A 144,179-nucleotide genomic window follows, 5' to 3' on the forward strand; every position below is an offset into this window, starting at 1 on the left:
GAACTCCTGACCTTGTGATCCACCCACCTCGGCCTCTCAAAGTGCTGGGATTACAGGCGTGAGCCACCACACCTAGCTGCTATGCAGAATAATTGAAGAGCTAGAGATGAGTGGAACAAGGCAGCAAGATTTCCTGGAAATATTGGGATGGAGTATGGACTTGCACAGACCACGGAACTGAAGTTTTTATCCAAGGCTGACTAAGTCTCTAGGGAGCGCGAAGCTTCCCAGATCACGTCCTGGTCACAAATGGATAGTTTGTCTCATTTATTTTCAGTTCTAGCTAGTTACCATTGAAATGGAAGTAGAAAGGTATCATTTTTACTTGCCCTATTTTCAAATAATATCCTATAGAATTTCTTCTAAATGTTAGATAACAGTTAATATTTATTGTGACTCACAATGTACCAAGTTCTGTTCTTTTTTGTTATTTTACTTAATCTTCACACAAAACTTAAGAGGACAGCACTGTCATCATTCTCATTTTTCAGATGAGTCATATGGGGCCAGTTAATTTAAGAACTTTCAAGATCACAATGACATTAGCAGAGCCAGGATTTGAACACAGACTGCTCCCTGAATGACTATGAAAATGCTTAATATTTTATAAGTTCCATAATTACCTTCTACATTACCGTTTATAATTGTATACCTCTTACATTTCCTTTGTCATTTGGTTTGTATCTTGGGTCTGGGTTAGGAGAGACTTTCCTTAGGGTTGGGGGTTTAGGTGTAATCTTTTCTGGAAGCAATTAGCAAGGTTAGATATCCTCTCTGTGTCCCTTCTATAGTCAATCTTCAAATTATTCCCAGTACTTACTATGTTCTAGGTACTGTGCTAGGTACTTGAATACATTCACAGTCCTAGCATTCAATATTCATTTTCTATCTGATAGATATATTTTACTATCATTTTCTTACTTAATGTAAAAACGTTATTCTTTGAACTTGAAATGGAACAAAAAGATTTTGAAAATAACACAAACCTTTTATACTCTAACTAAATAATTCAAATATTAAGTGAATCAGATTTTGAAACAGTATTACCTTAATATTTGTTAGAAGACTCTTCAGTGTTGAGGCCAAACAATATTTATTTTCCAAATGGCATATTCAGTTAACGATTTGAATTTTCCCACAATTCTGATTCACATATGGTTTTTTCCCCCTTCAGGCAGAAAAAAAATATTTGCCCCACATATATTTTTTATTTTTGTATCACGGGTCTTGTTGGAGGATGTATAGATCAAAGGTAGCTGCAAATTCTTTATGTTTGAGAGGTAAAGTCAAATTCCCCTCCCCTTCAATCTGGGCTGGCTTTACTGACTTGCCTGATCAGGAGAATACAGCAGAAGCAACATTCTGTGCCTTCTAAGCCTAAGACATAAAAACCTTGCAGCTTCTGCCTAGGCCTCTTATAAGTCTCTGAAAACTTAGTTCAACTACTCTGAGACTGCAATGTTGGAGAAGCCACATGGGACCATTCAGATCAAAAGTCTCAGCTGAGCCCAGCATTCCAGCCATCCCTACCAAGGCATCAGGCATGTAATAAAGGCATTTTGGACTTTCTGGACTGGCCTATCTGCCATCTGAATACCATCAAGTAACCCCAGTCAATGCTACATGAAACAGAAGAATCTCCTAGCTGAGCCCTGTATACATTTTGGACCCATAAAATTATAAGATATAATAAATGGTTGTTATATGCCACCAAGGGGGATAGTTTAACATAATAACAGGTAACTGGAACAAAGATTTTTGAAATACTTTATGAACATTTAATTTCTCTAATGTAGAAAAAATTATATTTAGAAATTAAAATACAATGATTAAATAAGAGGATTTTTAAATGTAATTTAAACAGGAGAAAATTCATTTAGGGCAAACATTTTTGTAACTCCTACTGTTTCAGGTTCTTCACGTGCATTATAATGTCTAATTCAAAAGAGCTGTAGCTTGGCTTTTTTCCTTCTCATTTGCTTATTTCCAAATATTTTACTCTTCTTTTTTTTTCTTTTTCTTTTTCTTTTTCTTTTTTTTTTTTTTTTTTTTTGAGATGGAGTCTCACTCTGTCACCCAGGCTGGAGTGCAGAGGTATAATCTCAGCTTACTGCAACCTCCACCTCCCGGGTTCAAGTGATTCTCATGCCTCAGCCTCCTGAGTAGCTGGGATTACAAGCACACGCCACCATGCCCAGCTAATTTTTATATTTTTAGTGGAGATGGGATTTCACTGTGTTGGCCAGGCTGGTTTTGAACTCCTGGCCTCAAATGATCTGCCTGCCTCAGCTTCTCAAAAGTGTTGGGATTACGGGCATGAGCCACTGGTGCCTGGCCATACTACTCTTTATCAAAGTAATACAATGCACATGGCAAAACATGTAGGAATACAGAGCAATTTATAATGTAAGCAATATCTCCCATCCTTCTTTGCTTCTCCACTAGTCCTCTTTTCTCAGGGGCAACCACTTTTAACTTTTAATGACTTTAGTTCTACTCAGGATTACCTCCCTGAACAGTAGATCTCTGGTGCCCCTAGTGCTATTTATCTCTTGATTTATCAATATAAGGCATTATTTATTAGGCTGGGTGCAGTGGCTCACACCTGTAATCCCAGCACTTTGGAGGCCAAGGCAGGTAGATCATCTGAGGTCAAGAGTTTGAGACCAACCTGGCCAACATGGTGAAACCCCGTCTCTACTAAAAACACAAAAATTAGCCAGGCGTGGTGGGGGCACCTGTAACCCCAGCTACTCGGGAGGCTGAGACAGGAGAATCACTTGAACCCAGGAGGCGGAGGTTGCAGTGAGCCAAGATGGCACCACTGCACTACAGCCTGGGTGACAAAGCGAGACTCTCTCTCTCTCTCAAAAAAAAAAAAAAAGACATTATTTATTGACTCCCCAGTGCCAGAGTTCATTGCCACTATCCTCACCTTCACTCCTAATTTTCATAGTTGTTATTTTAACTTACTAATTGTTTACTTTTGTGCCTTTAAATAATATTTATTTTTATGTGATGTCTTAGAGTTTTGTTTAGAAAAAAATGGGTTTACTAAAACTGTGAAGATTACTGACAAATATCAGACTATAAAACTGAGTGGGTTTTTTTTGTTTGTTTGTTTGTTTTGCTTTTTTGGCCAAAGATCTGGAACAGAATTGATAAAGTTTATGTCTGAAAAGTAAATTGGTTTTAGGAGAGAGTTTAGTACTCGATTACATTAGATTACCACAAGGAATATTGAAAGAAAATTTACTTTCATGCTGAAATCTATTTTCCTTGAGTAGAAAACACTTCCACATAATCACTTATATTAAATGGCACTAAAAAGATGTAGGAAAATTCATGAGTTATTTCATGTCAACTCAGGGTAACATTCTGGTTAGTATTCATTACAGGCCAGGCGTGGTGGCTCATGTCTGTAATCCCAGCCCTTTGGGGGGCTAAGGTGAGTGGATTGCTTGAGTTCAGGAGTTTAAGACCAGCCTGGGTAACATGGCGAAATCCTGTCTCTACAAAAAAATACAAAATTTAGCTGGGTGTGGTGGCACGTGTCTGTAGTCCCAGCTACCGGGGAGGCTGAGGTGGGAGGATCACTTGAGCCTCGGGAGGCCGAGGTTGCAGTGAGCCATGATCACACCACCACATTCCAACCTGCGTGACAGAGCAAGATCCTGTCTGAAAAAAAGAGAAAGAAAGAAAGAAAAGTATTCATTACAATACTGTCCATTAGATAACTCCAGAATCTTCCTTCCTAGCTATTTTGAAAAATACGTGATATATAGATAGAAACGTGCATAAAGCATTTTTAAATGGTTTAAAGAATAATTATAAAGAATATACCCATGTGACCACCACCCAAATCAAGAACAGAAATATTGACAGTACGTCGAAGCCCATATGTACCCCTCTCTGATCACAGCTCCCACTTACTTACCTGCAGAGGTACTATTAACCCAACACCTGCAATCTTGATTTTATTTTCTTTATAGTTTTAAACCCTATGGAGATATATAGAGAGATATATATGATATAGTATACAATTTTTCAATGTATACCTATTGTTTAGATATACGTTGTGCATATATAGCATATATAATATTATATATACACAGTGCATATCTAAACAATATAGTTTAGTTTCACTATGGCTCACACCTGTAATTCCAGCACTTTGGGAGGCTGAGGCAGGTGGATCACCTGAGGTCAGGAGTTCGAGACCAGCCTGGCCAACATGGTGAACCCCTGTCTGTACTAAAAATACAAAAAATTAGCCAGGTGTTGTGGCACACACCTGTAAGCCCAGCTACTTGGGAGGCTGAGGCAGGAGAATCACTTAAACCCAGGAGATGGAGGCTGCAGTGAGCCTAGACCACGCCATTGCACTCCAGTCTGGGGAACAAGAGTGAAACTCCATCTCAAAAATAAATAAATAAATAAACAAATAAGTAAATAAATAACTAGAATCTTTCCACATGTGTTCTATCATAACTTGTTCCTTTTGCCCAATATTTTGTTTGTGAGAATCACCCAGATTTTTCCATGGTAGCTAGCTATAGTTTGTTCATTCTTTTTGTTGTATACTGTTTTATTGTATGAATACGAGAGGATTTATTTCTCTATTCTGCCATTGATAGATGTTTGAGGCTGTTCCTGTATGGGGGCTATTATGAACAACATCGCTATGGACATGTTGTACGTGTCTCCTGGCTTCTCTGGGTATAAACCTGGAGTGGAATTACTGAGTGGCAGACTCTAAACACCTTTGACTCTACTAGAAATGTCTGTTTTCCAAGTGGTTGGAAGTGGTTTCCAAGTGGTTATACTCCTGGTAACATTTCTATTGTACCAAACACTTGCCAACATCATATATAGTTAGACTTCAATTTTTGCAAACCTAGTAGGTGTGTAGTATCTCATTGTGGTTTTCATTTGCATTTCTCTGATTACTAGTAAAGTTAAAGATGTATACAAATATTTACTTACAATTAATTCTAGGTCATATTATATGAATATATTTACAAATTTTTGATACACATAGATAAATTGGCCTCTAAAATATTATACCAAATTCCCTTATCACCAATCCCCCATATCTATTAAATACCTTTGACAATTGGAAAGGTGGAAATGTCGTTCGTTTATTTTTATTTCAAATTCCTTTGGTTACTAATACATTTATATGTTTAAAATTACTATTCTGAGGCATTTGTCAGGGATATTTGTATCTCTTGCATTTTCCTATTGTAGATGGATTACTGCGTGGTATTCTAGACATCCAATTTCTAGTCTAAAGTTGCTAACCTTAAATTTCGCTGATATTAGAAATATTAAGACATTGACTTTATATCAAGTGGGGTTTGGGGGAATTAGACATCTAAATTGTAATTTGTAGGTGAATTTTAGTGCATTAATGTCTGTGAAGCTACTCTGAATGCTCAGAAAGAATAAAACAAAGAGGAGTGACTTTTGCTTTCAGAAAGATGAAATAGGTATTTTTTTGAATTCTTCTTGCTAAGTACAACTAAACACCCTGGACATTATATATAAAACAAAGATAATGAGACTTCAAAATGTGAAGAAAAAAAGGCAGCTGAGGCAGGAGCTCTGAAATCTGAAGAACAACAGAGTGGTGAGGTCCCTGGACTTCTTTTCCCCCCTTATATCACAGATTGGTTGCTAAAGAAGCTAGCAACCCAGAGATGCCAATGGGCCCAGACAAAAAAAAAGCCCCAACAAAAAGCCTCGTCCCTCTAGCTAAAAGACCAAGAAAGGGTCAAGACAAATACATTTAGAAAACAATCACTCTACTGTAGCCAAAACCAAAGAATAAACCATGAGGAAGGCTGAGTGAGCAGCCTAGACTTCTACCCTCCCCAGGTGCCTCCACACGCCACCAGGGTCATGTCAAAGAAGGCAAAGGAAGAAGCCAGAACTTTCATTCTGGTTGGGTGGTAATGAGACCCCTCTTCTCCACGGTGGCAGTGGAGACCATGTGGGGATCTTAGACTTCCACCCCTGCCCAGAAAGAATGAGGTCCCCCTCTCCCTCCCTTCTGGGGGGTAGTATCAGAGGGAGCCTAGTGAGAGTCAGGACTTTCACCACTGTCCAAGGAAAAGGAGGCCATCTCCCTACCCCCATAACCATGTGGTGCTAGTGGAAACCACAAGTGGAATAGTGATGAGGCACTCCTTTACCTCGCAGCAGGGAGGCAGCAGTAGAGGCCCGGCAGGTAGGTGGAATGTCCACCTCTGCTCAGCAATAATGAGGAGCCATTTCCTTGGTTTCAACAGAAGCTAGATGCTGGCCATAAATCCCAGGAAGACCCCAGAGCCAAATTTAGGGTACCATAGGGCCACGGATCTATGTATTTACCTTCTGTCAATCTGATGTTCTATATCTAATTCAGTGTTCCCTGGCCTCTGTGATGTTCTTTGAATGTGTCAACTTGGCTTCGCTACATTCCTCAGTTTTTCAATCAAACATGAATCTTGGTGTTGCTGTGATGGTATTTTGTAGATATGACTAAAGTTCATAATCAGTTGACTTTTTTTTTTTTTTTTTTCCTCGAAGCAGAGTCTTGCTCTGTCACCCAGGCTGGAGTGCAGTGGCGCGATCTTGGCTTACTGCAGCCTCTGCCTCCCAGGTTCAAGTGATTCTCATGCCTCAGCCTTCTGGGTAGCGGGAATTACAGGTAAACACCACTACACGTGCCTTTTTTTTTTTTGTATTTTTAGTATTGATGGGGTTTCACCATGTTGGCCAGGCTGGTCTCGAACTCCTGGCCTCAAGTGATTCTCCCACCTTAGCCTCCCAAAGTGCTTGGTTTACAGCCATGAGCCACCACGCCCAGCCTCCGTTGTCTTCAAAACCGTGAGATTATCATAGTTAATCTGGTAGGCCTGATTCAATCAGTGGAAAGGCCTTAAGAGCAGGGATATGGGTCCCCTGATGAAGAAAAACTTCCACCTGTGTTCAACAGCTTTCTGCCATGCCCAAGAGTTCCAGTCTTCCCTTCCTGATGGCCTGTGCTATGGGCTTCAGAGTTACTTAGCCAGCCCTCACAATTACATAAGACAATTCCTTGCAATAAATTGTATCATGCATATCTCCTACTAGTTCTGTTTCTCTGGATGAATCCCAAATTATTTACATATTTTTCTGCTTTATGGTTTGTATTATAGTCGCTAACTCTAAGCCATCATAGAATGATGTAGAGCATAAACAATAAATCAATACTCCTTGTATGTCTTATTGGTCTGCCTCAGGATCAAGCCCAACCATTGCATGTTTACACATCATGTGTAAAGAGAGACATCATGAGGTCTCTCTCTTTATCTCTAACATTTTCTGTCTTCAACCCTTCTCTTCTGTCCTCCTCAGTCCCATCCTCTCCAATAACCTGTACATCTTTACTTCATCACTATCTCTCTCCAAGTACTCCCTTGAGTTACAAACAAAACAAGACATTGAAAAATCTTCATTTGACACTTCGATCCCTGTGAATTTTCATGCTATTTCTCTCTTTCCCTTCACTGCCAGACTTTTTGCAAATGTATTCTATTTTCATGGCTTCCATTTGCTCACTTCTTAGCCCTCTAGTACCTTGTTTCCATGTCCACTACTCTACTGAAGCTGACCTCTTGAACTTTCAAGGTTCAAATACCTCCAGGCCACCAAATCCAAACATGCAGAGCCCACTAGTTGCCCCTCAGTATCCATTCTCCCCTTCTTCCTTTGTAATAGAATTCTAGGCAAACTGTCCAGCTGAGAAGTCCATTTCGCAGCATCCTTTGCCCCTAGGAGTGACCTGTCATTCAATTTTGGCCAATTAGATGTAGCAAAATTGTGGAATAGCATGGAAGGGCCTGTTTGAGCGCTCTTTTTTTAAAAAGTTGGAGCAGGCCTTTCTCTTCCCATCCTTTCTTTTTCTTCCTCAAGAACAGATGTAATGTCTGGAGCATTAGCAGCCACCTTGGATCAATAGATGACCTTGAGAACGCAAGCTGAGTGGGATGGTGCAGAAAGATATGAGGACTTCAGCTTTGTCGCTAGTGGAATCAGGGAGTTGCCAAGCCAGTGGTAGACTGACTTCCTCCAGACTTCTGACTTCTTTTATATAAGAGAATGATTGTTTTAATGTTTAAGACACTGTAGCAGGATCTGTCACTAGTAGCTAAATACAATCCCTAATGGGTATATCAATGATCTCTGATTGTTCATGTATTCATTTATTACATAAATATTTGTTTAGCATCCATTTTGTGCCAGGCATCATTTTAAATATGGTGGAAATTAGACAAATTCCATCAGGTTTGACAGGCTATTTAGACATAGAAATGGAGAGGTCAGGGGCAGTTGGGTTTTTAAAAATAATCGGTCGCTAAAAAAGAGAAGCAGAGGAGGTAAAATTTTGAGAAATATTGCCCCATAGTTGCCCTTTAAAGCTTCGGTATGATCATCTCGGGAAAGAAGACAGACAGAAAAGTCTAGAACAGCCCAGGAATACTCCAGCATTTGGAGGACTGACAGAAGCAGAGCCAGGGCAGGGAGGCCACTGATAAAAGGAAAACCAAAGAGTGTGCTATCAATGAAGGCCAGAAAAGAAAATAATTCTGGGGAGGAAGGAATAGTCAGATGCTTACTGAGAGGTAGAGTCAGACACAAACAGAACTGGAAGTCCTTAATCTTCAAAGGAAAACAACCATGAAGCTCATGAAGCTTAGGCCTCACAGTTCCTCTCTAGCCCAGGCGTCTTCCAATATCTTGTGCCTAATTCTGTATCTGCAGTTTTATATCAGTTTGCTTACATATAATTCTCCAAGTTTTATACACTTGAGCTTCACAAAATCTAGACATGCCTCTCTTCATTGTCCTTTACCTCTCTGTAACATCCTGACCACATATACTTCATCGACTTTTCTTCTTCAGCTTCTGGTGATGCCTCATTCTCTTACACTGTTCTCTCCCCTTCTCCAGCCATTCCCTAAATGAAAATATGGGCTGACATTAGACCTCAACCTTGTTCTGTCTACACTATCCCCTTATCAAGTTAGCCATTTATATCATCCTTACACGAGCAACTCCTAAATTTGTACTTCCAGCACTGATCTCTACCTCCCAAACATGGACAAATAATTATTCCCCTCCAAAATAAAAAATTTTAAATAAAACTGGTCAGCAAAAGTGAAATGCATAAAAAAAGAAAGAAGTAGTATATGATTGACCCAGTCAGGGTTACTCATTGGCATGTTCTTTCAGCAAAGAAATAGAAGACAGCCTATCTTAGTTACCTATTGCTGATAACTAACAAATTACCCTGCATTTATCAACTTAAAACAACATTTATTATCTCGCAGTTTGTGTAGGACAGCAGTCTGGATGAGGTTTAGTTAGGTCCTCTGCTTCAGGGTCATCCACAGGCTGCAATCCAAGTCTTGACAGGAGTTATAGTTATCTCAAGGCTTATGTCGGGGAAGGACTCACTTCCTAGCTCCCTCACATGGTATTGCCTAGATTCAGTTCCTCTAAGGTTGTTGGACTGAGGGTCTCAGTTTATTGCCAGCTGTTGGCTAGAGGCCCCTCTCAGTTTCTTCTCATGTGGACCTTTCCACAGGGCAGCCTACACCATGGTAGGTGGCTTCATCAGAGAGAACAAGTGAGAGGACAAGAGGGAGTGCCAGCAAGATGAAAGTTAGTCTTTCATAACCTAATCTTGAAAGTGACACCCATCACTTTTGCCTTATTGTATTGATAGAAGCCAATCCTTAGGTTAAGCTCACACATAAGGGGAGCAGCTTATACAGGAAGTGAGTGAGGAGGCAGGGATATCTGGGAAGCCATTTTAGAAGCACTCTACCACACAGCCCCTCTTCTCCAGGAACTCACAGTACAAATGAGAAATTACCTGGAAAAGGCTGGAAATTGTATAAGTACCTGGAAAAGACTAAGGTGTGCTGGCCCCATGACCGTCAAGGTAGGTATATGTTACTCTATAGTTTAGTCACTGTGTCCCTATCAAATTGCGTGTAACACATTTGAGATTGTCACTGGTTTTCAGTGTGTCTTTGAGATATATTCTATGTGGGTTGCTCTCCTCCCCTCCCACTCCAGGATAATTGCTTTAATAATAAAACATAAGCTTAACAAGCTTAACTGCGCTGTTATGTGGTTGTCCTATTAACAGCCCCGATTCGTTTTTTTGCGTTACAGCTCATTGTAAAATATGGTGATTCAATTTCATTTTCCACTTTGTTGTGTTGAAAGCTCCGCAAAACACTCCTCTTCATTAAAATAGGAGACACCTTTATCATGGTTTGAGTTATCTGCATGAATACAGGAACTCAAATTTCCCGACTCATCTACAGAGTTTTCATTATGCTATGGAATGAAAAAAAAAAAAAGACGCACTAGCATATTCTAATCTCTCTAAAAATTACTCAGTGATTTAATAAGTAGCACACAGACTTATTGTAATTAGTCATAGTAACGTAGTAAATCGTAATAAATACATAATTACGATTAATGTATTTATTGGCTTACTTTGCACATACGGTAAATACACCACCCTTTGTTTTAGCACAGGTAGCGGCTCCTGGCTGATCGTGGCCCTTTTGTGCAGTTCCACCCCGCACCGTAGGGGGCAGGAGCAGCCCTTCCTCGCTCGCGGTTTTCGACGTTGCTTTGGTCTCTGTCAGACCCAACCAAGTCAGTATAAAAGGGGGAATAGCCATGGAGACGGTAGGCCTGTGGCCGGGCTTGCTTTTTAAAGGGAAAGCTCTCCCGGTGATTAGGAACCTTAAATCACATTATAAGTAGGTGAACGCCAATGCGTGGTATACTGCGGGAAAACTCCCAGGGCCTGGCTCAAGGGAGGCCTGGCATTTTCTTCTCCCCGCGCTCAGGCGGAGAAAGGTGCGGTCCAACCCGCGGAGGCTCGACCCGGAAGCCTTCGTGGCCGCCGCACGAGCTCCGCTCGTCTCTTGTCTGGGGAGCTACGTGTCGCACCGGGTTTTTGGGCCGGCCGTGTTCTCCTCCCTCGGTCGCCACTGGCCCATGAGTCCCCATGGCGACGGCAGGGGCCAGGCCCGGGGGCGGGCAGTCGGAGTGGGGCTGCGGCACTCCGGGGGCATCCGCGGCGGCATGGCCGTGTTCGCTGCCGTGGCCGCAGTGTTCACCCTCACCCTGCCCCCCTCGGTACCGGGGGGAGACTCCGGTAAAGTACTCGCAGGGTTGCCCCTTCTGTCCCTCTCCCCTGGTCCCAGAACGGGCAGGGTCTGCTTCTGGCTCCTGCTCTTGGCATTCGGTCTGGCCAGCTCTGGGCCTCCATCCGCCTGCCTGTGCACAGCGCTCTATTGTGTGTTCCAGAGCCCACTTCTGTTTCCATTCCTGTCGTTGTGGTTTCTTTAGTTCTCAGGCTTTCGAGATGGGGCTTATTGTTGGTTTCGCCTGGTGGGGCTTATCGACCTCTCCACTTCCCCAGATCTTTTTTCCTGGTCCTGAGTATTTACTTTCAGTGTTTTTTCAGTCCACAGATGTTAGTCACCGAGTCCTTATTATGTTTCAAACAAAAGAACAGTATTGGCGAACAGATAATTGCGAGTGTTCCAGTGCAGTTAGACAATACACAAGTTAATGAATAAACAGCATATTAACTGGTGATAAGTTGTGGAGACAGTAAGTAGGAGGGAAATATGATTGAGAGTGGGGGTAAGTAGTGGGTCCTTCCGAATGGCTATTCAGGAAAGACCTCTGAAGAGGTGGTGGTTTAGTTGAAACCTGAATATTGAGAAGGAGATAGCCATGCAGAATATTTGCAGGAGAACTTTTAAAAAGGTGGAAGCCAGGTGCGGCTGTTTCTGTGAAAAAGAAAAGCATGACTCATTGGCCCTTTAAATCACACTAATTGTTTTGTATTTGATGCAAGAAACAAGATCCATGTTTTGTTTTTGGATTCAATAATGCCATATCATGGCCAGTAATTGTGTCAGAATAGTGCTGTAATTTCAGGTGGTGAACCTATGGACTGAAGAAGCAGTTTTTGCTGCATCACCGGTGATCCCCAAATTGAGCAGCTTAAACAGCAAACGTTTATCTAATCTCCCGTTTCTGTAAATCAGGAATCTGGATGCCGTTTAAGCTAGATGCTCGTACTCAGAACAAGGTTGCTGTCATGGTGTGCGATGGGGCTGCGGTCTTCTTAAGGCTCAATTTGGGGAGAAACGCAATCTAGTTCTTTGCTATGTGGGTCTCCATAAGTTAACTGACTTCTGTCAAGAAAAAGATGAAGGACACCTGTCTATCCGACACCTCTGTCATTTTGTAACCTAATACTGTAAGTGATATACCACTTCTCCATTTTATTCCTGGAACTTCGTTAGTAAACCCAACCCATATTCAAGGGGGAAGGATTACACAGGTGAGAATACCAGGAGTTGGGGATTAGTGGCGATCATATTTAGGGCTGCCTACCACATTGAAGATCCTTGATGTTCCATCTTCCAATTGTTACCTTTTTTCTTTCAGGTCCTGTTGCACAAGTAGGGATAGTGTTTCATTCGTGTAGTAGGGAGTTTCTGTACCGTGTTACCAAGATTGGTATTTCATAATGGAAGTAACTTTATAGTTGTGAGAGTTTTGGTGCTGGAGAGCATTATTCAGAGGTTAGGTAGTTCTGTTACTTGTAAAAAAATAAGATTGACAGCTACTTATGGTTGGTTGAGTGTGAAGGATGGGAGTGAGATTTATAATAACTGACGTTTGTTGGGCACTTACTATGTGCCAGGCACTGTTCCAAGTGCTTTATATGGGTTGTTGTTTTAACCCTACCAGCTACCCTTAGAAGTAGGTGCAATTATTATTTTCCTTTTATAAATGAGAAAACTAAGGCCCAAAGTCACACAGAGTAGAGAAATCAGGAAAAGAACCCAAGTATGTTGACTTCACAATATGCCCCCTTAACCTCTACTTTTCGTCAAAACATTTCATGAAATTCTTTTCTAAATCCACCATCACATATGTAGTGATATTTAAAATTTATTTAAAATCATGATTATTGCCTTGCCTTTATTAATACTGTATTTTATTTTTTCCCAAAAGAATAAAGTTGTGTATTCAGCTTGAGTTACCAGACTTTAGGTGCTTTAATTTTGTTTGGTTTGATGTTAAATAGTGGTTACTTCTAATATTTTTATGTTCATTTTTGGGAATGATAAACTGTTTTCCAAGTATATGCCAATATAGAAAATTTGCTTTATCGTATATTTGATAATTGTGTTTACATGTTGAATGTACTATTCTTGAATGTTTATGAATTATATTTTCATCAATAAACAGAACACATCTCAAAACCAGTATAAAGCATGTATTCTTCTTCCTGATAAGTCTTACATTTTACTCCATAGATTCATCACATTGTGTGGTCTTGCCAAAATTATTCTTTGTACCACTTGACACACATAGTTCATTTATGGGCGGAGTGCTCGTGGGGCTTTTCGGGGAGGGGGTAGGAGTCTGGCCTTCACTAAATTAGTTTGTACGTGAGTTTATTTCAAAGATACTGTCTTTAACAGATGTGATGTGTGACAGTGTAGTCTAATTAATATTGAGAAGTATGATATAAAGGGAGCTGGTTTTTGTAAAGGTTAAGCATCTGCTGACAACTCTGGGCTTGCCATTAGTTTGTATTGCAGACAGCAAAGCTGTGGTTCTCAGACTGGAACGTACTTCAGAATTACCTGGGACACTTGAGCCCCCAGTGCCAGTGGGGCTTAGTAGATTATGGAATTTGGAGGTATGGGCAAGGAATCATCATTTTTAAAAAGCAGATTAATTCTGATGCAGGTAGACACAACTCTGAGGAACCTTTCGTGTAAAGGGTTGGGAGAAACTCGGGAGCTCGAGGTTTTTTTACTATTCACTTCCTCTTCTCTATCACAATCAATTTAAGAGTAGTATTTCCCTTTAGATCTGTATCAAGGTTACATTTAGAGACTTTAAATGGGGACATCTTTTCTATTTCGATTTTAGTTTAACATTTGATAAGAATTGATGAAAGTTTGTCACATTCCAGATTTATCTTTATAGCAGCAGAACTCTGGCAAATAATAACAGCACACTGACTTTTCCAGGGTAAAAAGAAGTTAGAGAAAAATAGCCTATTTTTCTTAATGTTAAATGTAATTCTGAATACATTTTAAATGGAGGAGAATGAATAGTGACCTTTGAAATTTTGAACTTATGGTGGCTTTGTCACAAAAAGATTACAAGAACAAAAAAATCAAAAATAGTTTGGAGCTAAAGACTTAAGAGCTAATCCATTATGGAGTAAACTAAAATCATATCCTTTACAGTAGTTAACAAAGGGAACAGTTCTTTGAGACATTGTGAGACCATAAACTATTTAAAAAGAAGCGTTTAGGGTATAAAATGTGCTGGTTTCTAAGGTGCTCTTGAATATCTCTTAACAAATGTCCTTAAGTAATTGACTTAATCTGTCTCCAGGTGCCCTTATAAGGCTTCCATGATGCAGTCACCTAAGACTGGGGTGTCTTAGTAGCAAGGATGACAATGTGATGTGTCTTTTTGTTAACCTCTGTGTGTATGGCTTGAATTGATGCTTTGTGTGTGGCCAGAGGGGAGAGGTGGTGGTATCCTGGCACGATCGTGAAATGGATAGGATAATGTTTTTAAACTTAGTGGGAGAGAGAAATGAAAACCAACCAGAATATAAGGCCATCTAAAGTGCTAAATAGACTCAAGCAGGTTCTATGGAGGAGGAAGAAGTGATTAATTCTGATGGGGAGGCTAGGGAAGCAGGTGTCTAAGGAAAGGTTACCGAGAAGGTGGCAATTGAACTTGGCCTTGAAGGATTTAGGGGGAGAATGCTAGGGAAAATATTCCAGGGTGAGAAAATGAGTGAGAAGAGGTGCAAAAGAGGACCACTCCAGAGAAACAGTGGGTAATCAGATTTGGCTGGAGGGAACATAGGCTTCATGGATATAAGCCTAGAAAAGGGACCTTGAAACCATAGAAAGCTTGAACGTCATGCTGAGGAATCTGAACTTCATTCAGTAAGCAGAGAGCAGCCACTGAGAAATTTTAGACTAGGGATGCAATCCAGCCTTTTGTGTGTGTGTGTGTGTGTGTGTGTGTGTGTGTGTGTGTTTAGGGGCATGGGGGAAGGCAGGTGTTGATTATAAGTGATTTCAGTATGAAGATGAACTGAAGCAGGATTGGTCAAGTCTGTTGCCGTAGTCCAGGCCAGAGAGAGTAAAGGTCTAAATTGTAGCTGGGACAGAAATTAAAAGCAGAGTATTGCTATCTATGAAAAGATAGGAAGTGGACAGTAGTACATTTCCTAATAGGTACTAGTAACTTTCATAAGTCATTCATCAATATCGATTCCTTACATTGTATGGTACTACAGTGTACAGGGATGAGTCAGAAATAGTCCCTGTGCTCTGAATATGTAAAAGGTTAACAAATAGGCATCAAATTACTGCATCATAATTTTAGAAATAGTCACTAATGGTGAGGAACTATAAAGGACTATGTAAAGAATATTATTTAATGGTTTGAAAAAATGTCTTACAGAGGACCTTACCGAAATAACCTGGAGTTAATAAACACTTGGAAATCATTTAAAGATATCCAGTGCAATTAATGTGGAGAAGATACCCAAATGCCAGTTTTAGGGTAGTATGGGACATTTTATGGAGTGTCCAAACCTCAGATGTCTGCACATTTTACCTTACCATAAGGTTGCATCTTTATAGACTTTCGTGCTAATTTCTTGAGGGATAATAAAGCCTATTACACTAATGCTCCAACAGTATTTGTATATTTGCAAGTGGATACAACTTTCAAGAGCCAAAATAAGAATTTTTTAAAGACCAGAATTTACCTATATTTCCACTGACCACTTGTTAAAGACTATCAAAGATAGTTTGTTCAATAAGACCTAAGGGAGAAAATATTCTTAGACTATTTCATGCTGTTAAATCTCTACAGATTTACAGTTTTATCCAGTCAAATTAATGCAAAACCCCAATGCAAGCATTTGGATTTTGAAAACTTTGGAGGAGTGTCATTCTCTAATAGTAATTATTGGTTTTACATTATTTTTTCACAGGGGAACTGATCACAGCCGCACATGAGCTTGGAGTAAGTATTAGTTTTATTGTTTAATCAATGCTCTCATTAACAGTTTTAGGAATTAAGAAAGTTTAATTAAGCATGGAGTAAAGTAGATTAATTTATTTTCAAACCCCAGTTTTTAGTAACTTATAAGTACAGTACGTGACAATTTACTTTAAGTTTTAAATCCAATTAAACTAAATTATAAAGCAAAGCCTTTACTATATATACAGTAGCTGCCTTATTATCACCCCAAATTTTGTATAAGCTGTGGAGAATAAAATAAATCGGGTTAACAGTTTTAATAAGTTTATTATTTAATAAACTTTATTATGGTGCATGATCCCTTTAGGCAAGACCTTACGACTGTCAGCGTGGTGGTAATCCGATAGCAGTGTGGTCTTTCAACTTTCTAACCAATAAGATATTTCAGAACCTGCTTTTTTTCAATAGCCTTTTAAATGACCCTAATGTACTGTGAACCCAGAGAACAAACTGCTTAAGAACTGACAATGAAATATGTCACCCTTTCTCTGGGTGACGCACCATGTGATAGACGCTGCCAAATCCACTAAAGAAAATATTTATTTGTATTGCCTCAAGAGGATTACAATAGAAAACCACTATTCAAACATTTAGTCATTGGTGCCTAATCTTTATAGTTGCTTGAGAAAAGGGCTACTTTTCAATTAAGGCCTGTGTGACTCTTCCCTTTCCTAGATGAAAACCTTCTAACTGTTGCTAATTTTTCCGTAGGTTGCCCATCCTCCTGGCTATCCTTTGTTCACGCTGGTGGCTAAACTGGCAATTACACTGTTTCCTTTTGGTTCAATTGCCTACCGCGTCAATCTTCTCTGTGGCTTATTTGGAGCAGTAGCTGCATCATTACTTTTTTTCACCGTTTTCAGGTAAAGTAGTTGATTAGTTAAAATTAATTTTGAGCAGTTGGAGATGTAGATTTCTTACGGCTCAAGTACATACATTAAAAAAATCTTTTGTTGCTTGGTTTCCCTAACACATGTGATTTCACTTTCTTAATGTATAATAATTTCATATGCATTTGACCCCTCAAATGATTACACAGTTGGTTTTGTTTCATACAATGGAATGAAGGTGTCACCAGTTCATTATCACAATTCTCTGATTAGGCAGAACTAATGAGGTTTGTCATTTTATGAAGATGCAGATGGGTGAGTTTAATTCAACAATATGAGGTTCGTCTTTTGGTAAATGGTAAATATCATTTAATTACTCACAGTATTGCTGACCGGCAGCTGCCTATCAGGTGCAGGGCTAATATCTAATTATATTGTATTCTAAATATGAACATGTTGTATACTTTTTGAAATGAGGATATTAACTGAGGAAATCAATTTGGGATGTGGTTTTAGTAAGGTTTCACTCTGCTCCGTTATGGCTGTAGGAAAGGTAGGCAAATTAGATCCCAAGTAATTCATTGATAGAAGACTTTCTTAGTTTGGAAGGCTACCCTGCTTTTAAAACATTGGTCATTAGTTTAGAATGCTGGTAACCCATTTGTCTTTGATGTTTCTGTCTCCTTCATTCTTAACTCAGTGCATCCTGTACCTAAGAGGATTATAGTGAAAAATACAAATTACACTTTCTGCAAAAGGAAAAACCAAATTAAAACACTTCTTCTAAAAACTTTTGCATGTCTTATTATAAAACAAATGATTTCTGTAGGTAAATATAATTTGAATAGGTACAGTTTCAAATGTCTTTTTTGGAGACCAATATTTTTATTTGTGTTAAAGTCATAACACAAATGACTTTTAGCTAAATTCTAAATTCTCTTTTAATTATTTATAGAAAGATAAAAGTTAGTATAACTGTAACTCTGAAGTTTACTTTTGATCTGTATGTGAAACAGCTTTCAGATTCAAGTATTATAACTGTTGGTCTTTTCCCAAATTGTTATATTACTAAATTTGTTATTTTAGTCTTTGTGAAATATTTAAAATAATGTTTCTGCTTAGATTCATTAGTACTATTAATATTTTTCTTTTTCTCAATGGTTAGGATAATTTTTATTAGAATTGTTCCTTCTGAGTCTTTTGTAATTAAGAATCTGTCAGTATTTCCACTGAGAGAAAAAGTGTTTTTTGTTTTTAAATATCTAGGTTGAACGGGAACTTCCTTGTTCTGTATTGAATGAGTACATTATTAATTTTCACAAGATACTTTAGAACAAAAACATTTAAAGAAGACTAATATATTCATTTTGATAGTCTGTATTTTAGATCTTTTATGTAACATATACATATATTTAAATGTTATGTGGCTATAAATAGCTCTTTGTGCAAGTAAAGGGATTCATTTTCTAAAACTTTTCTGTGTTTTTCAATATTATTAATTGTTGATACCATTCCATATGAGAACCACTGTAAAAATCATAAATAAAAATCTTAAAAATTTACAGAATCTGGATAGCTCTGGACAGTACTTTTCTTTAAAAATAGCTTTTATTAATTATTACGATTGATTATAATGGTTTAGATTAGCACACTAGCCTATAACGCTTTTCTTTTAATATGCATGGCTAATGATATATTTTATACTTGCTGACATGTGCTTTAAATTCAATCTCTTAATATGACTAAATTAGGTATTTGAGTGGTTTTAATGATATAGTATGTGCTTTGGAAAAGTTGCTTTCTTTCAGAAAAGGGATCTAACAATATTATCTCTTACATAATTTTAATATGAAAATACTTCATTATTTTGAATACAAATAATTGACAAGGTACATGTCATTTGGGAATAACCTAGTTCAAGTGGCAAATCTGTTTTGTCAAACAATAGACACCCTTCAAAAAGGAGAAGCCATCTCTATGGTAATAGGACTAACAGTAGCCTATTGATTGAGTGGAAGAAGACATTATACAATGTCAGCTGGCTTGTTACAATTTCATTTGCTGTATGACCTGAACTTAACCTTTAAAACCTTTCTTCTGTGAATATAAACCCAACAGCAGGACGCAGTTTTTGTACAACCATTACAGTGATGGCTTTTTTCCTGTCCCAGTGTACAGTAAATGTGTTTCTTTGCAGGTTGACTCCCTTATCAGAATTTGTTTAGGAGACATTTCACTACTTTATTCATTTACAAACCAAATCATCATTCTGTTTTGTTGTTGAATATTGAAGGGTTTTGATTCAGGAAACAGTTTTATTCTTTCTTTCCCCCATCACTTGAGAGACCATTACTGTACATGTAGGATTAGTGCTGACTGGTGTGCAGTAAATTAATTCTTTTAACAGGTTTACGTTTTTTTCAGGTAATTGTTCACATAGCATTCACTATATTTAGCTCTTGGGGTGGACATAAAGACCTTCTGTACCTTTTAAACAAAGATTTTATTTCAAAAGCAAATTTATGTTTAAATGTGTTGATGTAAAAAGCTCCATTTTTTTCAGTAAACATGACTTAGATTGAAAGACCAATTTATTCGTTGTTTCCAATTACTATGTAATTTTTGCTTTTCTTGCATCTTTCTCTTGCTTTTAAAAGCTGTAAGATGTCATTAACACTGCATTTTTTGTCAATCTTTCCTAATGGTTGGCAAGAACTCATTTATATTTGCTTTGCTCTAATGTAGAAAGCATATGAGTAAAACAGCACATTGAAAGCCATATGTGTCACTGTAGTTTATTGAATTAAAAATAGTAAGATTGTGGCAGTTGTTTCTGTAAGTATTTATTTATATATTGTCCCCTTAAGGAGTATTTTTAAGCATGCATTATGTTAGGGGAGTTTAATCTAGTACATTTCATTTATATGAAATAGTAGTCATTTTATTAATGTGTACATCTGTGTTTCTAAGGCTGTAATATAGTTAGTGGTTTCTGGGAACTGGGGTTTTCTTTTTTAAGGCTATTAAAGTAAATGATTTTTAGATTTAATAGCATAGTATTTAAAGTGCCCTATTCTATTTGAAATTCACGAATCCTATTAGTATAAAAATTTAAAGTTATAGGTAATATAAATCATTAACATGAACACCATTTAACATTATTTAATGCTTGAATTTCAAAATTATTTTCTAGGAAATGTCAAACTAGGTCTTATTTACTGAATAAAGAAGGAGTACTGAAGTCACTATCATTAAACATCTATATTCTCATCCTTCATATGTTCCGGTATCACTAAAAGAGAAGGGAGCATGTTGATAGCATTGTATAAAAATTCTTTACCTCAGGGAAGATTTACATTGCTTATGATATCAGAGGAGGGTATATGTCGTGTCATTTATTTTGGTAGTTACAGTGCAGGGGATGTATTCTCAACAGGCCTGAGAGTCAGCCTATCCTTTTCAAACTATTACTGGCCAAATGGAACTATAGAATTCATTCCACAATATTTGTTGAAGACTCATGTGAATTGAAAGTAAAGCTCTTATTTTTATAATCAAAATTCAGTGCTTATTTTAAAGAAAGTAATACAAAGTTACTAACCATTAAATAGGCAGTTTTTCAAATATTTTTTCTAAAAGGTGTAGTTTCAGGAAACTCACATAAAAATACTTCCTAACATCATTAATATTGTGCAGTAAGACATCAGATCTCTTAATGTCAAGTAGATTACCTAGAATATAGGAATATTAATAATATTAAAGGTATATTGAAACTTTGCTTACTACAAAGAACGTATGATCAATTTCAGTAATCCTTAAATGTCTTCTGGCAGATTGTTTTGTGCCAGTATTTAACTCATGGATTTTGTAATTTTATAACTTATATATTTTTAAACATTGTGTTGCTGCTAAAAATTAATTTGATTAAATTTTAGAAGGCGAAGACTTGATTCTGAGCACTGTGTCTGCTATTCTTATAGCTTCAGTTAAGATTCCATTCAATAAAGAATAGAAAATTAAAATGCCATACCTTAGAGAATGCAGAATCTCTTGCCTAGGGGACATTTGGATTTTCCAGCTCAAAGAGTATTTTAGATTATTGCCATAGAGAATAATGTGAAGCTCTTCCTAATTTCAGAAGTAACTATGCATAAGTAACAAATGGTTACCAAGTTTTTGTAGTTGAAGAAGAATGGAAAGTACTGGAGCATTAATTTCCATTCAGGAGAATATCTGTCTTGATCCCTGGTTAATTGATCATATATTTCTCTCATACTTGTATTAAAATTGCATTGACTTAGACTGCTTAAGCATATTAAGAGCTTGGTTCATTTGCATTTTCTTATAAGTAGAGGGACATATTAGGCTCAAATAGCAGCGCTTCATTTTGAAGGGAAAAAAAGCAGGGCAAAAACTCTTTTTTAAGACTGTAGAGTCTTTTCTGACAGCTAGTCAGAGTTAGAATTAGTTCAAGGAAATGTTAATAATGCACTGCCTGGCCTAATCCCTTTGATATCACCAGGTATCCTCCTGTTCATGGGTTAATTGCTTTAAAAGCGAAGGCAATATTCTGAGCGGTGGGCCGCTTCACCTTTTCACAGCTGTTACCATTGAGTGACAACTAAATCCCATGTGTAAGATGAGGAAGAGCTCAATCTCCAATTGGGAGAAAATTTATGTAAACCACAATCCCTTCAGAATGTGCGGAAGTCATAGACTTTCTTGATTTACTCTGCTTTTCCCAGAAAGCTCTATTGTTCACTTTCCTAAGTCCCATCAACCCTTTGTAGCAGAATATCACAGCGGCAGCAGATAGCTTGAAATATATAAATGCTATCATAGCTCTGATTAATAGCAGTGCTTATGAGTCAAGTCTGATAACAGTGCAGCTCTCCACTCAATTTCAGATACTGCTAATGGAATCTGTCTTCTCCAATTGTAATATGAGAAGGCCTAATTTGCCATGGAGCTTGGAGCTGTCACCAGTAGGGGATTGTGGGGTCAGATGGGAGCTGCCAGGTTTTTGCCCTGCAGCTTGTATCTCTCACTTTGAATAGAGCAGCCCCCTGCCTGCCAGTTAGCTGATAGGCCGCCGTGGGGTTTATGCCACTATATACAATAGGAAAGGGCTACATAGGCTGACTTTATAATTGTGAAGCTAGCTCATATTTGCACAGCTACTGTGCTGCATAATTTCTAATAAGTGGTTTTAACAAATGTCAGATTATGAAAAGTTTCCTCAATTACAAAAACTTATAAAACACTTAAATTGCTAAATCTGTTTCCTGCCGAGATTTTGCCACTGGAACTAGTCATCAGTTATTACGGTTGTAATAATAAACGCACATATTTCTTTAAATTACAAATAAAATTATAGATCATAACTCATATAGATTTGGTGCTTTTCAAAGCCATAAAAATAGAAAATAGTCTTAATGAATTGAGATATTAAGATACACTTCATAACTTTGCATAAGACTACTTAATATTAAATCTGTATTGTTTATTAAGTTGGTTAGTATTGCTGATGAAAGTAGTTTAATACTCTCATTCTGTTGACTTTAGTTATTTGGATGTTTTACATTGACTTCCTATACTTTTAGTATCTTAACATTGTAAGAATTACGTAGCGTCTTCTAAGTTTTCAGTTAAAAAGGAATTAGCGTGATGATATGCCTTGGCCGGTGCCTTTGAGAATACTCTGATGGAATATCCTTTTGACCAATTTCAGTCTTGCTACTGAATGCAAAATACATTTTGAAGATTGAGTAACAAACTAATCTTGAGGTTTTATATGTTTTTATACATTTTAAGCAAAATTGACTGAAATATGTAATTGGGGAGTTATTTTAAACCAGGCTGTACCATTGTGCAAGTTACCTGGCATACTGTGAAAACTTAGTAAAACGTGAAGTAAATTGCAGTTGTTCCTATAAAGCCTAGTTGAATGTTTTCTTCCACATATTCAGGAATAATTTGATGGAGTATAATAAAATGAATTGTTTTAAACTTTAAATAGCTTTATCGTTTAATAGCTAATGCACAACTCTTAATTCTAATGGAAATTGTGTGATTACCTTTTATTTATGGGAGCTATTCCTAACCTTACTCCCTGCATTTCAGTTGTGCTTTTTAACTTTTTGAAGGCTTTAAATTTTTTACTCTAATTTTATGTAGTGGTTTTGAATCAGGATTAATACTTTATACTTTTCCTTTTAGAGTACTGGTAGTCAATATTTATATAGCTGAAAATTCTGAGTAAAACAGTTCTCCTTTTGATCAAACCTCATGAAGTAGAACTAACCTTAGTAAGTTTTTATCTGGAATGACAGTAAATTTTTCTAAAATGTGGAAGAAAGGACTTATTTGCAAATTCATTAAAGATGGAAATATTTTAAATTTTTTTAGGTTCAGTGGTGATGGCTTCACAGATGTACCTTTTATATCCTGTCGTAAATTATTGATTTATGTTCTTAGGTCTAAACTTGACAATGAAAAGATTTATATTCTACTGCTCTCTCAGTGGCCTCATTATATTATATTCCACTCAATATATTATATTCTACTGCTCTCTCACCTGGCACATGTTAGATACCCAGAACATATTTGTTAAAAGAATGTTGGGTGAGCTGCCACCAAAAGAAGGAGGCTTAGCAGAACTTAGGTTTTCAGTAACTTAGCTCCCTAGTTTGACCATTCTCCAGGTAGACTGGAGAGAGAAATGCATGGTGTTGATTATATGAATGAGCCTGAAGGGAACTTTTAAATCATTTTCATGACTAGGACCCAGAAAGATAAGAACGTGGAAGGATAAGGGTGGTAGATTTGCTGTTCATTTTATCCTCCTTTATCATACTTCTTCCCTGTAGTCAGCTGCACTATTTTAGTTGTCACTATGAATTGACACTAATAGTAATTTATTAAGCAATAACGTTCAGATGCTGCACTGTGGCCTGCCCAGTCAAATTCCACTTCAAGTAGGAATTCTCACTACACTCAGTATAGACGTAGGGCAGTGTACCTTCTGTGTTGGGTTCTTTGCATGCAAGTAGCACTGAAGACAAATATATTCATGAATTTTATGAGGCATGTCAAATGTGTGTTCGGAAAGAATTTCAGGTTTCTGTTATTTGCCTTTTGATTAAGGGTTAGACAAACATGTGACTACACATGAAAATCAAATACTGTGTAGTGGAAAGAAAAATATACCTTATCAATAGCAAACCTGTGTCAATGGTGTAAATTGTAACCTCGTGATTTATCCATTGTGTCAACAGAGGAATAGTATTCCATCAGTGAGAAAACTACTATGCAATCAGTACCTTTCTTAGGAATCTTATCTGGGTCTCATGAATTTTGGGGACCAAAAAAAAGAAGACAGTTATGTTTTAAGCAGAGAATTCTGATGCTCACATTTGATGCTTAATAGCATCACATCATCCTTACTCCAGTGGAGAATTTCTGTCATTTGCATGATCTGGGTGAGATTTTAAACACTTGACTGCGTTTCCCATACTATCTATCATACTCTTGGTGTGTCTTTTTTTGTTGACTAAACACTGTGCTCTCTTGGAATGTGAACTACATGGTTTTATTGTTAACCTAAGTAAAAAGCAATCAGGAAGATTTATCTACTTCAAATATACTGTAAAGTATATTTTTATATGAAGTATAAAATTATTTATATAAAACAAAATGTACTTCAATGACTTTTGGGTTTGATATTTTGAATAATCTATATCAGTGCTTTCCCCCATTATTATGAGATCTTAGAATTAAGTTTACCTCTCTAACAGTGTAAAAACTTGATTTTGATTATTGGTATTGACAGGTATCTTTTATAATACAAGGGTTGTGTTATTAAAATGATCATAGTGGTGTTTGAAGATTGTGATCTTTTCCTCATATGACCTAATATGATTTTTATCTTTCTATAAGTCAGATTAGATGATTAAAATATGTATTTCATTTGAAGGAATACCTCATTTGACCTTGCTCTATTGGGGCTCTGTAAGAATTAGATTGAGAATGGAAAACATTTTTTTTCTCATATCTAATTTATCATAAAGTGTTCTCAAGTTAAAATAGAAAATAGTTTAAACTATTAGCCATATATTTGTGAGTTCTGGTGAAAAGAGTTCTCATTTATTCACAACCTCATTTGAATTTCTCTTTTGCTTTTAGTTTGGTTGAAGTAATAATCAATTTCAGTGGGAAAAAAATGTCTTTTCACTTTAATGGGCTAATTTTAAGATTCTACTTTAGCATGTTATTAACTCTTTAGTTGCTTTTTAAAAATAATAAGCATATTTGTTCAAAAGAATAAAATGGAAATTGAAAATAGGTCTCCTGGATTGCCAAGTGAAAACACAATCATGTTTTTGATTATGTCATTTTTATTTGAAAAAAATCATCAGACTTACTCTACGGGTAGACGACAATTGTTTATCTTATTTTGGGTGTAGTTTTATTTACAGTTCATCTGCACTTTAGACTTTATGGATTATACAAGATAGCTTGTTTTGTGAGCTCAGATTAACAATTTCATTTAAATCTCCTATTTAAATAATGTCAGGTTGGACATTCCTTCCATTTATTTTTAAAAGAAAGATTACTTAAATCAGAAATTTGGACTGCCAATTCATTTAATAGTATTGTATGCAAAAGATTTATGAATAATGTTTTGCTCTACTTATACAATTTAACTCTGCCAAAAAAATTTTAAATATATGTTGTAGTCTTTCCAGGGGAAAAATTTTTTTTATAGAGTATGTCTCCTGATTAGAGTTATTCCCAAAAAGAGATTGCAACTAACTTGTCTGATCACTCACTCACAGGTTCCCTTCATTGGTAACGATGATAATTGGCCAGGATCATAAGATAATAAAGGCCCCAGTGATCAGAAAGGATAGTGGATTAATTGGAAGCTCTAGGAATTCTGTAAACTCATAGGAAAATTGCTTTCTTTTAAACTCATACTAAACAGATGATAAAAGTGCTTCTCAGTAATCTCTCTTAGCAAGTGTAAGACTAGATATGCCTTCAGATATATTTGTTGTTATGATTTTTGTAGCATCACATCCTCATTTGAATTTCTGCACAGGTAAAAAAAAACCTTCTGCACATTTAACTTTTTATTTCTAGCTCCAATATGTAGTGTCTTATTGATATGGAGGGTTCATTGTTGTTTGGCTCAATAAAATATAAAATGGGAAATTTGATGTGTTTTGTTTGAAATTTCACAAAAGTTTGAGAAAATTAAGGAACTTTCTTTACAAATCAATGTGTGAAAGGCAATATGAGTAACTGTGAACCTATATTTTATTTTATTTTCTTTTTTGGAGTCAAGGGTATCACTCTGTCACCCAGGCCAGAGTACAGTGATGCTATCATAGCTCACTGCAGCCTCAACCTCCTGGGCTCAAGCCATCCTCCTGCTTCAGCCTCCCACATAGCTGGGACTACAGGCATGTGCACCATGCCCAGCTAATTTTTATTTATTTTTATTTTTTAGTAGAGATGAAATCTCACTGTGTTGCCCAGGCTGGTTATGAACCCCCAAGCACAAGCAATCCTCTGCCTCAGCCTTGCAAAGTGCTGGGATTACAGGGATGAGCCACCACGCCCAGTCTATATTGTATTATTCTCTTTGAAATACTTATTTTATAGACAAGGAATAAAGTAATATGAAAATAAAAAGTTTTTAAAAATAAATTATTACTTCTATACCCTTGCCAAAAAGAATATTTAAACACTTGAATTAAGGTACAGAATGATAAAATAATATCCCTTGGTTTCTGGAAGATCTATCCATACAAACATCATTTTATTTAAGAAAAAAAATCAATGTAACAAGTTTAAAATGAATTCTTTAATTTTTCCCTTAATAGCATTTGTTACCAAGACACCATTTATATAATTGTAAAAGACAGCAATAATAAAGGACATGGCTCTTAAACAAAATTTACCCCAAGACCAAAACATCTTTTGTCTTAATTTTTTGCAGTTTAAAAAAATATTTCTTTCCAAATAATGGCATAAGTAATCTTATCAAACATTATTTGAAAATGTTTGGACTTACATTGAGGTCATTAGAAACCATTGCTACTTGGAGGGCATTAAAAACTACAAGTAAAGTATGTCTTAAATAATATATATATGGGAAACAACTAGTTTTTCAAAAAATCAAATAGTTTTTCTAGGGACACACACACATATATATGTGAGTGTGTGTGTGTGTATATATACATACACATACACATATATAGAGAGATATATTTTTAATTAAAAAATATATCAGGCCGGGTGCGGTGGCTCACGCCTGTAATCCCAGCACTTTGGGAGGCCAAAGCGGGCGGATCACCTGAGGTCAGGAGTTTGAGACTAGCCTCAACATGGAGAAACCCCATCTCTACTAAAAATACAAAATTAGCCAGGCGTGGTGGTGCATGCCTGTAATCCCAGCTACTCAGGAGGCTGAGGCAGGAGAATTGCTTGAACCTGAGAGGCGGAGGTTGTGGCGAGCCGAGATCGCACCGTTGCACTCCAGCACACCAATATGCTGACAGGTTATCCAATATTATCAATAGTCCAAAAATAATTTTTTGACTTTGTATTACATTATATAGAGGATTTTAAGTTCTTAAAATCTGGTTTCTTTATAGTGTTTTGATTAGGTTACAGTTAAAAATTTATATTCCTCAGGGTATTTTTTTAATAAATATAGAAATATCTATTTCATACCTATTTATTGCATTTAATTGGATGAGAACCTAGAGAAGGGGCAAGTATCCTAGTCTTAGAGAAAATATTTCAGGGAATACTTGCAAAAGACGATGCTTATACTGAGTTGTAAACAGTTACGTGGGATTTAGCAAAGTGAAGGCAAAACAGTGTTCCACATACAGGTTAAACATCCCTAATCAAAAAATCCGAAATCTAGAATGTTCCAAAATCTGCAACTTTTTGAATACTGACATGATGCCCAAAGGAAGTGCTCATTGGAGCATATTGGATTTCAGATTTTCTGATTAGAAATGTTCAACTGATATGTGTTCTTCAGATATTCCAAAATCTGAAAAAATCCAAAATTTGAAACACTTCTGGTCCCAGGCATTTCAGATGAGGGATCCTCAACCTGTATAGAGAACCTCATTTGCAAAGAAACCCCGAAGTGGAGAAACAGCTTTTAAGTATAGGGACTTGCAAGTCATTTAGTGTTGATGAAACATAAAGTTTGATGTGTTATGTTAAAAGACCAGATCATGAAAGGTTTTTTATGTCATGATGAGGGGCTTATATTATGTTTTATCATTCAAGGAGAGGTCATTAAAGGGTTGGAGTCAGAAATGTGAGGTCAGATGTTTTGAATCTCTTACTCTGTTGGCAATGGTGGGCATAGGACTGGGGGCAGATGGCTTACCATGTTGTTGGATTGGTTTGAGTCTGAGGTGATGATAATAGCTAAAATGGGATGGTGGTGGTATGGATGGAGGGAAGATTAGCTTTAAAAATTATTATGAAATGAAATTGGCAGGATGTGTTATTTTCGACAGAGAGAGAGAGAGAGAGAGGGAAAAGAAGCTTTGATGATCACTACCAGGTCTCTTAACTTAATTAACTAGGTAGATAATGAAAGTCACTAAGATAGAGAATACAGGAGTAGGAAACCATTTTTAGAAAAGAGAATGAGAAATTAATTTTTTACATGTTGACATTGAGGTTCTTTGGGACATCCAGAGTTGGACTGGCATTGGGGTGTACCATAGTTGGTTGGAGATATTTAAGTCCCACAGTACAGGAGAGTGCAGTGCTGGGAACAGATCTGTTTTTTTCAGTTTGTGGTTAGCAGTTGAAATCAAGATAGTGGATAAAGTGACTCTAGCCACCCAGAGTGTGTAGAGTGAGAAAAGCAATTGTCTGAGAATGAAATCTGGGGAAATAACCAGCTTTAAAGAAATTAATGGAAAAAGAGGAGACATTCAGAAAAAAAACACAGAAGGAAGATCCAGAGCCAAAAAAGGAAAACCAGGGGGATATGCAGTCCCAGACATCAACTCAGTAAAGTGTGTCAAGGGGAGTGGTCATCAACAGGGATCAACACAGCAGAGAGGTCCAGAAAGCCTGTTGTTACTGGAGACCTCAGCAAGAGCAATTTCACTAGAAGGCTACAATGAGAAGAAAGGTAGAGGCTGCAGATGTGGACATGTGAGGCTGATCCTGAGCCTAGCCCTTACCCTGAAATGTGTCTTCATGAAATCATCCCTGATGCCAACCTGCTTTGTAGTCATTTATCTTTGTCTCACTAAGGTGAAATGAAGCATGCTCAGATAATGCATAGGAAATGTGACTTGAGCAATATAATGAGACTATCTTCTTATAGAATCAATGAATTAACTGAAGACTTTCAAAGTCTTCAGAAGATCATCATCCTTATCACTATTGGCATCATCCTTTGATGTGTCAGCACAAATCACAGACATGACTTGCTGTGTCCTGACGTGGGAGTCACGGCTCCTTAGTAGCATGCATGTGAAGCCATGGCACGGGGCCACAGACCTGTATTCCTACATTGCACTCAGCCTGCAGACTTACTAGTGCACATGTACCAACTACTGGCAGACTTTCAGGACAAATACTTAGTTTTATTGAAAATCTTGGGATTTTGAGAACAGCTTTTTAAAACTGTTCCATCATTGGCTGCTTTCAACAGTAGAGTCTAATCTTGCTTAACTGGTCTGTTCCATCCACTAACAATTTGATGTTCCCTTCCCCAACCCACTTTTCACTCCCTGGTATGACTTTAGCTTTCATTTCACTCATTTCATTGATGGCTCACACTGTCTGCGGTGTAATTGGCACCCACAACCCTTTGCTTATCCTTCTTACCTCCTCCATTAGCTCCCTACTGGCTTTACTTCCTTTTCTATTCAGTCTAGGCCCCATGATTCATTACTTTAACTCCCACTCTTGTCCTTCTGTCCTTTTGCCCTCCTGTCCCTTTGACCTAGTAAAGCCCCAAAAGATGGCTCCATCCAGCTTCTCCAGGATAAAATAATACTTTATTTTATTATTATAATAAAGCCTGGGTCAGGCTACTGCAGACCTATCCACAGCCATGTATACTGACACTGCTGCTCCATCTCCACAGTCTCTGTAGTCTTCAAACTCAGCTGAGCATTAATTGCTACCTACAAAGCCTTGTGTGTATCCTTCTTGAGCTGTGGAATTTTTCCATAACAGATGTTTCAAGTTATTTCAACTTCTTAATCCACTAGTTTGTATATGTTACATGGCAAGTAACTGTTGATTGATTCTGAGTCTTAGCATAAGGTAAACTTTAAAAAAAATTGTATTAGCAGAGGAGTCGTCTTATACATGTAGCTCTGATAAACTGGCTCATGATCTTCAGTATGTTCTCGTTGCTGCATAACTGGATAAGGTGTGAAGGGAAAACAAAAACATAAAAGCTCCTGATTTGGAAGACTTAGCTGAGCCTGTCTTTGGAAACAGAATCAATTAAACATGTATGTGTTACTTGGACTAAATCCAACATAAGCCCATACAAAATGGTAGTTCAAGCGTCTCAAGTTTTTTAGAGAATGTTAGAATCTATTGTTTAAATTGTCTATCATCCTCTTTGCAAAAATCCAAAGTCATTTGGGTCTTAAAAATTATTTGGATAATTTTTCTTCCAAAATGAAAAGAGGTGATGATTAGTCACATACAGTAGACAATTTGGTCAGCATTTAAATAAGCAGTAAATAGCCCATGTATTAACTGTCATAAAGTAAACTTTTAAAGGTGGTGTGTTGAAATATGTAGATTTTAAGGAGCATTCAGAGTTTGACTTATAAAAATCCTATTGAAATCAAAGAAATTCATACAGGCTTATCCCATATAGATTATTATATGAAAACATGAATACTGGGTCCTCCAAAACATTTCGTATTCTGTGTATCCTGTGTATGGATGTACACATGACTTTCTGCTCTTAGAGGCATACCTCCTCTCTTCTGTTTTGCACAAGACTAGGAGAACAGGAGCATTTTATTTTCAGAATTTCTTCACACAGTTTTCCTTGAAAAAGTAATGAGAAGTATATTAAAGAGGGAAGACAGTGTGTTTCAGTCAGGGTTCTTGGTTGCAAGCAGGTGACACTAGGTGTGGTTAGCCGAAAAGAAACATAGTAAAATGAAGTTGGGAAGAACTCTACAATTCAATAATAAAAAAGCAAATAATCCAATTTAAGAAATGAGCAAAGCGTCTGAATAGACATTTCTTTAAGGGAGATATACAAATGGCCAATAAACAGAAAAAGATGCTCAGCAGCATTAGCCATTAGGAAAATGCAAATCCAAACTTCAATGAGATGCCACTTCACACTGACTAGGATGGCTAGAATTAAAAAGCTAGATAGTAAGTGCTCACTAGGATGTGGAAAAATCAGACTCTCATACACTGCTGTTGGGAAACAAACAAATTGAAAGATCCACTACGCTTTTGTGTGCATTACATTAGGACTACAAGGCAAATTCCCGTAGACTTAGTTTGATTTCCCAGCAAGTTCATCTGATGCTAAAAAGGTTGAGATTTTAGATTTGATTTCCATTACTGGTTTCATAATCAGTTACCTTGTCTTCTGCTGTTTTACTCAGCGGTCTCACAAGTTATTTCTCTAATGCCAAGGAAAATCAGGTGAAACAGTACATGGATTGCAAAATCATCTTGACCTTAGTGGGGAGATAGAGAGAGAAAATTCAAATTATAGACCTTGCTGATATGGGATTAGTCTTCAGTAAAATACTCATGTACCTAACTTTGTGTAACAATCTAAGGTAACCAGATAAATGTTATCATTGAAGTCAAAAATTTTACCTTACATTCTTCAATTTTTAAAACCTTATGAAATATTTGAAAAGGCAGTTAACGTAGTTCATAATTCTAATATTTAATGTCAACCTGCTTAGCTTCAGGTAACACATTTCTGCAGGAATGTTGTAGAAATGATGCTGTATTCTTTTCACTAGAATAGATTGGGAAGCATATGATGTTTGTCCTATTACTAACACTGTTAATTTTGGTCCTGTGGTTAAGATTGTGTCTGACAGTTTTCACCACTGTAAAGTTACCATTTTTCCCTTGGTAATTCATCTATTTATAGGAGACCTTGAGACTATACATATTCTGTTACTCCAAAACTTTTACCCACTAGTTTTGGTATTCATTGATTATTATTAAGATGGCTGCCAAATGGTGATTTCTAATTCCATCATTTCTTCTACAATTATTAGTGACTTTCTATGGAAAGGCCAATGATGTCCTTCTCACCTATTTATTTACATCACTAGATTCATGGTTTCTTATGAATTAAGTGATTTACAAGCTATTACTATAATTATTTTTGATGCTTAAATTATCCCAGATTTGCCCAGTGGGAGCCTCTTTAAGCTGGCTCGTGTGTCCTTCTGTCATGCCCCCATCATTCTTTGAGCACTTCTTTACTTTCTGGCACAAGATGTTTCAGACTAATTTTGTGCTGGAGCTACCCCGGCTCTAGAATCAGCCGTTTCTCCAAGGATGCTAATTTCGGTTTTAAATAGAGGAAGGAATCTTGTATCTTATGCTGACTTTCCTAAATAATATTGACATATGAAACATAGAAGTTCCTTTAAAAATGTTAGAAATACTTTAATTTGTTCTTTCGTTCAGTAAGTTTCCTTTGTGTGTTTGGGGCTAGATACTTCCAATATAAATGATATTTAACTCCAATTCACATTTCAAAAACAATGTTAAAGTAATTGTTACAGACAATTAAATACTATAGATGTACAGAATGGGCTAAAAACCTAGGAACTGGAGAAACATTTGAGAAAGAAGTAGGATTTAAATAAATAGAAAGGAGCAGGGAGGACTTTAGATTCGGGGTACAGAATGAGCAAAGGTATAGTGCTAGGCATAGGCATGTCTTATTAGGAAATTTTGATGAGCCTGACTAAATTGGTGGAGAGAATAATGTTGATCGTTAGTGAATGAGTGGGATCCAGTTTATTGGAAGCCTGGATTCTAGGCTGACTGATTTAGAACTTATCCCTCAAGCAGCGAAGAGTCCTTAAGTTTTTGGGCTGGATAGTCATAAAGAATATGTTTTAGGAAACTTGATATGATGTTATATTGCAGAATAGATTGAAAAACAGAAGACAAATTAGGGAACTCTTAAAATAAGTGTAAGGCAGTAAAAATACAAATAGGAATGAGTAGACAGGAAAGTAATTTGGAAGAAAGAAATAACATGTTGAATCAGGATCACTGGAAGAATGGGAAGCTGAAAGAAACGGGAAACTGCTGATTTTTTAAGAGAAAGAAAACAGAAATAAATTGCAAACAGAAACTCAAAGTAAAAACAGGTTTACTGATATTGAGATTTTTATTTAATCATTTAAAAATAATGATTGACTAAAGCCATAGAACTACCCTGTAACTTTTTATACAAAAGGATATAGTTGAAAATTAATGGTTTGGAGCTATAGAATATGATAATTGTTAGACGCAGTAATGCTTGCTGAATTTTCTAACACTATTAGAAATAGGCATTTCATAATAGCTTTCATTTTCATAGTTTTAGATTAATAAGGAAATAGAAAGTTGTTTTGGTTTGATATGCACTAGTAAATTCAACCACACTACCAGTCTCAAATCAAATCTCTGAACTGAGATCCAGATTCCTGATTGTTTTAAATCGTATGGGTTTTGTTGGCATTTGTGGGTGAGAAATTTGTTTCTAAGTGTAGCATCTGATTCTTCTGGTGTTATTTAAATTCACATTCCCGTCTTCTTCTTTAGAAAAAAAATTAGTTTTAACTTTAACATTGTCTAAAGAAAAAAACCCTTGCAAAGTAAGAACTGCACTGTATAAGATATTGAAATCATCAAATATTGTGATCAAGACATTCTTTGCCATATGCTGAGAGATGAAAATAGAAGGTACCTAGGTCCAAACATTCTACCTGAAGTGAGAATGCATTTTCCTGAATAAATATTTTTTCATTTCATTAATTTTTACAATCAAACATTTAGGTCTTAACTAGACCATCCTTCTTCATGGATAGAGCAAGAAAATGACACAGGTTTGTTCTCTCTCTAGCTACTGTGTCTTCAGGTTTTCTGAACTGGCGTGAGTCCTAGCAGTTAATATCTGAGGACTGAACCTCATTCTAGCCATAGGTTAGTTTATTTGTTCATTAATAGGTTAACATATGAACTTCCTAATTAAAATTTGTTGAAGGAAATTATTATATGAGGTAATGTATTAACCATATGATGTGTTGGAGTAGTGCTGGGTGACTGTCATAATTTCTGCTGGTACAGTTTACCAAAAGGGAAATAAAGTTAGTTCTTTTTGTTGGGAAAGAAGATTTCATGTTATCTGTGTTTGCAGGCTTTCTGGCTCATCTGCTGGAGGAATCCTTGCTGCGGGGGTGTTTTCATTTTCTCGTCTAACATGGCAGTGGTCCATTGCAGCAGAGGTTTTTAGCTTAAACAATCTGTTTGTGGGGCTGCTTATGGCTCTTACTGTACATTTTGAGGAAGCAGCAACTGCTAAGGAGAGATCAAAGGTAACCTATTTTGATCAAAGTGAAATCAGTTTTTGTTTTAAGTTTTAGACAGATGTATTTCTTTTTAACATTGGCTTAAATAGCTTTTATCTATTCTGATTACCGTCGGGATAATCTAGCATGTTGAGAGAGAAAATGATCTCAGTCTTTTTTATTATGGATGGAACCAGGATAGCCCTTATAAAACATGGCACTTTTCTTCCCTCAGAGTTCAAAAGTTTTTTGGAGAATTAGAGGATTATAAAATCCCCTGTGTGTCCAGTGGGAAAGATAGGCTTGTTGGTTAATTCACCATCATTTGTTTGTGTATATTATCAGAAGGTGCCAAGCTCTACACTGGCCCCCTTAAATTAGGATGCATTGACTCACTCCTTAATTGCCAAAAAAGGTCAAATTTGTAATTTACTTAACTAAAAGAAGAGTATCAAATGTAAACCATGAAGTAGTTCAGAAGAGATTACAATGAATTTTAAGATAAACACTATCATCAAAATCACTTGACATGTGAAAGAACCCTATCTTCTAAGAACTTACAGTCTACACATTGGGAAATGCCAAATCATCTTAGTATAGGCAGCTTTGTGTTGTTAAAGAGTGTAGAAACAAAAGACCGTCATGGTTTATATGTGGTTTCCTGTGATGCTATTAGAGGGGTTAAAAGGACATTTGGCTTAAAAAATGTCTGATTATGTTAAAAAATTATTCAATACTCTTTTTAAAGAGTGAGAAGGCACACTATTCAGGTTCAGGTATAGGGACAACTGCAATGGGGTTTTGTAGTAGGGGAAAGAAATCAGGCTCAACTCCAAATACAAGGAAAAGTGGGAATTTATAGCCAAGGAGCAGGGTGGGAGTCAGTGTATGGAAAATTACTGAGAGGAAACATCAGCGGTAAAGGGAGATTTGACTGAATTCTTGCTGAAAGCAAGCCAGGGTGATCAGACATCACCTAGGGAATGGTAGTGGATGACGAACTTGATCAGATATTGAGAATTAGTGTTCTGGCTAAACTGACTTGACAGGATTGATGCTAAAACTGGACAATGCAGAGATGAACATGGAAACTCAAAAGTCAGGACCTAATTGGGAAGAGTTCAGAGGAGCCTGACTTCAGTTTGGTCAAGGAGAGAATCTTTGCCAGTTATGAAACTAACACATGTTGGAAAAACTCAAAACCACCACCCAGAGATAACCAGGTTTCTAAATAAAAGAGGCTATATTTCATTTGTTTAATAGGAGAAAAAACAATTGCTGAATTTCAATTATAGATTTTACTTGAATAAGCATTACACAATACCCTATTACTATTACAACTTATCTGTTTATCATACAGGATTTTCTAAAAGTTGGTTTGAAAACAGTTATTTAAGATCAAATTGCAATTATTTGATGAACTTGGAAAATATTAACAAAAATAATAGTAACAAATATTAATGATTATTAAAACAATTGCTTGCATCTTAGAGGTTGATTTTAACCTAACTTATGATACAAATGCTTGGTTTTAATATAAAAATGGCTCTTTATTATTGTTTTTAGAGTTTTAGGTAAATTTTTTACTTAATTTTTTATTAAATTTATTTTCAGATAGCTAAAATTGGTGCTTTCTGCTGTGGCCTTAGTTTATGTAACCAGCACACAATAATACTCTATGTTTTGTGCATAATACCTTGGATTCTCTTTCAACTTTTAAAAAAGAAGGTACGTTTTTGAATTTTGTAAAAATAAAAATGTACAATATTTTACTTACGTCTAATATAAAGTTTTTGTCATGAGAAAATTTCAGGCTTTAATTTTTCTTGGATTTCATGTAAAGCATAAATAACCCTAGGGCCTAACAATATTGACTGAAAAAATAGGATTTACAAAAATTATGCAGTATTGATTGCAGTGGCATCTGGCCTGTTCCATAATTTTGTGACTGATTCTGAATAGCATCTCGGTGAAAGTAGGCTGAAAGGACTTAAAGCAACAATATCAAATTTTCTTAATTATCGTTTTATACATTCTAAAACACAGAGTGGTGTGCCATCATACTTCATTTATTTAACTGTGTGCCAAGTCCTTTCCCTCTGCCATATGCTTGCTCCAGGTGCTGAAGAGTCAGCTCTCAACAAAACAGACGTCACTGCTATTGTGAACTAAATAATAAAATCTCTGGTGACAGTATTGTTTTCTCAAAATGGATTCCTTAGAATTAAAAATGATTTATTGTTATTTCTTCTTTCTCTGCAAGAAAAAAAATGATTGTTAATTAAAATGGCAATATAAAGCAACATAGGAAAATTACTTCATTAGGCAATGCGAGATTTAGGTACCCAGAGGTTAAAATAGTCTATATACAAAGCCAGCACTAGAGTCTTTTTACCTTATTGTTTGTTTGTGTACAAACTCAGCTTTACTTATCCTTTTATTATTTGTTCATTATACCCAGCTATAATCAGAATTATAATAGAAAACATATAAAACAAATAAAATTATTATCTAGAAATAGGGAAATAATTATACCAAAGCTTTAGATAACTATATTTACTATACTTGAACACATTTTGCTTCTTAGCTTCTTAACAGTAAAGCAAAAAGGGTAACACGGAGGTTATAAAATTTTTGTGATGTGATTAAAAAGTAAGTAAAAGGGGCTGGGTGCAGTGGCTCACGCCTGTAATCCTAGCACTTTGGGAGGCCAAGGCAGGCGGATTGCCTGAGCTCAGGAGTTCGAGACCAGCCTGGGCAACACGATGAAAGTCTGTCTCTACTAAAAATACAAAAAAAAGTAGCTGGGCTTGGCAGTGTGCGCCTGTAGTCCCAGCTACTCAGGAGGCTGGGGCAGGAGAATCACTTGAACCCGAGAGGCGGAGGTTGCAGTGAGCCGATATCGCGCCACTGCACTCCAGCCTGGGTGACAGAGCAAGACCCCGTCTCCAAAAAAATAAATAAATAAATAAAAAATAAGTAAAAGGGAAACATAGCAGTTGACAGGAAAGAACTTTTCCTTGGCACTGAATTTTGTGAAGTCAATCATGTAAGTCCTTATGTAAATCTTATTAAACAGCATAACAGGCAGTGTTTTTGACAGTGGTTTTATAGTGTATATAGCAAGTTCTTTATATGGTCTTTTATTATATAAACCCTTGATTAAAAATGGAGATACAAAATATAACTCAGTGAAGCTTTTCTATGGAATACGAGAAAGAGGCCCAGATATTTCTGTTGTGAATCAGTGGGGGTGGATGGATACATCTCCCTCTAGTATCGGACATCTTAGCCAGGCTTCTGACCTGAACAGACATCAGAGGGGTGCATTCTCAGCACATATTTCATGTTAGTTGATTGAAAGGAGAGGCATATACTTTCTGTAAAACATGGAGGATTCAGAGTTGATAATTTTGGAGCCTGGACTAAGGGCCTGTTTTCCCTGTACTGAGGTAAGCTACCAGAGAGTGATGAAATTGTGAGAACTGTGACTCTTAATTTCCCATTAGTTAAAAAGCAGAGGCTAGAAAATAAGGCCTACCAATGAAGTAACAGGGTAGTTGGATCTCACTGGGAGGTGATTGGAGACAGAGCAGAAAGTCCTGAGTCAGTTGGTTTCAACCCTGGCTGCTTACTTATCTGAAAAGCTTTTAAAAATTCCGTGTTTGTTTGTGTGTATATATACACAGATGTACATATGTATATAGTAATGTAGGTACATATGTATATATCTATATATACATACATAGGGGTGTGTGTGTGTATGTATATATATATATATATATTTATTTATTTATGCATGCTACAACTTGATTCTTCTACCCCAAAATAATTCTGATATAAGTGATCTGGGGTGAGGCCCAGACATCAGTATTTTTAAGAAGCTCCCCAGGTGATTTTAATGTGCAGTTAGGATTAGGAGCCACTTATTCCCCAACTCTGCAATAGCTCTCATGCAATTGTCTCCCTGTTTATTTCTCACACAAAAGGAAAATTCTGCAGCAACTCATCTTACCATTCTAAATTCAACGTTATAATATGCAGAAACTGTGCAAAAATAAGCATTTACTTTTTTAAAAACTAATTTTAAGAATAGCAAAGGCATGTTGTTAGATTAGTTATTTCTTACACTCCTTTCATGCCATCATTTTTTATGCATCTCATTACTGCTATAGAAATCTCAAATGAAAGCAGTACTGTAATAAAACACTTCATTTTCAATTAAGAATGTTTATTTGAAAATGCTAATATAAATCAACTGCTTGTTCTACTTCTGATGAATGTGAACCTTGATTCTTATATTGATTCTCACATATGAATTTCTCTTTTTTGTAAAGGAAAAATTGGCAATTTCCAAATACGATATTTGTGAGAGACCACCTTTCCCAGTTACTAAAGTAAGCAGTATTTGAATCTTGGTTCAGATACACAGGAATTGATTGAATATATCAGAATTCATATTATTTTGGATTTAATATTTATAAAACTTTGTCGATATTGTCCTTTAAGAAAAGTATTTTACAAATGAGAAATATATTTTCCCAAATAAGGTATATGAAGCAGCATTGTTGTAACAACTAATTTTCTTTAATATTCTATCCTATATGTAAATTGAGGAGAAAAAAAGCATTTGGATGAGCTTGGAGTTTATATAAAAGCTAGTTTCATTTATGCCAAACATTTCTGTGAAATGTTCAAAACTCTTGTAGAAGTAATTGTCAACATATAATCATAGTAATATATATAGTCGAAGTCTACTAATGATGATGATGATGAAGTGAATTGGTCTTAGAATTGTATTTTGGGCATGTTCAAAATCAGCCAAACAACACATAATCACTTCCAAGCAGGTTATCTTAGCTGTGCAATGCTGCTTGTCATGACATGATTTTAAATGTAAGTGATGCAATAAACATGATACTCATGAGCCTTTGCTAATATTATTTGCTTCACTCAGCTTTCACCTGCCATGCAAAGGAGTTGAGGCTGATGCAATTTTCTAGTAATCCATAGTAATCAGAAGGTTTAACATAGTATTCTGTGGTGACTTAATATAAATTGGGAGATCAGCTCTGAGTAAACATATTTGATGTTTTCCTTGATATGTTCTTGAAGTTCCAGGATGAATCTACTAAAATAAACATTGTTATACCACCCAATGTGCTCTGATGCAGGAACTCTCCCTGGGCTCTTTGTTGAAGTTGAGCCTGTACTTCTCTGCTGGTTTGCTGCCCTATGTCCACCTTCCCATCTCATCTTACCTTAATCACGCCCGGTGGACCTGGGGAGACCAGACAACACTGCAAGGATTTTTGACACATTTTCTCAGGGAAGAATATGGAACCTTCAGCCTGGTAAATTCAGATTTAAAGCCCTTCTAAGGAAACAAGTGGCACAACTTCAGTGCTCTGCCTGGGCCTTGATTAAAAAAAACAATATTTATCAATGACAGTGGATCAAATGTTTATTTTGGTTATTTATGTAACAAACTTGCCCCTTGGAATATGGCCTTTGATATATGTTAGAGAAAAGTCGGAATCACTTAATTTAATTAACATCATGTAGTTGTATATCCTGAATATACTTTTTAGGATAGCAGTCATTAAAAAGTCTTCCACCTACAGTTGAAGCATTTCAGTCTTGTTAGCAGTGAGTCACTATGGGTACTTGATCTGTGAATAAAACTATGTGGAAAAGATCGGAGGAAAAAAAAATCCTCAATTTTAAAAATTTTCCTTGACCAAACCACTTATTATTATTTATTTATTTTTTACATATTTCATGAACAGTGTTTATGTTAGTGTCTAGTTTTTAAAACTCAAGACATATCTGTAAATGCCTCATGAGTTCACTAAATGGAAACAGTGTGCTCCAAAGAAGTTCAAAAGGCCTTGCTTTCCCTAAAACATATTGGGGAACACATTAAATATAGTTGCAGTAAAGATTATCTGAAAAATGAAAGGATGAGCAGAAGATTTTTTGTTTTCATATAGACAGTTATATCAGGTTTTTCTTTCTTGGTTTGTGCTTTTGTGTCTTACTTAAGAAGGCAAGTCTCAGAAGAGTATGTAGTATATAATACCACTTATACAAAACTCTAAACCATGCGAAACTAAACAATTATTGTTCAAGGGTACATACAAAAGTAGTAGAACTATATATTTATAAAAAATAGGGAAATAATTAACACCAAATTCAAGGTAGTAGTTACTACTGTGGGATAAGGAAGAAAAAGTCTTTGAAGGCTTTGGGAGATACTTTATGATATTGATTAGGTTTTGTTTCTTTTTAAAAAAAAAGAAATTTTTTTTTTTTATTTTGTTTGTTTGTTTGAGATGGAGTCTCGCTCTGTCATCCAGGCTGGAGTGCAGTGGCGCGATCGCAGCTCGCTGCAAGCTCCGCCTCCCGGGTTCACGCCATTCTGCTGCCTCAGCCTCCCCAGCAGCTGGGACTACAGGTGCCCACCACCACGCCCGGCTAATTTTTTTGTATTTTTAGTAGAGACGGGGTTTCACTGTGTTAGCAGGATGGTCTCGATCTCCTGACCTCGTGATCTGCCCTCCTCGGCCTCTCAAAGTGCTGGGATTACAGGCGTGAGCCACCACACCCGGCCAGTGAGGTTTTGTTTCTTAAATGAATGTTGGATCTGTAGATTTTTAAAAAGCTCTTTGACCCTTAAAGATGTATTATATATGTTTTTTATATGTAGGAGATGTTTCATAATAAAAAAATACTTTGACTTAGAGAGTTTGATACTTTACATTTATATTCTGCTTTACTTATTTTGGTTATTCCATAAAAATATTGTCTGAAGACCATTCTAGATTTCAAATTTATATAATTCATAGATAATTGTGAAATTATAGATGAACAAGTTGTAATGAATTTTAATCAAAGTGCTCATAAAGAGCTTAAGGAAAGTCTATAATGGAAGTATAAAAAGGTTATTAATTTATTAACATGTAAATCATTTTTGCTGGAATAGTTTAACTGATTTCTAGCCAAATATTCTTTTCTTTCTTTCTTTCTTTCTTTTTTTATTTGAGACAGAGTCTCACTCTATCCCCCAGGCTGGAGTGCAGTGGCGCGATCTCAGCTCACTGCAACCTCCACCCCCTGGGTTCAAGTGATTCTCCTGCCTCAGCCTCCTGAGTAGCTGGGATTACAAACGTGCACCACCATGCCTGGCTAATTTTTTGTGTTTTTAGTAGAGACGGGGTTTCACCATGTTGGCCAGGCTGGTCTTGAACTCCTGACCTCGTGAACCGCCCACCTCGGCCTCCCATAGTGCTGGGATTACAGGCATGAGCCACCGCACCCAGCCTGCCAATTATTACTTCTAAAATTCTTCCTAAAGGATGTCCAAATTAGCTTTCACTGACTTCTCTTTAAAAATTCAATAAGACTCTGAACTAAAGACTTTTGAGTGAAGAGAAATGATACATTGTACATTTAAAACCTGTATCTTTTAGACATACACACAGCCAAAAAGCATATGAAAAAGTGCTCAATATCACTAATCATTAGAGAAATGAAAATTGGAACCACAATGAAATACCATCTCACACAAGTCAGAATGGCTATTATATGAAAAAGTCAAAAAACATGTTGGTGAGGTTTTGGAGAAAAGAGAATGCTTATACACTGCTGGTGGGAGCGTAAATTAGTTCAGCCATTGTGGAAAGCAATGTGGTGATTTCTGAAAGAACTTGAAACAGAATTACCATTCAACCCAGCAATCCCATTATTGGCTATATACCCAAAGGGATATAAATTGTTCTGCTATAAAGATACATACACACATATGTTCATCACAACACTATTCACAATAGAAAAGACATAGAATCAACCTAAATGCCCATCAACAGTAGACTGGATTTTTTAAAATGTGGTACATATACACCATGGAATACTACACAGCCATAAAAAAAGAATGAGTTAATGTCCTAAGCGAACTAATGCAGGAACAGAAAACCAAATACCATATGTTCTCATTTATAAGTGGGAGCTAAACATTGAGTACACATGGACACGTGTACTTAAGGGCAGAGGGTAGGAGGAGGGAATGGATTAAAAAAACTACCTATTGGGTACTATGCTTATTACTTGGGTGATGAAATAATCTGTACACCAAACTCCCTTGACACACAATTTACCTATGTAACAAACCTGTACATGTACCCCGAAACCTAAAATAAAAAAATTGTTTTAAGAAAACCCGAATCTTTTAAGTCAAGATTATTAAAATACAATAGCCTAATAAAGCGTCAGTTTAATGCTTGTGCAGATAAACTTTTGTCTTTTGTGTTTAGGCCAAATCTGAAATTGGATCCAGTATGTCTGAAATATTGCTGTGAGTATGAAATATTTGAAACTATTTTAAAATGAATTCTCTATTAGTTCCTTTAAGTGATTTTAGGGATTTCTGAGTTCATCTCTTTGTAACAGAGTATGTCTGAGAAGTAGTTTTTACCTCTGCAGTTAACAGTTGTTTGTATTTATAGTTGTCCCTCAGTATCCATGGGGTATTGGTTACAGGAACTCCTGAGGATATAAAAATCCATGGGTGCTCAAGTCCTGATATAAAATGGCATAATATTTGTATATAACCTATGTACATCATCTTGTATACTTTAAACATCTCTAGATAACTTATCATACCTAGTATAATATAAATGCTATGTAAATAGTTGTTATGCTGTATTGTCTAGGGAATTATGACAAGAAAAAACATCTGTATGTGTTTGTACAGACAGTTTTTTCCCCAATTTTTTTTTTTTTTATTTAAGGTTAATTGAATCCATGGAGGCAGAACCCATGGATACAGAGGGCTGACTGTACTGTCAAATATTTTTAGTACCTCCTTCAATAAGATAGAGCTTAAAATGAGCAATAAACACAACGGCGAATATTAGAATGCTATATAGAGCATTTATAGAACTAAAATGTTTCAACCTTCAATTGAACAACTATTTTCTTGTTATTTTGGTTTTTAGTATTTCAGAGCTTAATTTATGTAATGTCTCCTATGACTTCTTTAGGCTATCCTTGCCATAAGCTCTATCTTTGGCTTACATATTTTTAACATCCAACCTTATTAGAGCTGGCTTAAGCAAATATATTTTCATCTATATTATTTAATAGTGTTCTTTGAAAACTGGGTTAATATTTGCTTTAAAACCTACAGATTAAGACAAGTGGAAAGATATCCATACCAACGTGATACAAAATTTTGGAAGAAAATAGGTTTCTACAACACTAAAGTGATGTCCTAACTAATTACTAATTTGGAACTCTTGGGGCTGTTTGAAAAAAAACTGTGAGGAGAATATTTCAACTTTATATGTGAGGCAGTTTATGAGTTCTCACAGTTTTGGTGTAATTTACTTACTAGCTTGCTTTCTTCCAGCCATCCTTCCTTCCTTTCTTTTTAAACAACTTCTTTTTTCTACTTCAAAAAAGGTACATAATCTTTAATAGAGAACTTAGGAAATACAGGTAAGCAAAAATAAGAAAATTAAAACTACCTATAAATCCAACATGCAGAGATAACCACTGTTATTAATCTGTTAATGACTATATTTTTCTAATATTTTTAAGATTTTTATTTCTTTTTAAAAGTAGGATCATAGTAAACATACTGTTTTATTAGCCTGCTGTTTTTCACTTTACATTATATCTTGGAAATATCTCCCTGCCATCAGTTACTTTCACATAACCTTTTGATGGTTCTCAACATTGATTTTAAATATTTCTTTTTATGTGTGAGACTTTTGTGGCTTTCTCATTTTCGCTGAGGGAATGTAACAAGAAGCTCAGTTTTCTTTTCAAAAATAAAGATGGCACTGGGTGCAGTGGCTGATGCCTGTAATCCCAGCACTTTGGGAAGCCAAAGTAGGAGGATTGCTTGAGCCCAGGAGTTTGAGACCAGCCTAGGCAACATAGTGAGACCTCATCTCTGGGGAAAAAAAAAAAAAAATTTTTTTTTCAGATGGAGTCTTGCCCTGTCACCCAGGCTGTAGCGCAGTGGTGAGATGTCTGCTCACTGCAACCTCTGCCTCCCGGGTTCAAGTGATCCTCCCACCTCAGCCTGCTGAGTAGCTGGGATTACAGGTGTGTGCTACCACGCCCAGCTGATTTTTGTATTTTTAGTAGAGACAGGGTCTCGCCATGTTGGCCAGGCTGGTCTCAAACTCCTGACCTCAAGTGATCCACCTGCCTTGGCCTCCCAAAGTGCCGGGATTACCGGAGTGAGCTAACACAACCAGCCTACAAAACATTAAGAAAAAAAATTAGACAGGCATGGTGGCATGCACCTGTAGTTGCAGCTAATCAGGAGGCTGAGGTGAGAGGATCGCTTGAGCCCAGGAGGTCGAGGCTGCAGTGAGCCATCATCATGCCACTGTACTCCAGCCTGGGCAACAGAGTGAGACTCTGTCTCAAAAAATAAAAAAAATAAAGATAAAGACAGTCAAATGTCATATCAATGTCTCTGAGCTTTCATTTTATTCTGCTTTGCTCCTTGCAGAAGGACTCACTGCCTGCTCTTTTCTATCTACCTTACAGAGATTGTTATAGCATTAAGGATAACTGGTATATTTTGCCTTAGCAAACCCTACATGAACTCCAAAGAACTCTCGAGAGTAATCCTAGACCATATGTCTAACTTTTATTAGTTGCACATAAAAGTCATCTATTGGGACCCTTAAAGGCCTCCTTTACATTGAAATAATAGCAGGCTGTATACCCAGAAAAAAGACTTGACAAAAGTGATGACCACTCACACCCACACTTCTGTGTGGACCAAGTCATCATGTAGAATGAAGGCATAATCTTAGCACTCCCTGAATGAGAATGTCTAGTCTTTAATTGTTTCAGGTGGGCAGGAATGTTGAAAAAGGCAACTCATAATTAACTTATGAGAAAATCCTTCAAAATGATAGAAGTTAATCATCTACCCTTTTCCAGTCAAGCAAATTAATTTTTTTCCCCATGCATATCTCTAAATTGCAATCCTATACAAGGAAATTATTGAATCTAACCTTAGGCAGTGACCATCTTTTAATGCTTACACTCAAGCAATAGATCTCCAAGAATTAATTTTGAGACTGACTTCATTCCTTTTGAAGAATGGTTTGAAATGGGCCTCATGCTGGAATCAATTTTTCAAGTGTATTTGAAAATGAGTAAGGATATCTTCTCATGGTAGATGAGTCTTCATTAGTGAAATACACATTGTATGGTTCCTATAATTATGGTATCACATTTTCTCCAGTAAAATTGCCAGTAGGGAGAAGAAAGTTCTTTGAGATGATGTATAGAGTCATTTCTTTTTTAACAATTGGAGACAGCTAGAGCAGAAGCTATTTTAGAACTCAAATTTTAACACCTGAAAATGCATATGAGTTAATGGAAGAATTTAGTTTATTTGTAGGAAAAAAAATAATACATTTCTCTGAGATTGCTTAAATGTTTTTTGAACCAAAACAAATAATATAGAAAGCAAGGAAACCATTTAAGGAAAAAGATAACCCACAAAAGAATGGCTGAGAATTCTCTCTCATGGCCTTTATTTTCTTCATATTAGATCTCCAGAAAGCTATTTGAATTAATTTTGTTATCATTTGCTAAATCATTGGAGGCCATGTCTACACCACCAAGAGAAAAAAGTTCAAAAACTCATTTCAAACAGCTTCCTACCAAACCAGTCGGGGATATTCTATACAGTATACCAATATAAAAAATACAGAAGAATTATTTGTTCTTATCCTATTCCAAATTATATAAGTTGATAACCAAATGTTACCACTGGAAAACGTCTTGGAACTATTTAAGTCTTTCTATTGCACTTTTTCTTACAACTTTAAAAGACAGAATTTTAAAATCTGACCCCAGCCCTTATGATTGTTCGGTATATAATCAGTGGTATCCTACAAGGAATATTTTACTTGGAATTAATCAAATTTCTTTCCTGCCAACAATAAGTTAGGTTGTTTTTTGCAGTTCTCAAGTAACAAATATGAGGACCGAACTCTCATTCAACATCCAAGCCCTTGCAGTTTGTGCAAATATATGTTTAGCAAGAAAGTAAGTAATACAATTCCTTTTTCTGTTATTTTTCTATGTTTATGAATTGAATTAATGTTTTCAGTATGTCACTGTAGGACATTGCCCGTATTATTTTATACTCCAAATAAATGACTCTCCTAGCTATCTATTAAGATAAATGTGTATTGCTTTCTTACTTTTATTCTGATTCTAAATCAATGATTTCAAGAAATTGAGCATTATATTACGTCTAAGTAGGCAGTCATTCGATGTCCTAAACTTCAGGTTTGATCCCTTACTCTGCTATAACCGATTATTATTGCTGATTTTAAAAAGAAGCAATTATTTAAATTCCTCTGATGATAAAAGTGATCCCTGATGACAAAAGAAACCCTGAAAAATGTAGCACTGTAAATCTCCATTAATGTATTCATTTATGATCTAGTCTGTTGAATGTATGTATTTGTATGTAAATGTATATTTGTACATTTATAGTTTTGTTTACTTGACACAAACATTTTATTGTGAACATTTTCTCATACTATAAAAATACTTAAAATCATTTAAATGTGTATGTAATAGAACATTCTGTGACCACAGGAGAATTGATTTAACTGTTCTTCTATTGAGAGGTCTTTAGATTGCTTCCACTTTTTCCACTATTATAAGTAATACCAAAGCATTTTTATGGATTAATCTTTATTTACATTTCTGGTTATTGCTTAAAGATTTATGCCTGCATGACAAATAACTGAGTCAATGATTATTAATATTTTTAAGGCTTCTGATACAGACATTATCAAATTAACTTTTCTGAAGGATTATACTAACATATATTGTCATACCACTGCATTCACACCAACATTGAGATTTATCGTTCTTAAATCTTTATTATTTCAAGCATGAAAATATTTCTATTTTGCCTATAGTTGATCACTTCTGAAATTTAACAAAATCAGTAGTTTGCATTTCCTCTGTGAATGTTAGCTTTATATCCTTTACTGTGTAGTCCCAAGTTGTAGTTCAAATTTATTATTATATTTTGGTTATTTGTTTCAACTCAGATTTTAAAAACCGAAATCTCTCTTGGCTCCTAGTTAAAAATGGAAAGTTTTTATAGATCTAATAGTTTAAAGTCCTGTGATATTATATTTGACATTCATGTATCTAAATATTTTAGACATATTTTTATTATTTTTTGTAGGGACAGACAGAATCCATCATTAGTATGGCTTTTTACTGGAATGTTTTGCATTTATTCATTGTTCTTTGCTTGGAGAGCAAATTTAGATATTTCAAAACCACTTTTCATGGGTGTGGTAAGTTTTACTTAGATATATCTTTTGACTAGAAAGTTTGTGAAGAATGTGCAAATTTGCATTTCATAAATCTTGTAGAAGAGCAAATTACTTGAGGAATAGTTAAAATTTTATATACATTTTTGTAAATCAAAGTTAAATTATTGAGTCAATACAGCTAAGGCCTCTTTTTAGGATAAAAAGAATGCAGTGTTTAATTAACACAGTTGTTAAATAGAAAAGTAAATGTAAAGTAGATTTAAGTCAGTCATTGTGTGTGTGCTTGCAAATATAGGTACAACTGCATTTCTCCTGGAATTTTTTTAATAGCAAAAGAAATATGAATTGTAATTGAGGGCACTTAACATATTTCCTTATTTCTTACCTCCCCAGTCCCAGGCCTAGGCAAAAGAGCAACCATATTTCTGTTTTCTTTGGCAGCAGTCTCTGAGATTAGAGTATTTCTTCTACTTATAATAGAATCTCTGTAAATGTCAATAGCACTTTTTTGACAGCTGAAACCAAGTCTGCGTTTGTGTGTGTTCAGGAAGCCTAATAAATAATACCCTACTTGATCACCTGAGTTCTGAATCAATTGAGAAACAAGGTATACAGTACAATGGGTGGGAGAATCACTTTTATTACTGATAATACTGAGATTGGAAAATGCGGCTTATATCTGTAGCCAAGGGGGCTTCCTTTTCCAGCATCCCAGAATAGACAGATTTACCCACTAGTCATAGGCAGTGCTGTGCAGGTCAGGCCTCTTCCCATCTCTCCCCCACCCCACTGGTGCCACAGAGATAGATTCTGGCCCTGGACAGGTGCTTCCTGTGGGTGGCGCGCTTCCAGGAGAAAGTGAGATGAAAAGGGAGGGTGCTGCAGGCCCAGTCCCAGCTCCCAAACTCCCCAGTCGGATCAGTCCCTACATCTTACAAGAGGAAATATGTGAGGGGTCAGAGAGAGGCCAGGACAGTGGAGCTTCTCCATGTGGAAGGAAACATCAGGAGTAAAGCAAAAGCATTTCTCTAACTCCTTCAGGCTGTATATTACTGGAGTTCAAGACTAAGGCCACAGTATTGAAATGAATGTGTGGGTCTAAACAGGGAGATGCACCTGTCAAACTGGGAAGGAAAAATGTTTGAAAATAGAAAAATAAAATGACCTGGGCTTGGATTGGGGAAATCAGTTAACAAAACCTGAATGACAACAGGCACACACAACTAGGTGCATGCAGTGTATTTAAAAAATATATGAGGAGCTGATTGATAGCATAAAATAGTCAACTGGACCCACTGGTTGCATGTCTCTTTCACAGGTGGAACGATTCTGGATGCAGAGCAATGCAGTAGTGGCCGTCCTCGCTGGCATTGGTTTGGCTGCAGTTGTGTCTGAGACTAACCGAGTGCTGAATAGCAATGGGCTTCAGTGTCTGGAATGGCTTTCTGCAACTCTTTTTGTAGTTTACCAAATATATTCTAATTACAGGTAACACATGGTTATTTTTATGAAAAGCAGCTGTCAAGCCAGAGATACCTGAATATTTAGATTCTAACACTTTATTTCATTGTTAACTTCTACTGGTTTTCAAGACTCAAAGTGAGACAGCTTGGTTGAATGCAGTAGTTCTTTAACTTTTAGGGTTGTTAAACCTCCTGAACCAGAATCTTAGCATGGGCGATGTATGGTTTCAGGCCTTTGCAAACAAGGGTTTAGGTGGTGCATGTAGACTATTTGTATCTTTTTCTCTAAAGAACCCAAGAGATACTTTTAGAATCCCTAGTATAGGTACAATTCCATGACCTAAAATACCACTTAGATGGAGAGTAAAATGATTTAGGGTTTTTTGTATACCCTAAAATAATTCACTTTATGCTTCCCTTTATGTCCAGTTTACTCTGTAGTAGTAAATACTAATTTTTTTGAGACAAGGTCTTATTCTGTCCCCTAGGCTGGAGTACAGTGGCATGATCGTAGCTTACTACAGCCGTGAACTCCTGGGCTCAAGCAGTCCTCTGCCTCAGCCTCCTTAGTAGCTGGGACTATGGACACATGCCATCATTAGCATGCCTTTTTTCTTTTTTTTTTTGTAGAGACAAGGTCTCACTATGTTGCCTAGGCTGGTCCTGAACTCCTGGTCTCAAGCAAGCCTCCCTCTTCAGCCTCCCAAAGTGCTGGAATTACAGGTGTGAGCTACTACACCAACCTTAATTATTTTTAAATTAAGTTCTAAAGTTTCTTAACTCATATATTATTAGTATTACATGTATTTTTCAAAATCTGTTTAATAACCATTACAATAAAAATCTCAGTCTAACATAAAAGACCTCTAAGTCTTAAGACTATAGTTCATTTATTTCCAGCAATATCAAGTACACATTATGGAATTGGAAGAGAGAGTCCCTTGGAATTTTGCTATAGTGAGATTGGACTGGTATTATTTTAAAGGATTAAATTTTCTCTTTTAACTTAACTTTAAAAACCAATGTTCTTACCATTCAACCCTGCAATCTTATTACTGGGTATATACCCAAAGGAATATAAATCATTCTACCATAAAGACACATGCATGCAAATGTTTATTACAGCGCTATTCACAATAACAAAGACATGGAATCAACCTAAATGCCCATCAGTGGCAGATTGGAAAAAGAAAATGTGGTCCATATACACCATGGAACACTAGGCAGCCATAAAAAGAATGAGATCATGTCCTTTTTAGGAACATGGATGGAGCTGGAGGCCATTATCCTTAGCAAATTAACACAGGAACAGAAAACCTAATACTGCATCTTCTCTCTTATAAGTGGGAGCTAAATGATGAGAACTCATGGATACAAAGAGGGGGAACAGCCAGACACTGAGGCCTACTTGAGAGTGGAGGCTGGGAGGAGGGAGAGGATCAGAAAAAAGTAACTATTGTGTACCAGACTTAGTACCTGGGTGACGAAATAATCTGTACAACAAACCCTGTGACATGAATTTACCTTTATAACAAATAACAAACCCACACATGTACCCCTGAACCTAAAATAAAAGTTAAAAAAACCCACAACATTGTTCTTTATAATACTGGGGTAGAGCTGGTGTTAGGAAGGCCACCAGGAGGCCTTGAGAGAAGGGGCTGCATTTCCTGGACACAACATCATCGCTAGCTCAAGAAAGTGCACCAAGCCCACAGTGTATTTCCCAACCTTTTCTTATCCCAGTCATCTCCTGGCTCAGGCCATTAGGGCAGTCCAGATTCGACACCAGACATGTTTGCATAGGCTAGGTGTTTTTACCTTGTTTTGATTTTTTTTATTTGTCCCAGGGGAATGGAATACATAGCACTTTTGCTAGGTGGCAAAATGTGCCTTATCACTCTGCAACATAGGGAATCAGGTAGGAAACAGTAATTTTTACATCAATTACAAAGGCAGGGATAATATTCTGTTCCTAGAGGTGTTCATTTGCTTTGTGATACCCCAGGTATTCAACTTTAGGCTGTGTTTCTCAGCTCCATCAAATGTAATGGACTTGGTAATAACAGAAAGGACATTGCTTGTCTCATTTTTTGATACTAATTACTGTTTTGTCATCTTTTTCTTTTTTCATAGAATGCTCTCAGAATTCATGCCAGTCTTTCTTTGAAGTTAGAAAGTTCACTTCATTCTTGAAAAGAATGAAGTTATTGGCAATAGCAAATAATGCCTGGAGAGAAGTAAACAACTCAGGAAACTCATCCTCCCCTTGCTTCTCATTGGTCTCATTCCCTAGCGATTTCTTGATCTCCAAAGGCAGAAAGGAACACAGGAGGCCTGTGATTCAGGGGAGAAGTGGAAAGGATCAGCCTCTGCATGCAAGAAAATCATACAAATGCCATACAAATTCAAGTCAGAAATGGGCAGATTTCCTTTTGCTTTTCTCAAAGTTCCTTTAAGTAAATGGAATGAACATAAAATTGCCTTAAACTCCAAGTGGAATCAGAAATCTTACTTTCTAAAAATAAAATTGGATTGCACTTAGGGGGAAAAAAGGACCTATTCTTGTGTACTGATTCCCTTTTTGTGGAAATGATTATAAACTCCAGAAGTAAGCAGTAGACTGATTTTTTTTCAATTGCACAATTAGCAGCTGCTTATCAGATGATAATATTCTCTCTTCAAATATACGTATTATTTTAGAATATATTGAAACACTAAATGTTGGTTGTATGATGGGAAAATAATGGCATAGAAAATAAGCCTAGTCTTATTAAAACTGTAGCAAAGTGTTGCTATTTTAATTTTTTTGGATCCTTTTATTTAGTGTTTGTGACCAAAGGACCAACTATGTGATCGATAAGTTCGCAAAGAACCTTCTCACCTCTATGCCTCATGATGCAATTATCTTACTCAGAGGAGATTTGCCAGGAAATTCTCTCCGTTACATGCACTACTGTGAGGGGATGAGGCCTGACATTTCATTAGTGGATCAGGAAGTAAGTATATGAAAAATATACTTAGAATATAGTGATGATTTAAAAACATATGTTTTGGAAAAAAACATCTTTTTTAAAATGGTGGATGGGTACAGTTTTCATGATCACTGTTAGGTAGAATATATATGACATTCTACATGTTAGGTAGAATATATATGAGCATACTTGTTTTTTTATTTTAACTAATAGCGTAAGTCACACTAGTTGCTTCTTTCTCATTTAAAACATTTAAACTGAATGTTTTAAGAATTAATGTGTTTCATGTTAGATTCTTAATATTTTAGGTCTCTAGTTCATGTGACAAACCATAAAAGTGTTTGTTGTATGGTAAATCTATTTTTAAATTGTTATTTTACATTCAGGCCGGGCACAGTGGCTCACGCCTGTAATCCCAGCACTTTGGGAGGCCGAGGCTGGCAGATCACGAGGTCAGGAGATCGAGACCATCCTGGCTAACACGGTGAAACCCCATCTGTACTAAAAATACAAAAAATTAGCCGGGTGTGGTGGCACACGCCTAAAGTCCCAGCTACTCAGGAGGCTGAGGCAGGAGAATGGCGTGAACCCAGGAGGCGGAGCTTGCAGTGAGCCAAGATTGCACTACTGCACTCCAGCCTGGGCGGCAGAGCGAGACTCCGTCTCAAAAAAAAAAAAAAAAAAATTGTTATTTTATAATTCAGCTAACTCAGCCATTCAAATTTACCTTGCTCATTGGTCCAGGGATTAAATAAATTATATTGAATATGAAATAAATCATACTGTAGGTAAGTAAACATTTCACTCAAAATAGAAATTATTAACTGTAATTATGCTATAGAATTTTTATATAAACTTTGTTAATGCTATGGCAAAAATACATTAAGAGAGGACTTGTGAAAATTTTGAGGGCTATGAAAACTTTTTTTTCATTGAAGAACTATTTGTACTGTAAGATTTATTATTTAAGCCATAGATACATAAAAGGGAAGAAACCTGTCTGGTGTTTTTAGAGCAGTCATTAGGAAAAGAGAAATTCTTAATCTTAAAAGAATAATACGATGAATTCAGTTGAACAAATTATTAGGCATAGTAGTTAATGCATTTTGTTGAATTAATGAATAATTATAATTTTTGGAGAAAACTTTATAAACATTTGTAAATATACAATTTTACATTTTTATAAGCAGTTGCATTTATATCATGGACGCTGGTTGATTAATTTGAGCTTCAGTCTAGTTTCTGACAAAAGCTATGTTATTTGTTAATAACATGGTTCCACACTATGAGTTTAAACACTGTTTAGGATGTCAGCTCCTGTAGTTGAGAAGCGTGGATTAGAAAGTGAATTAGACCTAAACTCAAGTCCTCATTCTGTCACTTCCTGGATATGTGACATGGGGCTAATGATTTTTCCTCTCAGAACTTCTGTTTCCTTATTTATGAAATGTAAGTCGTCATTATATAAGTTAGGGTGCACTTGAATGCAAGAAACAGAATACCTGACTTAAATTACTGAGTTTTTAGCCTCACATGAGAAGTAGTCTGGAGATGGGTGATGTTAGGATTGATAATATGAGCAGTTCAGGGATGTCAGTTTCTGAGGCAGTTTTTCTGCCATTCTCTTGACTTTTCCCTCCCAGTCATAGGATGGATGCCCAGTTCCAAACATCACAACCTAAAACAAAGCATGGTGCTAATTCTGGGGTATCTCCCTCTCTCTATTTATTGGACATAACATGTGCCCCAGAAGCCCCCCAGCAGACCTCCACTGAGGCCCCACTGACCAATACCGAGTCATATACTCACACCTAAACTGCTCATTAGGAAAGGAGAATGACTAGACTGAGAACATTGCAGCCTGAGCTACCTGATAAAATCAAGATTGCATTAGTGAAAAAGAAGAAGGTATTCACTGTTGAGTGGGCAATCAACAGTGTCTGATACAGTTATTCTCACATAGCAAGGTTATTGTGAGAACCAAATGAGGAACAGTAAAGTCCATAGCACACAGTGGGTGTGTAATTAATATTAATATCCTCCAGAACCGGAACTATTGGGTAATAAAGCCTAATTCAGTAAGTATTTTTTGAGTATTTACAGTTTAGACTTAGATTAAAATTAATTTGTCATTTGCTAGGTAATGTCTTACATAAGACAAGTAAAACATAAGCACAATTTGTCAAATGATGATATCCAAACATAACAAAGCTTTGGTGGTGTAAATGGGAGTCTCTTCTTTAAAAAGAGGGAATGGATACATATCAAAGTATTGAGTTAAGTATGTATTAAGTATAGAATTAAGTAAAATGATTTTTTCTAATATAAGTATATTAAATCAAAAGAATGTGTAAACTTGTAAGGATATGTAATTAGTATAGGGCTACTAATTCAGATAATTTGAAATGCCAAAAGAGTTTTTAACTTTGAGGCCTAGATTATTACATGATTGAGCTTCTCCAGGGCAGTGATTATATCTTATTCATTATAGATGAGCATACTTGTTTTTTTGAATAAATAAAATAATGGCTATTTTGTCTAGGTTGTCTAGTCTGGCCATCAAAGCCATTTCAACTTCAGCAAACATAATTTGAAAACTGTCCAGGCGTGGTGGCTCACGCCTGTAATCCCAGAACTTTGGGAGGCCGAGGCGGGTGGATCACTTGAGGCCAGGAGTTTGACATCAGCCTGGCCAACATGGTGAAACCCCGTGTCTACTAAAAATACAAAAATTAATCAGGTGTAGTGGCACGTGCCTGTAATCTCAGCTACTCGGGAGGCTGAGGTAGGAGAATTGCTTGAACCCAGAAAGCGGAGCTTGCAGCGAGCTAAGATCATGCCACTGCACTCCAGCCTGGGTAACAGAGTGAGACTGTCTCAAAATAATAATAATAATAAATTTGAGAACTATTCTGTGCCAGGCAGTGTGCTAGGTGCAGAGACACAGAGATGAAAAAATACAGTGTCTTTTCTCTAGGAGCTCACAGTCTGGTGAGGAACAGGCTCTAATAGAGGTGAGTACAAAGCACTAGAGGAGCATGCCATTCTGGCTATGGAGACAGAGGAGGGTATCAGAGGAAGTGATATTTACACTGGTTCTGAAAGTTGAATACACATTCTCTAGGTCAGTGGTCCCCAACCGTTTTTACACCAGGGACCAGTTTTCGTGAAGCACAATATTTCCATGGACTGGGGGTTGGGGTCGGGGTGGGGGTGGGGAATGGTGTCGGTATGAAACTGTTCCACCTCAGATCATCAGGCATTAGATTCTCATAAGTAGCATGCAGCTTAGGTCCCTCACATGTGCAGTTCACAATAGGTTCACACTCCTGTGAAAATCTAATGCTGCCACTGATCTGACAGGAGGCAGAGCAGAGCAGTAATGCTAGCCCCTGCTGTGTGGCCCAGTTTGGGGACCCCTGCTCTAGGTATTAGAATGGGGGAAGGTCCTTCTGGGGAGTCAAATGCGGGAGGTAAATTGGAAGAAGGTACTGATGTGACTGATGATAGTCATAATAAAATCCAAGGTTTACGTCACTAAAAATGTAATCAGTACCCCATTCTCAGTTGTGCTTATATTTTTCAATTATATATATATTAGGTTGGTACAAAAGTCATTTAGGTTTTTGCCATTACTTGATAAACTTGATTCTTTTTAAGAAATATATTAAAAGTCTGACATGTGACTTTTCTGGCAGATGATGACTTACGAGTGGTATTTACCCAAGATCGCAAAGCACTTGCCAGGTGTCAACTTTCCTGGGAACCGGTGGAATCCTGTGGAAGGAATATTACCTAGTGGAATGGTCACATTTAATCTTTATCATTTTCTTGAAGTAAATAAACAGTAAGCATTCTTTTTATATAATAGCTTTTCTAAAATCTTAAGCTTTTCTAAAATTGTTTCTGTAGCAGCTGTGCCTCATCCAAAAGACCAATTTTCTATACCTATTTCCCTGTCACTGGCGAGATTATCTTTGTAATTAAATTGAATATCTGTGCATAAATGAGGCCAGGCAGAAATAAATGTTATTGTTTTGGATAAAGGAAAAATACAGACAGATTAGCAAGAACAGCAAATAAGATCTTAGTACAATTCACAGAAATTGGAGATGTGCCTGCCTACTTGGAATCATTGCAGGTGGATGGCAAGCAATTATAGTTCCCCTGATCAGCACTATGGCCCCCTTTTAAGTGTAAAGCAAATGTTTTCAGGAATAATCACTATATAAAAATAGCTTAAGAATTTTTATAAAGGATAAGACATTTTCATAAATAAGAAAAACACCTACAGTTTATGCTAGGTGAGATAAAATATGAGAATTGTGAATTCTATACTTGAGAACATAAAATTATGTGTAGTTAGGTCAAGAATAAATAATTCCCCCGATGGTATAGTGTTGAACATTTCTTCTGCCATGAAGTGCTTGAGATTGTCCAGAGCTTGAAGAAGAAACACTTATTTCACGATTTATTTTTTCTTACAAAGAAGACTTCAGAATGTCTTTGTAAATCCCAAAGTTAAAATTATCCCTTGCTAAGAACATAATAATGTGGTATTTTGGGTGTTTAGAGCCTGAAGTTTATGTGGCTCATGGAGTAAATGAAAATAATGAGTATAAATGCGCTGTGAGAGTAACATTTAATTATTCTATTCTAGATAAAATATTAGGAACTATTAACATCCCCAAGTTGGCATTTTTGTGAATTTTCGAGAATTCAATCCCACAAGCATTTACTGAATGTCTGCTATGTTACAGCTTGTACTAGGCTCTGGCAGTAGAAAGATGAATGGGACTCAGTTCCAAATCCAAATAGAACACAATCTAGTTGTATACATACATAGATGTGAATACAACTAGCCATAATTTGGTGGGATAAGTTCTATACTATCAATGCCTTGTAAAGTGTCAGACATAGTAAATGCTCGATAGGTGTTTACTGAATAGATAGATGATTTAACTGACAACATATGCCAAGTATTCTGGCAGCATGGATAAGGAAGCCATTAATTCTGTTTGGGGACATTCATTCAGCATTTATTTAATAAAAATTGCATGTCCGAAATGTTCCAAGAACAATATGATGGAAGTATCGTATGCTCTTTGAGGAAACTCTAAACAACACAGAAAAGTGTAAAGATGATCAGTATCATCTGTCTCCCAAGGACAGCTGCTGTTAATATTTTGATAAATATTGTTGGATTCCACTCATCTTTAACATAAATGACTTATTTTTAAAACATACACATACTCATACATACTGTATTATATATAGCTGAGAAAAAAATATATATATTTTCTGTCCAATTTTTTTAACCTACCATTATATCATAAGCAGTTCCCCATGTATATTATTGTCATTGTTGGCTAATATTCTCATAAAATGCATAATAATTTAACAAATACTCTATTTTTGGGATATTCTCTCTGTTACTAGACTTTTGCTCTTATAATATACAATGATGATAAACATTCTGCCCCATAAAGTTTTGTTAATGTTTTTGACTAACAAAGATCGCTGCATAAATATGACTTATTTAATATCAGTTTTTAAAAGTTTTTAATTTTAAAAGTTTCATGTGCTTGTTACAGAATGAGAAATTTTTTTAAAAACTGGAGGAAAACATGGTCCTATTCACTCAAACAACACATATATAAAAAATGCATATTTTTTACAAAGATGAAAGCATAAGTGTCCAGTTTTTTATATTTACTATCATAAAACAATTTCCTTATGTTTTTACAAACTGTAAATACATGTACTGTAATTTAAAAATAATAAGCGAATAAAACTATTAGGAGATATTTAACATGATCTAATTTTAACTATAATAAAATTATACCTACAACAACTGCTTTTGTATATGTAGGGTTTTTTGTGGAGGGGCAGAATTTTAAATTATTAGTATAGATTCTCAGAAGTAAAATTACTAACTCAAAGGACATGCATTATTTAAAGGCATGTGATAGAGATATTTTCCCCCCAAAGGGATGGACCATCATCATATGAAAGTTATCTAAATGCGTACCTCTGAAAGGAAGCTAGCTAATGTTTAGTGAGCACCTATTATTTTATTTTTAACATGCAGTAATATTTACTTTTCTTTTTAGGGGGTGTGGTATACAGTTCTATGAATTTTAACCCATGTATACATTTGTGTAACCACCACAGCAGTCAGGACACAGAGCAGTCCATGATTCCATAAATTTTCTTGTACTGCTCCCGTATAATCATACTGTCTCCTCAGGCCTGACCCTGGCAACCACTGATCTGTTCTTCATTATTATAGCTTTACCTTTTCCTGAATGTCATATAAATAGAATCAAAGTATGTAACCTGTTGATATTGGCATATTTCACTTAGTGTAATGCCTTTGAGAACCATCCTAGTTGCTGTATATATCAATAGTTTATTCTTTTTGTTTCTAAGTAATATTTCATTGTATGGATGTACTGTTGTTTGTTTATCCATTTACTCATTGAAGGACAGTTGGGTTGTTTCCAGTTTGGGGCATTTATAAATAAGGCTGCTATAAACATTCATAAACAGGTTTGTGTGTGAGTATGTTTTCTGCATAGGGTTGGGATTGAGTTGTTTGTTTTCTTATTGTTGAGTTTTGAAAGTTCTGTATATATTCTAGGTACGCAACCTCTGTCAAATATGCAATTTGTAAATATTTTCTCGCAGTTGCTTGTCTTTTACAAGTGTCTTTTGCAGAGCAAAACTTTTTTATTTCTTTGAAACTCAAATCCAATTTTTTTCTCCTATGAATTATATTTTTGGTATCATATCTAAGAACTCTTTGCCTAATGCCAGATCACAAAGATTTTCTCATGTTTTCTTCTATGAGTTCTATAGTTTTGTTTTTGTGTTTGGATGTCAAATTGTCCTTACATTCTTTGCTACAAAGATTATCCTTTCTTCATTGCATTGTATTTGCACTTCTCGCTGTCTGTACAAACGAAAAAAAATCTTCTGGGGTTTTTTATTGGTTTTAACTTAATTCGTGTTTTTGTGACTTATCTTTTTTCATTCTTTTGTTTCTAACCAACCTATATCATATTTAAAATGGGTGTTTTATAGATAGCATATATTTGAGCCTTATTTTACTATCTCAGATATCTCTTTTTAATTGCTATGTTTACACCATTTGCATTTAATATAAATATTGATATGTTTAGATGTATGTCTACTATTTTATTATCTTTTTTTTAGATTAATTGACTTTTTGTATTTCTTTTTCTTTTTTCTTTTGAGATGGAGTCTTACTCTGTCACCCAGGCAGGAGTACAGTGGCACAATCTTGGCTCACTGCAACCTCTGCCTCCTAGGTTCTAGCGATTCTCCTGCCTCAGCCTCTTGAGTAGCTGGGATTACAGGCATGTGCCACCACCCCCAGCTAATTTTTGTATTTTTAGTAGAGATAGGGTTTCACCATGTTGGCCAGGCTGGTCTTGAACTCCTGACCTCAAGTGATCCACCTGCCTTGGCCTCCCAAAGTGCTAGGATTATAGGCGTCAGCCACCACGCCTGGCTGACTTTTTGTATTTCTTTTAAAAATGTTTATTGAGACTTTTTTACTATATCACTTGGTAAAGTTTTTGTTTTTGTTGTTTAGTGTTTTTTTTTTTTTTTTTTTGAAGCTGGTTGCTGTTGAGATTACAGCATACATGCTTAACTTTTCATGGTCTACTTAGGAGTAATAATTTACCACTTTAAGCAGAATGTGGAAACCTTACTGCCATATAAGTCTTTTACTTTTTGTGTTATATATTATGTCAGATAGGGTCGTTTTTATTTCAGTTGTCATACATATATTAAAGAACTTAAGAGAAAAAAAAGTCTACAATATTTATCAGATACTTACCAGATCTGTTGTTCTTTCTTCAATCCTGATATTCCACATTTTCATCTTGTATGATTTCCCTTCGTTCTGAGGATATTCCTTAAGCATTTCTTTTAAACCAAAACTATTAGCAGTGAATTCTCTTAGTTTTCCTTTATCTGAAAATGTCTTTATTTCACCTTCCTTTTTGAAGGATATTTGTGGAAATAGATTCTGGGTTGATAATGCTGTTTTCCTCAGCATTTTAAAAATGTTGCTTTAGGCTGGGCACAGTGGCTCATGCCTATAATTCCAGCACTTTGGGAGGCTGAGGCAGGATTGCTTGAGCCCAGGAGTTCAAGACCAACCTTGACTACATAGGGAGACCTTGTCGCTACAAAAAAATAAAAATAAAAAATTAGCTGGACGTGGTGGCACACACCTGTGGTCCCAACTACTTGGGCAGCTGAGATGGGAAGATTGTTTGAATGCAGGAGTTTGAGGCTGCAGTGAGCTATGATTGTGCCTCTGCACTCCAGCCTAGGCAACAGAGCAAAACCCTATCTCAAAAAAAAAAAAAAAAAAAAAGAAAGAAAAAAAAAAGTAAGTTAATTTTTTTGGCCTGTGTAGCTTCTAATTAGAAATCCACAGTAATTCAAATAATTGTTCCCCTAGGTGAAATCTATTGCTTTTCTCTGGCCATTTTCAAGACTTTTTATTTGTCTTTAGTTTTCAGCAGTTTGATGATGATATATTTTAGCATGGATTTCTTTGAGTTAACTTCTTTGGTGTTCGCCAAATTTCTTCAACCTGTAAGGTTGTATCTTTCACAAAATTTGGGAACTTTTCATACATTATGTCTTTAAATAATTTTTCCTGTTTCACAGTCTTTCTTTTCTCCTTCTGAGACTCTGATGAAATGAATTTAGACCTTTTGGTATTGTCCCACAGATGCCTGAACTCTGTGCTTTTTTTAATGTTTTTCTTTTTTTGTTTAAATTGTATCTTTTTTTTCTCTCTCTCTCTCTCTTCAAATACCCTGACATACTGTCTTGCCAAACTTATATTAAGCCATTTGGTTCCTTTTTATATATTTTACTTTTTTGTTGAGCTTCTCCATCTTTCCTTTTGTTTCTAGAGTATTTGCCCTTCCTTCTAGATGCATGCTGATAATAGTTGTTTTAAAGTCTTTGACTGACAATTCTAGCATTTGTGTCATCTTAGAATTGACTTCTATTGATTGTTTTTTCCCTTATGAGTTGAGATTTTTCTGGTTCTTCATATGCCGAGTAATTTTGGATTGTATCCTGGACATTTTGAATATTTGGGTCTTATTTAAATCCCAAGGAGAATGATGACTTTTTGGTTTGTTTGTTTAGCAAGCCCTTGGCCAGGTTAATCTCAGGTTTCAAATTCTGGCCTGCCTTCTGTGAACTGTGGTTGCAGTACCGGTTCTGTTTCCAAAGCATTTGCAGTGCTATTTGGATTAATCCCATGTGTGTGCTACTGTTACCAGCGGCAAGTGTGAGTTACTGGCGGCAAACCCATACAGGGCTGCAGCAACCTCAATTCTTGCCACCTCAGAAGAAAGAATTCACCTGAGGGGAATAAGACAGAAGGAGAGACCAAGGCACGTTTTATAGCAGGAGTAAAAGTTTATCAAAAGCTCTAAAGCAGAAATGAAAGGAAGGAAACTACACTTGGAAGAAGGCCAAGCAGGCGACTTGAAAGACAAGTGCCCCATTTGACCTTTGACTCAGGGTTTTATATTTTGGCATACTTCTAGGGTCTTGCGTTCCCTTCTCCCCTGATTCTTCCCTGGGGGTGGGCTGCCCAGATGTGCAGTAGCCTGCTAGCACTTGGGAGGTGAGAATGTGCAGTGTGGGCCAGGTGCGGTGACTCACCACCTGTAATCCCAGCACTTTGGGAGGCTGAGGCTGGTGGATCACCTGAGGTCAAGGGTTCAAGACCTGTCTGGCCAACATGGCGAAACCCTGTCTCTACTAAAAATACAAAGTTTAGCCAGGCATGGTGGTGCGTGCCTGTAATCCCAGCTACTCTGGAGGCTGAGGCAGGAGGATTGCTTGAGCCTAGGAGGCAGAAGTTGCAGTGAGCTGAGATCGTGCCACTGTACTCCATCCTGGGCTACAAAGCAAGACTCTGTCTCAAAAAAAAAAAAAAAAAAAAAGAAAAGAAAAGAGAGAGAGACTGTGCACTGTGTTTACTGGAGTTGTATGCATGCTCACTTGTGTTCTTTCCTCACTGGTGGAATGGCCCTAGAAGGTCATATACTGGTTAAACTCTGCTGTTTTGCCTCTTAGTGCACATGCTTGAGCCCACTCATTCAACTCCTGAGATCTTTTCGGGAAGCTGCTGATCACCAGTTTCAGGTGTTTCTATCTATTGGGAAACTGCCTTTTCCTGGTGCTGACTGTGACCAGTTACTATTTTAGAGAAGCAGTGTGACAACTGTCTGACCATCACCTGATGGTTGTCTGAAATTCCTGGTGGGGTTGGGGCAGGACAGCAGAGAGCCCTCTCCTGCCCTGCTCATGCCTGACTAGCTACCTGTGGTAACACTACCGGGTACCCAGTCTGGAACCTGGGTGGTGGTCTGCCCTGTGGTTAATTTTACAAACTCTGTTTAGGGTCAGACCTGTGCATGCTCAGCTCAGAGATAAGCTGAGGATACAACTTTATGGCATTGCTCTCTGCATCTCTCTCCTTTCTGTGGTCACCCCATTACTTTCCAACTTGCGGGGCCTTCCTTTTTGGTTCTCTAGCCAGAAAGCTGGAGCTTTAATTTCTTTCTTCTGCTGTGCCCTTCCTGTGACTGTGTCTGCATCTGGAGCCAGGCTGAAGGACAGAGAGAGAGAAAAAGCAATGGAGATTTGCCCCACTCTCTTGGAACCACAATGCCTCTGCTTAGAGAGAAGGGTTCCCCTCCCTCAGAGTTTTGGGTGCCTGCCAACCCACCACTACTATCACTATGCTGCCGCCTCCACTAATGCCACGGTGTTGCCTGGCACCTGGGAAAGGAGAGAAAGAAAAAGACCTGGGGGATTCCCTCCACTCTCTCCAAACCTTGGTCCCCTTTTCTACTTCTTGGGCTACAAAAAATGGGGGGACTTTTCTTGGAGCTTTTTTTGTCCTTATTTGAGACATACTTCTGAGTTTTAAGCTTCCTTTTTTCCCCCATGAGATGGGGGTCTCGCTGTGTTGCCCAGGCTGGTCTCAAACCCCTGGCCTCAAGCGATTCTCCTACCTCAGCCCCAAAGTGTTGGGATTACAAGTGTGAACCACCGTGTCCAGCCTCTATTATGCTTTGAGACTGTTAATTATATTAGATATCTCATTAATCTTCAACAGTTCTGAAAGATAGTTCCCATACCTCTTTCACAAGTGAGAAGACTAAACATAGGTAGTTAAGTAATTTTTCCAAAATCATATAGGTAATAAATGCTGGGAAAAAAATCTAAAAATGATCTTTCATGAATTATATTTACTTAACATTTAAGACTTTAAATTTTAAGTACATCATGTATTTTTCTGTTTCCAACAGAAAAGAAACATTTGTTTGCATAGGAATTCATGAAGGCGACCCAACCTGGAAAAAGAACTATTCACTTTGGCCATGGGGGTCTTGTGACAAATTAGTTCCTTTGGAGATTGTATTCAACCCTGAGGAATGGATTAAACTTACAAAAAATATCTATAACTGGACCGAAGAATATGGAAGGTATGAACAGCAGTTACATTTTGATGCATATAAACATAGCAGTTTTGAATACCCAAAAAAACTACTACATTTTGAGATGCCTTCTAATTTTTTTTATTTTTTATTAATTGTTAATATTGTTACTTGATACCCACAAAATACCATAAAACAACAGAAAGAGAACATGTCCTTCTCGCTCTCCTACTTACAGAACAATGGGGAGAGAGGAGGGAAGAGGGTGCTGGTTGTGTGGATACCATGATGGTTAGATGCCTGGCTCCTTCTACTTCCAAGTCTTTGAATGCCACATCGTCTACCATCCTATAGCTCATTACCCTAAAAGCAGAAGAGGTTCATTAACTGCAGTTGAACTTTAAAAGGCATTCTGTTTATGATAGTTTCCATATGTACAAACTTGTCATTTTTTTTTTCTTTAAGAATGGCAGATAACTTCTCTGTGAGGGAAGACTCAGCTTTGAGTAGCTTTGTTTTCAGTTTCTTTGCATCAATCTGGTTATGTTGTTGGGGCATTACTAGCTTTCCATTAAGCATTTCTACATAGAGCTTAATGTTTCCTATATAGAAAATGAGTCACTATCTAAGCTGCTCTTCCTATGGAGTAGTGATTCTTTTACTTGATTTCACACACACGCAGAGTCACTATCTAAAGAAATGTGCCTCCACTACCTACTTTTAAAATTATAATTTAAAGATTATATAACCTATTGCTTATAATTTAAGAGCAACAGACGAGATTATATTTTAAAATACTGTAAAGGTTTTTTGAAAAGTCAGTATGCACAAATACAGACCACGTTGTGTAACAGCCAGAGATGGATGATCAAAACACTCTGTGGCCGTCATAAGAAAAAGTCAGAACAGCTGACAACTAGTACACGTACATAACTCTGCTCATTATCCCCATTCTATCAAATATACATAGTAAGAAAATTTTTAATTAAGAGAAAGAAAAATCAAATGGCTTGGCCATTGTTCTTTGAGCAGCATCAAAGCTCCAGCAGTGATTTTCCAGGCCAGGAAAATCACTCTCTTCAGCCTCTCTTCAGGCTGATCCCCTTGTTTCACAGCTCTTTGGCTCTTATCTCTGTCCATAGAGTGACCTACACCTCACCTCTGCCCTGTTGCCATCTAACATATAGTTCTTATGAACGGCTGGCTCCCCAGATACTTTCAATGTCTTCCCATTAATCTTCTGTTTGCTCTCTTGAGGCATGGGAGCCCATTATGCAGATTAAGAAGATATTAAAACTCAAACTTCCTTATAATTCAACTTTTTTAGGAGAACAAGTTTATTAATTTGATCACTGTCAGTATTTCAAGATTCATCTTATTGGCCTTGTCAGATGATAAAACAGTTATGATGTATCCATTGCAAAAATGTGGATGATGGCTGGGCATGGTGGTTCACACCTATAATCCCAGTATTTTGAGAGGCTGAAGCAGGTGATCACCTGAGGTCAGGAGTTTGAAACCAGCCTAGCCAACATGGTGAAACTCCATTTCTACTAAAAATACAAAAATTAGCTGGGTGTGGTGGTGGGTGCCTGTAATCCCAGCTACTTGGGAGGTGGGGGCAGGAGAATCACTTGAACCCAGGAGGTAGAGGTTGCAGTGAGCCAAGATCGCACCATTGCATTCCAGCCTGGGCAACAAGAGCAAAATTCTGTCTCAAAAAAAAAAAAAAGTGGATGACAGAAAGATATTACTGTTTTCTTGTAACTACAGGTTTGATCCATCTTCTTGGGAATCTGTAGCCAATGAAGAAATGTGGCAAGCGAGGTGACTATTCTACATTTTTGTGTGTGCAGTCTATTTTTAATATGGCAGGGAAGTAGCCTATGGCACTTTTAATTTTGAGAGTAGGGGTGAGTAGTGATAATAAAAATAGCATTTATGAGCAATTATGTTTTTGAGGCACTGTACTAATCATTATACATGAATATTTAAGTTCATCCACACAATAACCTCTGAGGTTATTATGATCCCCATTTTAGAACAAACTGGATGTGGAAAGGCTACTTGTCCAAGGGCACACTACTGCTAGTGATGGAGTCCAAAGTTCACATCTGTTTGTCTCTGGAACACTCATCTCTCCTATGCTTTCTTGCCATAACTAAAGTGAGTGTAATCGATTGAGTAGATATTAATCATTACAACCTCGCCTCCATTTGTAATGTGCCTGTTAATTAGTTAAGCACTTACTCAGTACTTACTGGAGGCCAGGCACTGGGCTAGGCATTGAAGCTACACATATGAATATGACACAGTTCCTACCCTCATGAAGCTCATAGTCTAATGAGCAGACAGACATGTTAAAGGAGATTGAAACATTAATCTGATGGAGCCTATACTTTCCTGTAGTTCAGAGAGGAGAGATGTCATCCTGTCCTGTATGGAACATTTCATAGTGATGCAACGCTTTTTTTGGTTCCTGTCGTTTTTTTTCTTTTTTTTTTAAATCAAAATAACACTAACAAACTTTGGCATAAGTATTAATGTAAAAGTCCTAAGTAGTGCAGACGGAGTATCTTGTACATAGGGAATGCTTCCTTCAGCAAAAATGTATTGATGTCCAGTCTGAGCCAGGGACTGTGCACTGAGAACGGTTATGATATAAAGAGCTTACGTAAGTTTAAAGAGGTTTTTAAAGAGTGGTCAAGAAATACAGCTGCAGAATAATGATTGCAAATATATATATATATATACTATAGTGTATACAATAGTATTTTTGAATAAGTCGGAAAATAGCATATTTTAAGTTTTCATTGTAGTCATAGGGACAAATTCTTACTTTAAGGAACTGATCAAAGATATACCATATGTTTGCACAATTCACTGTGATTGAATGTGAGAAAGCGGGGAAGAAATCACATAAAAGAAGAAAGAGGTCATTATTTGCACAAGTATTGATTTAATTGGCATTCTGAATACAACCTGGATGAGTTCATGGGGTCTAAGGGTCTGGCCACCTTGGAAGAACTGGGCACACATGGCATGAGCTTCGTGATGGGTACCTTCAGGGATGTGTTGGCAAACTCAGCAGATTTCCCTTTTCCTGGCTTCTCTTGCATAACAATAACATACATTTGGAGGATGAACAATGTATAATAGTAATGATAAGTGTAAACTTTTTTTCTAAAAGATTTGGTCATTAGTGTGAATGCAGCATCTTGGTGGGTGGGTGGAGGGATTGTTGTTGGTTCAGAGCAAATGTCCATGAATATGAGAATTGAAAATAATACAATAAAGGATTTTGTACATCCCTTATCAGTGGAGAAGCCTGGAAGATTTAGCCCTGAATGTGCAATTGACTGTATGATTTTAATGAAGGTTCCTATCCCCACCACCAGGATGAAAACACCGTTCTTCATCTTTAACCTGGCAGAAACTGCTCACATGCCTTCAAAAGTGAAAGCTCAACTCTACGCTCATGCATATGACGTATGTTATACTTTTATATGTAGATATAGATATATTTGGTGGGAAGGTGATGGTGATTGTTCAGGATGGATAGAGGGTATATCACATTAGAATTTTTATTCTTTTATTTCTCTCTTAATTTGGGCGGTATAAAGCAACACATATGAACAAATCCTCAATTGTATCACAGTATCCAAAGTAAATGGCTGTGGTAGGCAGAATAATACCTCCCACCCAAAAAAGATGTCTATGTCCTAATCTCCACAACCTGTGAATATGTTACCTATGTAACAAAGCAGGGGTGGCGGGGATTAAGTTAGGTGTCTTGAGACGGGGTTATCCCAGATTATCCAGGTGGGTCCAACATAATCATAAAGGTCCTCATGAAAGGGAAGCAGGCAGGTCAGAGTCAGAGAAGTAGACATGATGCAGAAGCAGAGGGCAGAGAGAGAGAAACTTGAAGATTCTACATGCTGACTTGCAGATGGAGGAAGGAGCCAGGAGTAAAAGAGTGCAGGCCGCCTCTGGAGGAAGTTGGAAACAGAGTCTCCTCTAGAGCCTCCTGAAGGAACGCAGTCATGCTGGCTTTATGACTTCTCACCTCCAGAAGTGTGAGATAATAAATGTATGTTGTTTATTTGTTACAGTGGCAATAGGAAACTACTATAATAGCTTCATTTAAAACAAGTTCTAGCTGGTTACTCTGTCTGCAAAGGTCATGACCCTGGCTACACTTGAAATGATAGGGCCGTGGCTTGTTGAGATTTCACTAGAAGAGATAAAGAGTCATGGAGAGTGGCTCTGTCTTCTAACTGTGGCCCCAGGAAGCCAAACCAACCTTCGGAAGACACAACCACACTGAAGGTCTTGCACAAATGATGGTCTTGCACAAATTGGTCCTTTCTGATGGGAAGCGGGAGCAGATACAAGAGGCTTGCTGTGGCACTACTGTAACCAAGTCTCTGCTTTGCTGTGACTTACGGCACCGGCCACTTTGGATACTTGCAGAGTCTGCTCTATAGGAAACTAATATCCTGACAAGGGCCAATGAAAACAGAGGGTAGGACCTGTATATATGAGCAGCTGAGATATTTCTGCCATCTTTAGACTGCTGTGGTTCTACTCAGCCAGGACAAGTGTTTGGTGCTAAGACAAAATAGCATGGTGTCCAACCAGTATGACTAGTTTTACTCCTCAATTATGATCTCTGGTTCCTTATTTATTCACTTATTCATTCACTCACAAAGCATTTCTCGAGCACCCACTCCATAGCAAATAGTGTGTTGGAGACAATTAAGTCTTATCCCTGCTATCAAAAAGGTGGCAGGCTAGAGAGGGAGACAGAAGATCAAGTCCTCAGTCACAGTTCAGTCTTGTGAGTGCTGTGAGAGGCACACAAGGGTGCTACAGAAACCCAGAGCCCTGGACCAGAGCAAGCTGGGAAGTAGGCTGGTGAGGGAGGGAGGAAGGGAAGGCTTCCAGAGAAGATGTCATTGGAGTGTCATCTTGAAAGATCAGAAGGAGCTAACCAGCGAGATGGTAGGGCAAGGAAGTGAGAGAGGGAGGGGAAAGCAGTCCATAAGGAGCAAGCCATGGGGGCAAAGGCAGAACCCTCCGAGACACCCCACTTGAGGATACCTGATTATAGAAGGCAGCATGCTGGAGTTCTGTCTGGCAGTAGGGAGGCCCAGCTTCTAGGCACACTCTGCCATTAGTTGTCAACTGTGAGTCAATGAACCTTTCTAGGCCTTAATTTTTTTTTTCTAAAAAAGAAAAAAAAAAGGGCTTTAAACTTGAAAAGATCGCCTTTCATATCCTGTTCATATAATAATCCTGTTTATCTCTAATACCTTGTAATTCTATGAAAAACAAGTAGTATTTAGTTGGGAGAAATCTGAGACTTACTGATACTTTATATTCTCATCAGCTACCTCTTCCATGGTCAGTTGTTAGGCTACTACTAAAGCTCGTTTGTGGATTTATTGTCCCTTTGGGTCAGCAAGCTGTATTTTTTTTTCAGTGAATACAGATGATTGGTATCACCTTTGCATAGTCTCCAGATGTGTGACAATGTTTACAAGACAAATGAGGCCAATTACTTCATGGTAATTACTGAATTACCACCCCCAGTGCTAGTTTTTCAAGAATGTTCTCCTTAGGTGTAAAGAATATATTTTTGCTGTTTATATTATCCTACTCAATAGCTCATACAGAATATTAAGTTCAGGTGACTTAATAATTTAAGTGTGGTCAGGGAGCAGGGCAGGGAGTAGGCAATGCTATAGGAATAAATTGGATAATTTGAAGGTGTCTCCAACTAACAATACATCCACTAAGACTAATACCACAGCAACACATGTATATAGAGGAGGAAATACAATTCCACATAATGAAGAATGATGGGCTTCTTAAGATATGGTATATGTGACTTAATAGGACATCTAAAATAAGTTGATAATGTGTCAGTAACAAAATGTTCCAGAAAAAGGTAGCACAGTTGTCCTGCTGCCTGAAGACTAGTAGGTGGGTCATGAATGAGCCTCCATTCTCTGGAGCAGTTGGGGAAATGCTTCTGGAAGTATTGGCATCTATTTTGGACTTCAACACCTTGGTGCGGGGTGGTGGGTTGGGGATGGTTAATAGGTACAAAAATGTAGTTAGACAGAATGAATACAATCTAGTATTTGATAGCACAACAGGGTAACTACAGCCAACATTATGATACATTTAAAAATAACTAAAAGAGTATAATTGGATTGTAATACAAAGAAGGGATAAATGCTTGAGGTGATGGATACCCCATTTACTCTGATGTGATTATTATGCATGGCAGGCCTGTATCAAAATATCTCATGTACCTTATAAATATATACACCAACTGTGTACCTGCAAAAATTAAAGTAACAAACATCAAGCTAACAGGTATATATTTGTATAGAAATATGTATTATAGGAGGTGGAGCCAAGATGGCTGAATAGGAACAGCTCCAGTCTACAGCTCCCGGCATGAGTGACACAGAAGACGGGTGATTTCTGCATTTCCAACTGAGGTACCAGGTTCATCTCACTGGGGAGTGCCGGACAGTGGGTGCAGCGCACCATGCGTGAGCCAAAGCAGAGCAAGGCATCGCCTCACCCGGGAAGCACAAGGGGGCAGGGAATTCCCTTTCCTAGTCAAAGAAAGGGGTTACAGATGTCACCTGGAAAATCGGGTCACTCCCACCCTAATACTGTGCTTTTCCAACGGGCTTAACAAACGGCACACCAGGAGATTATATCCCGCACCTGGCTTGGAGGGTCCTACGCCCACGGAACCTCACTCATTGCTAGCACAGCAGTCTGAGATCAAACTGCAAGATGGCAGCAAGGCTGGGGGAGGGGCACCCACCATTGCTGAGGATTCAGCAGGTAAACAAAGCAGCTGGGAAGCTCGAACTGGTTGGAGCCCACCACAGCTCAAGGAGGCCTGCCTGCCTCTGTAGGCTCCACCTCTGGGGGCAGGGCACAGACAAACAAAAGGCAGCAATATCCTCTGCATACTTAAATGTCTGTGTCTGACAGCTTTGAAGAGAATAGTGGTTCTCCCAGCATGCAGCCTGAGATCTGAGAATGGGCAGACTGCCTCCTCAAGTGGGTCCCTGACCCCCGAGTAGCCTAAGTGGGAGGCACCCCCTAGTAGGGGCGGACTGACACCTCACACGGCTGGGTACTCCTCTTGAGACAAAGCTTCCAGAGGAATGATCAGGCAGCAGCATTTGCAGTTCACCAATATCTGCTGTTCTGCAGCCACCGCTGCTGATACCCAGGCAAACAGGGTCTGGAGTGGGCCTCCAGCAAACTCCAACAGACCTGCAGCTGAGGATCCTGACTGTTAGAAGGAAAATTAACAAACAGAAAGGACATCCACACCAAAAACCCATCTGTACGTCACCATCATCAAAGACCAAAGGTAGATAAAACCACAAAGATGGGGAAAAAACAGCAGAAAAACCAGAAACTCTAAAAATCAGAGTGCCTCTCCTCCTCCAAAGGAATGCAGCTCGTCACCAGCAACAGAACAAAGCTGGACAGAGAATGACTTTGATGAGTTGAGAGAAGAAGACTTCAGAAGATCAAACTACTCCGAGCTAAAGGAGGAAGTTCAAACCCATGGCAAAGAAGTTAAAAACCTTGAAAAAAATTAGATGAATGTATAACTAGAATAACCAATGCAGAGAAGTCCTTAAAGGACTTGATGGAGCTGAAAACCAAGGCACGAGAACTACCTGACAAATGCACAAGCCTCAGTAGCCAATGCGATCAACTGGAAGAAAGGGTATCATCAATGGAAGACGAAATTAATGAAATGAAGCGAGAAGTTTAGAGAAAAAAGAGTAAAAAGAAACGAACAAAGCCTCCAAGAAATATGGGACTATGTGAAAACACCAAATCTACGTCTGATTGGTGTACCTGAAAGTGATGGGGAGAATGGAACCAAGTTGGAAAACACTCTGCAGGATATTATCCAGGAGAACTTCCCCAACCTAGCAAGGCAGGCCAACATTCAAATTCAGGAAATACAGAAAACGCCACAAAGATACTCTTCAAGAAGAGCAACCCCAAGACACATAATTGTCAGATTCACCAAAGTTGAAATGAAGGAAAAAATGTTAAGGGCAGCCAGAGACAAAGGTTGGTTACCCACAAAGGGAAGCCCATCAGACTAACAGCTGATCTCTTGGCAGAAACTCTACAAGCCAGAAGAGAGTGGGGGCCAATATTCAACATTCTTAAAGAAAAGAATTTTCAACCCAGAATTTCATATCCAGCCAAACTAAGCTTCATAAGTGAAGGAGAAATAAAATCCTTTACAGACAAGCAAATTCTGAGAGATCTTGTCACCACCAGGCCTGCCCTAAAAGAGCTCCTGAAGGAAGCACTAAACATGGAAAGGAACAACCAGTACCAGCCACTGCAAAAACATGCCAAAGTGTAAAGACCATCAAGGCTAGGAAGAAACTGCATCAACTAATGAGCAAAATAACCAGCTAACATCATAATGACAGGATCAAATTCACACATAACAATACTAACCTTAAATGTAAATGGGCTAAGTGTTCCAATTAAAAGACACAGACTGGCAAATTGGATAAAGACTCAAGACCCATCAGTGTGCTGTATTCAGGAAACCCATCTCACGTGCAGAGACACATAGGCTCAAAATAAAGGGATGGAGGAAGATCTACCAAGCAAATGGAAAACAAAAAAAGGCAGGGGTTGCAATCCTAGTCTCTGATAAAACAGACTTTAAACCAACAAAGATCAAAAGAGACAAAGAAGGCCATTACATAATGGTAAAGGGATCAATTCAACAAGAAGAACTAACCTAAATATATACGCACCCAATACAGGAGCACCCAGATTCATAAAGCAAGTCCTTAATGACCTACAAAGAGACTTAGACTCCCACACAATAATAATGGGAGACTTTAACACCCCACTGTCAACATTAGACAGATCAACAACACAAAGTTAACAAGGATATCCAGGACTTGAACTCAGCTCTGCACCAAGCGGACCTAATACACATCTACAGAACTCTCCACCCCAAATCAACAGAATATACATTCTTCTCAGCACCACATCACACTTATTCCAAAATTGACCACATAGTTGGAAGTAAAGCACTCCTCAGCAAATGTAAAAGAACAGAAATTATAACAAACTGTCTCTCAGACCACAGTGCAATCAAACTAGAACTCAGGATTAAGAAACTCACTCAAAACCACTCAACTACATGGAAACTGAACAACCTGCTCTTGAATGACTACTGGGTACATAATGAAATGAAAGCAGAAATAAAGATGTCCTTTGAAACCAATGAGAACAAAGATACAACATACCGGAATCTCTGGGACACATTCAAAGCAGTGTGTAGAGGGAAATGTATAGCACTAAATGCCCACAAGAGAAAGCAGGAAAGATCTAAAATTGACACCCTAACATCACAATTAAAAGAGCTAGAGAAGCAAGAGCAAACACATTCAAAAGCTAGCAGAAGGCAAGAAATAACTAAGATCAGAGCAGAACTGAAGGAAATAGACACAAAAAACCCTTCAAAAAATCAATGAATCCAGGAGCTGGTTTTTTGAAAAGATCAACAAAATTGATAGACCACTAGCAAGACTAATGAAGAAAAGAGAGAAGAATCAAATAGATGCAATACAAAATGACAAAGGGGATATCACCATCAGTCCCACAGAAATACAAACTACCATCAGAGAATACTATAAACATGTCTATGCAAATAAACTAGAAACTAATCTAGAAGAAATGAATAAATTCCTGGACACATACACCCTCCCAAGACTAAACCAGGAAGAAGTTGAATCTCTGAATAGACCAATAACAGGATCTGAAATTGAGGCAATAGTTAATAGCTTACCAACCAAAAAAAGTCCAGGACCAGATGGATTCACAGCCGAATTCTACCAGAGGTACAAGGAGGAGCTGGTACCATTCCTTCTGAAACTATTCCAATCAACAGAAAAAGAGGGAATCCTCCCTAACTCATTTTATGAGGCCAGCATCATCCTGATACCAAAGCCTGGCAGAGACACAACAAAAAAAGAGAATTTTAGACCAATATCCTTGATGAACATTGATGCAAAAATCCTCAATAAAATACTGGCAAACAGAATCCAGCAGCACATCAAAAAGCTTATCCACCACGATCAAGTGGGCTTCATCCCTGGGATGCAAGGCTGGTTCAACATACACAAATCAATAAACGTAATCCAGCATATAAACAGAATCAAAGACAAAAACCACATGATTATCTCAACAGATGCAGAAAAGGCCTTTGACAAAATTCAACAACCCTTCATGCTAAAAACTCTCAATTAGGTATTGATGGGACGTATCTCAATATAATAAAAGCTATCTATGACAAACCCACAGCCAATATCATACTGAATGGGCAAAAACTGGAAGCATTCCCTTTGAAAACTGGCACAAGACAGGGATGCCCTCTCTCACCACTCCTATTCAACATAGTGTTGGAAGTTCTGGCCAGGGCAATCAGGCAGGAGAAGGAAATAAAGGGCATTCAATTAGGAAAAGAGGAAGTCAAATTGTCCCTGTTTGCAGATGACATGATTGTATATCTAGAAAACCCCACTCTCTCAGCCCAAAATCTCCTTAAGCTGATAAGCAACTTCAGCAAAGTCTCAGGATACAAAATCAATGTACAAAAATCGCAAGCATTCTTATACACCAATAACAGACAAACAGAGAGCCAAATCATGAGTGAACTCCCATTCACAATTGCTTCAAAGAGAATAAAATACCTAGGAATCCAACTTACAAGGGATGTGAAGGCCCTCTTCAAGGAGAACTACAAACCTCTGCTCAACGAAATAAAAGAGGATACAAACGAATGGAAGAACATTCCATGCTCATGGGTAGGAAGAATCAATATCATGAAAATGGCCATACTGCCCAAGGTAATTTATAGATTCAATGCCATCCCCATCAAGCTACCAATGACTTTCTTCACAGAATTGGAAAAAACTACTTTAAAGTTCATGTGGAACCAAAAAAGAGCCCACATTGCCAAGTCAATCCTAAGCCAAAAGAACAAAGCTGGAGGCATCACACTACCTGACTTCAAACTATACTACAAGGCTACAGTAACCAAAACAGCATGGTACTGGTACCAAAACAGAGATATAGACCAATGGAACAGAACAGAGGTCTCAGAAATAATGCCACATTATCTACAAATATCTGATCTTTGACAAACCTGACAAAAACAAACAATGGGGAAAGGATTCCCTATTTAATAAATGGTGCTGGGAAAACTGGCTAGCCATATGTAGAAAGCTGAAACTGGATCCCTTCCTTACACCTTATACAAAAATTAATTTAAGATGGATTAAAGACTTACATGTTAGACCTAAAACCATAAAAACCCTAGAAGAAAACCTAGGCAATACCATTCAGGACATAGGCATGGGCAAGGACTTCATGTCCAAAACACCAAAAGCAATGGCAACAAAAGCCAAAATTGACAAATGGGATCTAATTAAACTAAAGAGCTTCTGCACAGCAAAAGAAACTACCATCAGAGTGAACAGACAACCTACAAAATGGGAGAAAATTTTCGCAACTTACTTATCTGACAAAGGGCTAATATCCAGAATCTACAATGAACTCAAACAAATTTACAAGAAAAAAAACAACCCCATCAAAAAGTGGGCGAAGAATATGAACAGACACTTCTCAAAAGAAGACATTTATGCAGCCAAAAAACACATGAAAAAATGCTCATCATCACTGGCCATCAGAGAAATGCAAATCAAAACCACAAGGAGAATACCATCTCACAGTCACACCAGTTAGAATGGCAATCATTAAAAAGTCAGGAAACAACAGGTGCTGCAGAGGATGTGGAGAAATAGGAACACTTTTACACTGTTGGTGGGACTGTAAACTAGTTCAACCATTGTGGAAATCAGTGTGGCGATTCCTCAGGGATCTAGAACTAGAAATACCATTTGACCCAGCCATCCCATTACTGGGTATATACCCAAAGGACTGTAAATCATGCTGCTATAAAGACACATGCACACGTATGTTTATTGCAGCACTATTCACAATAGCAAAGACTTGGAACCAACCCAAATGTCCACCAATGATAGACTGGATTAAGAAAATGTGGCACATATACACCATGGAATACTATGCAGCCATAAAAAAGGATGAGTTCATGTCCTTTGTAGGGACATGGATGAAGCTGGAAACCATCATTCTGAGCAAACTATCGCAAGGACAAAAAACCAAACACCACATGTTCTCACTCATAGGTGGGAATTGAACAATGAGAACACATGGACACAGGAAGGGGAACATCACACTCTGGGGACTGTTGTGGGGTGGTGGGAGTGGGGAGGGATAGCATTAGGAGATATACCTAATGCTAAATGATGAGTTAATGGGTGCAGCACACCAACATGGCACATGTGTACATATGTAACAAACCTGCACATTGTGCACATGTACCCTAAAACTTAAAGTATAGTAATTTTTAAAAATTATACTTAATTTAAAAAATAAAATTGATATCTGTAAAACAACAACAAAAAACTTAGTAGGATTTTGTTCAGGAACTGAACAGTTCCTGAATGCCTACTTTGTGTGAGGCAGCACGCTACAGCCTTTATACCCATGTCTTATCAGAGGAGGGCTCAGGAAGTGAAACCACTGGAGAAAAAAGGATGATGACAAAAAGGGTAAAGCAACTGTGAATATTTTACCAAGAAGATAGGAGTCTGACGGTAACCTTGATGTATATGAAAGTGCATGGTGATTCTTTCCCATTTTTTCTTTCTTATTGATTTATTTTTTATAACTAGAGATGGGGTCTTGCTTTGTGGGCCAGGCTGGTCTCCAACTCCTGATCTCAAGCAATCCTCTGGCCTCGGCCTCCCGAAGTGCTGGGATTGCAGGCATGGGCCACCATGCCCAGCCTCTTCCCTACTGTATAAAATAAAGGGAACTAAGGGGAAATTTGCTTTAAAAGGAAGCTGGACAACTGAGGGTTATTAACTATTGAAACAAGATATCAAACATGAATTGTGGAATATTTCATGAGGGTGCTATTTAAAAATAGGTATGCATTTGTCTGCCCTGGAGGAGGAATTGGAAAAATAGATAATATGATTGGGTTTCTTTTAACTAAATTATGTCATGTCTAATTCAAAAAGTACTTGTCCCTTGGAGAAAGCAGTATTGTTTTTCTGTGCACTCAGAAAGTCTACAGGTAACTCCTGTGAATACAGCTGTAACTTGACAATCTCCAAGAAAGCTGTGAGATTCCCAAATAAGCAACTATAATATTCCATTTTGCAGATTTGTATCTGCGTTTTTGTTAAATTTTTTATGTGTTTCCTCTAGAAAACTCAGTATCAAAAAGTCTAACTCTATCCAATTAATACTCTCTGATGTTGAAAAATGAAATTCTAAATTCCTATGGGCAAAGTTTTAACTATCAAAATTGTAAATTACAGGATACTGTGAAGCTTTTCAGTATCTCACTTTATGGATATCTCTTAAATTCTATCACACCCAGCCTCTATAATGATGAATTTGTCTGGATTGTTTTATCGTTGCTATTGTTATTAGTGTTGTTTTTAATGTAGAGAGAAATTTCTGTCAAAAATGTGGGACAAAAATTTAAATTCCTTCAAGTTCTTTTTCCAGGCAGTCTTCTAAAGAAAGCTTCTTTTTTTTCTCTCCAACAGCTAAATTTAGAGTTTCAACCCTTCTGCCTGTTGAGTAAATAGCTTTCCATGAATTAAAACTAAATCCCTTCCCCAGAACATCCTTCTGGAGAAAGAGCATTTTGTCCTAACACAGTGTGTCTTAGGTTTCCCCTGCAACATCTGAAAACCTCAGAAGCAGTTTTAGATGCAGCATATTTGCCTCTTGCTACTGTAATAATTACAGTAACATTCTTGCATTTTCTGCATGGCCTAGCAATGATTAGATTTTTACTGGAGGCTGCTTGAATTTTTTTTTCTTGTTATTAATTCCTCTGTATTTTTTTTGTTTTTGGAAAAAAAAAATTCAAAGAATAACAATGGAATACCAACATTTCTGCTGTTTTCTAGCTTTATAAGGAGATTGTCTATTTACAAAAGGAGCACCCAGTGAATTGGCACAAGAACTATGCCATCGCCTGTGAGCGGATGCTGCGTCTTCAGGCAAGAGATGTAGACCCTGAAGTGCTGTTATCTGAAACCATCAGACATTTCCGTCTGTACTCTCAGAAAGCACCGAATGACCCACAGCAAGCTGATATTTTAGGTGCTCTAAAGCACCTAAGAAAAGAACTGCAAAGTCTAAGAAATAGGAAAAATGTCTGAGACAGCAAAATATGAAAAACCTGCTCATCATTCAGCTTCCAAAATTCTGAAGTCCGGAAATTTTTCCTTCAAGAAAAGAAACTGCATAAAAAATTTAAAACTAAGTCATTTCCCAGATATAAGTATCATGGTCCAGCAGTACTGTTTAATGGGGTGTTCAGTGACTAAGATGTACTGTTTATGCAAAATTCTGTTTATCCCGTGTTACCAGATTACCATTTCAGTGAGAAGCTTTTGAAAAGTCTTCTGACTTCCAGTCTTTCACCAGATGACTGCGCTGGATTAGATTCTAGAAGAGAATGAACCATTTTCATATAACTAAATATTGGTCATGAACTGTGTAAGGGCCATGCTTATTGGGATCAGTTTTAAAGTTAAATTCTTTTGATATTAATACCAGACCAAAGACATTTTCTGTTTCATGGAAAAAAAAAATGAATCATGTTAGGCTTTAGGTGAGACTACCTTTTTTACAAAGTAGCTATAGTTGTTACATAGTCTTACACTTCAAGCTAAACACCAAATGGGTGATATTTTGAAAAAAGTTTGTGTTTTACTGTCTTAGATCGTTCTCGGAAATCCCTAAAAAAAAAAAAAAAAAAAAAAAGCTAATTTGATGTTTGCTTATTTGCTTATTTCAGTTGCAGAAACTGATTGGCGAGTAAAAAAGATTTTGCATTTACTTAATTAATTTTATATTTATGTTTTATTTCTATCTGGACTCAGAGATCTAGGCCCAATAATTAGTAGGCTCCTGCTGCCAAAATGCAAAGGGGAAAAAAAAGGCAGGGATTGGGGGGGATGGGGAAGTGGCCCAATAAATTCATTTCTGTTACAAGCATCTTTTATACATATTACTAAAGAGAACATAGTAAGAAATGCAAATAATAGTTCTTTATTTTATTATGACAGTTAATTAATAGCAACCTGTTTTAATGAATAAAGTCACTCAGAGTCCTTCAGCACTTCCTAAGTAGAGGCCAGAATCTGTAGGGCTTCTTTTCCCCCCAATTGTATAGCTCGTAGACTCCAAGCACTATATAGGCCCCTGTATAGAAATGCTCACTAATGAAGAGGGAGGGCTAGAAGCTTGTCTGCATTCAAAGATCACTGGTGAGTCATTCAGCAAGAAAAGGCCCCTTACCAGGAATAGTCACAGTTCCGTGGCATTGTACTAGCAAAAGGGTCTGATCAAAGGTCTCCTGTGGAGCTTGCATGGTTCCCTTTCATACTACGACCATAATTAAAACCACTAATTCTCTTTTAAAATGCTGCAGGATGCCATGTAGGCATCTGTCTGGAGTGTCCTTTGTGATGTCATAAGCTGTTAAGGACCAGTGCCGAGGGCTTTTGAGTGAAATGCCAGTCATGAAGGTGCTTCAAGACAAGGGTGCCTCTAAAAGCTTGACAGGGCCTTGACTGCACAATTCGAGCTGAATTTGCCCCTTGTCAGCTGCCAGTAAATAAATCTCAAAGGGGGAAAAGCTGAAGTTTCATTACCTGATCCATGGGGCTTTGTTGGTTTTGGCATCACACAGGGGAAGCTCTTGCCCCTCCATTCTCTGGATTTGAAGATGTCCATTGGAGCCTGCAGTGCCTGGACAGGGTTCAGAGCGGAACCTTTTGAAGAGTGTCAATAGTTGTAACAGTTCAGCTGTTAGGAAGACAAATAAATGGAGGAGCTCATTAATCCGCTTTTGGCTCTCAGTGCCTTTTGCCCTTTTATCACAGCCTTATTAGGCTCCTACTCATCTTGAACCAGAAAAAAATGAATTGAAGTTGTTGAGTACTAATTGGCAAAGACTTTTAATCATGGGCCAAGAACTTTCACTGACTTGAAAGTAACTTCTCCACAGGGAAGGACCAAAAACCTGGTTTACCTTAAAACAAAAACCTGTTGGAGTTCAGCGTGGTGTAAAAATGTAAGGAAGCGTTGATAAATTGTCTAAGTTTATCCATTTGAAAGAAATTGTGTAAGATTATGATATTCTCTTTTCTTTAAAAAAAAAAAAAAAAGTACAATAAAATTCAAACATTCCTTAGGAAAGCATTGTCTATTGGTTTAGAAAAGAGATTGCACACATGCGTGGTGGTCGTGTTTGTTTCTGAACATCTATACACAGGTATGTGAATATTCATCTCTGCATCTACATATGCATGTGGTGTTTGAGGAACCTTATTAAAAGTGGTATTTCCTATTAGTAGCCTTAAGAATGGCAAATGAAGACCTCTTTTTGAGACTCTCTGCTTTTAAAATTTTTTTAAATATGTGTCTGTACTATAGAGATGTGTATGGCTGAATGTGCTTTGTGTATAGATTATTGTCAAATGGTACATAGATTATTTTGTATGTGTGCAACAGTGACTTTGGGCCACTCTGTCTTTGAGAAACCAATGATATGATGGCCCGGAGTAGATAGGATCATAATGATTTAAGTTTCTAAAAACCACTGGGTAAATGAAAAACTAGTAAACTGAGCTGAGATTTAGGGATGTTGGGCTTCATTCCCAGATCAACTACTTTGGAGAATCCTTTCCTTTCTATTAGATGAGGTTAAACAAGTTGCTTTCTTTTTCTTTCTCTTACTTTCCTTGGCTAGTGTACAGACACCATAAAATCTGATAAAAGGGGTTTCCTGTAGTCTGACCCCCAACATTGAGGAGACTGTAATGGAGGTGACTTCTCATGCAAGATTTGGCCAGCGTTCTAGCAGTGTCCCGGGAGTGCCATGGTTTGGCAGGACGACAGGAACCCCACAAGGCCAACTTCTGCCTGGACTTCAGCCTGAGGAGCCAGTGGGAGCCAGTGAAACTGTCTGCCTCTCCACATGCATCAGGGCCCTGCCACCCTGGCACCATGGCTGGCACGCACCAGAGGGCAAGGGAGAAGCGGATGGTGGCTCCCGTGTTATCTGACTAACCACTGGGTGGGCTACACTCCCTGTGCCCCCGCTGTTGCCTCTGATAGGAGTATGCTTGGTTCTTGGTATTGACTTGCCTTTTTTTGTTGCCTTTTAAAAGGACCCATTTTGTTCAATGCTTCTGTTCTATTACTGAAAATGTAGCCAAAATAGAAGGGAATCAATTACTAGTGTATTATTTTGAAAGCTTCAAACAGAAATTGTGAAATGTTATTTCTGCTCATATTCTTAGTGTTTTCTCTTGGTAGAATCATAATATTTAGCCTTTATGATATTTAAAACCCATTTGGAGTGTTAGGTTTATTTTTATGATACTCTGCTGGTAACTTTAAGTCATCAGGCTAGGGTATGAAGAGTAGTTTTTTAAGTTTATGTTTTAAAAGTGAAATATTGTGAATCTTTAATCATAGTTCTCATAAATATCCCTCAGAATTTTTAAATGTTAATGCTTTAATATTTAGGAAAAATTTTATACCAAAGGTTGAAAAAAAAATAGAATCCTGTTACTCCCGACTTCTGGTGTGTTTTGTAAGTGCATCAACACAGGATATTACTTAAAATTCTGTTCTAACTGGCTTCAAGTCTTATGGTTAGTTGAAGAAAACAACTTCAACCCAGTAAGAGATTCACATTTTGTTGTGAATGCAAAACCATTCTAATGCTGATACTCACAAACAAATAAGTAATGTTTCCAGGGATTCTGGGAACATCTAAAGGCCAAGATCTTGGCACAGCATTACAGAGCAAACAAGGAGCTAAAGCTTTAGCAGTGATCATATTCAATGAAGACATCATTGTCAGCACCCTCTAAAGGTCTGTTTGATTTGGATCAGCACAGACAGTATTTTTAAAACAGCCCCAGGAATAGTACAGTGTGCTTACCCAGCTATAGAAAATTAAACAGGAATATATCCTGAAAAGGGGGTTTTTCAGGAAAAAAAAAAATTCTGATTGCTTTTCAACAATGTAACATACATTTGATGGAAATTGTATGTACTGGAAAGATTAGCTCATGCCATATTGGAAAACAAAAAAAAAGGTGGTGATGCCACATGGGAAGGACAAGTAGCATTTCCAACACTGTACATGTGAAGCCAACAATTATTGGCTTGAAAGTGGAGTTCTCTGACTCTTTGCTGCAGATCCAAAGTTAGGTGTGAGGGTTAATTTTCAATACAGACATTGCGATGATATTAAAAAGTTGAGTTGACAAGGTTGAGAAAGTTACAAGATAAAGGTCAAGACACAAAGGCACAATTATGGGGCCATACTCCTATCCCAGTGATCCAACCTCACAGAGCAACTGCAGAGTTGCAAGTCTTCTGGTACATAGTTGCCATTAGATGAGGATAAGTGTAATAAAAGATAAATAGAAATAAGCCAAATCTAAGGTTTAACCATTTCAAAACTTTAGCGTATAAGAAGTATGGGGTGAAGTACAATAGATGGAAATGGCATAAAATTTTTTAAACATTAAGTTCATTGTTTAATAAACATTGCAAACTAATAAATGGAGATTATGTCCTGTTTTTAAAATAACAAACCATAATCATCTTCTATTTAGAAGTGTTATCTGAAGGGGTATTTTTTTGGAATGTAACCTTTTAAAGAAGGTACTTGATATTTCTCTTAGCTAAATGAAATATTCCCTTAGAGGGATGTGAAAGACCTCTTCAAGGAGAACTACAAACCACTGCTCAAGGAAATAAAAGAGGATACAAACAAATGGAAGAACATTCCATGCTCATGGGTAGGAAGAATCAACATCATGAAAATGGCCATCCTTCCCAAGGTAATTTACAGATTCAATGCCATCCCCATCAAGTTACCAATGACTTTCTTCACAGAATTGGAAAAAACTACTTTAAAGTTCATATGGAACCAAAAAAAAGCCCGCATCGCCAAGTCAATCCTCAGCCAAAAGAACAAAGCTGGAGGCATCACACTACCTGACTTCAAACTATACTACAAGGCTACAGTAACCAAAACAGCATGGTACTGGTACCAAAACAGAGATATAGATCAATGGAACAGAACAGAGCCGTCAGAAATAATGCCACATATCTACAAGTATCTGATCTTTGACAAACCTGACAAAAACAAGAAATGGGGAAAGGATTCCCTATTTAATAAATGGTGCTGGGAAAACTGGCTAGCCATATGTAGAAAGCTGAAACTGGATCCCTTCCTTACACCTTATACAAAAATCAATTCAAGATGGATTAAAGACTTAAATGTTAGACCTAAAACCATAAAAACCCTAGAAGAAAACCTAGGCATTACCATTCAGGACATAGGCATGGGCAAGGACTTCATGTCTAAAACACCAAAAGCAATGGCAACAAAAGCCAAAATTGACAAATGGGATCTAATTAAACTCAAGAGCTTCTGCACAGCAAAAGAAACTACCATCAGAGTGAACAGGCAACCTACAAAATGGGAGAAAATTTTCGCAACCTACTCATCTGACAAAGGGCTAATATCCAGAATCTACAATGAACTCCAACAAATTTACAAGAAAAAAACAAACAACCCCATCAAAAAGTGGGTGAAGGACATGAACAGACACTTCTCAAAAGAAGACATTTATGCAGCCAAAAAACACATGAAAAAATGCTCACCATCACTGGCCATCAGAGAAATGCAAATCAAAACCACAATGAGATACCATCTCACACCAGTTAGAATGGCAATCATTAAAAAGTCAGGAAACAACAGGTGCTGGAGAGGATGTGGAGAAATAGGAACACTTTTACACTGTTGGTGGGACTGTAAACTAGTTCAGCCCTTGTGGAAGTCAGTGTGGCGATTCCTCAGGGATCTAGAACTAGAAATTCCATTCGACCCAGCCATCCCATTACTGGGTATATACCCAAAGGACTATAAATCATGCTGCTATAAAGACACATGCACACGTATGTTTATTGCGGCATTATTCACAATAGCAAAGACTTGGAACCAACCCAAATGTCCAACAATGATAGACTGGATTAAGAAAATGTGGCACATATACACCATGGAATACTATGCAGCCATAAAAAATGATGAGTTCACGTCCTTTGTAGGGACATGGATGAAATTGGAAATCATCATTCTCAGTAAACTATCGCAAGAACAAAAAACCAAACACCGCATATTCTCACTCATAGGTGGGAATTGAACAATGAGAACACATGGACACAGGAAGGGGAACATCACACTCTGGGGACTGTTGTGGGGTGGGGGGAGGGGGGAGGGATAGCATTGGAAGATATACCTAATGCTAGATGACGAGTTGGTGGGTGCAGCACACCAGCATGGCACATGTATACATATGTAACTTACCTGCACATTGCGCACATGTACCATAAAACCTAAAGTATAATAATAATAATAATAATAATAATAAAAAAAAAAAAAAAATAAAAAAAAAAAAAAAAGAAATATTCCCTTAGATAGTTGAACTGTTAGATATCTTTAATACCAGTGGTTGTTGTTCACATATGAAAGTGTGTGTGATTAAAACTGAAAGGGGAACACTGCTTGGAAAATCACACCCAGTTTTCTCATCCTTGGATTATGGACCTAAGTGAATCACCCATTACCCTGGATCCTTGAGTATCAGCTAAGACACAAGAATTCAGGGCCGGGAGTGGTGGGTCATGCCTGTAATCCCAGCGCTTTGGGAGGCTGAGGCGGGTGGACCGCTTGAGTCTGAGAGTTTGAGACCATCCGAGGCAACATGGTGAAACCTTGTCTCTACAAAAGAAATACAAAAATTAGCAGGGCAAGGTGGCATTCACCTGTGGTTCCAGCTACTTGAGAGGCTGAGGCAAGAGGGTCCCTTGAGCCTGGGAGGTAGAGGTTGAAGTGAGCTGTGATTGCACCACTGCACTTCAGCCTTGGTGACAGAGTGTCTCAAAAAAAAAAAAAAAAAAGTTATTATAAAAACTCAAGAGCTTTTAAAAATTACTCTTGCAAAAGCTACAGAAACTTTAAAGAAGATTGTTTATAAATGGAAAATGATCCATTTATCAAAAAACTAGGGTTCCTTAGTCTAACAGGTGAAAGTTTTCAAAAAAGTTCATTCTTAAAAGCATAAAAAACGAGTTCAATTATGCAGAGCTTAAAACAAGCAACTTCACTGATAGAGAATACTCAGTGTTTGTTTTTACTTAGAGTGTCATAATTTTCCCCTAAAATTATAGCATATTCATTCAATGTGCGGCTTGTATCTACACAGTTAAGTTTCTCTTTCAGTGATTAGAATTTTAGCCATTAACCTATGCAGTCGCCTGTATCCACCTGGAGGCAGTTCCTCCAGTTGTAGGATTGTGCTTATTTAAACTGATTGTCAAACTGTGGGTCATGAAGTCAGTTGAGTGAGAATTGACCAGCTTTTTCATAATGAAATAGAATTAAAAATACCACAATAGGCCAGGCGCAGTGGCTCACGCCTGTAATCCCAGCACTTTGGGAGGCCGAGGCAGGTGGCTCTCACCTGAGATCAGGAGTTCAAGACCAGCCTGGCCAACATGGCGAAACCCCGTCTCTACTAAAAAATACAAAATTTAGCTAGGCATGGTGGCAGGTGCCTGTAATCCCAGCTACTCAGGAGGCTGAGGCAGGGAAAATTACTTGAACCCAGAGGCAGAGGTTGCAGTGAGCCAAGATCATGCCACTGCACTCCAGCCTGGGCAACAGAGCAAGACTCTATTTCAAAAAAAATAAAAAATAAAAAAATACCACAATGCATTTGAGGTAACAAAGGTAAGTATTGTTTCATGGAACCTTCAGTTTCATTTCATATGTGTATGCACATATGCATGTGTGTATAACATATATGTCATACTTATGTATGTGTGTTTGTAAAGAAATTGATAAATGTGTAGACTGAGTCAATATAAAATATACTCATTGTAGGTCATAGTAAAAAATAAATTTGAAAGTCACTGGCTTAGAAGAACTTAATACCAGGCCAGGCACGGTGGCTCACACCCATAATCCCAGCACTTTGAGAGGCCAAGGCGGTGGATCACTTGAGGTCAGGAGTTCGAGACCAGCCTGGGCAACATGGCAAAACCCCATCTCTACTAAAAATACAAAAATTAGCTGGGCGAGGTTGTGCACACCTTTAATCTGAGCCACTCAGGAGGCTGCGGCTCGAGTTTTGCTTGAACCTAGGAAGCAGAGGTTGCAAGTGAGCCAAGATCACACCACTGCACTCCAGCCTGGGTGACAGAGCAAGACTCTGTCTCCAGAAAAAAAAAAAAAAACAGGACATAAAAAGGGTTAGTAAGGGATCATCCAGTGTTAACTATCACTGCTAATCTAGTTTAATAAATGAAGAAACTGACATCTATACTAAACAAGTGACTTGATTAATGTCACACAGCTAGGTAGTAACAGCACTGAGACTAGGACACAAGCTTCTTGGCTCAACCTGGTACAGTTTCCCTACTCCAGTACCAATTACATGAAACCAGCTATATTCCACTATCAACTCTCTGGCACATTAAAGTCCTCAAATAATGCAGCCATTTTAAAATTAGCATAAACTTGTCTAGGGGTAAATGGTGTGTGAAATCAACTATGATGCAGGAAATTAAAAGCTATACGTTGAACTTTCCCCCTCTCCTTCAATCCTCCAGAATGTAATTTTTTTCCCCTTTCCTTTTAGACGGGGATAGTTATATCCCTGGCTTTTGACTGAAAATTTCCTTGCCCTTTCTGGACTTAGGAATATATACCCAAATTAAAAGGTTTTAGTGTGACAAGAAAAAAGTCACTTTGAAATCCAGGAACTTATTAGCATAAATTACATTCCAGCTGAATCAGCTGCTAGAAGCTGAATTTGAAAAATGTTGCACTAGTTTGTATATTTCTTACCCCTCTTAAGTAGACATCAAAACACAATCATATTTCTATATTTTGGAGAAAGAAATATGTCCCAGCTCCACTGGAATTAGACTTTACCTCCCAGAAACGGACCCCACCTACCACTGGTATTCATGATTCTTCTATTTGGTTCAGCCACTTTTTAAAAAATGTTGAATGTCAGGCGGGCACGGTGGCTCACACCTGTAATCCCAGCACTTTGGTAGGCCGAGGCAGGCGGATCACCTGAGGTCAGGAGTTTGAGACCAGCCTGGCTAAGGTGGTGAAACCCGATCTCTACTAAAAATACAAAGTTAGCCAGGTGTTGTGGCACACATTTGTAATCTCAGCTACTTGGGAGGCTGAGGCAGGAGAATCGCTTGAACCCGGGAGGCAGAGGTTGCAGTGAGCCGAGATTGCGCCATTGCACTCCGACCTGGGCAACAAGAGCGAAACTCCATCTCAAAAAAAAAAAAAAAAAATGTTAAATGTCCACAAGGCAGAAACCTCTTTGAAGACCTAAGTGTCTGACAGCCTAAATATGAACCTTACATATTCAGTGTGTAGGCGACAGTGATTTCTCCCCAATTTGACTCTTGGTTTATACATATGATTTGTGAAAATATAGACTGTAGTAAAAATAGTAATAATAGCTGTGATTATAACAATCTTGGTGACATTTGTTAGCCACTTAATTGCTTCACCTAAATTTCCTTCATTTACTCTCAGAATTAGAAGTAATTTGGCCCTGCCGGGTGTGGTGGCTCACTCCTGTAATCCCAGCACTTTGGGAGGCTGAAGCGGGTGAATCATGAGATCAGGAGTTCGAGACCAGCCTGGCCAAGATGGTGAAACCCCGTCTCTACTGAAAATACAAAAATTAGCCAGGCAAGGTGGCAGATGCCTGTAATCCCAGCTACTCGGAAGGCTGAGGCAGAAGAATTGCTTAAACCTGGGAGGCAGAGGCTGCAGTGAGCTATCGCGCCACTGCACTCTAGCCTGGGCAACCGAGCAAGACTCCATCTCAAAAAAAAAAAAAAAAAAAAAAAGGAAGTAATTTGGCCCTTCATCTTCGGAAGCAAATAAGTTTGGCACCCCTCAAGAAACAAAAATCCCCTTCTTATGTGACCACATAAGCCATGCTGCATGCACTTTGTGCATTTGATAAAGATATATAGATTACCTATTTCACAGGGTTCACTTTTACTAGGGCAAAACTTTTCTCTTTCACTTATCCCTTGCTGAACAAATAAATAGTTGATTTAAAGAGCCTAAACCTGGTAAATATGTGAGCTCATTTGTACCAAGAAAATGTGTGAACTATACAAGACTAGAACTTTATTTTATGGGATCCCATGAAATCCCTTAATAATTGTGCTTATATTGTCATGTGAAACATGTGACCTGCTTATAATTTGGATACAATAGAGATTCTATTTTCCTATTTTATTATCATGCACCTGGATGAAGTCAACACCTTAACACCTTCATCTCATCTCTTAAAGCTCCCATAGCCATGTGCTATCTCCTGTGGGAAGTCACTGTGACTTCCCTCCCAGGAAGAGGGGACAACTCTAGTTCATATTGCTTGCACAAAGAAGCACTTGGAAGGATGTGGGTCTGGAGTGTTCATTTTGCCCCTAAAAGAGCAAAGAGCAGAAACAGAGTTCTTTGCAGAACATAGGCTTTTTCTGGATTGCACCAGAAGCACTGTATAGTATAGTGATTAGACTCCCTGCTCTGCCACTTCCTCGCTGTGTGACTTGGAGTAAGTTTTTAAAGTTCTGTGTGGGCCAAGCACAGTGATTCACACCTGTAATCTCACCACTTTGGGAGGATGAGATGGAAGGATCGCTTGAGACCAGGAGTTTGAGACCAGCCTGGGCAACATAGTTGAGACCTCATCTCTACAAAAAATTTTTAAAAATTGCCAAGCATGGTGTCGTGTGCCTGTGGTCCCAGCTACTCAGAACGCTGAGGCGAGAGGATCGCTTGAGCCTGGGAGGTTGAGGCTGCAGTGAGCTGTGTTTGTGCCACTGCACTTCAGCCTGGGGCAATATAGTGAGACCTTATCTCAAAAAAATAAAAAATAAATAATAAAGCTCTGTGTGCCTTAATTTCCTTTTCTGTAGAATGGAAATATAATAGACTACCTCATGATGCAGCTATAAAAATGAAAAAGGTTAATATTTATAAAGTCTATTGAACAGTGCCTAGTATAGAGCAACTGCAAGTAATGTTGGCTGTTTTCATTAATATGTCAGTAAAAACAGTTCTTCTCTACTTTCTACTCAGTAAAATAAATGTTCAAAGCCTCCTGGTACTTTGCTTGTCTCTCTAGTATGTTTAAAAACGTCTTTACTAGATATGCATCTGGAAAATTTAAATAATTCAAAAAATTACAATGATAATTATAAATATAAATATGTTATTTAAATTATGTGAGTATCTGGGAATTAGGAGACAGTAACCAAAAAGCACTAAGCAGTTGAAGAAATGAAATCAGTCCCATTAATAAGAAAAACACATCTCAATCTGTGCACACGCATGCACACACACAAGTAAAAATCGTGTGCACAATTCATTTTCACGAGACCCCATTACCATGACCGTCCTTCCCTCTTTCTACTGGTTTCCCCAAACCATGGCCCACCGGGAAGCAGGCATCTACATTATCTCCTCTTCTTCCCAAACTTAGATTTTACCATCTATATATTTGATCTTAGTCTATTGTCCCCTGCATTCTACCCCCCAGGGACTTCTCAAAGAACAGTCTCCTACCAGGACAGCTTCTGCAGGCGCTTCGAGGACTGGCATAGGGCAGAAAGCTTGCAGTCCAGAGCACAGGGGCCTTGCTGGACCTTCAAAACCATCCCAGGGGATAGGGTCATAGATTGCTGAGCTGGGATGAGTGGAGTGGCCAAGAGTATGTTTTGTAAATGAGCACCCCATTTATTCACTTCTTTTTTTATTACTTTTTTAAAAATAGAGGTGAGGTCTTCTATGTTGCCCCGGCTGGTCATGAACTCCTGGGCTCAAGCAATCCTGTCACCTCAGCCTCCTCAAAGTGCTGCGATTACAGGCACGAGCCACCATGCCCAGCCCATTCACTTATGTTTAATACATTTAATCAATAAACATTTTTTGAGCTTCTATAATGTGCCAGGTCTGAATATGACGTTTTCAGAGGGGAACCAGACAAGGGCCCTGTCCCCGACGGAGCTTCCATTCCAGAAGGGGAGAAAGCCAAAATGCCAAACTAAAAATCTGCCCAAGGATCTTTGTTCACCACTACTACATTCTACCCAAACAAGGAGTCAAACTTGCTTTCTGATTGTTAAAAGTGTTGCTTACGAAATGTTTACCACCACCCTCTCAACCCAAGTTAACAAGTTTCCCACCTGTTGAGATGTCTGCATCTCATTCTTGGGCTATCTGGAGCTTTGCTGAATCCACAAAGGGCTTCACTGGACCCACAAATGGTCGTTAGACCACACTTTTATTTTGACACATCTCTCCCCACCTTCTTTCCCACACCAACATGATTATTCTCTGCTTTCTTTGGCTACCCTTTATCCTTCTGCTGGTCTCAGCAACATTGGATTAAAAAAAATTCATGCTGTCTATCTGTGGCAAAGAAATATTCCCACCTCTCCCATTGCCACCCATAGTAACAGAGAAAGGAGCGAGAGGTAATAAAAGTGTGTCACCTGCTCTTAAGCTTGGTGCCTAACTCTCCTTAAAGCCACCACTCAAATTTCTAGAGGGATGTTGATCTCATTCAGGCTCTTATCCCATGCCCCTGCTTAGCTTCGTTGCTAGGAAAGCAGGCACTGCTTCCACAAAGCAATGAAGGGAATCATTGCTTCTGTAACATTCTTGCCAAAAATATATAATCTCAATTTAATTTTTTTGTTTGTTTTTGAGACGGAGTCTTACTCTGTTGCCCAGGCTGGAGTACAATGGGGCAATCTCAGCTCACTGCAAACTCCGCCTCCCAGGTTCAAGTGATTGTTGTGCCTCGGCCTCCTGAGTAGCTGGGAATACAGGTGCCCGCCACCATGCCCAGCTAATTTTGTAATTTTTGTAGAGACAGGGTTTCACCATATTAGCCAGGCTGGTCTCGAACTCCTGACCACTCGCCTCAGCCTCCCAAAGTGCTGGGATTACAGGTCTGAGCCACCACACCCGGCCTTAATTTAATCATGAGAAAACATCTCACAAATCCAAATTGAGGGACTGTCTACAAAATACCTGACCAGTACTCTTCAAACATGTTAGGGTTATGAAAGACAAGAGAGTGTCCTGAATTTAAGGAAACTAAAGAGACATGACAGCTATGTGCAGTGTGGGATCCTGGATTCAATCCTAGGACAGAAAAATACTATTACTATTATTAGACAAAGTCTCACTCTGCTGCCCAGGCTGGAGTGCAATGGTATGATCTCAGCTCACTGCAACCTCCGCCTCCGGGGTTCAAGTGATTCTCCTGCCTCAGCCTCCCAAGTAGCTGGAATTACAGGCATGTGCCACCATGCCCAGCTAATTTTGTATTTTTAGTAGAGACAGGGTTTCTCCATGTTGGCCAGGCTGGTCTTGAACTCCCGACCTCAGTTGATCCGCCCACCTCAGCCTCCCAAAGTGCTGGGATTACAGGCATGAGCCACCGCGCCCAACGAAAAATACTATTATTAGAAATAGTGGTGAAATCTGAATTTAAATCCATAGTGTGGTTAATAGTATTGCACTAATGTCCCAGTTTCTTGGTTTTGATCATTATGTAAGATATTAAGGTGACTGAAGTTGGATGAAGGGTAGACAGGAACTTTCTGAACTATTGTTGCAATTTTTCTGTAATTCTAAAACTATTTAGGAATAAAAGAGGGTTTTTGTTTTTTGGTTTTTTATTTTTATTTTTTAGTTTTAAAAGCAAGGCACTCCTTTTCCCCCTTACTCCTTGTCATTCTTTGTTAACTACTGCTTTAGGCCTCAAGACAAACAATAGATAGGACAGTGGTCTTTATGACTTGGGTGCACCAATGATCAAAGAGACACAATCCCTAAGGCCAAAGGCCACAGGCCTGCCACCAGCCCAGTCGTTAGGGTAGGTAGCTCTCAGCCCTGGGCCTGAGCCTCTTCCTAGTAGCTGTCTAGGTGGACCTGGGTGAGAACTGGGTAGCCCCAGGGAGCCTGAAGCTCTGTTTTCAGCACCTTGGGAGGCTCTGGAGAGGCCGATGGGATTAAATTCCCCTCAAAGCCACTGGGCTCACACCCAGCTTGAAGATAGCAGGATCTAGTTGGGGATTATTCCTCCAGTCCGGGTTTCTCTCTTTAGGCAGCCACTACGGAGAACAGGGAATGGAGGCGAAGCACCCTTAATACCCTCATTCTTTCAAAAGATGAGTCAGGTTTTTGTAGCTTCATTAGCATTAGCAGATAAAAATACATTTTAAGTGGCATTATGCTAAGTAATTATTCTTACAAGATGTGAAATTAAACACATTTTACTCAGCATGAAATTATTCCTGCCACGTACTGAGTTTTGTGACAGCTTGAGAGTTTGGACAGTGGGTTGCAAGAAGGGGAGAAGCAATCTATGTACTTAAAAAAAAAAAACCCAAAATATTTTACCAAAGGTAAGTCCTTGTAGCGAAATGATTTGGCTGGATGGAATATTAAACCTGCTACTATAAATTTCACGCCTTGCATTCCTAAAGCAGATGCAGAGTGATGATGCCAAAAATTAATTGGAAATAATGTGACTTGCCTTGTGTACTCTATCCAGTAGAGGGCATAGCAGATAAGCATTGTGTGCGTTGGTGACTTAGCAGCAACTGATAAGGCTTGTTTGTAATTGCTTCTGTAAAGATATGTAGCAGCATGCTTGGATGCTTATTTACATTTAGGAATGTGGTTCAGAATAGAAGGTTTAGATTTATAACTTTGGTTTTGTCTGTCGATACGTGGGAGACTTTTGATTGTTGCAAGCATTATATTTACCAATGCGCAATGTTAAATTGCTGGATTTAATTGTTACAGTACAGTGAATTATTCTATTATTTCTTACTTTTTTATCCCAAGGAAAATTCAAACTTTCCAGGCTTAAGGGCAGGATAAAATGGCTCTGAGCATGTCAGCGTCTCAAGAGCACATTATTTTCTTATTGGATTGTATTAACTTTACAGATGGAAATTTGAAGGAGAATTGGAAGGCTTAGAGATGGGAAATTTGGAGAAGAAAAGAATAATGTCCTAAGATTTCTGGAGGGGCTAACTGGCAAGTCATTTTGAAAGCTGCTGATGCTAATTCTCATAGCAAAAGACATAGCAGACCCTAAAATTATCAGGAATGAGGCATGAGGCACAGAATTGCTAAGAAGGAAGTGAATCTTGTGTCACACTAAGAATTGCCAAAGGATTATTCAGGTTCTCTCTTTCTCTGTCTCTGTCTTTCTCTCTTCTCTACCTGTTACAATTGGCACAGATTTTTCTTATGTAAACTCCTAATAGTGCACCTGTCCACAAGCTGGGTGAAGGGTGTTTGGCAGTTCCACTTAGTTTAAAAACCAAACACAGTCTCCTGCCTCAAATACACACATTTGCTCTGAAGGGACAGCAATATGACATATGTAAACAAACATTCATCCATAGGCACTGTGGTTTGCAGCTGAAGGAAAAGCTGGAGGTGGGAGTGGGGACACAACATAATAAAACCAAACAGACAACCATGCTAAAGAAAAAGGCAGCAGCCTCCCTCCCACTACTGCCCAGTGTCAGGTGGCTGCAGGGGGCAACTGCAGACTGTCCTGTCCACGCTGGAGGATCCAACCCTGGGCCGGGCACCAGCCTAGTGGGTCTGGAATCCTGGTGGTCGCCACCCCTCCTCCTCCTAGACTCTGCCTCTCCTCTGGAATTCTTCCCCACAATTTTGGATGCTTCCATAGGATCTGAGGTGAGAGGAGTGGGAAAATGAAAAAGGGGAGAAACCACAGAGCCTGCTTCTGGGTAGGGAACCAGGAATGCCCTCGGGGGTGGAGCAGGAGACTTGCTTTTCACTCTCTGCCCTTGTTAGCTTTGAATTTTGTACCATGAGCAAGTGTTACCCAATCTTAAAATGGATAGACAGGTAGTTGGTGAAAGAAAGAAAAAGCAACAAAGAAGGAAAGGAAGGAAGGAAGGGAGGGAGGGAGGGAGGGAGGAAGGAAGGGAGGGAGGGAGGGAGGGAGGGAGGAAGGAAGGAAGGAAGGGAGGGAGAGGGGGAAGGAGGGAGGGAGGGAGGGAAAGAGGGAAGGAAGGGAGGGAGGGAAAGAGGGAAGGAAGGGAGGGAGGGAGGGAAAGAGGGAAGGAGGGAAAGAGGGAAGGAAGGGAGGGAGGGAAAGAGGGAAGGAAGGGAGGGAGGGAGAGAAAGAGGGAGGGAAAGAGGGAAGGAAGGGAGGGAGGGAGGGAGGGAAAGAGGGAGGGAAAGAGGGATGGAAGGGAGGGAGGGAGGGAGAAAGGGAGGGAAGGAGGGAATTAAAAAAGGGAAAATTGTAGCGAAACAGGACCTGGCCCAAAGGAGTGATTAGCCAGTTACTAGATTTGTTCTCATGGTCAGCCTCTCCCTGCCATGTGAATGACTTTCCCCTCGTCATGGAGGAATAATTGTCCTTTCTCACAGGCATATGTTCTATTGCAGATTTTGTTATCTTTTCTCCTTTGAAACTTGAGTTTGTTGTTTATATGACACTGTTTCTTTACAAATGGCCTTCTCCCGCCCACACGTGTGTATGTGGGGGTGGAGTGGGAGTCCTTACTCCTATGGGAGGGGGGAAAAAAGAGGCGGAGAATGGAGAGAGGCTATTCATCATTAGAAAGTTTGTGACAGAAGAATTAGACCCTCGGGATTATAAGTTTAGGTCTCAGGGTGAGTTCAAGTTTAGCGTGAAAGTTAGGGCCCCCAGATGTCTGCCTTTCATTCACTCCTCAAAATCTGATTGCTGTTACTGCCACAGAAAGTTGTACATGCACCCCAAGTGGCAAGAGCCATAATTTGGCTTCTACATAGCTGCAGCTATCAAGAGAAAGTCTAAATCTTGTCTGTCTTCTCAGATAGCTACTTTTCTTGTCTAAACATCTTTCCAACCAGAAGCTATATTTAATATTGCAAACAACTACTCCCGTGGTATATAGGTCATGGATTTACTGCCAAGAACAGAATCCATTCCACCTAGTTTAAGCATTAAATGGCTGACAGAATTATGAGGAGGGTGAAGAGACAGGATCTAGGTTTAACCTTCCCAAAGATGACTCTCAAAACTTCTCTGCAGAGCCCGGCCACCAACAGAACTGCGGCCTTCCGCAACCAGAAAGCTCCCTAACAAGATGGGAAGCTGCTGCTTTTGTCCGAAACTCCAGAACCATGACACCCCTGCTATATCTCAGAAGCCACCGTGGTCAGGAAATTACTGCAACTGCTACAACCAGAACCACCCCTGTGCCCACTAGAATCCACACAAATTAAACGGCCTCCCCAACACTGCCTTTCAACACACACAAAGCTACTGATTAGACACAGGGAAACTAAGTATCTCCGACTAGGCTTGCCCGCAAAAACAATAGAAAACATAGACTGTGTCTCACTGCCACCTTCTGAATCCCACATGAGTGTATCTGAATGGCCAAACTACGCTCACGTCCAGAACCCTCACTGCAAGGGCATTTGGGAAGCACAGTTTTAATTGTCCAGCCACTGCAGTACACAAAACGTTCTAGAAGGCAGTTGCATTGGCTGGGCACCGTGGCTATGCCTGTAATCCCAGCACTTTGGGAGGCCAAGGCGGGCGGATCAGCTGAGGTCGGGAGTTTGAGACCAGCCTGACCAAGATGCAGAAACCCCTGTCTCTACTAAAAATACAAAATTAGCCAGGCGTGGTGGCACATGCCTGTAATCCCAGCTACTCAGGAAGGCTGAGGCAGGAGAATCGCTTGAACCCAGGAGGCGGAGGTTGGGGTGAGCCAAGATCGCGCTGTTGCACACCAGTCTGAGCAACAAGAGCAAAACTCCGTCTCAAAAAAAAAAAGCAGTTGCATTAAATGTTGAGCATTGATACACTGTATCTGCCACTCTTTAACAATTACAGAAATGAAAACATGGGTTTTCATTTGAAAAGCATATTTACAAACTGTACACAAGAGTAAATTTTTTTTTTAACCAAAAACAAATGCACATTCAGAAGTGGGTAAATTAGTAATGCAGGAATTTTCAACAACGGTTTATGGGCACTGAGATTAATCCAAAATAATGGGGGTTAAGAATTATATATTTCTGGCTGGGCATAGTGGCTCAAGCCTGTAATCCCAGCACTTTGGGAGGCTGAGGCAGTGGGAAGATCACCTGAGATCAGGAGTTTGAGACCAGCCTGGCCAACATGTATCTATTTATGTGACATCCAAAGCACACTAATCAGTACATTGATTAGAACATGAGGAAGAGCAAAAGATAGCCAGTTTTACCCAATAATGACATGAAATCTAGGTGAGGACTTCTCTGAAGACTAGAACTGAGAAGGGAAACTATTATTTCATCAATAGAATGGGTTAAAGATGCAGCATGATCTTGCCAGTCTGCAGGAATTGCATCTGCATGCATGAGCAGTTGGAATCAGCATGCTTCCAAAAAGATCAGAAGGCCTTCATGTAGAAAAGTAATGCAAAACAGAAACAACAGCATCTTCTGTTCTTTTTTGTCATTTGAGAAGCCATTCTAGGACTACTTGGGTGTGAGTGGAAGCACATCCTTGGGACACTGCCCGAAAGCAGAGTAGGAAGTATGAGAACTGGAACAGTTATTTGTGCTACAAGAAAAGAGCAGCTTACAATAACAATTTCTGGGAATTCAAAATCAAATGACCCGGGAGACTCCAAGACACACTCTTCCAAGGCTCTCAGAAGCTGGATGAGCACTTATAAAGAAAAGCATTCCCTATGACCAAAACACAGAGACCACTGATTCCAAAAGAGACAGGGGGTGCAAAGGAGCAGAAAGACACGGCAGAAATTACTCTGCGGGGAACCCTCCCAAGGCCTCATGCAGTTCATGATGGAAGTCAGAAGTCCATCTGAGAAGCAGAGCATGAAACAGGGATCTGAGTCCTGATGGCGGTGCACAGTGGGGTTACCTGATGTCCCCCCCGCATCAAGGTCAATCCCATTGTGCCTTGAGGGGAAGCAGAACCAATTGTTCGAAAGCTTTGAGTTACTTATGACTTTCAGCATAAACATTAACTGTTTTAATATTTTCATTTATTTACTTATTTCACAGTTTTTAAAGTATCTGGCATGTGTCAAGTAATATGAAAAACAGGATACTTTAAGGGGTTTATACTTTTATGAGGACCTAAGATAGGTAAAGGAGCAATTGCATTATAAGGTGTACTTGTTCTAATAAGGGAAACATAGAGGGTTGTATGGGAAACCTATCTAGACTCAGAGTGGAGGATGTCAAAGAAAGCTGGGTGGCAGAGGGGACTAACTGAGCTGCGAGGAGGAGGAGAGTTAGCAGGAGAGGGCAGAGGACTGGGGAGTGCTAGAGTAGGAGGGGAAAGAGGATTCGGGAACAGGGATGAGCACGCGCAAAGCCTTGAAGGGGAGAGAAAGGACAGCACGTTCAAGGAATTTATAAAGTAATTCTGAGTGGTTGAAATGCAGAATTTAGGACAGGTGTGGCGGCTCACACCTGTAATCACAGCTCTTGGGAAAGATGAGGTGGGAGGATCGCTTGAGGACAGGAGTTTGAGACCAGCCTGAGCAACATGGGGAGACCCCCACCACTACCACACCCCAGCCCCCCACTGCCTGTCTCTGAAAAAAGAAAAAGAAAAAAACTAACTGGGTGTGGTGGTGCAAGCCTGTAGTCCCAGCTGCTCTAGGGGCTGAGGTGGGACGATTGCTTAAGCCCGGGAGTTTGAGGGCACAGTGAGCTATGATCGCACTACTGCACTCCAGCCTGGGTGACGGAGCAAAACCCGTCTCAAAAAAAAAAAAAAAAGTGCAGAATTTGAGTGGAAGTGGCAAGAAATGAGGCTAGTGAAGCATAAAACAGCTGATAACGATCTTGAGAGCCACAGTAAAGAGTTGGGTTTTATCTGGAGGGCAGTGGGAAACTAGGGGAAGGACTTTAAGCTGGAGTGTGATACCGCGTAAACTTTGAATGACCGTGGTGACAGCAATGTGGAGAATAGACCGGGTTGGGGTGGGGGTGGGGCACAATGGGAAGAAGAGAACCCGATCAGAGGTGGTTGCACTTACACGGGGTGATGGTGTGGCCTGAACTAGGTCGATAACAGTGGGGAGAAAGAAAAATGAACATATTCTAGAAACCAAACCCTGAACAGACTCTTAACACTGCCCAGCCATCCTGGCAAGCATGACTTCTCACTCTCCAAGACAAACATCCCAAGCTTTCTTCTCTCCACACTTCAGCTCCCACTCCTCCACCTCTTAGCTATCTAATGTAGTCGAGAAAATAGAAGCCTTTAGAGAGGATTTCCCTTTTCCCTTACTTCTTACCTTTCTGCTTCTGTGTCTATCTTCCCCTCCTCCGCTCCTGAACCACCGCCTTCTCAGGGAGTCTCTCTGTTCCTTTAGTTCTCTCCTCTTCTGTATCCTTTCGTTGCTCTCTCTCTCTCTTTCTCCATATCACACATCCTTGTGTTCTCCATCTGGAGAGACGCTTTTCCTTTCACTTCAGCCGTTTCCTATTACAATCCTTCATACCCTGGGTCTGCCTCTTTCCCGGCTCACCTGGGTTCATTCTACTCCTTGCGCCTACACTTCAGCTACACTGGCTCCAAACACTCCAAGCCTTTTCACCTGAGGGCCTGTGTAAAAACTGCCCTGTATGCCTGTAAAAGAGTGTTCCTTTGTACTAGGTTGAGTAGTATCTCCCCAAAATTCTGGCCTTATTTGAAAATAGGATCTCTGTAGATGTCAATTTGTTAAGGTGAAATCACACTGGATTAGGGTGAACCCTAAATCCAATGACTAATATCCTTATAAGAGGAGAGGACACACAGAGACATGAAGGGAATGTGACTTTGTGGAGGTGGAAACTGGAGTGATGTGTCCATAAGCCAAGGAATGACAAGAAGTGTCAGTTTTGATTGAGGAGAAAGGAAAAAAAAAATGGTTAGGCAGACAGGGTGGCTCTTCGGTTGAATCCTTTCAAACAAAAGAACAGCAGGCAGGGACAGATAAGGGAATTTGCACAGGAGGGCTTACCTGAGACATGCCACAGCCATATAGATAAGAAAGGCTACACAGGTGACTTGCCCAGACATGCCCGCAATGGAAAATTCCATTCCCTGACACATGTGCAGTAAGGGGAACAAAGCAATATGGAATAACTCAAGCTAAGGGCCCACACGCGCATTAGGAAGATGGGGTGGAGCTACCAGAAATTCGTGCCTTAGGCAAATGAGACACCCAGCCCTCATCGATTTCCTGTAAAAGCCTTTGCATGCAATTGTGAAAACGGCAGCCCTCTTCTGGGTCCCCTCTCTGCAGCAGAGAGCTTCTTTCCCTTATTAAACTTTTGCTCCAACCTCACCCATCGTGTCCACGGTCCTGAGACAAAGAACTCTGGGTAATACCTTATAATGAGAAACTGCTACATTGTGGTACATTGGTGAGACTGTAACAGTTGGAGGGAATTTGTTACTGCAGCCCTAGGAAATTAATACATCATTCTTCACCCGTGACTCATCCCTTCTCAGGCATCTCTTCCTAAGGAGGTCCTTCTCTGGCCACCTTACCTAAGAGTATTGCTATTTTTCTCCTTTGTTGAAACTAGTTTATTTTCTTTATAGCCCTTAGCATGAGAGGAAGTCATATATATATTGTTTCATTTTTAGTTTTGTTATCTGTTTCACACCCTAAACTCCCAGAGGGCAGAGACCATTATCTCCCTTTCTAGTACTGGCCTGAAACATGGTCAGTATCCAGTAAATGTTTGACAAACTAGTGAACTAGTGAATGAATGAATGAATGAATGAATGGGATATTCAGAAGCTAGAGTGGACAGGACTTGTGACTGGTTTGATGTGAGGGGAAGGGGCTGCAGGGGCAGAAATTCCAGGTTCTGGCTTGAGTCCTTGGTAGATTTGGGTGTCCTGAGCACAAGAGGAAGAGCAAGTTTAGAAGAAGGATAATGAGCTTAGTGTTGGAGTTTTGAGTCTCAGGTGCCCATGGGACATTAAAAATAGATGTCCAGTAGCTGGTATCCCTGTTCCTGCCTGTCTCTGCTCTCACTCCTACCCCCTCCTCAGTCTATTTGCAACACAATAGCCAGAAGGAGCCTTTAGAAATACAAGCAGGTGGCATCGCCCTCTGCTCATCATCCTCTGATAGTGCTAACATCTTATTTATTTATTGTCTGACCTCCCCTATTCTAGTGACCTCTATGCTTCATGAGGATGGGATTTTTAATCTGTTTTGTTCACTGCTTGTACATCCAGCACCTACAACAAGTGTCTGGTAGACAGAAGTGGTCAGCAAAATATTTGTGTAATAGATAGATGATACTCCAGTAGGAAACCGTATTATGGGTCTGGCACTCACTAGTGAGTTCTGGTCTAGAGATGAGGACTGGAGGCCACCAACAGATAGATGGTACATGAAACCTTTGCAGTGGATGTGACCTCCCATGGGAAGGACATAGAGTAGGAATAAATAAGGGGCAAGGAAAGGGCCCTGAGAAACATCAGTCTTTAAGAGAATGGCAGAGATGAGGCCAGGTGCGGTGGCTCACGCCTGTAATCCCAGCACTTTTGGAGGCCAAGGGGGACAGATCACTTGAGTTCAGGAGTTCAAGACTAGCTTGGCCAACATGGTGAAACCCCGTCTCTACTAAAATATAAAAATTAGCTGGGTGTGGTGGCACACGCCTATAATCCCAGGTACCCAGGAGGCTGAGGCAGGAGAATCACTTGAATTCGGGAGGCGGAGGTTGCAGTGAGCCGAGATTGTGCCACTGCACTCCAGCCTGGGCGACAGAGCGAGACTCCATCTCAAAAAAAAAAAAGAGAAGGGCAGAGAAAGTGATGTCCCCAAAAGAAAGAAGGAAGAAGCCTGTGTGATACCAAAAGACCAAGAGGAAAGGGCATTTCAGAGAGAGAGTGATCCAAAGTCAAAGCCACTGCGAAGAAGCAGTGTAAGAACAGAGATGCGAGGGTGGTTTTCTAGGATGACAGTGGAGAGTCTGATTTCAGTCTGGAGGAATGAGTGGGAAATTAGGACGTGAAGACAGGAGCTGAGCCACTGACATGGACAACTCACCAAGAAATCAGACTGAGAAGGAGAGTGAGGATGATTACCAAAGGAGAACTTGGGGGTCAATGTGGATGTTTTGGTTTAATGATTGGAGCCTGTGGAGCCAGCTTAAATGCGGATGAGGAACAAGTGAAGGAAACAGCTTTCAGACAAAAGTGAGGGATGGAGATGCCTGACAGAGTGCAGAGAACAGGCTATAAAACAGGTAAAGCGGGGGAAGCCCTTTTGTGAAGGAGAGATACAGAAAGATGGAGCAGTAGCATATGACAATGAGCACTTATTTCTTACTTACACACCTGTGAGAAGACTAGAGTTTGGCTGATCCAGGTTAGGCACAGCTGGGCTTGGCTTCAGGCTATTCAGAAGGTCTCATTTCCTGGGACTGGCCGAGCAGGATGTCTTTCTCATTGCCATGACAGAAGCCAAGATGGAAAACCCAACTATGCAAGCACATCTCTATGCAGTGTGTTTGGGCAGTAGCAAGTAGGTCTGAGTGCCTCATAAATAGGAGTGAAGGCTACAGTGATGGGGAGAGTGTGGGATGGCTGGTGGGGCCATCTACAGAAGGGCATTGTACGCCATGCTCAGGGCTTTGAACTTTATAAGAGAGTGGAAGCAACATGAGGCCAGAGGAACATATGGGTTTGGGGTATTCAGGGTTACCCAAGGTGTATTTAGCCCTCCAAATAGCAGCCAGATGCCAAACAAATAATGAGAACCTGTTCCATTGACAGCATGCTTCCTCTTTCAGGATACCTCGCCCAAACCTGAAAGAGCGATCTTTGAGATGACTTTGCAGTTGCCCTTTCCCAGACGATCGTTGGCTTCTCTCTTCTAACCAGCTCCAGGGTATTGAACGGTGACGTCTCCATGCTGAGATAGGGCTGCATTAACATCTTCAAGGCCCTCTTCACTCCTGCCTGTGGCAGCCAAGGAGTGGTGTGTCCCTGTAGGCCCCCCTGCTAACTTAGGCTTGGTCTTCAACATGATCTTCAATTTATCCCTGAATTGGAGTAGAGAGGATTTTGCCTTTCTCCGTATACCATCTGTAGGAACCTGCGTTAGCCTGGCAGAGAAATACACGTGATCTCTTTGGAATGCTTGATGCCCTTGGAGGCTGGTGATCATGGCAGTCCCCAACACAGGGTCATCTCTCAACATCACTGTGTGTTCTGGATGGTATTTGATAACCACCAGGAAAGAGAAGAGGACCTCAGCATCATGATGCTGTTTCTTCCTGGATTGTTCATACGCTCTCGCCTTACCTTCCATAACTCAGAGCTAGTTCAGGGATGGGTGCCTGTGGTTCAGACAGTCCCTCTGTTCCCGGATCCTTTGTGCCCTGGCACTGTGCTTGCAAGATGCGACATTGCTTTCCCTCATCTCATATGCTGGCCAGAAGCAGGACACCCCAGCATCCCAAAGTTCCATAAGTCCACATGAGGAACACTCCATTTACTACTACTTTTCGACTACAGCCTTATTTCTTTGCCTTTGGAGAGTGGCATAAAGCTTCCCACATCGTTCTCTACCTACCCATTCAGAATGAAGTGTGTAATTTTTTGGTAAATTGTGATGTTTCTAGGGCAGGTCAGTGATCCACACTGAGCTTTCAGACATTCCTCACTAAGCCTGTTGTCCAGCACGCCTTTGCATTGTACTGACATAACCTGTTTGCTTTCTTGAGATGACTGAGTGTTTCCCTGGTTATTAAGGTGGAGCTTGGCCAGCCCACTGCAGCCTTCTGAATGTGCAGAGCACCTGCTTTCTGTGTCTTAAGGCATCCTTCCAGGAGCACTAGCCTTGGGTGAGGAGCTAGGATGTGGCAAGTGTTTACGACTTCATGATCCCATTTTTCTTTCTTATTTGGGAGACCCCTGCAGGGTCTTGGACCTGACCTCTCTGAGCGTCAGCTTCATCTAGAAAATGTAGGCAATAATATTTCCTCTATAGGTCGCTGAGGGGATTCGATGACATAATAAATGCAAACTGGCCCATGCTAAGTGCTCATTCAGAATCTATTGCTGTTATTATAGCACAAGCCAGGACTAGGCACTGGTTTTCCCCTGACTGTTATTCCCTTCTGTCTTATTCCGTTTGGGATGCTAGAACAGAATAACATTGAATGACATATATGCAATAGACATGAATTTCTCAGGAGTCTGGGAAGTCCAAGATCAAGGTGCTGGCAGACTCAGTGTCTAGTGAGGGCCCATTTCCTGGTTCCTTGAGGAGTGCCGTGGCGCAATATCAGCTCACTGCAAGCTCCGCCTCCCAGGTTCACGCCATTCTCCTGCCTCAGCCTCCCAAATAGCTGGGACCACAGGTGCCCGCCACCATGCCTGGCTAATTTTTTTGTATTTTTAGTAGAGATGGGGTTTCACCGTGTTAGCCAGGATGGTTTCAGTCTCCTGACCTCGTGATCCACCCACCTTGGCCTCCCAAAGTGCTGGGATTACAGGTGTGAGCCACCATGCCTGGCCGGGAGTCCTTTTTATAAGGGCACTAATCCCATTCATGAGGGATTCCCCATCATAACCAAATTACTTCCCAGAGGCCCAATCTCCAAATACCATCACCTTGGGGATTAGGATTTCAACATAGGAATTTGGGGAAAACACAAGCATTCAGTCATAGCACCTTCTTTCCCTTATTCCTGAACAATTTATTTCCCTTCTGGCTCAAACTCTGTTAGACTCAGCCTGTGGGCCACTGTGTGCTGCCCTCCCTTTCCAGCCAGAGTGGCTGTAGTGACAGCTTGACCACTCCCAGGGTCATGGATCCAGGTCACTGCTGCTGCTGCTGTCACCCCAGCAGACAGAGGAGTCTACTGGCTGGATTGTTCTCTCAAGCAGGAGCGCTGGCCTCCCCAGTGGCTGCACAGAGACAGGTAATGTAATCCACAGTGCAAAAAGGTAAATCATGTATGGGCCAGAGTCTAGCCAATGGAAGACAGGGATGGAAGGCAACTCTTGGGATCATTTATCTCCCTTTCTTCTCCTGGACAGACTGTGATGCAGTTCACATAGTCTTTCTAATGAACCCCACAAGATTGAGCAATCAGTGGCACCTGTTTTGAAGCTGAAACCAGCTCAGTAACATGCTCCCATATTTATCTCACTGCTTCTCTGCCTCACTCAATTTGCCCCTCACTTTTGCTTCCCTATGATTGTACCCTGCACCCCAGTAAAGGGTAACCATGTAAACTATTGCCTTTGACACTGTCTTTTAGAGGACTTGGGCCAAGATGCACAGATTTTTTTTTCCTAGCATACCTGGCAGGTGATCATAAATGTGAGACAAAGACATGGGAGGACAATGATGAGCAGAGGATAAGGAGCTCACCATGTCATGGCCAGTCTTTCCACCATGGGTTTGAGCACTGTTTTCTCTGTGAGTTGGTTTGCATTCATGTATGTTGGTTTTGGTCTTTCTTCCTGGAACACATGGTGTGAGTCCACTACTCCTCTACTAATAGTACTTTTCATTTTTTATCCACAACAATGGCCTTCCTCAGTCTTCTCCAAGTTAGACACAACTAATCTCTTCATTCATTAAAAGTGGTTTCCAGGCTCACACCTCCCATTGTTGTCACCTTCCAGGGCCACGGTGTCCAAGATCAATGTTCCTCTTGAAAGACAGCTTCCAAAAAGAGATCCAATGTTGCAGGTGTAAACTGAGCAGGACAGAGGCTGTGTGTGCCATACTTTGGCCCCTCCCTTTGCTGACAACTGCATTAGATTATCCATCAACTCTCACCTGATCCACTGCATCTGAAGCATTGTGATCACCTCAGTAAATAGCAGAGGGGAGCCAGTTTTAAAAAAATAATAATATTTATTACATAACACCCTTTCAAAGTTTCCTAATCTAGAAAACTGGGCAGTACATTGACATCATAGAAAGAAAATTCATGAATTTTGGAGTCCAGTGAAATTGGATTTGAATCTAGGCTCTCACTAGGAAAATTGGATAGCCAAATGCAGAAGAATGAAACTGAACCCCATCTCACCCCATATACAAAATCAACTCAAAGTGGATTAAAGACTTAAACATAAGACCCAAAACTATAGAAATACTAGAAGAAAACCTTAAAAAAAAAACTCTCCCAGACATTGGTCTAGGCAAATAATTTGTGACTAAGTCTTCAAAAACACAGACAACAGAGACAAAAATAGATAAATTGGACTAAAGTAAAAAGCTTCTATATAGCAAAGGAAGCAATCAACAGAGTGAAGAGAGAACCTGTTGAATGGGAGAAAATATTTTGCAAACTATTCATCTGAAAGAAACTAATATCCAGAATATATGAGGAACTCAAACAACTCAACAGGAAAAAAAGGTCCTATTAAAAAGTGGGCAAATGAAATGAATAGATAGTTCTCAATAGAAGACATACAAATGGCCAACAGGCATGTGAGGTATATTTTTTGAATGCTCAATATTACTAATCCTCAAAGAAATGCAAATCTAAACCACAATGAGATATCACCTTAACCCCATCAGAATAGCTACTACTAAAAAGACAAAAATTAACAGATATTGGTGAGGATGTGGAGAAAAGGGAACTCTTACACATGGTTGGTGGGAATGTAAACTAGTACAGCCACTATGGAAGACTGTATGGAGATTTCTCACAAAACTAAAAATAAAATTACCATTTGATTCAGCAATCCCACTACTGGGCATCTACCCAAAGAAAATGAAATTAATATATCAAAGGGATACCTGCACTCACATATTTATTGCAGCACTATTCACAATAGCAAAGCAATAGCAAAGATATGGAATCAGCAGATGAATGGGTAAAAAAATGTGTTTTATATACACAATGGAATACTATTCTGCCATAAAAATAATGAAATCCTGTCATTTGCAGCAAGATGGATGGAGCTGGAGGCCATTATCTTAAGTGAAATAAGCCGGGCACAAAAAGACAAATATTGCATGTTCTCACTTATATGAGGGAACTAGAAAATTTGATCATATGAAGGAAGGAAGTGGAAAAATAGCTAACAGAGACTAGGAAGGATGAATGGGGTGAAGGAGGAGGAAGAAGAGAACTGGGTCAAAGGGTACAAACATACAGTAGTAAAACAGAAGGAATAAATTCAATGTTTGATAGCAGAGTAGGGTGACTATACTTAACAAAAATGCACTGTACTTAGACACCCTGAAAACGCTGACTTGATCATTATGCATTATATACACGGAACAAAATTTCTCATGTGCCCCATAAATTTGTATGAATAACTAGAAAACAAAGCTTTGTGACCTTAGGCAAGTGACAATTTCAATGAGCCTGTTTTCTCTTCTTTAAAATAGAAATATTGAAATCTACCCCACAATACTACTGTTAGCATTAAATTAGATAATATAATAGTGAGTGCTCAATAAGTGTTGGCCTTGACCATCCCTACTCACTGAGCCTCTCCTTCCTTAAGGGTGGCTTTGAGACACAAAGTGCTCTGGACTGGACATGAAGAAAGTTGGATGCTGGTCCCGATTTTCTTTCTTCACATAGCATGAGGACTATGATTTCTGTTCTACATGGTCTTTAGGACTAATGTGATATCAAAGAGATAGGGCAGATGGAAGTGACTTAAAAATGGGTAAGGTAAACATAGGGACCTTTATTTTATTTTTACTTAGCTGATATTTCAAGTGCATTTGCTGTGGGTCAGGCACTGTGCTAGGCAGAGTGGATACGGTAGCGTAAAAACTAACCACAACCCATCATCTGCCACATCGCGACTGTAAGGAGGCTAGGGCTAGTGTCTCCATTTATTCATGGGGTTGGAGGATGTTTTCAAGCCTTCTTTTTATGGATAGGCCCAGCTAGATTTCAGCTTGGCTTTTCAGGCCAACCAACTTCTAATCTGAAATAAGTTACCTGCTAGGTCTACTTTCTGGGTTGTGTGGGGTGAAGCCACCAGCAGGTGGTAATTCTGTTCTTGCAAAGCACTGAGTTTGCAAGAACTGTGCAACCTTCTATTCAGCAACCTTACCCAAATTCCTGAACTTCCCTGAGCCTCATTGCTACCCTGTAGAATGGGCACATTCCCTATGTGGGAATGTACTTCAGTAATAAACATGACAGTTGATACTCCATCTATTTCATTCCTTCACCATTGTGTAGTGGCAGAATTACCATCTGAAGAAACAGAGATGCTTCCAGAAGCTATTTTAAAACAGGAGGGTAATTTTGATACTGTGGATTATAAACAAGAAAACTGGATGAAACTAATTACTGCAGTAAAAAATTCATGATGGGCCAGGCGCAGTGGCTCATGCCTGTAATCCCAGCACTTTGGGAGGCCAAGGCAGGCGAATCACAAGGTTAGGAGTTCAAGACCAGCTTGGCCAACATGGTGAAACCCTGTCTCTACTAAAAATATAAAAATTAGCTGGGCGTGGTGGCAGATGCCTGTAATCACAGCTACTCAGGAGGCAGAGGTTGCAGTGAGCCGAGATCACGCCACTGCACTCCAGCACGGGTGAGGGTGCGAGACTTTCTCAAAAAAAAAAAAAAAAAAATTATGATGGTTGTTTGAGTTGTTTTCTTTCCAATAGACTGTGGGCTTCTCTAGGGTAAGGACTTTGATAGGCCTGGCACATAGTAGGCATGCAAGCAGTGCTTATCTTGATGCATAGAAGTTTGTCAGTCAGTGAATAAAGAAAGCAATATTCTAAGCAAAGTGCAATGTTCTGGACCCAAAAAAATGGCACTGCGTGGTTAGGAAAAATGAGAAGTTAAAAAATGCAAAGGATATAGGCAAGAATTTGTGGAGCTAAGTTTAGGGCGAATGATACCATCTTGACAGTGAAGAGTCTTTTATGTCATAGTAAAGATTTTTTTTAACTAATAGACTTTATTTTTTTGAACAATTTTAGATTTATAGAAAAATTGGTCGGAAAATACAGCTTCCACCCTCTCTTACCCCCCTTCTCTTCCCCCCTAGTTTTCCCCATTAATATCTTGCATTAGTGTGATACATTAGTTACAATTGATGAATCAATATTGATACACTATTATTAACTAATATCTATAGTTTACATTAGGGTTCACTCTTTGTGTTGTTCAGTTTTACAGGTTTCGACAAATGCACAGTGTCATATACCCACAAGTGTGAATCACACAAAAACAACTTCACTGCCCTAAAAATCTCCTATTTTCTACCCATTAATCCTCCTCCATCTTCCCTGAAACCCTTGGCAACCATGGATCTTTCTACTGTCTATATTTTTGCTTTTTACAGAATGTCATATAGTTGGAATCGTATAGTATGTAGCCTTCTCAGAATTACTTTTTCTTTTTTAAAAAAAAAAAGATTTTATAGAGACAGAATCTCGCTTTGTCACCCAGGCTGGAGTACAGTGGGATGATCATAGCTCACTGCAGCCTTGAACTCCTGGGATCAAGAGATCCCCTCACCTCTGCCTCCTGAGTAGTTTGGACTATAGATGCTGGTTACCATGCCTGGCTAATATTTTTATTTTGTAGAAACAGGGCCTCGCTACATTGCCCAGGATGGTCTCAAACTCCTGGCCTCAAGTAATCTTCCCATTTCATCCTCCCAAAGTACTGGGATTACAGGTGTGAGTCACACTGTGCTTGGTCCAGACTGGCTTATTTTACTTGGCAATGAGCATGTAAGGCCCCTCCAAGTCTTTTCATGGCTTGATAGCTCACTTCTTATTACAGACTAATATTCCATTATATGGATGTACTTGAGTTTGTTTATCCATTTGCTTATTGAAGGATATCTTGGTTGTTTTCAAGTTTTTGACAATTGTAAATGTCAGGTTTTTGTGTGGGCATAAATTTTCAACTCATTTGTGTAAAACACCAAAAAGTGTGATTGCTGGGTCATAGGGTAAGACTATGTTTAGCTTTGTAAGAAACTGCCAAACTGTCTTCAATAGTGGCTATACCATTTTGTATTCCCACCAGCAATAAACGAGAGTTCCTGTTGCTCTATATCCTCACCAGGATTTGATGTTGTCAGTGTTTTGGTTTTTATCTATTCTAATAGATATGTAATGGTATCTCACTGTTGTTTTAATTTGCAATTCCCTAATGTTGAGCATCTTTTCATGTGCTTATTTGCCATCTCTATATCTTTTTTGCTGAGATATCAGTTCAGATCTTTCACCCATTTTAAAATTGGTTGTCTGTTTCCTTACTGTTAAATTTGAAGAGTTCCTTGTGTATTTTGGATACAAGTGCTTTATCAGTTAGGTGTTTTGCAAATATTATCTCCCAGTCTGTAGCTTGTCTCTTCATTCTCTTAACAGTGTCTTTTGCAGAGCAGAAGTTTTTAATTCTAATAAAGTTCAAATTTTTGAATTTTTTTCATGAATCATTTTTTGTGTGTGTTGTATCTAAAAAGTCATCACCCAATCCAATGTTGTCTAGATTTTCTCATATATTATCTCTAGAAGTTTAATAGCTTTGCATTTTACTTTAGGCCGATGATCCATTTTGAATTAATTTTGCAAAAGGTATAAGAATTACGCCTAGATTCCTTTTCTTTTTCCTTTCTTTGCATGGTCCAGTTGTTCCAGCACCATTTGTTGCAAAGAATGTCCTTTTTCCATTGAATTGCCATTACTCCTTTGTCAAAAATCAGTTGGCTATCCTTGTCTATTTCTGTGGGTCTATTCTGTTTCATTGATTTATTTGTCTATTCTTTCACCAATACCATACTGCCTCGATTACTGTAGTTTTATCGTAAGTCTTGAAGCTGGCTAGCGTCAGACCTCTGACTTTTTCTTCAATGTTGTGTTTAGTCTTCCTGGTTTTATTTGCCTTTCAATATAAACTTTCTTTTTTTTAACTCAAGATTTTATTGTCTTCGTAATCAAACAAAAGATGATACTTAGAACTGGATCACTTCGCCCTCACTCTTCTTACCTCTTCCCCGTTCAAAATGCTTGCATCTCTTCATAGCCAGCGTTCTTTTAGATCTCAGTTGGGCTCAATGCACTCAAGCCTTAGCACAATCTTCTTTGTAGTTTTAGCCTTTTTCCAGAAAATCGGCTTAGTCTGCCCACCACAGCCACTCTCCTTCCTGTCGTAACGCCACTTTCCCTGGGCCTACAGAGAATCCTTGCCCTTCTTGTACTGTGTCACTTTGTGGGATTGGTGCTTGCCTCACTTCTTATAGAAAGTCCAGTGGGTTTTAGGAACATTCACCATGTTTGCGGGAGTGCTATCGGTAAGGAAAAAAAAAATATATATATATAAACTTTCCAATCAATTTGTTGATACTCACAAAATAACTTGCTGGGATTTTGATTAGCATTGCATTAAATCTATGGATCATGTTGGGAAGAACTGACATCTTAATAATATTTAGCCTTCCTATCCATGCACATGGAATGTCTTTCGATTTATTTAGCTCTACACTGATTTCTTTCATAAGTTTTTTGGTTTTCCTAACATAAATGTCATACAAATTTGTTAGATGTATACCTAAATATTTTATTTTTTTGGTATGTTAATGCAAAGATGTTTAACTTTATATTATAGGTGATAGCAAGTCAAAGAGGATGCTACACAAGAGAATAATATTATACATTTATTTTTGAGAAGATGGTTCTACTAACAGTGTGGACGTTGGACTAGATCTGGGTAAGATTGGAGGTAGGAAGACCAGTTAAAATAATTTTTTTTAATGTGTACAAACAGAAGTAAAGGCTTTAACCGACGAATTGGCAGATATGGATAATAGTAAGTCTCATTCAAGAAATAAGGCAAATAGTAAGGATTTACTATTTAGTAAGGTTCTTTTCCTGAGAAGCCTAGGCAGACAGACATTCCAACAGCCTTGATGACTCTACACTAGTCTTCACATCCCCCAAGGGATTGGCATTTAAAGGCCAAAATTATAGTGTTAGCTGTCTGCCCAGCATCCGCTTCTCCCCTGCCCCTTCTTCCTTCCCAACACAACCCCAACTTTGCTCGAGTGTCTTCCTTTCACACCTGGCCAAGTATTAGAAGGGAAGCCAACTCCAGGAGTGGCTTGGTTGGTCTAAGAGCGACCCCAGTCTCCATGACAAGATGGGATCACAAATGGACATGTGGGCCCTCTGGCCAGTGAGACAAAAGTAGTCTGCTGGAGGAGGTGGAGACATGGGCTAGACCATTTTTCCTCCATCCTAAGAGAAAGCAACAGGAAGAAATAGTCTTCTGTCTTGCTCTGCAGCTTGTTCTTTTTGTGACTCCCAGAACTGCTGCAGCTGTATAGCTATGAGTCCCAGGATGGGGCCAACAGTGAAGATGGTATAACCCAGAGAAGGCATTGTTGAGCCACTGAATTAAAAAAAAAAAAAAAAACCCATTTCTTTATTATTTTAGGCAGTTTGAGGTGAGATTTCTGAGATCTATATCTGAAAGCACTGTGTTTGTTACACCTGCTCTTACTTAGCAACTAAGCTCCAGGACTCTTGCCTGCTATCCACCCACTCCTCTGGGGATGGTAAGTTCTTTCTTAGCATCAGATGAGATCATACCCTGAGAGCAGGACTTTGCCCACTGCTTCACTGCTCTGTTTCCCTTACTAGAGCCTGACACTTAGTAGGCACTTGATAAATATCAAATGCACTAGTGAATAAATGAAGTACCCCAAAGCTAAATTTTATTTCTTTTTTTTATTTTTTAGAGATGAGTTTTGCTATGTTCTGGAATACAGCAGCTATTCACAGGCATCATTATAGTGCACTGTAGCCTCAAACTCCTGGGCTCAAGTGATTCTTCCAACTCAGCCTCCCTGGTGGGACTACAGGCACGTACCACCATGGTGGACAAGAACTAAAATTTGATTCACATTTGTATAGCTACCCTTCACCCCACACTTTGTTTTATCCCATTAAGATTTACCATTATTGAGTTGTGATTGATATATGCCTTTTGCAAATGCCAAAGATTATAGCAAGAAAGAGCAATATCAGAATTGCCTCTGCATTTACTATACAACAAGATTGATAGACACACTGTATAATGTTTTCAAAGTTTCCTATACAAAGTCTCCTAAAAGAAAGTTAATGCGCCTGGCACGATGGCTCACCCCTGTAATCCCAGCACTTTGGGAGGCTGAGGCGGGTGGATTACCTGAGGTCGGGAGTTTGAGACCAGCCTGGCCAACATGGTGAAACCCCGTCTCTACTAAAATTACAAAAATTAGCTGGGCGTGGTTGTAGGCACCTGTAATCCCAGCTACTTGGGAGGCTGAGTCTGGAGAATCACTTGAACCTGGAAGGCAGAGGTTGCAGTGAGCTGAGATTGCACCACTGCACTCCAGCCTGGGCAACAAGAGTGGAACTCCATCTCAGAAAACACACACACACACACAGAAAGAAAAGAAAGTTAATGCCAGAAGAAAAAACAAAAAACCTCTCTTAGAGAATTGTCCCGCTTCCTTCTAATAGGTTGTATAGACTGTCTCATTGGGTATCTTTTCTTGCCCTGGCTGCCGGGAAGCTCAAGGCCTAATCTGATGCTAAATCACAGTAATTCGATTATACTTCCTAGTCAATGCTTGGTTCTTCCTCCTTTCCATGGCTTTGCTTTTCTAATTTTAGTTGAATGACTTTATTGTGTTTGCTTTTTTGTAAGTTGCTTCAAATCCTTTTCAGAAAGAGGTGCATATAAAAAAATTTAACAGCTCAATTCTAAAAAGCCATGGTTGGCACCACTTGCTCTTTGTAATAGCCTGGGAGGGCCCCCAAAGTAGCCTGCTGCTTTATCTTTACAAACACATGTCAGCCAGAGCAGCGGTGCTCACCGGAGATCTCGGGAGACAAGGGCAAAAATCACCCGTCATTTTCTACTGAATGGGTGTCTGGAGGACCATTCACGCTCCTAGTGGCTGGATTTGGTGGGGAGGATTAATGTGGAGAGCCCTTGGAAAATCAGCATTGCTCCTGCCTGCACCGGCTATTGTTCCAGAAGTGAATGTTCTATTTTGAAGATAGAATCTCTCTCCTGCCTGGCTCCCAACCCTGCAAGCTTGGAATGCAGGGTGCCGTGCCCTTTCCCCTGACTCTGGGCCACAGGCCTCTCCAGCCAGCCCTCTGTGCCAACTGGCAGAGGGTGCTCTTGTATAGCAGATCTGACTCCCTCCCCACGCCTGAGCTCCTGAGGCCTTTCTGCTCCAGCCTGCTGCCTCGACCTGCTGGGGGCCCAGGAACCCTGCAAGCGTAGAGAGGGGGAAAATTCCTATTTTTCCCCAAAACCTGGTCCCATCTCTCCCCAAAATCACTGCTGAGCTGGCCTCATTTACCTTGAGGCTTGTGTGCCCCTCTCTGTACCCCAGTTTCCCCCAGATTGCACAGAGGCTATATACGTGTTGGAGGACTTGGGAATTTGGCTTGCTTATAGCATATCATACATATGTGTTCACAAGTGGATAGGAGGAGGCATAGAGAGACAGAGAAAAGAATGGGAAAGATACTGCCTTCTTAGAACTCTGCAATAACAGATTTCATGATTTAATTGGAAATTTAGTAAATCTGCTAAAACATTTAGTGGTTTAAATTTTTCCCATTCTGCAAAGAAACAAAGGCTTCTGGTTTACTCTGTGTCTTTCAACAACTTTAATTTCATTTGTAGATTATGGATGGAAGTAGCATTTCCACTCGATTGCATACTGGGCATTAAGAAGACAAAAACCTTCATTGTTTGCAGCCCTCAGAATTTTTTTTTCCAGACATTAAGCTGTAGGTGGCATTCTTTATACCTGACATCAGAGCACTTTTGTCAGGCGTTTAGTTGACAGGATTTACTGCAAGCCCGTCCTAGGTGTGTGAAGCAGGGAAAACAAGAAAATATTTCATTCAGGTGGACAGAGAGAGGAGCGCAGAGCCCGATCAGGCTGATCGGGTAACCGCTGCTTTTCTAACTGTGTAATTAAAGATCTTTAGAGTTCTTCGAAGGGAATTAATTAGTAGAGAAAGGCTGTTTTGTTTACAGTCTTTTTCATCAACATAATCAAAAGCAAGCCTTGATATTGGTGGCAAATTGGACTGAACTCTCCCAAAGCCAAGAAGGCCTCCTGCAGCGCATTTCTTGTTTTTTGAGGTTAGTTCCATCTGCAGTTAACCTGCTATTGGGTGTCGGGGACAGAGTGGGATGCAGTGCATTGCAGATGGAGTAGGGGAGGGACACACTCGGTATTGTCAAAACACCCTCAGCCATGTTCCCATCACTAATCGCCCACCTGTGCGTGGTGCAGCAGTGGGTTGGGATTAATGTTTAGGTTCACCTGTCTAGATGGCTTGTTCATGAGTGACTATGTTTTCAGGTCTGAACCATGCACCTGGGAAGCCCTAAAAAGATCATCCAGTAACATGTCACAGTGGATGTCACTGTCCCTGTCTGGTGGCATCAGAAATACCTGCACTGCTTCATAATAAATGCAATTTTTGGGTCCCACCTAGTCTAGGACCTCATGGGATAGGGCTCAGGAATCTGTTATTAACTCACTACCCAGGTGCTTCTGATATGCAGCCAGGTTTGGGAACTACTGATCTAAATTATTTGGTAACCTAGGACATGAACATGAAGAGGGGAGAAAGGCAAGGGTATCCAGGAGATGACCTCAGGCCAGAAAATGCCAGTCACAACGCATTAGACCCATGGCCTCCGAATAGAGACTAAAGCTGCTGGGCGGCAGGGCCAGCTGGCCAAGTCCAACAAAAGACTTGAAGGACTATCCTGTGCACCTTGACTGAGCAACAAGGGCCAGTCCCCAAGCTGAGAGAGCCTACAGGACAGCTCCAGCCCCATTGCCCATGTTCCTCTCAGGATCCCATTTCATGGTGCCAGGAAATGTTCCAAAGGACCCACAGACTTAAAGGAAGGAGCTCTAGTTGGTCATATGATTATCCAGTGTGTAAGAAGTAGGTCTCCGTGGAGTCTGGGTTTCACAGGCCCAGTGTGATCTGATGATCTGTGTGAGAATATTCTGGATCCTATCTTGTCTTAGTCATGATAAGTGCTCAGAGACTTTTTCCTCCGTTGTTCCCAGTTGGTCCTTACTTGGCCACCTATGCAATCCTTACCCAGCATTTCCTCTGGATTTTATAGGAGATCTAGCCCTAGCCCCTGAGTTTCCATTTCAATGAAAAGTTTATATTGTACAAGTAATACAATGTGGTGTTTAAAAAAATGTTTTTAAACAAGTACAGGTGTTTAAAGTGAAGAGTGAAAGTTCTTCCTATAATCTTGTCCTTCAGAGATAATCCCTGGTAATGGGGTCAACTACCTCATTTAAAGATGTGGATACTAGGCTTCAGAGAGGTGAAGTCAAACAGTCATTCTGCAGCAGAGCAAGGGCAGGGGTCCCTGACCCCGTCGCCCAGTGCTCTTTCCACCCCCTCCTCTGTGCAAGAGGCCTCTCCCAGCACCTCAGGCCATTAGGAGCTTTTTGATGCCATCAACAGGGAGGTGACTAACCCATTCCTCATGTTCCCAAAACCTGAAGCCATACCTCAACCCTAGATTCTTCCAGATTACAGGGAACACATCCTGTGGCTGATTCCTCCTCCGCCTCCCTGGTCTTTATAGCCATCCATTCATCATCACAAGGCTTCACTTTTCTAAATCCGGTTCTCAATGAGGAAAGCAGAATTGTGCGGGCTTCGTAACTGTTGGCGGGCTGCGGTCAGTGGATGGAGCAACTGCAGCCATCTTGGAAAATGCCTTGGGAAAAGTCAAGAGGGTGAAGCAGGTTGGGTTATGGCCCTAGGAGAGCCCACTGGGCTGTTCTGAGAGTTCTCCTAAGGGCCTTTTCACTTTTCCCTAATATTCCTGGAGACTCAAGCCTACCGGTGGTTGTCGTATCTTTCTACAACATACAGTCTAATGATGGGGTGGGGAGTGGGTAGATTTGTAGAATTAAATATCCTCAATTTCCAAGTAATGGGGGAGAATCCCGGAGCAGTTTGGTTATAGAGGCAACACTAACAACAGCACCCACAGCAAACTTAGAGGTTTAACAACAAAGGTGGAAGTTGAAGCTTCAGGATGTGTTTTGTTGTTCACTAGTGAAGAGTCTCGCTTAGCCCGTTCACAGTACGCGCAGAGTCCTAGTACAACAATAAGTATCACTATATTATCTGCATTAAGCATCAAACATGTGCCAGGCACCAGGATTGGTGCTCCACATAAATTACCATCTCCAATCTACTCTAGCAGAAGGTGTTATTATCATCTCCATTTTATAGATGAAGAGATTGAGGCCAGGCATGGTGGCTCACACCTGTAATCCCAACATTTTGAGACTTTGTAAGCCCAGCCACTTTTGGGACAGGAGGACTGCTTGAGCCCAGGAGGTCGAGGCTGCAGTGAGCCGTGTTTGCACCACTACTGTACTCCAGCCTGGGTGACAGAGCAAGACCTGTCTCAAAATAAAAAAAAATAAAATAAAAAAATAGAAAAGAAATTTAGACTCAAAGAAGTTATCCAAGGTCACACAGCCAGTTGCTGATAGAGGCAGATTTCCAATCCAGGTTGCTGTGATTGCAAAGTCTGAGAGTTTGTAAATATAAATGCAGGCCTGGTGTCAAATCTTGGCCTATATTCACCACATTCTGAGACGTGACAAGCTTGTCGAGGAAGGTGAAGACAGCTAAGGTGAGGACTAGTTTTCCACTCTGCACCCCAGCAAGCAGAAGCTGAGCAGGGCTGTCTACGGCTGCTATGTTGGGTAGACCTTGTGGGGATACCATAGTCCCTGAAAACATGACAAGTGCAGACTCAGCTAGGTTTAGGAGTCTGTTATTCAGCCTGGCTGATTTATTTATTTTATGTTTAATCCCCTCTTCCCCTAGAAAAATGATCTCCACCTTTTTTGAAACCCTTTGCCAATAGTTCTGTTGACTGTAGTAATGTATACTGACCACAGCAATTGATAAAGAAATAAAGGTTTTTGTCAGCTCTCAGGGTGGAAGGAAGCTGAGGGGCTAGTAATCACTAAGAGAGACCCAGCCAGCTGGGAAGTAATTCCAGCGTAGCCAAGAGGCCAGAGTGGTGTTTTATTTTTTTCTTTTGCCATTTTAAAATTCATGTCAGTAAAGCTAGGTTCTCCATGTGCCTCTCTGAGGAACCTCTTGCTTTTTAAGCTTAGTCTGAATCTTCTCTGTATTTGCCATGCCATTGTTGGAAGAGACCTTAATTTTAATTCTTTTCTTTTCTGTGGGCCCCTCTCTCCTCCCCAAATGTTTCAGCACCTGTTAATCCCAGCTGGAAACCTCAGCAGATAAAAGTCGTGTTCTATGTAGATTGCTTCCAGAACAAATACAGGGTGGTAGATAATTCAGCATTCAGTTTCAGGAGGGTTTAGGGTGGGGGCTGCAGAGGACAGCACCTCTTCCTCCGAAGACATCCAGTGAAAGCCAAAGGAAAGTAATTCCCAAGCTCAGATGGAATGCATGTAGATCAGGTTCATTTCCAGAACCGCCACTGCCTGCACTGAGGTGATGTTAGACGCCACCATGACAGCAAAGCGGTTTTATGCATAGCGGCTTAGTGGACACTTTGAGAACTAGTTTAGTGAAGCTATCAGGTTGAAAAATACCAAGTCACAAAGTTTTAATGAAACTAAGTGTGGATCAACATATCATAAAGAGCATCCAGGACGACTTAAAAGATCCTTGGGTGGAAATTAGAATGGATCTTCGGGATTTATTTGGCAAAGCTGTCTATTTTGACCTTTTCCTATTTCATATTAAGGCTACTGAAAGTGTGTTTTGTTTGGCTGAGGCTGGAGGAGGACAGCAGCCACTGGTGCCGTTACACTGATGCTGCCGGTGAAGTTTAGCTGCATTAATTGACTGATAAGGGCCTGGGCCTCAAATAGCAGAGAGAAAGGCCATCGGAGATTTTCTTGCTTTATTTCTCTCTGCACTTCATTTACATCTTAAGCCATATTGGTGATCCAGATTTGAATAAAGCCACAGCTTAAGCAGTGATTAGATCTCAATAGCTTGGATTTCTGTGAAATTGCTGCATTTTTACTAGATGTATTTAGAAATACTGGTGAAAACTGACACCTTGGGTAACTTTATCATTTAAAACGGAGCTCTGAGTGGATAAAAACCCCCAGCTAAAATGGGGGTATTAGTTGCCAGGCCTTTGACTCAAGTAGTGTCAGGGGTTAGAATTAGACAAAAGACAAGCTCAGCATGACTTGAACAAGAAAGAATGCAGATAAGTCAACGTACCACCTTCTTATAAGCCTCCTCTCCCCAAAAATGTTAATCGAAGCAGTGATCCCATCACCTGAAGAAAAATAAGGAAGCCACGATGAATATATAATGCAACAAGGAGCTTTTTTTATTTTGAGATTTTTTTTTTAATCATAAAGCAATATTTTTAACTCTAAGGTTAACCTGCTAATCCTTAAGCTGGTGATATGACAGTGTCAAATGTGATGGGATTTTGTGATTCTCATTATTGTTATGTATTGTTCTTTCCCTGGTATTCCATATTAATATTTATAAATGCCCTTTTTATAGAAGCAAGAGGACCAAACCCCATTATTAAATTTTTAAAATGGACAAACCTCGCATCCAATATAGTTGATTACAGTTTAGAACAAAAAGGATTTCGTTCGGTAGTAATCCACTTCTTCTTTCTCATTGTTGTTGATTTGTGTAGACAGCAGAGCTCCTGATGTTATTTTTTTTTTTTAAACTACTGTTTGCACAAAGTAACATCCAAATGACAGAGAATAACAGAATATTGATTGCACTCCACAAGGAGGAGGCAGAAAACCACCCTGTGCAGGTAAGAGAGCATAATGGAGAAAAGGTGAGTGTTTCAAGTACGAAAGTCACCCACCAAGAGCAACGGCAAGATGAAAGAATCGATTAAAATTTTTAAAAGAGGAGGTTGTTCATTCAGTTGTTTTCAAGTGCCTCATTTTACTTGACAAGTGGCCTCAGAAGGGTTCAGTGGGCATCCATGTGTGTGAAGGAGGATGTCTCCGTAATAAAGAGAGGTGAGTCAATCATTCCGTGCCCTACCTATAGAGGAGAGTCAAAGTTGATGCCTAATCTACCCTGTCCATTCTCTTTTAGCACCGTGGGATCCAATCCAGAGTCAAAAAGGAGGAAAAAGTCTCTTTGCTTAGAGACATTACTACATTGCAAGATCTGGGTAGCCGAAGCCTTTAGCCCCAGTGAGGAATATTTGTGGAAGGAAGATGTTTTCTGGCTGACTGGCCTCATCACTCCTTCTGTCTTCGAAAGGACCTGCATAACTTGTAATTAGCAGGAGTGTGTAGGAATAATTGGTTGTGGTTTTGGGGAGGGGGTGATTGGGTGGCCTGGTTTTGCTGAAGAGAAGTCAATGAGGAGAAAAGATAATATTTCTGCTCCTGAAGCCAAGAACTCAAAGCAGTGATAACAGATTATTAGAAATAACTCATCCTTTTGGAGAGAAGATGTTTTCATAGGGGATATTTTTATTCTTATTTATAATTTTTCCCCCTACTCAATACCTAAAGCCAGGGCTTCGGAATCAGACCTGAATTGAGTTCTGGCTCTTGCCCTTCAAACTGTATGATCATGAGCATGGTTTTTTTGTTTTTGTTTGTTTGTTTGTTTGTTTGAGATGAAGTTTCTTGTTGCCGAAGCTGGAGTGCAGTGGCGCAATCTCAGCTCGCTGCAACCTCTGCCTCCCGGGTTCAAGCGATTCTTCTGCCTCACCCTCCCAAGTAGCTGGGATTACAGGCATGCACCACCATGCTCGGCTAATTTTGTATTTTTAGTAAAGACGGGGTTTCACCATGTTGGTCAGGCTGGTCTCGAACTCCTGACCTCATTATCTGCCCACCTCAGCCTCCGAAAGTGCTGGGATTACAGGTGTGAGTCACCGCGCCCAGCCATGGGCATGTTATTTGATCAAGTTTCCTTGATTATAAAATGTGGAAACTAGCACCTACTTCACACTGTTATGAGGGTCAAATGAGACAACTCTATTTTGGACAAGACCTGGCACACAGTAAGCATGCAAGAAATGGTAGCTGTAATTAATAAATTTATGACTTGGAGGTTTGAAACTCTGTTTCTTTCTGGATAATTTCCTCTGTTTTTTCCTCTCCTTATTTGGGAATTGCAGCCCATGCATGTGGGTCTTTGGAACTCTAGGTTTGCACATGCAAAAAATAAACCAAGTGGGATATGTGGGGTCCTGGGTTGCTTGAGGAGTTCCAGGCTGTGTTTGGCCTTCTGGAATAAAGCACTTGGGCATTTGGTTTTAGACATATTGAAGGTGTTTTCCAATACCAATAAGGAAAGAGGAGCCAGAATTGATGGCTAGTGGTTCTGACAGTTACTCTATTAGAGTGCAGAATTACGGCCACAGAAGGCAGTGTCTCAGCTCCCAGCTGAGTAGGATTGTATGTTCAAAGCAGCAACGGCGTAATCCAATTCCAATGAAACCCAAGTTTGGTGGAGCAATGAGAAGGCTATTCATCGTGACCAATCTTTATAGAAACTGGCCTCACCTTCTGGGGAAATGTGTCTTATGTTTCAAGCATGTGTAATGGCCTGGGTTTGCAATGTGGCCTTAGTTCAGAAAATATGCTAAGGATGAAGGCTTTCAGACTTCTTGAAAACTTGTCAGTCTTCCTCTCCGTGAAGCCCTGAGTGCCCTGCTGTCTTTAAGCATCTTCATTTGAGTTTCTCCTAGAGGGACTCCTCCTGAGTGCAGCTGGAGAGCTTTGCCACAGGCGCTTCTCTCCTCCTTTCCACAGAGGACCTCTCAAGCTTCCTTCACACTCTCCTCAGGCAGTTGGTGATCTGAGTCAGTCTCACGGGCTTTCCCTGTTTTCCCCCGGAAACTTCCACCACCTTTCACTGCCCCCAAAAGGTTCTTCTCCCACTGACTTATCGGAATTTGCCTGTCCTCTGGTCCCTTTCCTCAGGACGAACCTGAGGGAGCAAACCAGGTCCTGGAGTGGAAAGCCCAATAAACGCTTGATCAGAATTGAATATGCATGCTCGGTAGCTGGCACTAGCCTAGTGGAATAGTAACTTTTCCTCCGATAACATTTCCTTTAAGCCAAGCACCTTTGATGACCTTTTGTCGGTTGACTCAGGCCACCGTGAGCTCCTGCTGTTGCTGTAGCAGCCTCCTGTGCAGTTGGAGCCTATCAGCCCTTCCTTGTCTGTCCTTCCTTTCTCCTGCCCCCACTCCCAGGCTTCCGTCTCCACAGCCCTGGTGCATGCACACAAAACCCGGGAAATGTGAGCGTCAACACTCCAGAGCGAACTTTAACCAAAGGATGGAAGAGCCAATAGGGGAAACCTCCCCTCTCCCATGCCTTTCAGTGGTTCCTCAGAAAGCCTCCCTGGGGGAACTGTCCCACTTGCCCATGGGAGTAACCAGCTCTGTAGCTCTGTAATGCACCCCTAAGTTGGCTTTCCCTTCCTCCTTTTCTTTTCTTTTTTTTTTTTTTTTTGAGATGGACTCTTGCCCTGTTGCCCAGGCTGGAGTGCAGTGGAGCAATCTCAGCTCACTGCAACCTCTGCCTCCCAAGTTCAAGTGATTCTTGTGCCTCAGCCTCCCAAATAGCTGAGATTACAGGTGTGCACCACCATGCCCAGATAGTTTTTATATTTTTATTAATAGTAGAGATGGAATTTCACCATGTTGGCCAGGCTGGTCTTGAATTCCTGACCTCAGGTGATCCACCCACCTCAACCTCCCAAAGTGCTGGGATTACAGGCGTGAGCCACCAAGCCCAGCCCTTGTTTGGTTCTTCTTGATTCCCTCACACCAGACCCCTAGGATGGCTTATCAAAATAAACCACTGACACACAGGCCCTTGGCTCAGACTGCCCTTTTTGGGAAAAGCCAAGGTAAGACCTTATTTTAAACAGAGGACTTCTTAAGAGGGCTTCCCATCTCCACGGGTGGTATTTCCATGCTGCAGGATACATGTTGGTGTAGTGCACTTCCCTAAGCCCCCAAAGCTACTAAAGTACGATCTCACATAGCTTTCGTTCTGCTGGATTGTCAGGGCCTGCTTATTTGTTTATCTCCCACTTTATGCTGAATTCAAGAACAGTGTCTTCGTTTTTTATTTTTCTGAGATGGAGTCTTGCTCTGTCTGCCCAGGCTGGAGTGCAATGACGTGATCTCAGCTTACTGCAACCTCTGCCTCCTGGGTTCAAGCAATTCTCCTGCCTCAGCCTCCCGAGTAGCTGGGATTACAGATGCCCGCCACCACGTCTGGCTAATTTTTGTATTTTTAGTAGAGACGGGGTTTCACCATGTGAGCCAGGCTGGTCTCAAACTCCTGACCTCATGACAGTGTCTCTTCTTTCTGTATCCCTGTGCCTAATACACTGTCTGGCAAGCAGTAGATCCTTAAAAGTATTTTTGATGGATGAATGAATGAGGTGAATGCAAGCGAACCATGACTGTCCCCATATAGGATATCACGGTTAACTATTTACTTAAACCCCACCTACATCCCCAAATAATTTAAACATAATACAACATAAAAATAATATAACAGAATTACACTTGATCTTAGCCAAAAGCCTGAGAAGTGATTATAACAGAATTAAGTTAAATTTTAAGGGAAGAAAAAAGAGACACACAGTCTCCTGGATATTTCCCCCAACACACACAAAGAACACTTAGTTTTGTCACTGCATACCCACATCAATGGCACCCTCCAGTATCATCATGGTTGAGCCCCTCACGGCGGCTACTGAGTAGTTGCACTCGCCTTGGTCCCTTTCTCCTGCTTTCCCAGTGACCCTTTAGAGATCTGCATAGATTTTCCCTCAGAGATTCCTCTAGGGGAAGTGTAAGGGTGTCTTTTTTTTTGAGACAGAGTTCCACTCTTGTCACTCAGGCTGGAGTGCAGTGACATTATCTTGGCTCACTGCAACCTCTACCTCCCGGGTTCAAGCGATTTTCCCACCTCAGCCTCCCAAGTAGCTGGGAGTACAGGCGTGTGCCACCACTCCCGGCTTTTTTTCTATTTTTTGGTAGAGACAGGAGTTTCACCATGTTGGCCAGGCTGGTCTGGAACTCCTGAACTCAAGTGATCCACCCACCTCAGCCTCCCAGAGTGCTGGGATTACAGGCATGAGCCACCATGCCCAGCTGGGAGTCTTGTATCAAGGATATGAAGATAGAAAGGATATAACCTTTCTATGAGGCTTTAGGACCATTCAGATGCAGAGTGAGTAGGCACACAGTGCCCATATTTCACCTGAGCTCCCCATAATAGGAGACCAAATCATCTTGGGAAGTTGGCACCAGAAGAGACTTATCTTAAAAGTTGTCCTGAGAAGCTCTGTTCAGGTTCCCTTACCCTCTGAATGATCACATGCAACTGCAGTATCACATGGCAATTTTTTTTCCACAACCAGATGCTGAGACAAGCGGGCAAGAGGCAGGGCCTGTGGGAGAATGCAGGTCCAAGGACCGAGCTCCCTCCAGAGCCAAGAAGGTTCCACACCTCAGTGTTGTCCCCACAGTTGGGAGCCAGATTCTCCCGCTGGCTTCTGTGGGGTCTCAAGGAGATAAATACTATAAAGCAGTTAGAACAATTGGAAGTTTATTTTTTTATTTGTTTATTTTTTATTTTTGAGATGGAGCCTCACTCTGTTGCCGTGGCTGGAGTGCAGTGGTGTGATCTCTGCTCACTGCAACCTCCGCCTCTCACTGGGTTCAAGCAATTCTCCTGCCTCAGCCTCTGGAGTAGCTGGGATTACAGGTGCCTGCCACCACACCTGGCTAATTTTTGTATTTTTAATAGAGAGGGTGTTTTGTCATATTGGCCAGGCTGGTCTCAAACTCCTGACCTCAAGTGATCCTCCCGCTTTGGCCTCCCAAAGTGCTGGGATTACAGGCATGAGCCACTGTGCCTGGCCTGGAAGTTTATTTTAAATTTAGTTGCCTATTTAATTCAATTAGATTTTATTTATTTATTTTTTTCAAGACAGAGTGTTGTTCTGTAACCAAGGCTTATGCAGTGGCACAATGATTGCTCATTGCAGCTTTGACTTTTGGGGCTCAAGCAATCCTCCCACCTCAGCTTCCTAAGTTCCTGGAACTACAGGCATGTGACACCATGCCTGGCTAATTTTTAAGAAATCTTTTGTAGAGATGAAGTCTCACCATATTGCCCAGGCTAGTCTCAAACTCCTGGACTCAAGCAGTCCTCCCGCCTTTGCTTCCCAAAGTGTTGGGATTACAGTAAGACACTGTGCCTGGCCCTAGATGAGAAATAGAGCTTTTAGCAACATTTCTGCTACAAGAGTAGTATTTGCAGAGGAGTGAAGTTAAGTTTAATCTTGTATTGCCAAAAGCTATGATTTATCGGTTAAGATGCTTTTGATTGAAAGTAACTGTATTAGGGTTCTCTAGAGGGACAGAACTAATGGGATATATGTATATATGAAGGGGAGTTTATTAAGGAGAATTGACTTACACAGTCAAAAGTCCCACAATGAGTAGTCTGCAAGTTAAGGAGCAAGGAAGCCAGTGGTGGATCAGTCCAAGTCCCAAAACCTCACAAGTATGGAAGCTGACAGTGAAGCCTTCAGTCTGTGGCCAAAGGGCCGAGAGCTCCTGGCAAACCACTAGTGTAAGTCCAAGAGTCCAAAAGCTGAAGAACTTGGAGTCTCATGTTCAAGGGCAGGGAGCATCCAGCATGGGAGAAAGACGAAGGCCGGAAGACTCAGCAAGTCAGGTCTTTTTATGTTCTTCTGCCTGTTTCATTCTAGCCACGCTGGCTGCTGATTAGATGGTGCCCACCCAAGTTGAGGGTGGGTCTGTCTCTCCCAGTCCACTAACTTAAGTGTTAATCTCTGTTGGCAACACCCTCACAGACACACCCAGGAACAGTACTTTGCATCCTTCAATCCAATCAAGTTGACACTCAATATTAACCATCACAATAAAAACTTCAAATCAAACCAATTTGAATAATAAGGAAATTTGTTATATCACATAGCAGAAAGAAAAGAGGTACAGTAAGTTCCAGAGTTGTTGATTCAACAGCTCAAAGATGTCACCAATGATCCAAGACCTCTCTGCTCTCCCATCTTAAGTAGCCTCACCCTGGGGCTGGGAGTGAGATGGCTGTAGTGGTCCTAGCCTCACACCCAGACCTAAAATCCAGAGGGAAATGAGAAACTACCTCTTCCTGTGGTTTCTTTTAGGAGAGGAAACTTTCCCCAAAAGTAACCTCATCAGATTTTTTTTTGAGACAGAGTCTCTCTCTGTCTCCCAGGCTGGAGTGCAGTGGTGTAATCTCAGCTCACTGCAACCTCCACCTCCTGGGTTTGGGTGATTCTCCTGCCTCAGCCTCCTGAGTAGCTGGGATTACAGGTGTGCGCCACTGTGCCCGGCTAATTTTTGTATTTTTAGTAGAGACGGGGTTTCACCGTGTTGGCCAGGCTGGTCTCAAACTCGTGACCTCAGGTGATCTGCCCACCTGCCTCAGCCTCCCGAAGTGCTAGGATTACAGACATGAGCCGCTGTGCCCGGCCACTCATCAGATTTTATCTAACATTTCATTATCTAGAATAGGGTCATAGCTTAAGCTAAATTATGCTCTAGTAGGAAATAATCCTCAACTCTCAGCAGTTTCAGACGGCAAAGGTGTGTTTCTTGCTTCATGCAAAGTATGTTGTGGTTCCAGAGACTCTCTGGGGCAGCTCGCTCCATGAGTTGGCTGGCTCAGAAATCTTGTGGACACCTGCATCTCCATTCTTCCACATTCCTTTTGGCAGAGGGAGAGTAGCAGAGGGTCTTGCACAACTTTTAATGCTGAATCCCTAAGTGATACTTTTCACTTCCGTTCATGGCTTATTAGTTATATGCCCCCATTCAATTGCAAGTATATGGAGAAGTATTGTCTTCCTATGTCCTAAGGAGGGACAGTAGAATCAGATGTGGAGGACACTGGAAAGTCTCCACCACCATGCCTAATCCTGACCAGTCACCCGAGAAGGTGGTGGTAGCAGGGCAGTGGAATAAGATTAGGCTAATCTTCTAAGGTGGGATGAATGTTGAGGAGTAAATCATAAATCCACTCCAGGTGGTCTGACAATTAAGAAAACAAATATAAACCTTTTAGATCTTAGAAAATGACACAAATTAAAGAGTAGTTTACTCTGTATTGCTCATGTATTGATTACCCAATCTTTGATTTGATCATCGGAAGAAAGAAAAATGACAAATCCAGTTACCTGTGTTAGACTCTTACCTAAACACACTACCACTCTCCACCTGAAAAGTCCCTTCTGCCTAAACAATTTGAATTTGGAGACACAGGTGTTTCACACAATTTCAGGGTTCATTTTATTTGCACATCACAGTTGAACATTTAAGGGTTCGTAAAATGGTTTTTGATCCTGCAGAACAATCTTTATTAAATTAAAACTCTATTCAATCTTTGCGACCAAATTCAGTCTCAAATATGAGGAAGAAGTTTATGGGCAACTTTTGGAAACTCTTTTCCTACAAAACCAAACACAGGACACTATTTTTTAAAAAAGGATTTCTCATGGCCTCTCAATTTCTAAAAATGAAACCCGGCTTCTTCTTCTCTAAAAGGTAGACTCTGCCACATGCCACATTTGAAAAAAGCTTTTTTTGGTCTTGGCCATCCAGTGACCAGCTGCATCAAAATTCCCTGGAGAATTATAAACGTTCTTTCCTCACCACCACCACCACCAACACACACACACACACACACACACACACACACACACAGAGTAAATAAATAAATATAAATAGAAGAAGCTAGAGCCTAGAGATTCTGTTTGAGTGGCTCTAGTGTGTGGCTCAGGAAGCTGCACTTTTAAAAAGCCTCTCAAATAATCATGATGTGCTGCTGGTTTTACATCACAGTTGTCTGTCAACAGGTAAAGGGCCTCCTATTGACAGTTATTTTCTTCACCTGATGGTTAGTTTATCTAACAAGTCATGGCTCTCATTAGGTTGTTAGGACAACAGAGTGATCTTTATTGAGCCTAATAGAATAATAAATCCAGTTGGTGTCACTTTATTGTATGTAAGTCTAGGTGTTTGTTTCTTGACACTATTCTGACAGGTCAGATGAGGATATTTCTGAAGGAAAAACAGGTCCTTCCTTCTGGTTTGACTTTGTATAGAATGAATTTTAAGGTAACTGAGCCCACCTTTACTATAGCTTTTTCTCATTATAAATAGAAGTGGTTGCCAGTATTCTTGCTTGCCTTTTAAAGTAGCAAACATTTAGTGATAAAAACCTTGTTCTGTTCTCTGTATGTCAGTTTATTCATCTGTAAAGTAGAGACAATAATAGCATCTATTTATTACAAGCAATTGTTAAAAATTAAAGACAGGCTGGGCGCGGTGGCTCCCGCCCGCAATCCCAGCACTCTGGCAGGCCAAGGTGGGCGGATCACCTGTGGTCAGGAGTTTGAGACCAGCCTGGCCAACATGGTGAAACTCCATCTCTACTAAAAATACAAAAATTAGCTGGGCGTGGTGGCAGGTGCCTGTAATCCCAGCTACTCGGGAGGCTGAGGCAGGAGAATCGCTTGAAACCAGGAGGCAGAGGTTGCAGTGAACAGAGAATGTACCACTGCACACCAGCTTGGGTGACAAGAGCGAGACTCCATCTCAAAAAAAAAAAAAACAAAAAAGACAGAACAGAGTACCTGGAAATAGACCCACATACAAATATATCCAATCGAATTTTGACAAAGATACAAAAGAAATTCAATAGAAGAGAACCTTTTCAACAAATGGTGCTAGAGCAATTAGACATCCATAGGCTGTTCCTTATACAAAAATTAATTCAAAATAGATCACAAACTTAATAAATGTAAATGGGAAAACTTCTAGAAAAATATAGGAGAAAATCTTTAGGATCTAGGACTAGGCAAAGAATTCTTATACTTGACACCAAAAGCATGATCTCTTAAAAAAAAAAAAAGATAAATTGTACTTAATCAAAATTTAAATTTTTGTTCTACATAAGACCCTATTAAGAAGATGAAAAAACAAGCCACAGAGTTGGAGAAACTATTGCAAATCTCTTATCCTATAGAGGATATGAAATATTCTAGTATCCAGAATAAAAAAAGAACTTTCAAAACTTCACAGTGAAAGCAAACAAACAAAAAAATCTTCACTAAAAAGGAGAACATTACAATAGAAAATGGGCAAAAGACATGAAGAAACATTTCATCACACAGGATACACAATCATCATACAGGATACACAAATGATAAACAAGCACATGAAAAGATATTCAACCTCAGCCATTAGGGAAATATAAAACCACAGTGAAATATCAGTATATACCTATCAGAATGACTGAAATAAAAAATAGTGACAACACCAAATGCTGGTGAGGATATGGAGAAACTGGACAGATCAGACATTGCTACTGGGCATGTAAAACAGTTTGGCAGTGGCTCAAGAACTTAAACATGCAGCTACGATACAACCCAATAATTGTATTCTTGGCATTTATCCCAGGGAAGCAAATGCTTACATTCACACACAAACCTGTACACAAATGTTTACAGAAGCTTTATTTATATAGTCAAAAACTGGAACAGGTGGATGGTTAAACTGTGGTACTTCTGGACCATGGAATGCTATCAGCAATAAAGAGGAATGAACTACTGATACATACAGCAATCTTGATGGATCTCCAGACAATTACGCTGAGTGGAGAAGGCAGGGAATCACGCATTATTTGCTGCATACTTCTACTCATACAACGTCATTGAAATAACAAATTCATAGACGTTGAGAACAGACTAGTGGTTGCCAGGGGTTAAGGAGGGATGGGGGTGACAGGGAAGTAGGTGTGGCTATAATAGGACAATATAAGGCAGTGGTCCCCAACCTTTGTGGCACCAGGGATCCGTTTAACGGAAGACAATTTTTCCACGGAGTGCAGCGGAATGATTTCAGGCTGATTCAAGCACATTACATTTATCAGATTCTCATAAGAAGCATGCAGTCTAGATCTCTCACATCTGTGGTTCACAATAGGGTTTGCACTCCTGTGAGGATCTAATGCCGCCAGTGAACTGACAGGAGGCGGTAATTCGAGTGATGGGGAGCGGCTGTAAATACAGATGAAGCTGTGCTCGCTCACCCTCTGCTCACCTCCTGCAGTGTGGCCCCTTTGCTAACAGGCCACGAATCAGTACTGGGCTGGGGACTTCTTTTATAAGGGATCTCCGTGGTGATGAAAATATTGCATATCTTGACTGTATCAATGTCAACATCCTGGTTCTGACTTTGTTCTATGGTCCTGCAAGATATTACTGTTGGGGGAAACTAGGCAAAGGGTACGCAGGATCTTTTTATTTCCTACAACTGCATGTGAGTCTACAATTATCTCAAACTAAAAAGTTGAATTAAAAAATTAAATGAAGTTGGGCGTGGTGGCTCATGCCTGTAATCCCAGCACTTTGGGAGGCCGAGGCGGGTGGATCACCTGAGGTCAGGAGTTCGAGACCAGCTTGACCAATATAGTGAAACTCCGTCTCTACTAAAAATACAAAAATTAGCCAGGCATGGTGGCATGTGCCTGTAGTCCCAGTTACTAGGGAGGCTGAGGCAGGAGAATCACTTGAACCAGGGAGGCGGAGGTTGCAGTGAGCTGAGATCACACTACTGCACTCACGCCATGCCCCAGAGTGAAGGGGCTGACTCTGTAGATATTTTAAGAGTGACAGAGGAAAACTCCATCCACCCCCCACAAAAAAAAATAAATGAGATAATATCTGTGGCAGATTCATAGTAGGCGTTTAATAGGTCTTAGCTATTATTGATTGCACTCTCCTGCACTCAGTTAATATAACTCCTGTTCTGTCCCTGTGTCCCTTCTGAAACACCATGAAGCAACATGATACAGAGGAAAGGCAGTGCTAGCTGGTAGACAGACTCAAGTTCTAATCATAACTCTGACACCTATGAATCAGTTATATGACATTGGGCAAAATAAAATCTTTCTCTAGCCTTATTCTCATCAGTAAAACGAGGATAATTCCTCTTTGTCCTCATCACAGGCCTTTTGGGTTTGTTTGCTTGTTTAAGAATCAAATAAATGATGTTCGGGGGGAAAAAAAGGCTTTGAAAACTGTTAAGTGCTATAGAAACACGAACATATTGAACATACATTTATTAAATCCCTCTTACTCATCTACCACCGCTATTACTAATAAATATGACCATTTACTCGCTTGAAACCCATGCTGGAATTTGGCATGCAAATATCCTGAGTGTTGCTCATTTGCATTGGAAAAAGGGAAAGAGGTGGGAGGCCTTTTGAAGCCTTTTAAAAATTGAGCCCAGGGGATGAATTCTTATCACTGGGCCCAAGGTATAATTGATTTTCTACACAATGGCTCACAGGTGCTACATTTAACACCCTGAGTAGTAGGAGGATGGAAACGTATCCCAAGGTGCAGCTATTACTTAAAATATCTACAAAGTCAGCCCTTTCACTCTGGGGAAGGCAGAGAAGCCTTGCGGGTGGGAGGACCTGGTGGGGGGACTCCACCCAATTGGCGGATGTGCTGACAGAGGCACCTGCTCCTTACTTATCCCACTCGGAGAACGGGGCCTTGGCTTCCATGGCCAGAAGCCAAAAAGCACCTCTTTTTCAGACCTGGATCACAAGGGCCGGGAAGAACACAGGGCAAACCCACCATGAAATACATATTAATATTATAACAACCCTTTCAGAATTCACTGTTGCTATGTCAACAAAGCAGCTGGGGAAATTGGGTCTTTGGGAAATTGGGAAAAGAGGTCGGCTTTGGCAACCTGGCAAATGTTTCCTTCTCTCAGAACAATTGGTCTGTGACACCAGTCAGCCTTTTCCTACCTACCCTTTCTTCTGCTTATTTCTATGAAAATTGAGAAGCAAAACAACAACCATTAAGGTTTGGGGTTAGGGAATTTCTGTGTCATGGAAGAAGAAAGAGAAACAAAATGATTTTTCTCTCCCCACCAACTTTAACCCTTTTCACCTGTTTATGCCCTTTTCTCAGTTCCAACCTGGACTCCACCAGACTGAAATGGATTCTGTAGCCATCTCTGTGATTTTAGTTGAATTACTGACTTCATCTCAGTTTAAATTACCTACTCTTCTAAAATGAAAGTATATTTGCAGGACTGACTACATAATTTGTGGGGCGAATACAAGATCAAAGTGTGGGGTCCCTTATAAAAATGGTTAAGGCCAGGCGTGGTGGCTTACACCTGTAATCCCAACACTTTGAGAGGGAGGCCGAGGCAGATGGATCACTTGAGCTCAGGAGTTCGAGACCAGCCTGGCCAACATGGTGAAACCCTGTCTCTACTAAAAATACAAAAATTAGCCAGGCGTGGTGGCACACGCCTGTAGTTCCAGCTACTCAGGAGGCTGACGCAGGAGCATTGCTTGAAGCTGGGAGGTGGAGCTTGCAGTGAGCCAAGATTGTGCCACTGCACTCCAGCCTGGGTGACAGAGCGAGACTCTGTTTCAAAAAAAAAGGTTAAGAATTTCAAGACAATGATAGCAGACCATTAAACCAAGCACAGTGCCCTAAGCATGGAGCCACTTGTGAGTGCCACTGCACTCCAGCCTGGGCGACAGAGCGAGACTCTGTCTCAAAAAAAAAAGGTTAAGAATTTCAAGACAATGATAGCAGACCATTAAACCAAGCACAGTGCCCTAAGCATGGAGCCACTTGTGAGGACACAGGTTGCATGCCCCTGAAGCTGGGCCTCTGTATTAATTAAGATTCTGGGTTTACAAATGAGAGAAGCCAAGTCATGCTTGTTCTGCAAAACGATACTTCACGGAACGGTTACTGTGGTGTGTGGAATCTGAGGGAGAGGTGATCAAGTGAGGGGGTTTGGCCTGTGCCGCAGACTCAGCTGGGATGAGCCCCCAGGCCCCTGTCCTCTCATCTCTGCCCTCCTCAGAGTAGCAGCTCTGTCCTCTGCCTTCGGATGTACCCTGAGGATTGAGCAGCCCAGGCAACTCCTGAGTTTTCCATTTTAAGCTTCAGCCGCCAGAGAGACTCACTGACATGCTCTTGGTCTCCTAAATGCAAAAAAAACCTGGGAAGGGCTGCCCTTCACATTAGTTCAGCTCAGGTGCTCACCCTAGACCAATCAACCATGGATGGGGGCCCCCAGTGAGCTTCAGAATAATGGTGGAGAAGTGGGGGGCAGACTGGCAAATAATCCTTATTGGTGCCTACCTGTTATAAGAACGTGGATGTCTGATTTCATCTCACAGCTGCTACAGATCTATTGGTAGCAACTGCCTCGAGGAATGGATAGAGACTATGGCTGGGGCCACGCTAGACTTGGTAGGGCAGGCCACTCTGCTGTCCATGAGAAGCGATGGCCCAAGCTGCCTGCATCTGCCATCCCTGGACTAGATGCTGTTGAGCACAATGTTCTCTCACAGCCCTAACATTCTATGCGTATTGCCTCTCTCCGCTCATATTCATCCCCCTAATCAACTTTCAGGAAGCCTTCACGTGTAGGGATAATTTATTTCATTCAATAGATGTTGGTGCAATCTGATGAAATCTTTTAAAAATAAATGGATTTACTTTAAACACACAAGAGAAATGCGCTAGCTTAGGCAACCCCAAAGCGAATCCTTTTGTAAAGCAGACTCTTATTTAAATTGAATAGCCACTTAGCTCCTTCACAAATACGAATTTTTATATAGTGTGCTTTGCTTAACTGAGATAGACTGAGGCTCCAACTGACAAATGCAACCACTGAGGAAGAAGGTGGTGGGTCTGCAGCTTATAGAAAAAATGTATCAATAGGCCTTGATCTATCCCACCCCCATCTAAGCGCGAGAGGGTTTCTCCTTCATTGGTACATCCTCTGGTGACTTCTTCCCTTCAAGGATGCCTGAGTGTTTATTTCAGCATGTGTCCACTTGTAGAGAAATTTTTCCTTTATGTGGTGGTGTGAGGGTGAGCAGCAGAGGCAAATAAAGGTGACAGCTTTAGATATGCACTGTCTAATTTGGTAGCTATGAGCCACATATGCTTTTTTCTCTTTCTTTCCTTTCTTTCTTTCCTTTCTTCTTTCCTCTTTCTTTTCCTTTCTCTCTTTCTCTCTCTTTCTTTGTCTGTTTCTTTCTCTTTCTTTTTTTCCCATTTCTTTTCTTTCTTTCTCTTCCTTTCTTTCCTTCTCCCTTCCTTCCTTCCTTCCTTTCTTCCTTCCTTCCTTTTCTTTCTTTATTCTTTCTCTTTTTTTTTTTGGACAGGGTCTTGCTTTGTTGCCCAAGCTAGAGTGCAGTGGTGCAATCACAATCACAGCTCACTGCAGCCTCCAGCTCCCAGGTTCAAGTGATCCTCCCACCTCAGCCTCCCTAGCTGGGACTACAGGTGTGCACCACCCCACCCAGCTAATTTGTACATTTTTTGCAGAGACGGGGGTTTCATCATGTTGCCTAGGCTGGCCTCGAACTCCTGAGTTCAAGCGATTTGCCTTCCTCAGCCTCCCAAAGTGCTGGGATTACAGGCATGAGCTACTGCACCCGGCCCCACATGTGCAATGGAGCATTTGAAACATGGCTCTACTGAATAGAGACATGCTGTATATGTAAATACCACACTGGATTTTGAAGACTTCATATGAAAAAAAGGAAACTATCTTAATTTTACTATTTATTAATTGCATGTTGAATTTTTTTCATACATTGGGTCAAATAAAATGTATTATTAATTTTACCTGTTTCTTTTTACTTTTTAATGCAGCTACTGAAAAATTTAAAGTGACTGACGTGGTTCGTACAGGCAGTCAAGAGGCCACGCTCAACTGGTTGCTGCTTCTCCATGTGGTCTCCAGGCTTCTCCGTGTGTTCTCTCCAGAAAAGGAATGGTGGCTCCATGATGGCTCAAAGGTTTAAAGGAGGGAAGCAGAAACTGCCAGTCCTCTTAAAGGCTGGGCCCAGAAATGACAGAAAGTCACAGAGTCTGCCCGGGCTCAAAAAGAGGGGACACAGACCCAGTTCCTGGTGGGAGGGGTCTCAAAAGTTTGGCTGGGCATCTGTATCACCTTCTGCATCAATCTCATAGAAGGTTCATGCCCCTGCTCCAACAGATTCTCCTCTGAGCTGAGTACAGTGATCATCAGGGCTGAGAAGGGTGACTGTGGGGCAGGGAACTCTGGTCACCCTGGTGGCCTCTGACTCTACTCCTCACCCACCATGCAGACACAGGAAAGCTGCTGGCCCTTCTATAAAACAGGGATGTTTTCATCACTTAACGAGCCATAAGGACTGTGCCAACTCAAATCTCTGCCTGGGAACAATGGCCCTAGGGAAGGGCCCTTGTCACCAGGCCTGAGGGACACTGCACCTGGGAGAGAGGGTTCTCACAGGACCACATGGCATCTTCTAGAATGACAAGCTAGTGCTCCCTCAAAGGAAGACAGGAAGGGATTCATGGGCATTCCCATTCAGCAGATGATGGAAAACATAAGTGTCCCTCTCTTGCTCTTCCTTGATTCTGTTCTAACCTAAGGCTTATCCTCTAAAGGGCTGATCTTCTGCCCACTCTTTCCCTAAGGACTGGTAGGAAGCAGCCCGCCCCATTTTACTCATTGCCACATCGGACCTGAGCCCACCCTGCCCATTGTTTCATCCCCTTCCCTCCCCCTCCCTCCAGGCCTTTGCAAGAAGACTTATTTCCTGCATGGGAAATGAAGCAGAAAGTGGCAGTGGACGATCCACCGTCATTTCTGAGCCGCACTGCCCACCTAGCAAGGTTTGGGGGCTCAAAACAGCTAAGTGGCACCTTTGCTCCCTGGGGTAGTATTTGAAAGTAACGTCAGCTCCCAGTACCCAGTTAAAATTCACACCTTTTATCCTCCACAATCATTTGAGATTCATATCATTAAGTTTGATTCTGGGAAGATGCCTCGATATTCTAAATTATTTGTCAGGCTGGCACGGCAAATAAATATTTGTGAAATCCATTTCAAAAGATGTTAACACTGGTGAAACCCACGTGCCCCCAGAGGGATTATACAAATTTCCATGTCAAATATTTGAGGCAAAGCACTTGTAGAGAAACAGTGTTTTTTGTGTTTTGATGCCTTTCATTTCCATAAACTAGATTACTTTCTGAAATTACTTTCACACAGAGAACAGTTTCTATTGAATTCCAGTCAGTGAGCTCCTCCAAGTGTGAGGTGAATAAAATATTTCGGGGCTGTGGGGCTTCCTTCATGCATATACACCCGTGTCATGTAAGGACAGCAAACCAAGTTGAGATGTTATCTTCAGAGCTCATGTACCCCGATCTGCTGTCTTACAGTAATTGCTAAACAACCAATTCATTTAGAGCCTAACAAGGACGCTCTCCAGCTTTCTCTTCCCCTGTCTCTCCTACCTGGCTAACAATGACTCCGGCTCTGTTGTTAACTGCAGATTTGCTGGCAGGCAGCTGCTTGCTACAGCGAGGTTCTCCAACAGTCAAGTTTTATCTGCTTCTTGCAAACACTGATTCTGCCAAAAAAATTCATACAAAAAAATTTGATCCCAGCAAACATTGTCCTATTGTCCTAGTTCTGTCAAACCCACAAAATTAAAATGGACTTCGTTTTCTTAAAGGGAGGGAAAAAAAGGAAAAAAGAAAAAGTAGTGGCGGAGCCAAGTAGAAGAAAGCTGCTGGGTTCAATGTTACTTGAAACAAACAGGCATTTCCCATAGATGGGAGCTGTGAGCTGCTGTATGGAGACAGAATGTTGATTCCTATACAGGTGCAAACAGAGGAGACCGCCTCCTCTTAAAGTCACTTGAAGTTCTTATCTCCCAGGCATACCAGGCAGCGTTCTCAGAACTGGGAAATACATTTCTTGGCAAATCTCACCTTGACCAACTTTAAAATGACTAACTAATGATCACGGGAGGGTAGCTCCGGCTGCAGCCAGAGTGTGGCCCTGAAGACATCAGAGACCAGGGCACTCCCAGCTGAGAGGGAGGGGGAACAAAAGGAGAAGCCTAGAGCAGGCAGGCCTTGCTTTGTTTGTTGGTTTGGGTTTTTTAGTTTTATTTTCTTTTTCAGAGGAGAAGAGAGTTTCAAGCTCTCCTCTAAGTAAGGTGGGAGCCTCTGGAGGGCATAAACTGAGGAGTGAGATGATGTGATTTACTAACGAACAAGATCACGCCGGCCACTGAGTTGGGAGTGGGACCACAAGCGGGAAGGGTTAGAAGGCTGTTAGAATCACCAAGCCAAGAGATGATGGTGGCTTGAACTAGAGTGATAGCAGAAAAAAGGGTCAGAAAGGATTGAATTCTGTATGTATTTGAAGGTGAGCCAACCCCTTCTGCGTGTGAGAATAAAGGAGGAGTAAAAGATGCCCCCAAATGTGTTGTCCTGAGCAGCTGGACAAATGAAGTTGCCATTTACTTAAATGAAGAAAGCTGCAGATGGAAACCGGGATTTGGACATACCCGATGCTCATTCTGGGATGTCTATTAGACTGTCTAGTGGAAAAATCAAATAGGCAGACAGGGCAGTCTACAATGGAATATAACTTTGAGAGTCTTCTATTCATAGATGTATTCAAAGCCTTGGAACTGGATGAGATCACCAAAGGGGTGAAAGTAAAGATAAGAAGAGGGCCCCAGGCACTGCAACATTAAGACATATTTTCAGCCTATCAAAATGTAAATACAATGCAAAATCAGTTAATTTTGTATGCACAAAAACTATCTGGTCACTTAATAGGCCCTAGAGGATTGAAACACAGAACGCGTGGCTTTGGAAGGAGACACAGCAAAGTCACAAGGATTTGGTTGACACTTAAGGGAACGGGAAGGAGGAAGGAGTGGTATCCATCATCTTCAGAGCAGGCTCACTCCAGAAAGCAGAGGTTTTAGCAATAGCCAAGGATGCAGATAGGGAAGCCCAGGTGTGCTGGGAGGTCACTGGGCTGCTGAAAAAGAGCTTGAAGAGAAGAGGAGACCAAAGCCCAAGGAACAACATCTGCTTTGCAAATTCGACTTGGTCTCCTCGTTTCTCCTTGCCCTTCTCTATTTGACCGCCTTCACTCCTCATGCCCATGCACTGCAGGTATGCACGCACATGCCCACATGCTCTCCCATATTTTCCCTCCCTTCACATCCAGGAAAGAGGTTGGTAACAGAGTGCAGTCTACGGAAAGAGGCCTCCTGCTGGGTGGACAAATGCTGGAGACCAAAGTAGCCACCCCATCCCTTTCATTCTCCATCCCCTCACCCTGCTTCACTTTTCTGCATCTCCTCACCGCCACCCAACATTTCATCATGGATTTGTTTATTGCCTTCTCAACCACCGAACGGGAACTCCACGGGGGCAGAGACATCCTTAGTTTCTCGGACTGTGGCTAGTATTAATGCATCCTTAGTTTCTCGGACTGTGGCTAGTATTAATACATAGCAGGTGCTCAATAAAATTATGTATTGAATGAAATGAATGGTGTGCTGAAAGATACTGAGGGTTGCAATGCCAACACCAATGAGTTATGTGACTTTGGACAAGTTTCATCATCTCTCCTAGCTTCAGTTATTTGAACTACAAAATGGAAAGCATATCCACCTCGGTGGGTTGTGAGAATTAAATGAGATTGTTTTTGTAAAGCACATGGTCTGTAATGGGTACATAAGGAAACCTTTATGCCCCCAACTTCCATCCAAAGAGAGTCGCAGAGAATTCAATTCTGGTTTTAGTGATGCAGACTAGCTTTTGGCATCGTGGGTTCTCTCTACGTTTTCTAGCTTTCTATGAAGTAAAAAAGTTTTAAGTGGCAGAGAATGAGTTTTCATGGTAAGAACTGCATTTTATAAAGTACTTTAGGCCACGCATGGTGGCTCATACCTGTAATCCCAGCACTTTGGGAGGCCATGGTAGGAGAATCCCTTGAACCCAGGAGTTCAAGACCAGCCTGGGCAACACGATGAGACCCTGTCTCCACGAAAAATTTAAAAATTAGCTGGGTGATGTGGTGTGCACTGGTAGTCCCAGCTACTCGGGAGGCTGAAGAAGGAGGATCGCTTGAGCCCAGGAGGTGGAGGCTGCAGTAAGCCGTGATGGTGCCACTGTACTCCAGCCTGGGTGACAGAGCAAGACCCCATCTCAAAAAATAAAACAAAGTACTTTAGCAATAATAACCTGTATGAGGGAATAATCTCAGAAAATAACCATACATTTTCTAAATGACAACTTTGTACCTAATAGACATTCAACAATATTAGATGAATGAGTAAATGGACAGTGAGATAAATAAAAATCCAACTTAAAAGTAAAGGCTTTACTAAATCTTGCTCTCGATTATCACTACATTTTTTTTTTTAATGGACATAGTGTATTGCTGTGTCGACCAGGCTGATCTTGAACTCCTGGCCACAAACTATCCTCCTGCCTCAACCTCACAAAATGTTGGGATTATAGGCATGAGCTACTGCATGCCTAGCCTAAGTTTTATTTTTGTCAAGGTAGCCTATACTGTATTTTCTTTTTCTTTTTATTTTTTCTTTGAGATGGAGTCTCACTGCTCTGTCACTCAGGCTGGAGTGGAGTGGCACGATCTCGGCTCACTGCAACCTCTGCCTCCCAGGTTCAAGTGATTCTTCTGCCTCAGCCTCCTGAGTAGCTGGGATTACAGATGTCAACCACCACACCCAGCTAATTTTTGTATTTTAGTAGAGATGGGGTTTCACCATGTTGGCCAGGCTGGTCTCGAACTCCTGACCTTAAGTGATCCACCCGCCTCAGCCTCCCAAAGTGCTGGGATTACGGTGTGACCTACCGCGCCCAGCCTATACTGTATTTTCAAGAGCTCTCATTTTGTAGGTGGGCTTTCCTTGGAGTAAATACTAAAAGGCAAAATTTACATTTCTGCATTGAAAATATTTTATATTTGATTCTAAATGTCTTTAAATTTTTCAGCAAAAAAGGTTAATTTATTAGTAATTATGCATGAAATATAAGCACTTCAAACACCCCCCATACTGCCCTGGCCTTTGTGTGTGTGTGCTTTCTATATTGTACAGTGGTTGTTCCTCTCTAGCTGCAAGATTCCCACTAATGCCCAAGGAAGTTCTGGGCACAGAATAAATAAGAGGAAAAGTTGCCAGGAGCAAGGTCGTGGTGTTTGCCATCAATAAGAGAATAACAGTGTGCTCAGGAGAGGCTGCGGGAGAAGCTCCTTTAGGCTTAGGCCCAGAAGGGAGGATCCAGGACACCTGGAGAAGCTGTTGCTGGTGGTAGAACTCACCTCCAGAAGATTCGGAGAGGTGGGGGTGAGGTCTACTTTGAGAAGAGTTTTCTGGGTTAAAATTGATTAAATGACTAATTCAAAATCTGTCAAAAAGAGAAAAACAAAAATAAAAAGCTTCTTCTTGGCTTAAGACATCCCATGTCAGATTTCTGCCTGCAGCAAATTTTCATGGCAAAGGTAGGAAAACGGCGAACAAAAGGCAGTGCTATGGAAAATGACAGCCTGTGGCATGGTAATATAAACACAGCTTCGATGGGGAGTCAGATGGGGCGGGTCCCATCCAGAAACAGTGCCCACCCGGCCTGTCCTTGTTCCAGCCCTACGCACACCCCTGCCATCCCCTCTCAGGCTTTGAGTCAGCTCTACCCCAGGCCAGGCTTTCCAGGAAAAACAGTTACCTGTTTTCCCAGGGTGTCTGTGGCTGCAGGCATTGCCTCCCACATCTCAGGAGAACTAAAAGAGCCTGGAAACTGAAGTGTTCCTGTGGGATGGGGCTGGAAGGGGTGGGGGTAGAATCATGGTAATATTATCTTTGAGGAGCACAGTTTCACAGGCAGTGGCTTTGATTCTGTCTTCTGCTTTAGTTAGGGCAGGAGCCAGGGCACCTGGAGAGCTTTGTATAGAGATGCAAGTTTTTTTTGAGACAGAGTCACTCTTGTTACCCAGGCTGGAGTGCAGTAGCGCAATCTCGGGTCGCTGCAACCTCCACATCCCAGGTTCAAGTGATTCTCCTGCCTCAGCCTCCTGAGTAGCTGGGACTTCAGGAGCGTGCCACCACACCTGGCTAATTTTTGTAGTTTTTTAGTAGAGACAGGGTTTCACTATGTTGGCCAGGCTGGTCTTGAACTCCTGACCTCAGATGATCCTCCCACCTAGGCCTCCCAAAGTGCTGGGATTACAGGCATGAGCTACCGTGTCCGGCCGGAGACAGAAGTTTTGCAATGGCAGAGCCACTCTGGCTGCTTGAAGAGCACATTGCTTTGTTCTTTCACTGACAGAGTTCTAGTGGCCATAGTTTTGGGGATATGGGGTGCTAACAGCTTAATACTAACAATTTTATACTCACTATCATTTAATCTACACAACAAATCTCTGAGGCAAGAACTGCCCTTTCCATGGTAGAGAAGACCAAATGCATGGAGACTTTCAGGTCCTTGTCCCACACAGCTAGTAGTAAGTGGTGGACGATCCCAGATTCCAAACACGATGCCAAATTCGGGCCCCGAGCCCATTTTCTGTGCTGTAAGTAGGTTTTTCTCTCTCTGTCCAGCAGGTAAGGAAACACAATAGACTTCTTCAAACAGAAGAAGGCTTTTGCTAGATCAGCGGGCAGCCCTGCACCATGCTTCTTTGGCTGCTTCAATTCCAACTCCAATACAGCTGGGGCCCTGAAATTAACCTGAAGAAGACACATGGTATCATAAAGCCATTGTGGCTTGAACTTGCTCAAGGTCATAATGTGACCCTGACTTATACTTAACCCTAGTGCAGTCACATAGGCCTGAGAGGGACACCATTATAGGACTTAAAGTCGCCTGGTCCTCGCTACTCTTAAGGGAAAAGAAGCTATCTGAGCGTTTCTCCACAAATGATCTCGGGAGTGGCCACTTGGTTAATCTTGACGGCCAGAGATATTGACCTTATGTGGGTTATTAGTTAACAGGATTGTTTTCTTATTCCTAAGATAATATGGATGCTTCTAATTGCTTTGTATGGATCTATGACCACCTATTAGAATAGACACCCCCTATGTAGAGCATACATACTTTTTCTGGTTACGTTAACAATGGCAGCCGGGGAAATCTTAAACCTCTCTGACTTCTGATTTTTGCAGTCATATGGAAGACTTTTTTGACATAGAATAGCAAAGGTAGCCTGGATTTCCTGGGTAAGCAGACCACCTCAAAGGTCCACATAAAGTCACTTCCGAGCAATTTAACAGGTAGTACTCTACTGACTCAAAATGTCTTCTAAAACACCTAGGCATTTAGCTAACGGCAAGATAATACACAAAGCTCTTCTCAAAGGTAGATTTCCAGTGCATAGCTCAGTTTTTGGATGTTAGTAGTTCATTAAAAATGGTTAAAGATGGCAAGGTCCAGCTCAAAGACCTGAGCAAGGACAAAGAGTCAGATCTGGCAACTGGGCCTGGGTGGGTGTAGCCCTTGATTTCCCATTTCCTCCCTGGGTGGGATTATGCCTGCAGTACCTGCTCCATACTGGCACACTTCCTGCAGCTGGGTCAGCTCCAGAAGGTCTCACCCTGTCACCTCAATCCCACCTCTGTTCCCCATCCCCACCCTGTCCCCTTGGTCCCACCAGCCTTGACATCCATCTTGGCCTCTGCTCTCCCATGATTCTTCCGCACTTCCTTCCCCCACCTTCCTTCACCACACACCACCCTTAGTCCCAGCCTTGGAACCAGGGCCTTCCCTTTTCACTCAGCAGCAGGAGCGATACCTTAACAAGCTCTTTGCTTGGGAGAAGAAGTATTAGAATTGTCTTAGAACAAAAGCATTTGAGAGCCAGTGCCCTAATCACTTGCAAAAACTTTTCAACAAATGTAAAAAGGAGGAAGAGACCTTAGCTTTAGCCTGGGCTCCACCACCTACAGATAGGAACCCAGGAATCCAATGGTGGGACTTCTGGCTCAGAAGAACCCCTGAGCCCATTGGTTAATGAGGTTGGCAGTCCAGGGGCTGCCTGCCGTTGCCTGTATTCCAGCAAAGCCTTCTACAGGATCTCAAAGGAAGGGGTGACACAGGAGAGAACAGTGGGGTCACATCTGCCCCTCCCTAGTGGCAAATGAGGTTGTGCACCCTGCCTGACTGTGTAGGATTAAACTCACATCCCTCAGTAACAAAGTGGCACCCCGTTCCCAGGTAGCATGTGGTTGTCCTTTCCACACAGTGTCACATTTGGAAGCTTTGTCCATGTTTTTCAGGTAATTAATTTGTTGTAAAAACAAATATCTAGAGAGAGCAAACTTTTCTCAGGGATGCAAATAACCGTGGATGTCTGCGTTTTGTAAAGACGGCTAAACACTGCTGGTTTCATGAATAGCTTTATTACATGTGTGAGCCATCAGAAATGTAGCCTCACTCCCAATCAACAGGAGCGATTTGTAATCACAAACTTTGTGACAGAAAGACAAATGCGGAAATCTCAGGACCAAATTAAGCATAATTAGTATCCATACAGGAAACTCTCCAGTAACCTGGCAATTTGCAGCCTGGGAAGGACACATGCAGCATTGTCTTAACAACAAGTTCATCAAACATGTAATTAGCCACCGGCCACCAGCCACCTTTGCAAACCAAATCTGAGCTGCTGCCAGTCAGAGACTGGCCTGCAGATGCCTCTTGGCTGGAAACAATTTTGAGCAGAAGTTTAGGTGGGTGGATGTGCAAATTCAATGCACACTAGTAGGGGCAAACAGCTACACCTCTCTGGCTTTTTATTTCATGGACTCACAATATTTTTCCTCATTTTAATGAACTTGGATTTCAGGACTCAGTTTCGCTCAAGTTACTGTCTGAAGCAGGAAGTTCAGGGCATCACTTTATGTCACAGTTTAGACACCACTATGAAAATAGTTGGCCTGTAAAGGATGACCTTGATTCAATTACATTTTTCATCATCAAGAATTGATTTCAAGCACTTCCAATAAAAAGAAATATTCAGAAAATGCCAGGATTCATAGCCTCATAAAACCAGTACAGTAAGAAAGACCTCAGGATCCCCACCTTTCAATTCCAGCATTACAGAAAGAATTAACTGAAAAATATTGTCTCTGCAAATAAAAAATAATAGTGCATCCAATTAAGCATGACCAATAAAGATTAAAGTCAGTGGCTTTTCTTTCTGGACATATCTGTCAATTCACTCTAGGACCAATATAGACTATTTCTCTCAGGAGGTAAGATTACAAAGGAAGAAAAATGTTCTCAGAGCTCAGTTGGTAATTAATCTTTGCATATGACTTCCTCATAGTTCCCATTAATTATCAATATTCAATCATGCATTAAAAATGGATTTTTCTTTGACAGAATTTAGCTGTTTATAAGACGATATCAAACTAACTTCTAATATAATCACAAAGCTTGGCCTTGCAAAACTTCATTACATTTTTTACAAATCTTTTAGTGAAAGGTTACATACAAACAGATTAATAATAGCCATTTCAGCAAAATCAATGTGCAGAAAAACAATATCAAAAGCAAACATAAGCATATCAACCAACTGCAACATGTGGACTTTATTTGGATTCTGATTTGAACAAACTACTTTTTCAAAAACATGATGGCATTCTTAAGACGATTGGAACCTGAACAATGACTGGGTATTTTATATTAAAAATAATTTTTAAGTGCTATAATTGTATTGTGGTTATGTTTAAATATTTATGGATGAGATAATATCTAAGATTTGCTTCAAAATAATATGGGAGAGAGTGGGTGAGGTTTTAGATAAAACAATGTTGGCCATTAGTTGTCAAATGCACATGGGGCCTTTTTTTTGACTCTTC

The 144,179-nt window shown here is 39.9% G+C and overlaps 1 protein-coding gene and 1 pseudogene across 7 annotated transcripts; one reads left to right on the forward strand and one right to left on the reverse strand.

The window, feature by feature from the left end:
- Positions 1-10,710: 10,710 nt before the first annotated feature.
- On the forward strand, positions 10,711-89,126 carry TMEM260 (transmembrane protein 260). Of its 7 annotated transcripts, none has more exons than XM_054447811.2 (16): positions 10,711-11,215; positions 16,133-16,164; positions 16,894-17,045; positions 34,450-34,627; positions 36,215-36,328; positions 39,775-39,954; positions 42,913-42,953; positions 46,604-46,687; positions 47,853-47,967; positions 49,265-49,434; positions 52,237-52,408; positions 56,083-56,231; positions 63,775-63,951; positions 65,677-65,730; positions 67,302-67,392; positions 78,024-82,710. In XM_054447811.2, the coding sequence occupies exons 1-16, from the start codon at positions 11,056-11,058 to the stop codon at positions 78,276-78,278; spliced, it is 2,124 nt and encodes a 707-aa protein (XP_054303786.1). In that variant the 5' UTR covers positions 10,711-11,055; the 3' UTR covers positions 78,279-82,710. The 7 variants fall into 7 exon arrangements, with proteins under 7 accessions (XP_054303786.1, XP_063507710.1, XP_054303788.1 ...); XM_063651640.1 differs by lacking the exon at positions 78,024-82,710 and adding an exon at positions 87,785-89,126 and having other exon boundaries at positions 10,902-11,215; XM_054447813.2 differs by having other exon boundaries at positions 10,902-11,215; positions 80,879-82,710.
- Positions 89,127-110,243: 21,117 nt separating this feature from the next.
- LOC129012251 (large ribosomal subunit protein eL42-like) lies at positions 110,244-110,563 on the reverse strand (annotated as a pseudogene).
- Between the last annotated feature and the right edge of the window lie 33,616 nt (positions 110,564-144,179).

The sequence above is a fragment of the Pongo pygmaeus genome, chromosome 15 (genome assembly GCF_028885625.2).
Source record: "Pongo pygmaeus isolate AG05252 chromosome 15, NHGRI_mPonPyg2-v2.0_pri, whole genome shotgun sequence".
Taxonomy (NCBI): domain Eukaryota; kingdom Metazoa; phylum Chordata; class Mammalia; order Primates; family Hominidae; genus Pongo; species Pongo pygmaeus.

Coding starts and splice junctions, on each gene's coding strand:
- TMEM260 (XM_054447811.2), top strand. CDS start 11,056: ATGAGTCCCCATGGCGACGGCAGGGGCCAGGCCCGGGGGCGGGCAGTC. Junction 46,688..47,852: donor AATATATGTTTAGCAAGAAA/GTAAGTAATACA, acceptor TATTTTTTGTAG/GGACAGACAGAATCCATCAT. Junction 47,968..49,264: donor AACCACTTTTCATGGGTGTG/GTAAGTTTTACT, acceptor TCTCTTTCACAG/GTGGAACGATTCTGGATGCA.